Raw genomic sequence first — 140812 nt, 5'->3', positions numbered from 1 at the left:
TAGCAGATGCGGTCGTGGTAGCGAAAGAGCAGCTCCAATTTCACGTTCTGGGTGTGCACGTAGCAACAAACTGTGCAGCATAGGCACTTTACCTCAACGCTTTATAAATATTTGGAAGCGGTGGGCGATTCCAATGTTTACAACAACCAAAAATGCATACCGGCAGTTTGCGTAGCAACGCGAGACCGTCACACTAATTTATTAGTAAACACAAACGTGTGCCAGTGAAACGCACCGTCCCAGAAACGCCAACTCCGAGACTATGGTGCCTGGATCGCGTCTTCGACTGGTGTGTTTAGCGTCCTATCCCGCCCATACATCAAAAGTGGTCCCAATGTGGCAACAAATGACGCGAGTGTCATGCTGTTGCCTGTCGCGATCCTGGCGGTTGGCCTAAGAAATGCTGGCGAAAAGCACGAGCGAACGCGAGTGTCGCTTTCGTCGCGGCGTCCTTTTAGGCGTCCCAACTTCCGGCTGCTCTAGCTTCCGTGAACTGTCACAGTGAAAAGCGACCTGCAGCAGAACAGGCGTCTGCCACTTATACCACAAGTGTTGGGGCGCCGCCAGAATCGCAACAGGCGACAACATGACACTTCTATGACGTCATCAGGCGGAAATCGAGGGACCACTTTTTTGAACCCGGTAAACACACCAGTCGGAGACGCGTTCCAGGCACCATACCGAGACGCTCGCTCTGCGCGGCACCATAAGCGACACGACAGCATACCTAACCAATCTGCTGACTTGTATTTCCACCCCCCCAAAAAAAATAAAGGAACAAAAACATGAAGCTTTTTTGAAGTGGCAACTGCAAACGCGGGAGTGCTTTGGAGGCTGCATTTACACACCGTCAGCATTGTTTCGCTGGATCGCCCGAATCAAGAGCTGTCGCGCTTCGTCGGGTGCAGGTTAGTAGAAAAAAACCCAAAGAAGCTTAAGCCGCGACAACGTTTACTGTCGTTGCTGCAGCCAACAACGAAACAGCGTTGGGGCATGTCGGAGAACTTGGAAACGCGCGACTACCGCTGCCTCCAGCAGTCCCAAGCCGGACGCACTACGCCACCAAAAATGGCGGACTCCTGTCTGCTACTGCTGCGCATGCGCCGTGGAAACCCCGGAAAAGGCCCATTCAGTAGGATCGCGGAAAGTCAATAAGAAGTCTAAAAAAATTAAAAAGAATGTTGAGACCCGTTTTTGTAAGGGCAGTTTGCTTCCCGTCTGGAACTGCGCGATTCCAGGCTGGATGCAAACTAGTGCCCCAATTTTGGGCCCAGACGGAACGGGCATTTTTCATTCCGGCCTGTATCTGGCATTTTGTACCGGATATTACGTGGCCTTGAACTAATTTTGATCGTACACGCACAGGGAGTTACCGATCCTGTGTTAGTGCGTAGTTCTTGCCGTCTTTCGTTGTTTTCCAGATGCCCTGCTCGATTGGCACGTATAATTCCCACGAAAAAAAGTGCCGACGTCGTGTTTTCGGTAACAGTGCCCGACAGGGCACATAATTACATGTACGAAGCCGTTTTAGCGCCGTTTTCAATGCAACTAATTTGAAAGAAAAACGTTTTAACTAACCAATTATTTCGTCTGCCTGATATTCGGGATATTTGCTCTTATATTCAATGTTACTAGGTTAGGAAGCTATAGTCGGTTACAGGTCAAGAAGGTAGGAGAAGCTCCGCCCACAAGCGTGATGCGCCCCTTTCAAATTACTCCGCAGTCGAAAGAAAAGTTCACTGGAAACGCTCCTTCTTCCGCTTCGATGGATAGATAGTGGCCACAGAGTGGTGCCGACTTGTCTTCGACCCCCACTTTTTAAGAGAGCGACCTTTGTATTCATTGGAGAGGGAACCGAGATCCTGAAAGTGGCCTTTGTATCCATCGGAGAAGGAACCTAACCCCCTAAAGTTGTATTTGTTTCCATCAAAGGGGAAAAGCTCTAATCTCCCTCTCGTGGCTTCCACAATGCTAAGTCAAGGTCGAAAGATAAAGCAAATATGTACAGAAAGGCAAGACCCTCCTCGCGCGTTGGCCGCGACGTCACGGAAACGATGGGACGCTATTGGATGCGGAGATGCCGGAGGGATATATGATTCCCTTTGAGGGGCATTTGCCGCTACCTTCTTAACCGCAGGTCACCTCTTTAAACTGAAAACAAGAACGGTGTTCAGCGCAATATTTACGCAAGGATGCGCATTTTAATTCTGGAGCGAAACCGAAACTAACCCCTATTTTCGATTTACTTTCTCGATATAGCTCTTAATTTCGGATGCTTTCATAACTCAAGATGTGTCTCACATCGTAATTATTTAGTCAGAGGAGTTGTTCGCGGAAACTTGATTTTGTGACATACATGTTCGATTCAGGCTGATATTTGTAGTGGTTGTAGTTGTTGAAAAAATCAGTGCTGATATTTGTGCGTTCTCGCTGCCTTTTCAAATAATGAACTGCGGGCCTTTCAATGGGTTTTTGGGTATCTAGATGATTAATTGGTTTAACATTATTCCCAGCACAAGAATAAGAGAATAATTTCTATTTCTACAGTATGTCCAGAAAACGTATAAATTAATAAACGCTGTTCTCACTGCAACTACCCAAAGTCAGAATCCGAGTCAGACAGCTGAAGAGAGAGAGAGAGTGTGTGTATGTGTGTGCGTGTGTGTGTTAAAGCAATGCGTGACGCATAGGACTTTATATTACATCCAGTGTTTGAGTGTTTGCCTATCTTGATAACGATGTCAGAGTTTTTCATATGCTAAAAAGAAAACAACATTATACCTTTCTGGAAAGACTATATATAATGGCTAAATGGCGTATTTTCGTGATCTTGGCGTTAATTGAAGGCATATATTTCCGCGATTTGTATTCATAATAATATTAAAAGTTCTGATATTTTTATACTTAATGTTTCTGGCTCTAATATGATTTGTTGCTTATGATCTAATTTCACACGCGCGAACAAATATGACAATCAAAAGTGTGCTAATTATCATCACTGGTGCCAATTGCAGCATTTCTAATTACCAAGTAATAAAATAAAAATAGTCTAAAATCAATGAAAACATTCTAGCTAATGTGAAAAATCCATGTAAAATTACTTTAATTGTGGGTAAAGCATAATTTTGCTATCAAAGTCGCGACTTTCGACAATCGGCAAAACGTCCGAAATCGCCGCCAATATCCTTCCAAACCAAATGCCCACAAAATTAAAAAAAAAAAAAAAAACTTTTTTTTTAATTATTACTTTTTTATAACATTTAGTTACTTTAATTTTTACGCTCCGTCGTATTGCCAATCTCAGTCTTTCCAGTTCGAAGGAACGCCTACCTGCTTCCCGGTTCCACGTCTGCTGACTGCAGCACGTTTCGTTCGCGTTGGAAGCCGGTGAAACAGCAGTGAGTTTTAGTATTGCGTATACGAGCGAACGCAAGCGCTGTGCGTTTGCATTAGCTTTGCGTGTTCCACACTGCGCGTGCGCGGAGCCCGAAATTGCGGTCTTGGATGGCGCATGGCGATGAGGTGCACGCACAACGTGGGGCACGCAACTCTAACGCAAACACACACCGCTTGCGTTTGCTTCTATGCGCAGTGCTAAAAATCTCCAGTAAGGTACAATCCCGTACCGGTTGCAGCATTACGTTGGGACAGCGAAGGGTGTTGTTTGCATTCGGAAATGTCATTTCGCGGGCCATGATCGCAAGCAGTTCCGCCGTGCCCACTGAGCAGGAGAATCGGGGGACCCTCACTAGAGCGCTTCCCGTTTCCACCGCGGGAGGGCGAGCGTCGAGCTGGAGACGCGAGAAGGCATAACGAAGCGCAGCAGGCGTAGAGTCGGTCGGCTGGGCGCGGGCCACAGTTTCTGGCTATGATGACTAATAAATGAAACCCATCAGCACCACGCTCCCTGCTACCCACAACCATCAACCACGCGACGGTCACGTGCTGGGCCGATAAGTGAGGAGAGTAATGAGGAAAATGATAAAGAGGCGAGGCGTCAAGGGAGCATGGCTTGTGAAGGCTACGCGGCTGATGTCATGCCCCCTCCTACCCTTCTAATCCCCTTGCCACAGCAAACCAGACCACCCTTCCCCTCCCCAGGGAAGGGGGGGGGGGGGGGGCGGTGCTCGTGGTGTCTTGGGCGCCGCCGGCCAGTGTTTGCCCTGCCCAGTGGCAGCTGTTTCAGGGGGGCAAAACACATGCCTTGCCATGAGATTTATGCCGTAATACTTGAACAAATAAAAGTCTCATGGTCGAGTGCGCTGTGAACTGCGCTCCACTCAAAGTTCTTAAAAAAAAGGAAACAAAAAGAAGAACAGTTGAAACTCGTTTACATGTGCTTGGCACAGCATTGCACGACAATACATTTTCGTACTCTAAAACCGGGGTCACACTGCTTATACATCATACAAACGACAGTCTGCACTCTGCATACAGATTCGAACTTCAATCCCCACCCCTGCCCGTTTCTATCTGGGCGAGCATCGTACCAGCGTGCGGTCAAGTATCACTACTGCGTGATGCGCGTTAAAGACCCCAGGCTAGCGGGTGTACTGCACTGGCTTAATTGCTTGTTTACAGCTGGGAGACTCGTCGCCTGTTGAGGCAGACCAAGTTCTAGGCTTGAAAGTAAACATATTCGTCAGATATCTGCCTGGTTGGGTGAGAGTTAAAGTCTGAAATGTATCTCCAACCAAAAATTGAAAGGCAACCCGACGTTTCAAAACCAACACGGTTTATTTTTCAGGGGTGACTGAAGGCACGCGGACACAGCAGCAGCTCCCAACCTCTTCGTCTTCAAAGTAAAAAAGCAGAAGCTAGGAAATTGAAAAAAAATTGTAAAATAACTTGTTAGTTATGAAGATGGTCGTCTCTTCAGCTTTTCCGTCAGGTCATGGAGGCCATGCGCGTACACAGAGGGCAGAGCGCCCAGCGACCAGTTTAGGTTTCCTGGCGTGTGCTGGATTTGCCACGATTCCAAGAAAAGTCTTCGAAAATTGGGCTCTGCGTCCACCACGTGCGCGTTCGCGAAGTCAATGCGATGGTCTAGGGCAGTGGTTCTCAAATGGGGGTCCGCGGACCCTTTGGGGTCCGCAAAGGTATTTTAGGGGTCCGCGAAGCCCTGCCTTATCAGTTAATTAAACCCCGACAATAAAAGTTGTCTTTTCTCAGGTCGAGAAGAAACGTTTCAGTTTTCGGGCTAGTTTTTTCGTGTGTATGTCAGTAGAAGAAGTTTACTTCAAACTAGCCCTTAATTATATCCATTTATTAAATCATTATTATATTTAGCCTATACCTTACCCCTCCCGTCACCACGAACGGGGTCCTCCATCATCTCCGCCGATCCACAAGGGGTCCGTGAAACATCGATGGTTGAGAACCACTGGTCTAGGGTATCGCAATGTTCGGCGACGGCGCTGCGCTCACTGTCAAACTTCCGCACGTCGTTCTTGAGTTGGCGGATATGCTCGGGAAAGTTCTTCGTCTCGCCGATGTATACGTTGCGGGGCACTCTGAGCAAGGAGTGGTGTAAACCACGCCCTGTGCCGGCGGAAGAAGTTACAGCGCTTCGCAAACTTCGCGAAGATACGGAGATTGTGCTTCTGCCGGCTGACAAAGGGTAGTCGACCGTCGTCCTGGACCGGGAGGTATACGAGGAAAAGGTACGGGATCTTCTTGGCAGCCATGCTTATGTAAAGCTCAAGAAAGATCCGACGCCACAGGTTCAAAGGAACTTGAACAAACTCAGAGATTTTTAAGAAATACCCTGAGTCAAAGAGCCTTTACTTGCGACTTATTTGCAGGAATGGCTCCGCTCCAGGTTTTTATGGCCTTCCAAAGATCCACAACCAGATTTGGACGTAGTTCAACTACTCTACTCAAACTACTGTAGTTTAACTAATTTTCCGAGTAACTTGGTAACTTTCAATTACAACTTTATTTGGGTAATTAGTAGTTTAATTTAACTACGTTTTTCAGGTAACTTCTACTCAAATTACTAACTACTTTCGAAATTTAATCCTGTTTTCTTTTTCATCACAAAAGTTTGAGTCCAGAAATAAATAAGACGCTGGCAGATGAAGTGACATTCCTGAACAAGGGTCCCCCTCACATTCCGTTCCCACGGACTTACACTCGGCAGCCCTAGAAACTGCATCACAGGCGTCCTTGGGCCAAGGTGGCGACGAACCGCCAAAACATAACACCGGCGCGCACGAACGTAGGCAGAGATGCTTAACAAGCCTTGGTCGGGTGTTGACCTAATCCGGTAATGCACGCAAGCGCCGCGCCTCCAGCTCCAACCGTGAAAGACGGGGACACTCCGAGGGTTGTTGTTGTTTTCATGTTGTGTGCCTTTAGTGAGTTTGCGGTTTGCGCCACTGGAATGACCTCGCAGCTAGGCGCCTGTTCCCATGGTCGCCTCGTCGTCAGCGCATACTCCCTTGCAAAGCCGGACTCTCCCGCGTACAAATGCACACACGGATAATCCGTTCATGGGAGCACGTTGCCGCTTCCAGCTGCAACTGTACAAGCGCCGATGCTTGTTCACGTAATCCTTCGCGTCCTTCCGACCTTTCACGCCAGGGAGACTTCCTCTTTGTTGAAAACGTTTTACTTGTCAGGCGTGTCAGGCGCGTCAGGATACCGTAGTCGCCGGCAAGGATTTTGAGTCACCCTTGGGAGATCCTTTTGTTGGACCCAACGTCAACGGCCAAAAACTTTTTTTTTTTTTTTATCATGCGTAGCTATAACATTGCAACGAGACGCGTAGTCGTCCGGATGCCACTCATCGTCGTGGCGCGAGACTTGATCCCTTGACGGTCAGGTGCACTCGCTCGGCGAAATCTCCGAACGTCGTGAGAATAAGACAATCTCAACTTGCTGAAGAAAAAAGAAAAAAATAGAAGAGTGTTATAAAAGACCCTCTAGCCGAGGCAAGCCTCACATGTTTCGTCATGGACACCAAAGATGCCGACACTCGCTTACCCGACCCTGCACAGCCTGCTTCTGAAATTCAACGCTGCCTTTGCATCGAGCGCCACGGTGGAACGTCTGTTTAGCTTGACTGAGGACGTCATTAGAAGGAAAAGAGGAAAACTCTCCGATAACAACTTTGAAAGACAATTGCTTCGGCGAGCGAATAAACTGTTTTGGAAGTCATAAAATGACTACATTTATTTCCGGCTCGCAGGGTTTTTTACTGATCAAAACTTCTGTTCATTTTGCTGCCACAAAAACATAAAAAAGTAACTTCGAAAGTAACTTCAAAGTAATTTGCTACTTTTTTACAGTAGTTAGTAGTGTACTCAATTACTCTTACAAATGCGTAATTTCTACTCTACTCCAACTACTTTTGGTGTCGATACTCAGTAACTTAACTTAACTACCTTTTTTGAGTAATTTGTACATGTCTGCCACAAACCCAACGTGCCTCTACGACCTATTGTGGACTTTACAACCTCACCGCTTCGGGCACTATTCAATTATCTTCACCGGACTTTGGCTCCCCTCGTCAGAAACACGACAACCCATGTAGAAAATGCTGGCCACTTCGTGGAACGCGCCTCGCAAATACATCTCAGCGACGGTGACACCATGGTGTCTTTCGACGTGGTGTCCCTCTTCACAAATGTCCCAGTTCCCCTTGCAGTTGCTGCAGCCCGCGAAGCCCTCGAAAAAGACAGCTCCTTGACCACAAGAACCAACCTCAGCGTGGAGGAGCTGTGCCGTCCGCTCGAGTTTTGTCTCGGCAGCACATACTTCACCTTCAAAGGGGAGCTTTTCAGGCAGGTCAGTGGCACTGCAATGGGTGCGGCCATCTCGGTCACAACGGCGAACCTCACGATAAAGACAGTCGAGCAAAAAGCGCTGAGGTCTTTCCCCAACAGCCCCAAAGTATTCACGCGCTATGTAGATGATTGTTTCTCCATTCTCAAGAAACGCGACGTGACTAATTTTTTGGCACACCTCAACTCTATCGAGCCGGCCATTAAATTTACTGTGGAATATGAGACGAATGGCACCTTGCTGTTCCTTGATGTGCTGGTGAACCGGCGAGGACATTGCAAGATCTGACGTTTGCGGTGTACCGAAAACCAACACACCGGACGCTACCTCGATTTTGACTCCAACCATCCAACGAGTCATAAGGCGTCAGTGGTTTCGACCCTGCTGCGTAGGGCAACGACTATCTGCTCGTCGGAAACCGATAGAAAGAAGGAGAAGAAGACCATAATTGGAGACCTAAAGAAAAATGGCTACTCTAGTAGCTTTATTGAGCGCATCGCCCGACGCCAAGGTATCGCCAGACAAAACCAGATGCCAGTAGAAGAACGACAGCCCCATCGAGTCGCGCGTATAAGCGTTCCCTACGTAAAGGGAACCAGCGAAGCGCTCGGACGAGTACTGGGAAAGGAAGGTATTCTGGTAATCCACAAGCCCTCCCCCCTCCCCCCCCCCCCCCCCCTCCCCCCCTTTAGTTTGGGTGTGTGCAGACCAACTGGTATGGGCCTTCGGCCTTTCTGCTATACTCCCGACTCTCCTGAGCCAAATAAATGAAATGAAATGAAATTAAAGCCCACGTCCACACCGGGAAGGTTTATGCCAAGACCGAAAGACCGTCTACCAAAGGAAAAACCACAGGGCGTGGTTTACACCATCCCTTGCGCAGAGTGCCCCGCAACCTACATCAGCGAGACGAAGAACTTTCCCGAGCGTATACGCCAACACAAGAGCGACGTGCGGAAGTTTGACAGTGAGCGCAGCGCCATCGCCGAACATTGGGATACCCTAACGTGACTGGATCCTGGGAAAGTAACACCAAGCTCCGCGTGTGGTCGCCATCTTGGTCCATGAAATGAGCTGTTTCTCCTTGACCCCTCCCTTCTTGGTGAGCCTATCTAGATTCGCTTGTGACGGGTAGCTATATTGAGTCGTTTTATGTATACCGAGATTTTGCTAACCACACACCGACAAAACAGGCGTACACGTTCGTACCACCTCCAGATGCTGTGTCGGTGCTTGGAGGCACTGAAAAATAAGTTTAGTGTCTTGAAATGGGCAAGAAGAACAATATAATTGTAAGAGATCCATGGAGATGGGCCTGATTAATAAGTTGATCGCATACGAAGTGCCAACGACTCTTATATTGAGGAACGCTTCCAGTACGATGATGCTCCATGGTGATCTTGGCGCGACTGGTTTAGAACGACCCCCCGAAAGCTTCGGAGATTTAAATGGACCAAGATGGCGATTTTCATGGCAACGTAGGCCGATTAGCCAATCGCCTTGCGAGGTTTTGGTCGTCTGTATGTTAGTATTCGTTTGTGTCCGGCTAGCACGTAGGGAAGGCAATGGCGCTACTTTCCCAGGATCCAGTGACTTTAGGATACCCTAGACCATCGCATTGACTTCGCGAACGCGCACGTGGTGGACACAGGGCCCAATTTTCGAAGAAGACTTTTCTTGGAATCGTGGCAAATCCAGCACACGCCAGGAAACATAAACAGGTCGCTGGGCGCTCTGCCCTCTGTGTACGCGCATGGCCTCCGTGATCTGACTGAAAAGCTGAAGAGACGACCATCTTCATAACTAACAAGTTATTTTACAATTTTTTCAATTTCCTAACTTCTGCTTTTCTACTTTGAAGACGAAGAGGTTGGGAGCTGCTGCTGTGTCCGCGTGCCTTCAGTCACCCCTGAAGAAGAAACCGTGTTGGTTTTGAAACATCAGGTTGCCTTTCAATTTTTGGTTGGAGATACATTTTCAGACTTTAAGTTCTAGGCTGTATAAACATACACACAACCCATTCTTTTTTTACATATTCGAACGCGAGTCATGGCGAGGTCTGTGCTTCGAATGCCGCATTGCAATGAGTTCAAGGAGGAACTTGGCACGCGGAACTCGAACCACGGATATTCCAGTAACTCGTGTTTACAGCCTGTCCTTTGTATGATGCTTGAGCAGTGTGACCCCGGATTAAGATAACAGTAAGACTCGCATCAAAGTTTAATCTGGAGTCTATGTCAATTTATTTCAACAAAGGGGCACAATAATAATAGTTAGCATGCTCTTGATACATTGCCTAAATGAATATGTATATACGTTGTATGCATCAACCTGCCAAAAAATAACGTGCGGACGTATACAAGACACGCGGCTGCTTGAGCTTAAAACATATTTTAGCTTCCTTGTCAATTGGTGAATCAGCTCGTCCTCCTCTGCGTGTCACACATGACACAGTGCCACACGCTAGTTCTCTAAATGCGAAGGAACGTTCGGGTGTTTTTCAGCAACTCCCCCCCCCCCCCCCCCCCCGCATCTCCTATTACAGTCAACGTTGCCTTAAATATCATTCCTTATACTAAACCTTTAAACAAGTCTTGGCGGGGTTCATAAACGTACCCTCCGCACAACCAAAAGCCTTAGCAAACGCTGGAAAATGTCGAAGTGGGCCGTTGACCCTGTACCATCCGGGACCGTAAGTGCCCTGCGTCCTCCACTTTTCCAGGAAAGCCGGATTATTGTTCTCACATAGACCGAAGGCATAGTACAGGAAGAACAGCTGTTCGTGGCTATAAGACGGTGCATCCGCTAGTCTAAAAGCCGTACCCCCTCGCAAGGCCTCAACCAGAAAGGCCTCGTACGCTGCAGCAACAGCCAGGGAATCAACGAGGTCAGACAGCGACGTTCGATCGCTGTTCAGCGTCATGTTGTTGAACGGCGACTTAAGCTGACCATAGTCCGCCCGCAGACAGCCCCTGATGTTCTCTAGGATGGACACAGGGTCGTTGGCGGTCGTGTGGAAGTAGAAGGTGTACGACCAGTGGTAGATGAAGCGATACAGGCTGCGGTAAACACGCCACGCTACCCTGGGAACGTGCAGGAGCTGCACCGAGACGTGGCTGGACATGATGAAATCGAAAACTGGCAGCGGTATCTCCAACTGCTGGTACGGGGAGTCGAGGGAAGGAAAGGCACGCAGAAAACCCCTCTTCCAGCCGGTCTTGAACTGCCTGTATCGATTAGAGGACAGCCAGTGACGCCTGGCCATAGCGTTTTTAAGCCAGTAGTAAAAGAACGACTCGAGCGACGTGTACGGGTTGTTGTGGTACAAGTGCTCCAAGTACGCGTCCCGGAATCCCTTGTCAAAAAAAACGCCGGGGCACCAGTGGCTCCCAAGAGAGCCTGGCGAGCTTTTTAAGCAGCGTGTCCTTGAAAGCCCCGAAGAATCTTATATCGTTGCGGACGTACTCGTAGAAGCTGGCGTTGATGTGCTTCAGCAACAGCTCCTGCAGAGTTTCATAGCCTAGCAGTTTGATTGAGGCGGTATAGGCGAGCAGCATGGGGACGTATGGCTCGAAGCGGTCTAGGAAGCGAAGACAGTAGTGAGATGCCGGCAACGGTATCGCGAACTCAGGTTGATCGGCGTACGCAATCGAGGCGAGCTTGTCTTTGAGGGCCTGATGTTTGAGGAACGGTGAAAGTGCCATGGCGACGCGAAACACAAGGTAGTTGAGCACGTCCGACTTGCGGGGCAGAGTTGCGTGGTTTCCGAAGCTGACCAGGTATCCCGGACTGGGCACCTTCACCTTGTGTTCCTCGTGGACAAGAACCCGTTCTCCAAAAGCCCGTTCCGCCAAAACGTTCCAAGAAAAGAGCTTGCTTACGGGGAGACTGGACAGCTTCGTAGAGCCACAGTGCTTGGGAAATAACGTGCAGTCACGTGTCAGAGGGGACTTCCTGTGAGCCAAGCCCAGTTCCAGCTGAGCGACGTCCGTATCCGTAAATTTGTCTAAGGAAGCCATGAAAGCCCGGAATGCGTCGGTGAGGAACTGGTACTGCTTGAGCGGGCCCTGAAGCTTGCCAATGAGGAGGTTAGGCTCGCCTATCACAGCAGCCAAGGAACCACTGCCGTCGAACTCCTCCACAAGGTCAAAATGAAACAGACTGTCGATGCCCAGGTGACGATGCAGGTCGCCCATCTTAGTCGACATGTCGTTGATGCTGATGCTTGCAGAGGTTGACCGCAGGTAAGGCCAATCCTGGAAACCGACCAGAAAGGAGAGCATTCCGCGAATACGACCGAACAAGGTCTCTTCGGGATTCACACAATTACGGAAGAAGACTTTTACGCCTGGAACTGCGTCGGTCCCTTGGTTTAAGATCTGTGACATCAGTTCGGCGTAGTTGTAGAGCAGGAGGCTGTCCACGGACGTTTTTGCTTCAGCCTCGCCCGGCACGTGACGTGACATCCAGTTGGAGCAAGCAAATCGATAGAAATCGTCGCAGGGATCGAATGTGCGGTTGACGGCATCGTTGACTTTCTTCGCTTCCTTTTTGCATGCGGTTGTGTTGCAGAAGTAATTTTCGGGCCTAGCACGTGATCTGAGCTTTAACTGCCCCCGTCGGTCCTGAATCCGGGGGCCTGGGTTTTGCGTCTCCTTCTCGTCTTCTAGTTCGTCGGTGATATTGAGGAGGAGCTGTCTGGGTAAAAGGATGAATGCGAGCTGGGGCAGGGAGGCCACGAGCAGAACCGCACAGATGAAGACAGCCAGGACGATTACAGCTACCCAGTAGCACCTATGGTTCAGGATGACGCGACATTTCTGTGTGCCGCGGTGGATTAACATGGACTGGTCCGAGTGCATACCTGAACCGCCGAGTTTTGCCTGATTTTTCTCTTCCCTGGCTCGAGGGCTCGGTCTGTTCGCCGGTTTGCGCATTTACCGAGTGGAAGGCTCGCTGTGGAACATATACCAATGTGCCACGCGGCTATTTAGCGTGCGTGTCAGAACGCGCACTGGATGAATTGACTTTTTTCACAGATGATGATGACAATGACGACGACGACGCTGATGCCATTAGCCGTTGCCATACAGTTATTATAATAAACGCTAGAGGCTCAGCTGGCGCTAGTGTCTATACGGGACTTCCGGTTGCAAATTGAAGCAGACAGCATGCAGTCTACTTTCCCAGTCTTCCTGTGTATTCCTATGGGAAAACGCGCCGGCGTTTTCCCATAGGAAAACGCCGGCGTCGGCGTTGGCGCCGGAAAATAACATGAATAACTTTTGTTATTTCGGCTGTACCGGATAGTATGTACCTTTATTAACATTGTGAAAGTGTAATTGCTTTAGTTACAGCATTTTTTCTTTACCACTGAGCGATGTTAAACTTCGCTATATTTCAGGCGCGAACCTCTATTCCATGGGAGGTATGTATAGAAACGAGCGACGATTCTCAGCAAAATAACAATCGAAAGGAATGTAGAGTGTGTTCAAAGTTCGCTAGCATTCCGTTGGTGCTTATATATTGCTAATATGCCTGTCCACTCACTATATGAAAATGACCCCGTCGTGCATCTTTACGAGTGGTCAAAAAAACGTTCGAAACGTAAAGAATAAAGTACGTGGGCTACGAAAGGTGTATTTTCTTATTACTTCCTATGTTGGGCAGTTTTTATCGCGCGCCTGTTCTCTGGCTTCTCCCTATTTGCAAAGATTTGGAGCGTGCGGGTGATGATTTGAACACAGAACAAGCATCTTCGCACATATTCACGAGCAGAAAGAATAAAGCAGTACTTATTTATTGCAAATCGGACTATATTACGTGACTTTCAATTTAGTGTGATCGTCCGCAAGCACAGTTATTTATCCAGTTTTACTGCGTAGTTCTTGCCGTCTCTCTTCGTTTTCCACATGTCCTTCGTTCGTTCGGCACGTATATCCCCCATGCTGGAAAGCACCGACGCCGTGTTCGCGCTAACAGTGTCCGACAGTGCACATAAAAACATGTACGAAGCGGTTTTAGCTCCGTTTTTCATGCCACGATTTTAAAATAAAAACGCCGTAACTGACCAATTATTTCATCTGCGTGTCTGGGAAATGTTCCAATGTGACGATTTATTCGTGATATTTGCTCTTATAATCGAGCGCAGGGAGGAAATGCACTCGCTTTTTTTCGTAGAAATGCGTTACCGGAAGTCAATTTCGGACTGCTTGCTGTCTGCTTCAATTTGCAACAGCACACTAGCGCCAGTTGAACCTCTAGCGTACATTATAATAACCCTATGGCCGTTGCCATTAGCAGTGATGAAAGCAGCATTTTAACTTTTGGTATCAGGTTCTGTAGCAGGCAAAATATTGGTCTGGAGCAGGCCACTGACGCTTTTAGAACAGATGCCGACATTTGTTAGTACATCACTCGAAAATTAAAGAAACAAGTTATTGCATCGCTAAATGAGCTCATATTTCTGTCTTTTTTTATTTGTTTTGCGGATACTTTTCCGCATGGGGGGCAGAGATAAAGGCACAAGTGCCTGACAAGCCTCTGCCGCCCCCTCCCCAACAGTTCAGCCGTGGCAGATAAGATAAGAGTGTCATATACAACGACGAAGCAACAAAGCAGAACTAATATACACACTCTGGAAGCCGCAATCACAGGATCGCACAAGCCAAGCAAACCGCACCATTAATGACAACAAAACAACAAGGCAACAAAGCAGAGTGAAAATTAGATTACACACAGGCTGAAACAGTAAAACCACTAGCGTCACACATCACACTAATAACGTCATTAACGTTGGTCATCAGCAAAGTACTGCATGATGTACACACATAAAAAGAAAAAAAAAGTACATTTAGGTAGGTCACTAGCATAGGTCTTTGACCAAGAAAAAAGAAGGGTCTAAATTCATACACATAGAGATCACGAATAAGAGAAGTTCAGAAACAGAAAAGAAAACGTTACAATGAAAATGTAATAGCACCACCAATCAGAAGCGTCCTGCATTTACTTTTGAATTTATAGAAAGTTGTGTTATAGTCTATGTTCATATCTGTATTGTTTAAAATTTTAATGAATTGCAAAGTTAAAGTTTGTCGGCCATAATTTGTTCTTATGGTGGGCATTTTTATCTTTGGATCTCGAAACGTATATGCGCTCACGCTATTTGTTGGGGTGGTGTGCACTTTGCTCTTATCTGTCCATTGTAACAGTTGAAAGTAGTAAACATGGTCTGCCTTGAGCATATTATATTTTACAAAGAGTGGCTGTGTGCTTAAGTTTCTTTTATGACCTCTATAGTTTTCACATATACGTAGTATTCTCTTCCGATAATGATAATGACTGAGGGTTCTTATTTGATACGTGAGCTTGTTTCATTACCTTTTTGTAATAATATTAGATAGGGCGCAAAAGGAACACTCAGCCTTCTGTTAGAAATAGGGCTCCGGTCAGAGTAGATATCATTTACAATGGGTACTAAAATGGTAAAAAATGAATCATAGCGCAACACCTCAGTTGGAATATAAATAACATTTCTATAATTATAATGAAGACATTTTCTAACCAATATGGCCTCCCTTTTATTCCACTTACACCAGTAGTCTGTTTAGTCTGTAAACACACTTTATGTAAAATACTAGCAAAAACCAACATAGCCGCTAACACGTCTACCATTAAAAATGCGTCCCGCAAGTTTTATTAACATGCCAAACTGAAGACTTTTATATTATGACCTGCAGAAACAATCACCCACACATATTATGAAAACATACACTCGTGCTTTAAACACTGCTCTTTAGCGGCGTTGGAATTAGGGTGAAGTCAATGTTCGATGCTTTTTCGGTCGACAGGTGCACAAGAACTTTGACTACCGTATTTGATAAAAAATAGACCCTTGGCTTTTCTTTTCTTTCTCATTATCAACGTAGTAAAAAGAATATAGAGATCAACTATACAATAAGACCGAAGAAGGTAGACTTGTAAAGGTACCGCGCATAATTTCCGAGCGTATCTCGCTAACCAAGGCGCTCTCAGGCGCTGCTCCTAGCACTCCGGTGCGAAATGATGAAGCTCAACGCGCGCGCGCTGGTGATAGACGGTGAGAGGCGGCACGGGAGGCATGGGGCAGACATGATAATAAAGTGATCTAATCAGGAGTACAAGACCATGGTTTTCTCTTATCACAGAAGTCGCCATCCTACTATTATGCAATGATGTTCTGGCGACTTTTAGCTTCTGACATGGTCAACATCGTCTGGACATTCAGAAGATGTCGGCGATCAACCCGCCAGCGCATTAACCGGCCAGCGCGGTTGACGAGCGATGTCAATGACTTGTTTCATTCCATTTCAAACCGCAGCCGACGCCACGAGCCAATGGGACCAACCAGAAAGCCTGAAAGCGGCACCTCATGACATTCGTTCATCTTCCTCTACGTGTTTTTATTATCGACTAAATAAGGTGCAGCGAATGTCCCGTGACTTCAGCCTTTAGTATCTCTGTTCATGGTTGCATGTGTTCGAGCCTTAGACTGTGCTCTGACCTAAATCAAACAAACTATAACAGTGCGCAGACACTCTGCGGAATACATATTTGTACCATTTTCCTTTCTACCTACATTTGTGAATATTGAGGTCGACCAATAATATATATATATATATATATATATATATATATATATATATATATATGTATTGCTTTGCTTAGGCCCATTTCGGCCCAGGTGTGGTGCAGTTCTTAACAAAAATGGGGCTTTAGCGGAAAAATGCAGCAGACTTTCGTTCATGGCGCAATTTGGTGCAAATGGCGCAGCGCTTCCACCACTGCATTAGAGTAAGATGCCATTGCAGCGGTGCGCGGATTCGTCGTTTGGCTTTCGAGGCGAGCAGACGTATCGCAATGAGCTCCGTCGGAGCGGTATCAACGGCCGCTGATAGCCGTGGTTTCAAGGATGAACGCAGCAGCGAGGACTACAGGATTATCATGCCCCCGATCCCGGCGGGCGAACATCTGCTAAATTCTGTCTTTTTGCACGCCGATATCGGAGCAAGGCCGTACCGTATCGAAGATTTCAAGGCCGGGCTGGAGAACGCAGGAGTGCTCAAGGACATAGCTGCGTTTGGTTCATTTCAGATGAACCACGTATGGCTGGCGACCCTGAAGACACCCGCTGCCAAAAAGAAGTTGGCCGACGTCAAGGCCTTCGAAGTTAAAGGCAGGCAGTGCATCATCCTCGACCCGGACCGGGCGGAAGTGCGCCTCAAGTTGCATTGGATTCCGTTTTACCTGCCCGACGACTGCGTAAAGCGAGCCTTGGAACCTTTCGGCAAAGTCGAGGAAGTTTCCCGAGAGACCTGGCGCGTCGGCGGATTCGAAGGAGTCCAGTCGACCACGAGGACGGTGAGACTAACCCTAAAAGAGGGCGTCACCATTGAGCACCTGCCGCATCAGCTCCGGCTCGTTGGCTGCACTGCGCTGGTCCTGGCGCCAGGACGGGCGCCGCTCTGCCTTCGGTGCCGCAAGACCGGCCACATCCGGAAGGAGTGTCGTGTGCCCCGCTGTGAAGGCTGTCGACGCTTCGGGCACACTAGAAGCGAGTGTGTCAGGACATACGCCGACGTGGCTCACGCGGGGGCGGAAGAAGACCTGGCGGAACACATCATGGACCAGGTCGAGGCGGAAGCGGCGACGGCAGAAGCCGGAGGGACCACCATCAACCCGGAACCTCGGGGTCAGGGTGGAGCATCCGCAAGTACTTCTTCAGCCCAACCCCAAGTACCCCCAGCTGAGGTGAAAACCCAAGCGAACGTCACTCCAACGCAAGAAACGGCAAGCAGCGGGCCTACTCACCCTCTGCCGCCCCAAGAACCCGACGGCAAAGAAGACGAACACCGGGCACACCGGGCGTCAGTAGCCCCCGCCCAAAAGGCGGACCGCGAGGATGACGGTGTCCAAATGGAGGCCGTGGACGGCTCTGCCAAGCGGCCTCTCCCGCCATCAGCTACACCGGACGACGAGCACCCAGCGGGGCTCCAGAACACGGCGCTCGAAAGGTGGAGAACGGTCATGTCCAAGAGGGGCAAATACCAAGGAGGAAGGCCTCGAACCTCGGTGGAGGTCAAGCCTCAGGAAGAACCGCGGTGAGGCGTCCAGAAAAAAGAACACAAGGGTCGTGAGTGGGTTTTTTCTTTGTCAGATTGACAGTGTAGTTGTACGGTTTTTGCTTTAATCTCCGCAAATTTTAATATAGCCCTCACATTTGCCACCCTCAATATACGTGGTTTAAATTCGAGGAAGAAGCAGTACCAGTTGCAACGCTTGTTATCTGACGCGAATCCGGATTTTCTTGCAGTGCAAGAAACTAAAATGGAAAGTGATAATGACATTGCGATTGCGCTAAAGCCTTTTCTTTTCAAATATGAAGTGTGCGTGAGTCAGGCGGTTGGTTTTTCGGCGGGATGTTTCCTTTTTGTGAAAAAATCCATCAATCTTTCGAACTTACATGTGACTACAGACGATCGCGGACGTTTTATTTTATGCGATTTTAATTTGGCAAGTGTTCAGTGGCGAGTTATATGTGTATACGCACCGAATAATGCGGGAGACAGAGAACAATTTTTTCAGTTTCTACATAGTTACGTATACTGTGACAGAACAGTTGTTCTGATGGGTGATTTTAACTGTGTTTGCGATGAGAGCGATAAGTCCTCGCAGACAGCGATAAGTGATAACAGCGTGAGCGTTTTGAGAGACATGGTAATCTCTTGTGGCCTGGATGACGTAGGCAGATCGTGCGCACCAACGCATAGTCTGCGCTACACCCATTTTCAAGCTTCTTCCCACGCTCGTCTTGACCGTATTTATTTATCGTGTGACCTATTACAACAAGTGCGTGAGTATAGCGTCCAACCAGTTTTTTTCTCGGACCATTGCCTCGTAAGCTTTAAAATAGGGGAAAAAGAAAGCGCAGCCTCAAAGTTCAATTGGGGCCTCTGGAAAATCAACAGAACACTACTTAAGGACGAAAAGTTCATTGATACTGTAGACGGACTACTGCGTGACGTTAGCAAAAGGGGCGGCGACTTAGGCGAAATGTGGGAAGTATTAAAAGAGGAAGTGAAATTGGTAGCGATCGAAAGATCGAGCAACATTCTTTTTCAACGCAGAGAGCGCGAAAAACAACTAAAACGGAACCTGGAAGCACTTCACCGCTTAGAGAGCCAAAAACCAGGAACAAGCATGGAAGATATACGAAACATTAAAGCAGAGCTAGACAAAATATACCAAGAAAAGTACAAAGGGGCAGTAATACGTTCACGGTCTGAGAAGTACCTATTGGGGGAGCAGCCCACCAAGCGAGCTTTGTCCGATGAAAAGAAATATGCGTTGTCAAAGGAAATCCGTGAAATTGAGGTCAATGGGGCAATAAGCAGGGATAAAGAGGTCATTCAGCAAGGCTTTGTCGACTATTATAATAAGCTCTTTGGTGAACGGTCGCCTAAAGGTTTTCAAAATCTAGATGACTTCCTTGCTCTCATGCCCCAACTAAGCGAGGACGCGAAAACATGGCTAGAAGGAGACATAACTGTAGGAGAGATCGAGCTAGTTATTGATTCGTTAGCGCGACAGAAAACGCCGGGGCCCGATGGCCTGTGCGCGGAATTTTATCAATGTTTCAAAAAATCTGTCAGCCCCTTACTGCTTTCGATATTTCAAGAAGCCTACAAAAGGCATAAACTGCCACGTTCATTTTCTGAGGCCCATACAATTTTTATACCGAAGTCGGACGACGAAGTCAAAAAACGCAGTGTAACAGGATATAGGCCTATTTCGTTGTGCAACACAGACTATAAAATATTTACAAAAGTCCTCACGCGCCGCCTTCAGAAAGTCATCGTTGACCTTATTGGAGATCACCAAACTTGTGGCATACAAGGGAGGTCTATACAAACAAACATACACGTAGCAAGGAGTATTTTAGAAACAGTGGGGGGTAGCCGCGTGGCCATGATTCAGTTGGATTTCGAAAAAGCTTTCGATAGGGTTCGGCACGACGTGCTGAAGCGGATTTTATCACACGTAAATGTCGGGGACGTAATTTTGGAAGGCGTGACCATGGCTTATGATAACTGTGGTGCAAGACTGGTAATAAACAATTCTTTATCAAGACGCATAGAAGTCAAGACATCGGTGCGACAGGGCTGTCCTTTGTCGCCTCTACTTTTCTCACTATACTTGGAACCTTTTTGCCTGAAAATTGCAGCCTGCGAAAGTATTCGAGGCTTCACCTTAAACACGGTGGAAGTTAAAGTATCAGCATATGCGGACGATGTTGCCGTTTTTTGCAGTGATAAAGAAAGCATAGAGGAAACTGTGAAGATCACAAATGAGTATTGTGATGCCACAGGAGCCGCGGTCAACTGGGGGAAGTGTTGCGGGTTCTGGCACGGCAACTGGACCTCAAAGCCATTGTCTTTTGCAAGAATTGACTGGACAAGCACTCCAACCACCTATCTCGAAGTGCCGTTACAACACTACAAGGACGGCACACCCTATTGGACCGAAGTTTTGGAGAATTTAAAATCAAAGACCGCCACGTGGGTTACTCGAGATATATCTATTTTCACCCGTGCCACGGTATGCAACTTCTTCGTCATAGCGAAGCTATGGTACGTTTTACAGGTTCTGGCATGTAAACGCATAAGCATCCAAAGGTTTCATAGAGTTTTTGCCACTTTTATACGGAAATCCAGCTGGGAGAGGATGCGAAGAGACAACCTCTTTCGCCGCGTCAAGACCGGGGGACTGGGACTCACGCACTTGTACGTTAGACAACTAGTTTCACGTTTCTGTTTTCTGCGTGATCAGAACCACCCGTTTCTGCGCACTGTTATCCAGATGAAACTAGCTAATTCCCTGCCCGCCATGTTAGTTACCAGTGATTGTGGTAAACCTCTGAGTCTGGTCGGATTTTTGAAAGAAGTGAAGGATGCTGCTTTATTTTTACAATCGCGATTTTCTCTGGAATACCTTAATAGCGTCAAGAAAAAGAAGTTGTCAAGGGATTTAGTTGAAATTCTTTTTCCCACGCCCCTGTATCGCTCAGTTTATAGCCATTGTCCGGGACAAGATGTGTTGTGTCGTGTCAAAAAGATGGCTGTCCCGCCCGTTGTCAAATCTTTTTTCTTTAAACTTCATAGCGGTACTTTGCCTGTCAAACCATGGTTGGAGAAAAAGGGTCTTTTTGTTCCTTGGTCGATTGATTGTCTCCTGTGCAAGACGCCAGAAACAATAGAGCACATTTTCATTTATTGTTGGGACGCGGTCTTCTTTTGGGACATACTACTGAGAACGTTGAAAAAGGACTTGGTTATAACGCACGAAACAGTTCGTTTCCTGCCAGTCGATAAAGGGGACACGGTCCCCTATGATATGTTTATAGTCCTGGGTCTGTTTAGTCTATGGAAAACCCGAATGGAACTGCGTCATGCAGACCCGCACGTTAAACAGGCACGTTTTCATTTTATTGATGTGGTAACTCAGGTCCAGTCTGTGTACTGCAGGACTCCTGACACAGCGCCTGACTGGGCACACTTGTTTGAATTGTGTAAACATATGAAGGACTTTTAGTTAGCCCATGAGTTTTTGGGCGGTTCGTATGAATATTGACATGGCATTTGTATGCTGCACATTGTGACCAATAAAGAAAAAAAAAATTGCAGCGGTGCGCCCTCATGCAATACTCTTAAATACGCTGAAATGTGACGTTTGTGGAATGCAGAAGACGCTGTTGGTATTGTGAGCACGCAACTGCTATAATGCTCCGAACATATGTGCGCATGCTTCTAGACGTTTCGAATGCGGCACGGGTCTTTCTATTTGTCGAGAGTCGTCCCTTTTGGGGACGCAGTGGGGGCGGCGGTTGTATCACTGGGGCGCGTGTTAACCCCCCCCCCCCCCCCCCCCCGTCCCCCCCTTCAGTTTATGCCGCTTCGCGGCGACAGTCTGCGGATGTCTCATTAAAAATATTAACCCACCTGACCCACCCGTAGAAGCCGCTTTGCGGTGCTCCGTCAGCGGCCAGAGCCCCGCTGTCCACCGTATTGCACCCCCGGAAAGAGAGTCCCATTTGAAAATTGAACTCTTTGACAAAAGTGACGCCCCCAAGCGGTGAATGTTCCAAGTCCAATTGGCGTCTGAAAACAGAGTGGAGTTACATATCCTGCCTCCTCTACTCATGCGCGGTGGAGGCTGAAGAGGTAGCCCAATTTCCTTTCCAGATGCCAGTCGTGGTTCGAGCTTTCACCGCTCGGTGAAGAGGGCCTGAATACGCCCTCCCCTCCCCTCCCCTCCTCCAGATCTCTTCTCTAAAAATCTTCATTCCCGTCTTGGTATGTGCCAAACGAAACCCACCTGCACAGGATCTTACCGCAGCTCCGAGCTACATCTCTCCAATACGCACATTGAATATGGGGATATTGTGATGCATCACATAATGAATACACCGATCTCAAAAAGCGTTCGGCGTATGCGTGGCGCCACCATGTAACTTTAGTTTGTAGCGACTGGTAACAAGGCGCCGAGGAAAAAGACAAGCTGGGGTGTGAAATGCGGCTCGCGGATCCAGCTACTGGTTCGACGAACTCCAGCACCCGCCAACGCAGTTACAGATGCCTAAGATTTGTAATTATGTAAATACTGTAAAATAAATTAGTTGAAGGATCTAATCACTTCAACCAATTCAGCGGCGCTGCATTTCATGTGCGGATGCTCAACATCGCTGGTGGTAGGACTTCGGTCCAGGAACTTGAAGTTCATTGGAGGCAGGCGGCCGTGCTTGCGAGGGCTCGTGCCGGCTCGTGCTCTATTAGCGATGTGCGCGGCCAAAAGCGTCGCTGTGGTCAGCTTTCCACGATTGGCCAAACCATGGGCATATGAGCACTCTCAGATTGTCAACTTTGACGGTGTTATTTTCGGATTGCGATGGCTCCCAGCTTCTACTGTGCTTTTTAAACACACCATCGAACTCGTCGTCGCCCCCGATGGTAAGTAGCCAGAATAACAACTGGTGACGTCACGGCGAGGCAAATCTCAGTCGTGACGTCATGGAGGGAAACCATAAGAGGGCGCCACCGAAACATCTCGGCGCTAATACACCCACGCAGAGCTCCAGCGAGGTTGTCGCATGTGCAGAAAGTCTAAAGTTCCCTCGATGCATTGCGGCAGCGGTGGCGTAGTCAAACTGGCTGCCAAGACCGGTCTATTACGATCTCAATTTTTAGGAAAAGCTGCATTTTAGAAATTTGCGAATCACCGTCTCGTGCACTCCGGTTCAACACCGCGCTTGGTTATCCTTGCGTAATATTTATTACTTAAAGTCAAAATTTATTTAAGGTATATATTCTAATCTATGAAGCTCTCATAAGAGATACATTTAGAACTCGTTTGCGTTTGTGTTACACCGTGGTTTTGATAAAATCAAGATAAAATACTCTGTGAAGAATAGTGCAAGAGCCACGCGTTCTCTATTTTAATATGAAGCCCGTAATCTAAAGCAAGAAGGGTGTTATAAATTTAGTTTTTTCCGACTTTCTTCCGCCATCTTGAACTTCTGAATTTTCCCGGACATAGTCTTGGGAAAGGAATCCACAAATAGAATGTACCTTGGGACCTTGAAGTGGCTGATCTGTAAAACAAGCAAGAAAAGAAATACTGCTTTAATTGTTGGAATTAATGTTGCATTTCTGCATTTCTCGCTAGGGTTCAGACTCTACGACTAGGTGTAAACTGTTCCCAAGAAAGCCAGACCTGGCGAGAATAATTGTCTGAGCGATAAAAAAAATAATAAAATATCGTACTTTCTTCCGAGTTTGCAGAGTGCGAATGAATGGATAAGGAAGCCGAGAAAAAGTAGAGGAATAAAAATGATTTTTTTTTCTTCAATCATAACTTTTGTTGGAATACTGTTGGACATTTCCCTCGTCATCAGTAGCTATCCATATATATATATAATATCATTACGTATTTCGAGTCTAAGAATATAGGGAGTAGTTTGGTGCAACGGCGCGGTAGCTTCTCCGTTGCAATAATCGGCCACTGCGAATCCTGAGCGGCTACACTCGTGCCGCTGTCGTCGACAGATTGAGAAGGGCAGGGCGTGTCTTTGGAACGCCCGGCCTCCAGCAGGGCGCCCCGCGGCTTCCGCCGTGTTTTGGTTGCGTGAGGGCCCTCGAAGGTGCAACGGGCAAAGAAGACTTGTCGAAGGTAGGAAGCTTGCGCTGGAGACGCGACAACCGAAGCTCCTGCCTGTCGTTCTCACCGTTTTCCCGAAAGAGGACAAAAGAGAAAAGGGGAAAAGGGCCGCCGGCGCTTTCCTCCTCTACTGAGTGGTTAGGAACGAGCGGAAGGCTCGGATGAACGCCGTTAACTCTTTCTGCTTTAAGTTCCCTCGTTTTCTTCGCGGTTTTCTCCTTTTTTTTTTTACTTCCAGGTTTATTTTGAATTAGCTGATTTAATGACGACAATCCCCTGGCCATCGGGGCATCGTGGTTCAGTAGTAGGCTGCACGAATGACAACCGAAAGCGCAGAATATTCTCGGAGGACAGCTGTATCACGCACGGGATCCGACGAGGCAACTATATAAACGGCCGCGATGTCTTCAAATTCCATCGCTTTCCAAATGACCAAGACCTCTGGCGGCAATGGGTTGCTTCCGGGTCATTTCATTCCATGGTTAAATAAATGGGGCAATTGTTTTTATGTCTGGGATATGTACGAAAAAACTAATCGAAATAAAAAAACCTCTAAACTTAAAAAAAAAAGCGGTAGTGTTTAGTTACGTGACTTCCGGCCATGAGCTTCCGTGCTTGTGTTTCGGTTTTGAGCAGTTGAGTTTTTTGCTTTATTTAAAATATACGTGGATCTGTAGCTAAATATTGTCTGGGTAGTCTCCTGGCACCATGTTAAATCATCTGGCCAAAAAAAAATAAGAAAACAAAAATTTTGGGGGTGTCAGTGTCCCTTTAAGGGGTATTCACACGAGGGAGAAATCCCGGGGATTTCTCCCCGGCACGCGCATCCCACGACGAAAACGTCAGGCTTTGCGATGTGCAAAAGCCTCGCGTTTTCATCTCGTGATGCGCGCGTGCCGGGGAGAAATCCCCGGGATTTCTCCCTCGTGTGAATACCCCTTTAAGGCCTTCAAAACAAACTTCTTTAAAAAATAGGCGAACCAGAGCACCCTGATGAGCCCGCGCGAAGTCCAAAAAGCAATATGCTTCGTCGATGGAAGGAGTTCCTCATAAAGGAGAGGTAATAGGGGGTATTCACTGGACGCCATATTTGAGGGCGATGTTTAGAGCGCATGCCCAGAACGAGCTCACATTAATGGGCCGGTAAGACCGGCAATCTTGATGGTGCGGAGTGCACGTTGCAAAAGAACTGCGGAAGCTCGCCGTCAGCACGCGCTCAGCAGCTGTGCACACATATATGGCCGCCAGTGAATACTCCCTATAGGTTGTGGCTAAAGAAGTTCTAAGTAGACACGTAAGTTCACCACCTGTCTTCTGCAGAACTCCTTGATCTCGTCCTCTGTGGTCGTCTTTCCCGGCTTGAGTTTTATCCATGCGCAAGCTTCTTCGCCGAGTCTTCGGTCCGGAACTCCGACAACCTGAGACCACCGGGGTCGTTAGTAATAGTAACTAAGAACTCAATAAGCGCAGGAGAATAGGTTAGGGTAAATACATTGGTAGAAAATAGTAAGCCGCGTAAGAAGGCGCTACAGAAAGTTGTTACCGTATTTACCAGATTTTGTCAACGTGAAATCATTGCCTTTTCTTGATTACATAGGGAAATTCAGAAATAAATAAAAAAAGGCCCCGGAGACCCAGTCAGTGTGAGGTTGAGGGACCTCGGGAAATGGCGAGGTGGTCGAACAGTGCTTTCACCAAGGAAGTCAAAAACAGCAATATGATAGTCAGTATGACGTTTGGAGCGATTACGTCGTACTTTTCTAGAGTGGCAGCTTCTAAAGTGGCAGTACGACGCTTTCCAGGCGCTTTGCGGGAAGGTAGATGAATTTTGTAAAGAGTACGCAGTCTCTTAGCTTCAGTCCCAGCGCCACTAACGTTTCAGAGTGCGGCATCGCAGCTGAGCACAGTCCGCTTCGGCTGCCTGGCTTATTTGACTAAATGTAAACATTTCGGCGGAACTCCGCCTGGTTAGGTAAGTAATAAGAAAAAGTACTACGTAGACTCTAACCAATTTCTTCAATGTGCCCGACGTTTCGAAGCCAGCTCGGCTTCTTGTTCACGGGTGACTGTATAGGGGCCCAAAGGAAAACGACGACAAAACCTGTCGTCGTTTTCTTCTCTCTCTTAGGTTTGTTTTCCTCTTCTGTTTCTGTGTGAGGCGCACTTTAGCCCCTGTATAGAGCTGCTTGGAAGCGTTCCGGTGGATCAGATTGTTGCTTTATTTTGTATGTGCCAAGATTCTATTAAGAGCCGCTTTCTCCAGTTTCTTTATCTCCATCGTCTGTTTCTTCCACTCATGGGGAAGACCAACACACATGTCGAGAACACAGCCCACTTCATCGAACTCGCTTCGGACCTGCAATTGAACGACGACGAGTGCCTTGTTTCATTTGATGTGGTATCTCTCTTCACGAGTATTCCCATTCGACTCGCGGTGTCTGTTGTCAGAACGGCACTCAAGGCCGACACGACTCTGCCTGAAAGAACACACCTCTCGGCGAATGAGATATGTCGGCTACTAGAGCTGTGCCTGACAAATACCTACTTTTCTTTCGCTGGTCGCTACTACAAGCAAAGTAGTGGCACAGCCATGGGTGCCGCTGTGTCCGTCACTGTAGCCAACCTCACAATGAAAGCCATCGAGCAAAAAGCCTTAAGCACATTTTCTCCCACACCGACTCTGTTTCTACGTTTCTACGTAACGTGGATGATTGCTTCTGTGTTGCCAAGACCAGCGAAGTCGTTCGCCTTCACAAACATCTCAATTCCATCCATCCAGACATTCAATTCACGGTTGAACATGAGTCTAACGGGTGCCTTCTATTTCTGGATGTGTCAGTGGAAAAAACAGGGAACCATTTATCCTTCCAAGTATACAGGAAAGCAACGCACACCGGTCGCTACCTAAACTTCTCGTCAGACCGCCCTACAACTCACAAATCCTCTGTAGTGTCGGCGCTCTTTCGACGCGCCATCACGGTCTGCTTAACAAAGAAGTCACTTAAGATGGAAGTCGATATTATAAAGCGATACCTTCGGAAAAACAACTACCCCACGAGATTGGTCAACAAAATATACAAACAACTTCGTCACCCTCCTACATTCAATAACAAAAACACCTCCAGCCGCATGTGCGTCCCGTACCTCCATGGCACGAGCGAGGTCCTAGCCCGCGTTTTGAGACCGTACGGCATTGCAGTTACGCATAAACCTGTCTCAACTCTAGGCCATTTTCTTCCTCTTCCAAAGGATCGTCCACCAAAAGAAAAAGCTTAAGGCCTGATTTACCAAACTCCTTGTGCCGAATGCGACGCCTTTTATGTGGGGGAAGCGAAAAACTTTCCCGAACGTCTGCGTAGACATAAGTATGACGTAAAGAAGAAAGACATCCAAGGCAGCGCGCTGGCGGAACATGCTCAGAAGACCGGCCACGTCGTTGGCTTTGACAGCAGTTCCATCCTCGACACAAAAAGAAACTGGAGAAAGCGCCTCTTAATCGAATCTTGGCACATACAAAATACAAGCAACAATCTGAACCGATCCACCGGAACGCTTCCAAGCAGCTCTATACACGGGCTAAAGTGCGCCTCACACAGAAACAGAAGAGGAAAACAAAGCTAAGAGAGAGGAGAAGAAAACGACGACAGGTTGCTACTTTTGGGCCCATATACAGTCACCCGTGAACAAGGAGCCGAGCTGGCTTCGAAACGTCGGGCACATTAAAGAAATTGGCTAGAGTCTACGTAGTACTTTTTGCTTATTTGATTAAAGTATCAAAAAGCCTGAGGTCAAACTTAGCAGAGGCTTTACAATCGGATCATTTCAAACTCATGCTTGTGCATGTTACCATCTGTTCTTATCAATGTGCAGAGAAACGGCAGGGCGTCTCTTTACGATGCCCGAACCGTAGCACGCGACCGTTGCCTTCGGCTGTGCTTTGCCTGCGCGTGCACGATCGAAGCTCACGAGAAGCCAAATAATAATCGAAGGTCTCGCGCTCGAGGAGGCACAACCGAAATCGTTTTGTTTTTTTCGTCGTTCTCATCCTTTTATGAGTGAGTGATAGACCGATCTCACCAGCTAGTTTGAGTACACCACCGCTGCCGACATGCATCGTGGGAGATGTAGTCTTTCTGCACGCGCGACAACCCTGCTGGAGGTCTGCGCGAGCAGAGCACGAGGCGGCATGAGCTGTCTCGTGAACTGGCGTCTGCCTCCTACGAACTACAGTCACGCATACGTGGAACGCTAGGTGGGATCGGTCTATTGGGCTTTCGTTCGGAACACTGCACTCCGCGTATATGCACGCATATTATAGACGTTGCTTTCAAGTCCTTACACGTTGAAATATATTTGACGTAAAATCCTATGTTTCCTCGTTCGAGGACTCGTATACCTGCACTTCTTCGATGTCCGGATGCTTGTAAAGAAAGTCCTCAATTTCGAGGGGGTACACGTTCTCGCCACCTCGGCAGATCATGTCTCTGATGCGACCTGTGATGGTTATGGTACCGTCCTCGCTCATCAGGGCTTCGTCTCTGTGAACCACCAAAAAACATGTCTTCGATATTTGAATTTCACGACATACCGTTCCGTATTACTCCCAATTCACATCGTACCATTTCACTCGCGATTTCAAAGTGGCGGCGGCGCTCGAGCGACAGAAAAAAAGCTTGGTGGTATATAGCTGCACGACGCATGCCGCCGCAGCTGCGAAACCGCACGAAAAATTGCACCATGCGAATCGGCGCTTTGCACACGCGCCAGATTGAGCCGCCATAGCTGACCTTCTCCTGTTTTACCGAGATGCCGAGCCACCGAAGCGGGCGTTTATGAGCCTCCAAAGAGGTCTATGATGAAGAAAAGGACGCAGTAGCACCTAAAGTCGCAATAACCTGTTCTGCTGTGGTAATGATGACGTGAAGCGAACGGAATAAGAGGAAACAAAAACTGAAGGTCGCTTATGGCGGCGCCCATGCACAGCTGCTGCAAAGCGTCTATAGTGAGCTACATGTGTTATCTCGATCCTTTACAGGTGGGCTTTATACCCTGCATTATGGTGCGGTGGTTCTTAAGGCTGCGGTCCCACGGCAGCCATCTTGAACAAGGCGTTAGTTCAACCAATAGATGGCGACACGCACCCGTGGGTGGCCGAAACATTGGTTCACAGTGGGATGGCTCGAGCACCATCACGTTCCCCTCGTGGCCTTGCTCGCGCCGCTGCCAGCTGTGCTCAGCTAGCTCAAGTAGCGTGGCCCAGCAAACGGATGTATGCGAGAATGTCAGGCTGGGTATAAATTGTTGTCTGATATAGGGAGATGCGGTCGGCGGTTGTAACGTGCTTTCGCAATAAATCTTACCAAGAAGGAATCAAATGTTGATTGACGTGTCAATATTCTATCAATGAAAATTTCCTCTGCAGGAATGCACGCTCAGTAGACTCAACCAGTGGAAGCGGACGTCGAGTAAACTGCTTCGCGATTTACGGTACTTACCTCACCATTTTAATGACGACTAAAATAACATCACGAAATATTGTGTTTCACGGGGTCCGGAAGATGTTGTAAAGGTTGTTACATTATAGTTCCCGGAAAACAAACGCCGTTGCAATATTTTCGGAAGTACCGACACACATTATGTTGTAAGTACAGCTTAGGGAAACCATCAGAAGAATATAGGAAGACGTTTATTTGCAATGAAGACGCTATGAATGAACGGCGTTTAGCGACGGCAAGTTATGAGCGTTCGGGAATTTGTAAGTTGACGTGATTGCTAACCATGGACATGCGGACAATGAAGACCAGTTTTGTCGGGAGGTGGTGTTGTGGTGATGACCGGATATCGGACGACTCATGGCAGACGAACAAGCAAGTTTCTTCTCAGCGATTGGTAAGTGTCCAGTTTCAAGCACAACACGTGGCTACCGACGTTGTCGACGTTTCGAACACTTACCGCTTTCGACAAAAGTCCTGGCACCTGGGCTAACTTTGTGGAAAGACTAGAACAGTAACTGAAAACGATCCACTATTCAGTCGGTGGGTGGCGAGACGTATCCACATCTGCGGAGTCATGTACGATGCGTACTCTAAGTGGCTGGAAGTTTACACGATGTCTGCCACGACGTCCAAACACGTCATTGACGTTCTACGGTCTCTTTTACCTACTTTTGCCCTACCGAAAATACTTTTCTCTGATAACGCGCCAAATCTTGCTTCAAATAAAATAAACAAGTTTTTGAAGAAAAAAAAAAAAAAACGGCGTCAGGCATCACATTAGTGCACCATACCATCCTGCAACTAACGGGCAAGCAGAAAAGATGGTGTGCGAAACGAAAAAAAAATCCCTTTTGAAGCTTACGGAAAAAGCAGTTCAGTGAAGAATCGCCAGGTTCTTGTTCCGGCAGCACGCGTCGGTCTCATCTTACACGGAAAAAAACCCGCCGAAGCAATATTCGGCGGAAGAATAGCCACACCCCTCGATCTCATGATACTATCAGTATCGCTTACGAACAAAGATCGAGAGATACCCACATCGGGAGTAATGGCAGTTTATTCGGTCGGACAACTCGCCTATGTGAGGAATTTCAGCGGAAGTCTGGCCTTCCATGTAAAACTTGAGTAGAAAAGGCTCTATGTTGGTTGACCAGGAGGTGTCATCTCTCTGAATAGGTTGGATATCAATGCCCTTAAGTGTAAATATAATTAAATCACAAACCTTTCTTTGTGTATTGTGTAACTGCCCTTGTATTTGATAGTAGAAGCTACGGTGGTGATCTGGACCTTTCACACCAGACTCCGTTTTCTTATTTTTCGCCTCATACTCCTTTGCGGTTATAAGTATGCTTCAAGAATCTTTTGGAACGGGGACACGTTACGTCAACGAGGCCATTTGTTCCAAGTAGTCAATCAGGGAATGCATGCTAGAAATCCGTCCCTCATATTAACGAATAAGCCGCGCTTCTGCACAGTGCAGTTTTCCTGTTCCACGTACAGTTGTAAAGCAACATCCTCATTGATTCTACCATATACTGTTGCGGGTGAAGAAAGTTTTTGGGTACACGATACTTGAAACAAGTCTGGCACTGTACGTTGTGGTTCAACACCCATTAATGTCGTCGTCCTTATAGAGCCTCATCATTTAATCATTACCTCGTCACCTCATATTGCTCTTCATCAACAGTAAGTACAATAGGCTGCCGCCATATTACAATCCAAGAATTGAAAAATTAAATCGTTCAGTCCTTCAACCAGTTTATAATTTGTATAATGTTATTACGTCACATTACCTCGAGACGATCGACGTCCATTGTCGATCTTCAAATACTTATACCTGTATATAAATTAGACGCACAAGGGGGGGTTGGTTGCCGAGTGCATGGTCTAGCGCACACCAGATCGGAGCACTGGGAGCGAAAGCTCGCGCTGCAGAACCCTGCCCGCCCCTGCCCGTTTCGATCTGGAAGAGCATCGTACCGGCGTGCGGTCGTGCATCACTACTGCGTGGCGCACGTTGAAGACCCCAGGTTTTCGGTTGTACCGCACTGGCTAAATTGCTCATCTACAGCTAAAACACCAGACGCCCACTAAGGCAGACTAACTTCCGGCTGAATAAACATACACACAACAATTTGCAATTAGACGCATAATAACAAAGAACACAGTGTGCCGCCTCTTTTCTTTGGATGCCTTTTTTTCTAAACCAGCGCAAGCTCGTGCGTTCTCTCTTTTGAGACGGTTAGAACGGTCGCGTATAAAACCCGCGTTTCTCCTACCCGCCCGCTTCCTCCTCTCATTATGTGTATTTGGTTATAACTAAATAAGCTATAATAATGGTGTATTATTCATATTTACTTTCAGTTTCAGTCAGGGAAAAGGAGTTTCGCGGCAACTAGAGCCAATAAATGAGCTGCGCTTAGAGTATCGGCACTCTCTTCCCCGACAGTGTTGTGAACGCCGCCATTTTGGTGCTTGTGCAGAGCAGGCGCAACTGCCGATCGTCATGATTCAAAAGTGCGACATCGTCAGCATTAGATTTGGTGTTAGGAAGCTCATGTAATGTTGCTTTGCTTTGTCGCAAACTGTTTAAAGTGGGGGACGGAAAAGCGTTTCTTGTGATTTCAGATAAAGCTTCAAATAACTGGCAACCATAATTTTAAGCCATACTAAGGCCAAGCGTGGCTACTCTGAAGCGTAGCTTATTTAATAACACTATTCATGCTCTTGTTCAAGAGGCTTGTAATACCTAGGGTGCCTCAATGTCTTTCTGTTTAGGGTGATGCCACCCTCTGTAGTACCCGATGCCGACAGCACGCGCTCACGGGGAAAATACAAAGAAATCGACGAAAACAAAATGTCGCCATAGCACAATCAGCGCCACGAGCGCGTGCAGGGACACGCTCTTTCACGCGCTTCTGAACAAAAAATAAAAATAAAAGAGGGGGACAAAATGGCCAGATGTCGTGCTCCACCCTAAGCAAAGGGCACATGAAGTGCTCCACCCAGTAATACCTGGAGGGGCCATATCGTAAGCCCCGTGGATTCCACAAGCCACTACCTTTTGACACCTGCCTCTTCTTCATTGTTCCCGCTTGTGCCAGTAAATTAGCTACGGTTCAGAGTAACGACACTTGGCCATATTGTGGCTTAAAATCATGGTTGCCAGTTATATGAAGCTTTATCTAAAATCACAGGAAACGCTTTTCCCTCCCTCACAAATGTTTAAACAACCCGCGACAGAGCATTGCAATATTGCATCAGCTTCCTAGCACCGCATCTAATGCTGAGGAAGTCGTACTTTTAGAGCACGATGTTCGGCAGTTGCGTTTGCTCTGAGCAAGACCCAAAATGGCGGCGCCCAAAACAATTTTGGGGAACGGAGTGCCGATACTTTAAGGCTCATTTAGTGACTCTAGGCATAAAGTGAACTCGGGTGTATTCTTTTCCTCTTCGTCTTCATTGTTTATTGATTTCAATCATATCGAATAATGAACACATTATATCACGCTACGCTTGTGTAAATATTGGTCTTAGATTTATTAGCCTGACCCAGTACTTAAACCATTCAGTTATCGATAGTAAATCTTCCAATATATTTTTTAAATGTGAGGGTAAAAAGACATGGAGATTGATGATGATACAGACGCCAACGCCGCCCTCGGAAATTTTTTGAACATTAGAAATCAGCAGTTTGTCTGCCATCCGCCAGGTAGCGCAACAAAACACCCAAACAGTTTTTAATTGTTTTTAAAATTAGCTAAGCTCTACACCTATTAAGAAACCAAAGCAATATCATTGTGAAAATTTAATACATCGCAATGTATATCTATTCCAAACTATAAATGTTATTAAATGCCAATAAATCTGTTTGATGTCCAAAACAGATATGCGTCAAAAACAGGTAAGCTTGAAGAGCTCCTGGAGCGTTATGACTTTGAAAATGAAAAAAAGCCATCGTCCACCTCTTGGGCAACCATTGTAGCTCTAAATGTTATAGAAGATTTTATCATAGTTTAATTATTTCTTCAGCGGCATTTGAACTACCATGACACGAAGCACAAAAAAGTGCTACGTTTGATATAAAATATCTAAACAAAAAAAAATTTACACAACATTAAATTTTTTCTGCATATTACCAATTATAAGCACTACATCTGTAGCTAATTTCATTGCCCTAGCTCTTGTCATTAAAAACATATTTGTGCGGAAAAATGTCAATTTTAGGGCAATATTTGGAGGGATGAAAAAAACAAAGTAGTGCAAATATCAAAAAAGTGGATCGTTAGATTCTGCTCCGACATCATCTTAACAAAACTGCTATATTGGAACCCTGCTATCTTTAATGGATCGTTCATAAAACATGAACTAGCGGAGCAAGTGAGGGTCCGCGCCATCATATTCGCAACGCTACAAATGCGCATGAACAGTAAAAACCAACACATACATAATATCAAATGAAAGAGTATTGCATTGCCTTTCAAATGACATCAATCCCAAAAAACAGTATTTAAAAGGAGATGAGTAATGGCCTGCCGAAAAGTACCTAAACTGCCACATTCAGTGGGACCGTGGCCTTAAGCTCTAAAGTGTTCCATCAAAAATAAATAAATAAAACCCAGAAATTATGGTCGGCATGGGCAACCGTGGTGATGGAAACTGCATGGTGGGCGCCGCGCTATCCCCGTTTAAGGCTGTAGTTTTGTTTGCAAGTTTAGGGGAAAAAATGAAGCTGGCGTGGGGGCAGGGGAGGGGGGGGAGGGGGCGGCCTTTTTTTTTATTTGATCGTCTCTTTTGATTTCCCTCGCTTTAAGGCAGAAGACAAAACTTACACTAAGTTCCTTTTTAAGTGCGAACGCAAAGGCTCATGCACACAGTTGCGCTTAAAGGAGCTGTGCAACGATATTCAATTGGAATGTTTTTCTCTCTACACGAGCTTACTGGCACACCTGGGACTCAAGGATACTCACACGCAACGCCATTGGCCAAGAAACTCCTTTGTTGCGGTGTAATTTCAAGGACAAAAGCCATCATTTTCATTCAATCTCTCCTTTGCAAAATTTGATGACGTAACTCGGGGATCGCAGTACACCCAAGTGACGATATTTGAATGCGGTTCATAGATTGGATCCGAGCATTGCGTGGGCACTCGACTTGGGCTCGTGACAATTGTTAGCTCGAGAAGCATTCGGGTTGTGACCCGTGTCCAATCGCTGCAACGACGACAACAGCCGAGCCATAACAATGTCTGGAACTCAGCGCGTGTCCTGCGCTTTGCCAACCCCAGCGCGTGGCCATGATCAACACTGGCGGCATATAATCGGCTCCTGATCACGTGACCGCTTGTTCTGGCTGCGAGTTGAGGGGGTGAACGCAACTCGTTTTTCTTAAATTTTTTTCTGGGACTTCTATTGCGTGGGGTGAAAAACGAACGCCTGTTTCATAGGTCATTAACGTTAGGGATCCGTTTTAAGCGGTATTTGTGCAGAGTACAAAAATTGTTGCACAGCTCCTTTAAGCACGTCTGAGTAAGTTTGACTGCTTTACGACTGCGAGAAACCACTACATCCGTGCTTCGTATGCCGCGTGCTATACTCCTTGAATTGAATTGCAGGCTCTATACGAAGCACATATGTGCCGGTGACTCGCAAACATTTCTCGACGCAGCGCAGACAAACCCACTCAAATGCAACTCTGTGTATGGGTCTTTAAGGTCCGGACTTGCAGCGTCCAGCAAAGCAGGCCCACTCGTGCAGTGGAAGCACCGATCAGGCAACGTGTTCGTGCTTGTTGCTATGACTTCGCTGGCACATAAATTGGAAACACAGTCGAGTTCACTTTACACTGGCTCCCACAGCACCGTTTTTTTGCGTTACGCATAAGTCACCGAAACATTCGTGTCCCGAATGACGTGTGCAAGGCCCTCTCCTTAAACTGGTAGCCACGCTTTATATGAAGCGCACATGTCCCGGTTACTTGTGGCGTGAACAGACGTAAGATTTCGTAACCTAACGTAAGAAAACGGGGCAGTGTGAACCAGCCTTGCGTCAATGCGCCGCTGTTCTAATCCAAAGGGACAATTTTTTTAAACAAGAAATTGAGTCTTTATAAGGCCTAAAAGCTTATTTCTATTTATTAACTTTTCTCTTTTAAACTCTATCGAATTTTATTTTCGAAAAGCGTGATGCCACAACAAGTAGACGCAAACAAATATGAACTGAGTTGAAAGATAATAAATTGTTCACAGCACTGCCTAACATGCAGTGACGCTCATCTAGTTTTATCTGAAAATTGATAAACAAATACTCGGCGATTAGAATAAAGTAAAATGAAATGCCTTTAAAGTGCATTTTTTACATAGACAATTGGGGGGGGGGGGGGGGATTGAATGCATTTTATTTTAATTTTTACCACTATAGGCATACTACGAGGTACGGAGTCTTATTTCTGTACCCCTACAAGTATACCGAATATGTATACAAAGAAAGTATACACATAATCATTCTGCATCCTGTCGTTCTAAATTCGCTAGAATATTTGGACGATATTTGTATAATTTCCTTATGTATTTGTTTGTCTATATTCTTACGCGTAAATGCAATAAAATAGTGACACACATAAAAATATGCCGTAAAAACGTTTATTTAAATAAACTATTCACATTCTTTTTTTTTTCTTTTTTGGTTAGGGTTTTGCGTTGTCTAACCTCTTTCCTCCCGAACTTGCAACGCGCTACACACAGTTTTCGAAGGACTGCCAGAGGTGTCATTGTCGTCGTGTATACTGCGGGCGACAAATTGGTCTATATGCTCCGAGAAGTTAAATCAAAACGCTGCATGCCACCACACTTTACAAAAAAAAAAAAATAAAAAAAACCGCGGGATTATATTAAATATAGTAACCGCCCAGCGTCCCACCGTTCAATAAACGTTTAACTGCCAACACTTCGGGCAGGGGCAGCGAGTGGGAAACTCTTTCAACGAAGGTCTTAGTAGATCGTACGTTCCGTGAGGCGTGCCCAGCGGGAGCGCGCTCAATCCATGCTTCCAATTGACGGCACGAGCTCTCGCTGGCGCAGCATAGATCGATAATACGGTCTACTAAAAGTCTCCAATATATGTCAGGGGGAAAGCGGGCGGGGGGGTGCGGAAAATTTGCCAGTATATTTTTGTGTGGAATTTCTGGAAATCGCTGATTAAGCTTGCGCCTTGAAAGGACAATGCCGAACGCCTCTTTACCAACCCTTCCAAATCGGAGACAAGGAAGGGAACACTTGCCCAGTGTAGTACCAGCCGTTTTGAACCTCTTCCTCGGTTTTCTGCTCATTGTTGTAGTAGCCCAAGAAAACCAGGTAACCTCTGGCGCACAGCTGGCCTCTGTTGTTTAGTGGCACCACCCTATTCTCGTTGTCCACAATTTTTACCTGCACGCCAAAAGAGACCTTGATTCGCCCCGCTGGTCAACTATGACACGATTACGGATTACTCTTTTTAACGTAACGGAGATTTATTTTTATAAACTCTTGCATTTGTTTTACACGTTCGAATTTCAGTCACCTTCCTAGTACTCTCCGCCTGATTCTATACACCTGTCGAGACGGTTCTCGTAATCCTCAAATCAGCCTTTGAACTCGTCGATCCTGTTGCTTTTCAGTGCTTGCGCCGTTATGCAGTAGAATGATTAAATGCCATAATATTGCTTCGGCTGGAACGCCAGCCGAAGATGTCTTTCAGAAATCGTTGTCCAGCTGGTATGAGCTAAATGTGTTATGCAGACATCGGCTTTACCTCGACGTGGCCGAGTGGCTTGCCCACCGTTCGTATCCACTTGCCGATGGGTCCCTCTGGCCTGGAACCTGTGATCACCGGGCTACATTCTGTCGTGCCGTAGAATATCTGCACGTGGGAGAGAAAGCGGCAACGGTTTTCATCTCCGTAAAATGGCGTTTGCACGCGGATATTAGACAGTTCTAGTAGATTGTCCAAAGGTACAATGCATGCGAAAGGGCGCCTGCGGAGTATCAAGCATCGGTATCCAGAGGTATCAAAACGATCTACTAAAACTGTCTATTGTGCTTTGGGTGCAAGACGTCACGGTAAATTGAACGACCTAGTGAATAAATCACTGCAAGAAGCAAAATTGTACATGCGAGCTGGTCAGAGTTTACATTATGATTAAACCAGTTGGCGAATACAAAAAAGAAAACAAACTATCGAGCGAGATACAAGAGCCGTCATTCGCAGGTTAACAAGCACGGCAGTTTTTGTTTTATTTTGTCGTAACTGCTATATCTTGCCAAATCGCAGGGAGCAGAAATTGTTAACTCGTTTTAAAGAAAGAGAAAAATTATTTTTAAAAAAGTTACCCTGTTGCTTGTCATTTAACGTATAATCGAAGAAAATACACGCGCACTTATATGACTCCTTTTTTAAAACTTGACTGGTTCATTCCTGTGGATGCTGCAGTAACAAAAACAATTCTTTAACGTGGCTTGTTAACTTTTTTTAAAAAAAGACACATATTTTGTCGAGAAGTGCGCATACCCCCGTGCACATACCGAAACCCAGCAGTACCGCTAACGGGATTATTTGTAAAAACCAGTGACTGCAAAAAAAAAAAAAAAGAAATGAAAAACGTTTACAATTATCTGTAATGCGGAATTAGAGCGCCGCTCTTGAGGAGGAGGAGGGAAGGGTACGAAGGGGAGGGAAGGGTACGGAGGAGAATTCCCCTGCTAAATTTAGGGGGGAAATTTCCCCGCTAAGTTTGTCGGCAAAATTTCCCGCTAAATTGAGTGAAATTTGTCCGCCAAAAATAGCGGAAATGTTTTTGCTAAATTTAGCGGGAAGATTTTTCGCGAAATATAGCGGAAAAAACTGCCCACTAAATTTAACGAAACAATTTCCCCGCTAAATTTGGCGGAAACATTTCCCTGCTAAACTTGGCGGGAAAAGTTCCCCACTAAATTTGGCGATAAAATTTCCCGCTAAGTTTAGCGGGAAATGTCCCCGCTAAATTTAGCGGGAAAAATTGCCAGCTAAATTTCTCGGAAAAATTTTCCCGCTGAATTTTGCGGGAAAATTTCCTTGCTAAATTTAGCGTGAAAATTCCCCGCCATATTTAGGCGCCGTGTGACGTCACTCGTGACCCTCGTGACGACGTCCTTATGGGAAACGTCCCATAATACAACGCGCAGTTACACCGACGGCGCAACGACGCCGCTCAAGCCGGAAACGGGCGCCTAAGAGCTGCGCTCTAAGAAAGAGGAAAGCATGGGATCTTGATGTGCAAGTACAAAACAAACGATCCAGATGACGCAAGGTTTGTTCACCTTCTTTCTTACAATAAAAAAATGTTCACTCGTTAATTGGTTGCAGTTAATATGCAAGTGCAAGTTCAACGCTGGCTTTGTTCATGTCTAAACAGTGTGCTGTATTTCGGCCAGAGGCAACGGCACGCCATCATGAAATATGAAATGAAATCGAATCAGTTAATCTAACTTTAAGCTGAAAACAGTATTGCCCTTAGGTGGTTAGTATCTTCTGTGGCGGTCGCAGAATCAGAAAACATTTAAAAGCCTGTTAGGTCCTCCGTCAGCGATCCAATAAAAACAATGCGCAAAAAAAAAAAGTTCTTTTTTAATAATTAAAGGAAGATGTTTGGTTTTGATTTTGATCCACCAAAGGAAGATCCTTTGGTGGATCCTTAGGAAACGCGTTGGCATGAACCTTGGGAAACGCCACATACGTCCCCTTTTGGGAAACGTAATGCTGACCCCTTTACTTTTCTCTTTTGGCTTTTCTTTTTGTCTTTCATTTTTGCTTTCTCTATTTTTTGCTGCCTTTTTTTGGCTTCGTTACGGGGTTAGTGTTATCGTTTCTCAAAGTAGGACGAGTTTGGCGTTTTCCAAGGGTTATGATGACGCATTCCCTAAAGATCCACCAACGCATCTTCCTTTAATTTTTTTTCTGGCTTTGGGTGTTTCTTTTGGAAATCTCTTTCGGAAGGGTGTTTCGTCACGTATGCTGTGTATATTTATTGGAGAAGACATTTTATGTTGTGTACATTTTTTTGAGGACAGCCGAGCTAGGCGCTGTCTCGTTCGCACGCCTTGCACGCTTAGCAGCGGCATCCGCTACCTGACGCTGCTTTCGCTATTCAACGGTTTCGGTAGGCCCGTGTCCTTCGCTCACAATCCGTCTTCTTTTGCCTCCTACTTGTACCAGCGCAAGTACTTGGCTCGCACTCCATTTTGTAGCACAAACCGAGGCGTATGCGCTCCGAACTCTTGCAAGTTCAGACTCGCCCCAGCACCTGCGCGTGCATTGGATTTCGCCCGTGACATCGCCTCCCTCTCACCTTTGTCCTTCACTACTCTCCTCTTCTCTACGCGACGAGCTTTCCTTTGCACTGTTTTGTCCACAGATGGACGCCGTCAGCTTTTACATTTAATGTGGGTACTAATGCAAACACATTAAGAAGCTGTATGTTTGCAGTTTGACGGGTTCCAAGTTAGAGTGCACTTAAGACAACGTTACTGTAACACTGACACCAACAACATATATCAGAATGCACACTGTTGCAATTCCTGATACAACACAAGGATGATGGATCGATATTGCATAATTTCATAGATTGTATGCCCATTTACAAAGATGATGTCTATATCTCGACAAATCACAAAATAAAAAAAAAGGAAAACCCGATAATTTGTGCACGTAGCTTTGAAAGACAAAACGTGACATATGCAACAAGCATTGCCTTCAAAAATATTCCTACATTTCTACTATTATGCCGAGCACGAGAAAAAAAAAGGAAAATATGTGACCCGAACAAATTTGTAAAATTGGTTCGGGTCACGGATGTACACAAGGTATTCACTTGGTGCCATTAAAGCTACTGGATCCTTGGAAAGTAACGCCATTGCCTTCCCTACCTGCTATCCGGACACAAATGGATACTTACCGCGCTTGTGTCGTTCGCTCCTTCCTTTCGTCCTTGTGTATTTTTTGCGCGCTGTTTATTTCCGTTTACCATGGACCAACTCGCCTACATCACGACACTAATCCGGATACTAACATACAGACAACCCAAACCTCGCAAGGCGATCGGCTAATCAGTCTACGTTGCCATGGGAATCGCCATCTTGGTCCATTTAAATTTTCGGAGCTTCCAGAGGGTCGTTCTAAACCAGTCGCTCGAAGATCACCATGGAGCATCGTTGTACTGGAAGCGTTCCTCGCCAATATAAGAGCTTTTGGCACTCTGTATGCAATCAACTTATTAATCATGCCCATTTCTATAGATCTCTTACAATTATATTGTTCTTCTTGCGTATTTAAATACAGTAAACTTATTTTTCAGTGCCTCCGAGCACAGACACAGCATCTGGTGGTGGTACGAAGGTGTACGCTTGTTTCGCCGGTGTGTGGTTGGCAAAATCTAGGTATACAAAAAACGATTCCATAAAGCTATCCGTCACCAGTGAACCTAGATCGGCACACCAAGAACGGAAGGGTCAAGGAGAAATTGCTCATTTCACGGACCAAGATGGCGACCTTGGCGTTACTTTCCCAGGATCCAATGACTTTAGGTGCCATGAGGTCCCCCCATTCTCAAATCAAGCTCCTACCTAACGTCTGCAAAGAATGGCGATCTTGATGGTGTAGAATGCACGTTGCGGAAGCACCGTGGAAGCTTTAAAATATAGACCCTTGTCATGGCAAACGCCACCAGGCGCTGCTACAGTCTTTGACGTCCTAGCGAGCGCCCGGTTCATGTGTAGATGCATTTTAATTACATTTTATACATCATTCTACATGCAGGAGTCAGCGGTACATTTAGTCTTAAGGAATCGACAAAACTCGCGTCTCGAAGGACGTGAAGTGCTGTGAGGCAGAGGCTAGGGAAGTGCGATTACGCTACAGAAGAAAATATTTGCCTAGAGGGGCGGGCCCGCCCAGGTGCGCCCGTGGCTTACACTTCTGTTAGGGCGAAAAAGGCGATGAAATGTTCCCATTCACAAGGGTCACGTAGCGAAAAGACCACCTCCATAGGAAGTCCCGCTCACCCAACCAGAAAAGTTCCGCATCAAGCTAGCGCAACAAGGCTCCGCGGAGACGTGACAAGAAGGGCCACATGGCTCTGGTGTGACGTTGTTGGCCAACCGCCACACACCGGCTCTGCCAAAGGGCGGATTGGCCAACCGCGAGGAGAAGAAGCGCGATTCATTCTTGAGGGCACCGATTATGGTGGACGAAGTGCTGAATCTGGAGGGTTTGGAAACCGTGATGAATGGACCGCCAGAAAGTTTGCGCTACTGGGCATGCAACGAAGATATGCGATATAGTCTTGACGTGCCCACAGCTGGGGCAACGGGGGTCAAGGACCATACCCCATCGGTGGAGACGTTGTCTGGTGGGCAGTATCCCCCACCCTACACGGGCCCAGGCAGACGGCGGGACCCCAAAGACTGCCATGGAAAGGTGGTCGCCCGGTTTTTCTTCTCGGCAATTACCCGCTGCACACAGACTTCCTCAACAATGCGAGCAGGCGGTATACCGTGCACTGCAAGGTCTGGGAACCTCTGCTTCAGCTCAACACGGAGGCTCACCGCCGCCTGGTAGAAGGGGGGCGTAGACTCGGCACTTGGATATATAGGTTGCCCAAGGCGCTTGGGACAAGCATACGACGAGAAGGTACCAAGACAAAATGAGCGAGGGAACGCGCAGGGGGCTCTGTGTTATCTACGTGCACCCTCAAAACGGTGCAAAAAGCCAGCAGACGGGACACGGTGTCAATACATGGCATACCTCTGCCGCCAAGGGACGCAAGTAAGCGAAGCGCTGATCTTGGGACAAGTTCGATGCCCTTGCTCAAATAAAAGCGAAAGAGGCTGAAAGTCGCCCGCTGGGCAAAACGGGGGAGGGGGGTATAGAATGGTGACGTGAGCGGTGTAAAAAAGTTGACTGCAGAAAACTGCTTTAACCAAGTCCGCTCGGTTTCGGAGCGGCAGTGTAAATGCTCCAGCAACCGAGACCTGACGCTCGAGACCAGAGACCGCAGTCTCCCACGTATGCCACACCCCGGCAGAAGAAGACAACGCCGAGGACGCGGAGCTCGTCGACGACCGTAACTTCTGTTTGCAAGGTAGGGGGAGACACACCATAAGATAAGACAGCCTGGCTCTTGGAGCAGTTTAAGCGCGCATCAGAGAGGGTACCACACTCTGAGAAGAGCTTTATGGCCGCTCCGAAGCTCCTAGAATGCCGTAAAAAAAAAAAAAAAAAGCAAACGTCGTCGCCGTAGGCACTGACCACAACATAGTTTTGTCCGGATAAAGAGATGCCATGAATTTCCGAGCTGAATGTCAGACGTCGAAGGAAGGTGTCAAGGCTCAAAACATTGAGCAGAGGGGACAAATGGCAGCCCTGCCGTACTCCCCGAGTGGCGGGAAATGGAGCAAGGAGTCACCCATTGATGAGGAGGCAGCTGGTCAAGTCACCATACAAGGATCGGAGCAGGGCAATAAATGCCCCATGGAAAACCAAAGGCGCGCAAAACTTCGAACAAGAAGCATTGCTCAATGCGGTCAAAGGCTTTCACCTGGCCAAGCGAGACGGAGGCCCCTGACAAGTTGGTGAGGTGTGCGTAGACAAAAATGTCGCGAATAAAGGACAAACAGGAAAATATGTTTCTTCAAGCACAGAGCATGTTTGTACTGGGCCCACTACGTGGGGCAGGACTGGTCGGAGACGTGAGACGAGCAGAGATACCACGAGCTTGTAGTCTACGTTCATGAGCGTGATGGGACACCATGCCGCAGGGTCAAACGGGGACCCATCCTTGGGCAGAAGGACCACCCGACCGCACCGGAAAGAAGAAAGAACTTCCCCAGTCTTCAGGATGTGGTTGACTAGCTGGACAAGGCAGTTTGCTAGGTGTCCCGAAAGGAAATATAAAATTCAGCAGGCAAACCGTCAGGCCGCCGGGGGCAGACACGACTTTCATTGCACGAAGGAGGTCAAACAGCTCGTCGCGTGTGGTAAGATGCACCAGGGAGAAAAAAAAAATCATGACGGAAAGTCACCAGAGACAATGCGATCCTGCTCGGCAAAGTCTGGGGTGAACACAGCAGGGTCCAAGCAATAAAGGGACGGAAAGAAATCACCGAAGACTGTGCCGATGTTACCGGAGTTGTCCGAAAGGCTACCTACCCGTCTTTGCCGGCGCATGTGGCACATAGGCAACGGATCACCTCCGGGCCGCCGAAGGGTCTGCCATGCAATTGCTGCGCAACGGCAGCACCACGGGACGAGTAAAGAAGACGTTGGTGGCGGTCACAGAGGACCGCCAAGTACTCCGACATCATGCGCGTACGCGTTGCGCCACGCTGCACTATACACACACGGCTGGTCGTCTCGTTGAGGGCCTCCGTCACCCGATGCCGAAGCACCTTCCCAGCGGTCGTCCCGTAAAATCGGCAGTCCGACTTGGCAATCCCCCACCGAGCGGGAGACATCGGGATCACCGAGAGCGATGTGCGAATAGACTGGCGCATGCTAGAAAGGGCCACCTCGTCTCGCAAGTTGCAACTGCGTGGTATCCAGGCGCCACGTGACGCCGCGAGAACGTAAGGAATACATGATGATTGAAACCTGAGTCTGTGGTTTCAAAGACGGAACACTCGTGAAGAAGGAAGAAAAAGGGACAGGCAACGTCTGAATTGAGACGTTGTCTATTATTATAATATTGAGACGTTGCCCCCTTTTCTTCCTCCTTCACGAGTGTTCCTTTTTGCAAACAGTCTCAGATTTCAATCATCATGAATAACTTACACCATCTCGCCTGCACGTTAACCGTTTTTTCAATGTCAGGAACTGGCCACGTCAAATACGTCGGACACCAGGCGGTGGTCCGAAACATAGCCGGCGGCGCCGAGAAAAGAAAGGACGCCGCAACGAAGGCGCGAAACTAGGCAGGGCGGAACGTAGACGCGGTCGAGTCGGCTCAACGAGAAGCCACGCGACTACGTGGAAGCATACAAGGAGCGATATGAATCGACACAGGCGTCACGTAGGTGATGTATCCCGATGGCTGATCTAGTTCTCAGGTGTTCCAAACGGAACACCCGCGCGCAAGGGCCGCGAACATTGCGGGCAAAGTCTAAAACACAAATAAAATTCCCAGAAAGTAGAAAAAAAAACCGTCTTCAGGCACATACTGCATAAGGCTCCTAAAAAGCGACAAGCCGCCGTTTGGCGTGCCGGTGCGTAAACGCTAATCGCCAGGAATTTGGCGTTGCCGACAAAAAAGTTATAAACGAGGACGCGACCGTCTGGGTCACAGACCGAGAAAGCCCCCTTCAAAAAAGCCGTGCGAGATGTCAAGACAGCGACACCGCAAGAGCGTTACGAGACAAAAGAAAAATAACGGGATTGAAAAACAGGTGTAGTGGACATCCCTCGGTGTAGCCGCCGGGCCGCTCGGTCGCCGAATCTTGAAGCTCGTGGTGTCTCGTTCTGTCTGCTCGCGCGGACAGGCTTATTTTTTATCGTTTCGGTAGCACCACTAGCTTGGCTGCTACAGATGTCCTCCCTGAGACAAGTGGCCCGGACCACTTGCGCTCAAAATGGGGAGCGGGTTGGAGCGTTCCTCTGACACAAGGGTAGTAGTATAGTGTCAACGGCTGTGGTATGAGCAGGTTTTAGTCGGTCCAGGGAAACTGTATCTCGACGTCCCTGTATAAGTACCGTATAAAACTTCGGTGCCCTGCCTACGACCTGGTATAGGCCATCGTATAGAGGTCTGAGAGGCTTGTTTACCGCATCCCGACGTATGAATATACATGCGAAGATTGGGCAAGGACAGGGTGTCATGCGCTAAGTTGCTGTGTCTGTACTGTGCACAAAGAGTTAATGGCTTCCCGGAGTCGTTTCACGTAGGAGGTGAGATCCATTACACTTTGTGCCGTTGATGGTTCAACCAAGTGAACAGCGAGACGAAGGGGAAAACCGTACACGAGTTCTGCCACTGTACAACCCAATTTGGCCTTCAGAGTTGATCGCAGACGAAGTAGCACGTGCACTGGTAGATTAGTGAACCCATGCATGGGGGAAGGTTTGTGCTCGGAGCGCATCCGTACGCAGCCCATAAGAGATTTTAATTTTTTAAAGATCGCGGACTCGAACTGGCGCCCGCGATCGGTTGTGATTTTGGCAGGCACACCGAAGCGGCTGATCCAGCTGAATATGAAAGCGTGTGTTTCTGTTTTAGCGGTGATGTTTTTTTAGTGGTACCACCTCTGGCCAGCGAGAAAATCTGTCGACGCATGTCAATAGGTAGGTAAAATTCCGTGAAGTTGGAAGTGGACCTTTAATGTCTAGATGGACGTTCTCAAAGCGTGCGGATGGTAGCGGAAACTTGCCGAGTGGTGTATGGGTGTGACGCTGCACCTTCGACCTCTGGGAGGCAAGAAAAGAGCGTACAAATTCCCGTATGTAGGCGTTGATTTTGGGCCATACGAAAAGGTTCGTTACCAGTGCTTGCGTTGCGCGTATGCTTGGGTGGCAAAGGGAGTGAAGTGAGGAGGACAGCGCATGGACGCAATTGGCGTGGCACATACGAGCGGGGTTTTCCTGTCGAAGTCATGAACGTCTTTACGTTCGGTAAACTTTAAACGTCTTTACGTCCTGTGAACTTTAAGCGTCTTCACGGTCTGTGAAAAAAAAAGATTTTCGAACAGAAAGCAAGTCAAAATGCTGGGACTGTGAAAAATGAACAACCTCACGCTGCTTATCTGGACAGCAAAAACCTTGCACATTTAGAGTTTAGACGTACAGGTCCACAAAAAAAGGGGAAGAAAGAAAAACGCATTAATAGTCACTAGACGGGCACCGAATCCTTGGCGGTTTTTTTTTTTTTTTGGGGGGGGGGGGGGGAGCAGTCGAGGTGTGGGGGCGTCCGAGCCGTTACTGCTGGACGGGAGGGCAGGCTTGACGTCGTGGCGTTCGCATACCATGCCTTCGGTGCGGTCGTCGGCGGGCGCTAGGCCTGTGGGTGACGAGCATGTGGGCAAAAGCTCCTGGTGAGACGGCGTGGAGGGCTGTTGTCCCTCGCCTGGAGTGACGTCTTCCTCGTCCGCGATTACGAGGCGGTCGGAGTTCGAGCTCAGGTCATCGGAGTCGGCGGTGGGGGAGACGAAGGTCGCGGCGAACCGCCTCCTCCGACGAGCCGGTGGCTGAGTCGATGGCAGGCGGTGGTGGGACTCGTCGAAGGACGGAGGGGTCGGGATCCTCTTCGGGACAGTCGGCCGGGAGGGGACGTCCTTCGATGGGAGCGGATTCCGGAGTAGAGGGCCGAAAGTCTCGGGGCAGCTGTGCTGCTGCGGTGTTCGTCTTCTGTTGTGAGCAGTTGGCGGTCACGTGGCTGCGGCCACACCGCAAGCAGGGCGCCGTGCTGCCGAGGGGCGAGGTGGCCGAAGACGCCACACCGATCACAAGTGGGGCCTTTTAGGTCGAACCGATGTGACCCTCCTGCCCTCACCTGCTGCATACATGTCGGAGGCCACGGTAGTTTACCATGACGCGGTGGGCGTAGACAGTGATGAAGTTGGGGATGGTCTTCGTCAACTCCCCCTTCACCCCCCCATCTGCCGGTTTTCACGTCGGGGAGGTTTCAGAAGGTCGCGCGGGTGATCGCCTTCACCCTTCTATACGGGCTGAGAGCCAGGCCTAGGGTCTCTTCCGGAACGTAGGGCGGCAGGGAATACACGGAGACGTGGATGACGTGGGCACCGACCGATTCCAAGGGCACGGCCACGTCACGAAGCACAAGGGAGCTTTGCGCTATCAGGCGGTTGGCCACAGTCATGCTGCTGATAGCCACTAGAAACCTCACATCACCGTGATGCTGGAGGTTCTGAAAGCCATATGGACCAGCGGCTACTCGAAAAGCGTCCATGATTTCGTCCACTGCCCTGTTGGCAAGGACATTAAACATAAGGAACTGCACCTTCGACGGCATGGTCGAAGACGCCATGGCGCTAACAAAAGCCCCGAGACCGTGAAACACATGGCCTTAGGGACGCAGGAACGTGAAGGTGCTCTCGAAAATAGTGAACAAAGCCCACCTTAACACCGCTGCTTGAAATGCCGACGAAACATTTAACCAGCAATTCTCCAGTTGAACGCCAAAAGAACGGAGAAGCGCGAGATCAGTTTAAAGTTTTATAATATTCTTGTGAAACCAACTTGCCTCCTCCAAGACGTTAAATTGTACAACCGAAGACCCTCATTAAATCTCCAAATTTGTTGTGCGTGTAACATTTATGCTTTCTAGCACTGGTGACATAGTCAAGCTCGACAGGCTTGCAAGGACAGAGTGACCGGAAGTCGCTTGGGACGCAAGCGGCAGTTCATGTCTGTAAACAGCAAAAGGGTCTACGCAACGTATGTAAACTCGTTAGCGTTTTCCGCCAAGTCACATTCAGGACTAAGCAGCTCCACGAGCAATTCATACTGCCGCGAACTGGTGCTGCTTCTTAGGAACTCATGACGTGGCGGCATTTCAACGGAGCCTCACAAACCGCCACCAGACGGAATTTTGAAATTTGTTAATTTGTTTTAAAATTATTTTTGTTTTTTACTTTTTCTTTTTTTGCAGCTTAGAATCAATAGTCTATGCTAGTGTTTCTGGGCTGCTGGCACACCATAGATCACATACTAACAATGAAATAAGTACAAACATTTCGTTTCCGTACCCCTGTAGCAGATTCCATCAAAAGTATGTGAAATAAATGACCCTTAAACACCAGTAAACACTCTAAAATGGTACGTGCAACTTCGTTTTTTGCGAAGCAAATAGGGGGCCAGTCACACCGACAACGTGATCTGCTCAAAGACCATGAGCGCGACCTTTCGCATATGGCCGGACCACAAGAAAGACTACGAGGACTGTTCATGTAGAAACTCAGTAATGCCACTTTGGAGACAAAAGTTTTTTTTTTTATATCGTTTTAGTGGTAACATAATTTGCAGAATCTCCACTGTAGTTTGTAAACCACAGTGATGGATCAATCCGTGTTCAAAGCGTAAACAGACGCGCACGCCATTTTTGGGTTTTCTTTTAGCGTCACTGTCCATGCCGACTGCAACGTACAACAACAAAACCACTATTGGCGACAAGTGCACGCGACCAAAAGCGTCGCTCCGGTCGGCCCTCCATGACTAGCCAAACGTTCCCTTTGCCCTCTTGAGTAGGCCATGAGCTTTACTTTCATTAAAGGAAATAAGGAGAGTGTCAGTCTGTGAGTTTTGACGGTGTTGGTGTTAGGGCGCGATGACCACACAAGCTTCCACCGTGCTTTTAACGCGCGCCGTCAAAATTTTCGCTGGCAATGAATCATTCTGATGTTGACGTCACAGATAGAAGCCATACGAGGGAGCCACCGCAACATTTTTTCGCCAATAGTCACTGACAGGTTCAGAACGGCATGGAGGTGCTTCAGTCTCCGGCGTGAGCTTTTCGCCTTCGTTCATGCTTCGGCGTCTCGTAAGCCCCAAGCGCGCACGCGCAGCCGAGGCACGGCGGAAGGCAACGAGCCCGTGCTTGGGTTCAGTGCATCCGAAAGAGACGCCCCGCCGTTCTCATCTACTACGGCTACGGCTGCACCTTCTACTTCGCATGGAGTGTATACGCACGTGCATACGTTCGATATTCAGCTTTGCCATGGCGTTCTTCAGTACCTCGGGTGGACACGGTGCTCCAGCCATCACGCCTGTAACAGGAGGCAGTACTTTACTGGGAGGAGGACTCTCAAGGGGCGACGGTGCTGGGGGACGACTGGAAACAATGGCGGCGATGATTAAGGGTTGGCACAGTAAATAAGCGAATGCCTCGTCGCATACTGCGCCAAACAAAGAATTGTCACGCTGTCCAAGACGCTAGACGACTCAGCACTCAGTATAATGTTAGTCAAAGTGAAATGAAATTTCTACATGAGTCTCTTTAAAAAAGATACGCGTTGCATAACAAAAACTCTGAAATTGGTGCACTGAAAACGATACATATAAGTTATGTGCGCTACGGTACTAACGGCATGTACAACAGGTATACGAAGGCCCCCGTATTATGTCTTTCACGTTTAGATATTGTGACGTTTTGCTTCTTTTTTTTTATCATGTTAAGTGTGAACGAAATGAGAAAAACGTTCATTAGGGCATTCATGCCTTTTATAATCGTGGGTATAAGAGGACAAAATCGGTTGTACGGAGTTAAATGATCAAATCAAGAAAATTATGCGATCTGAATGTTACTACTTTGAAACGTTCCACATTGACGACGAATTTTAGGATATAGCTTAAAATAATCAACAAAACAAAACGTCGTGTTAATTGCGCATGTTTTGTTTTTTCTTTGGTAGTGTTTTTTGTTTTTGTTTTAAACTTCGTGAAGGGTTCGGAACACAGTTCTTTGTTCAGAAATATAAAATTATATAGTGAGGGTTTCCCAATTGCAACAGAGCGTTGACAGGCATCGGTATGACGGAGTTCGGGACATGGCGCGTCAGATGTTACTGACTGGGGACACTCGAGACATTAGGTTCTTGCCTCCGTTCATGATCAGCCGACGTTCCGTTGTTATGAAGGCGTTTACAAACAGCGGGCGAACCTCATCGCTGCAGTGCCCCGATATCAAACTCGTTCCCCGTGCTTCTTTTTTTTTTTTTTTAATGGGATAAGGGGGACAGAGAGTGTTTTAAGTAAGGACTCGTGTCTGAGTGCTGGTTTCTACCATACATCGACTCAACCCTCTGACGTCACGTCGGTGCGGTGGCGCTGCTGTCGGCACGGCGCATGCGCAGACCCTTATCAGCTCTCTCGAATCCGATGTTGCTGTATACTTTGTTTTAGCACGCTCAAGAGCGCAGTTTATTACCAGGACACACACAATCATTGACCCTAAAAGCGCAAAGACACGGCTCATTCACAGCTCGCGAATTGTTTAATCAGGAGACTGCACTCAACATAGAAAGTCGACGAAGGCCTCGACATGGCACTTCTTTCCGCTGCTTGATTGGCCTTATCGACTGTTAGGGTCAGCTGTGCTCTTGACTTATGGTATACGAGATTTAGTGCTCAATAGTTTGACGATTCCTACACGAAAAAAGGAAACTATACTTAGTTTTAGCTTAAGTCCAGACGCAGCCGACGCTACGAGCTAATGTGACCTATCAAGCTGCGTTAAAAGCGCGATTCACTGGACCTTTCTTTGTTTATGATTGGTTCAGCGATAATAGAACACGTACAAAAACACGACGAACATCCTGATGGAGCGCTTTTGAGCCTGCCTGATTTGTCCCATCAGCTCGTAGCGTCGGCTGCGTACGGACTTAAGGTGAACTGAGGTCTAGCTTTTGTATATGGGCTCGGTAGTTCGTTTTTTACGAACACGACTTCAAAGCATCAGCGCGCATTGATATCCCGTTTATGAAGCATAAAAAGCTCTAAAAGTAAGCTGAACGCTTCGCTAGCAGTATTTGGCTTGCGATTTCCAAAACCACGGTTATAATGAGTTTGGGAGCTACTCCACAAGCAACTATACTCGGGAAGGTTTTGTTACAAGATTATAAAGAATGTCTGCGACTACTTTCCAGCAGATCACTCGAGGACCAATAACTGTTAACGACAGGGATAGCTCGAAAAATGGCAAAAACAGAAAAAAAAACGTTTATAAAAAAAAAAAAAGACGAAGTGTGCCATGTTATGATGAGCTTGACGTCCCTCCTGCTGACGTCACTCTGATGTATCACAATTAAACTGAGATTAAGAATTACGTATAAGTGCTTCCTAAAGCCGATCCACGTTTCAGTACAGTGTGAGGACAAGAAAGGTTTTTGTATACCTTTACGCGATACCTATAATATTGATAACTCATTCTTAGCCAAGAAAATCAGAAACCTGAATCTTATGCGACAACAAACAGCTTTTCAAACAATAATTGCTTTAGTGTTTTCCATGATTATAAATAATATCAAATTGTTCTCTTACTTTTTATCCGGTTAAATAAATCAGTTAAATAAAGAATGAACGTTCTGGACAACAAATAATGCAAAAGGAAATCACCTTTACGCATGGAAGAGACGTCGTAACGTTTGGCTTCCTGATGATTCAGTATGTCGATGTACATTGTGGGCGTTCCGTACATGACCGTACACCTGGAACATCCGGTAACAGGTTTTTCAGTTAACCAAACCAACCCGCGCGCCTTCTGTACACCACATCAGAACTCGCAAGCTGATAACCAGTTAAAACATCCTCGATCTCTCTGAACCGCAAATTTTGTATTCTCGCACGAGCGGCGAAGAGCAGTGCCGCCAGCGCCGATAGAGAACGACATCGAAACAGCTCAGTGATTAAACATCACGTGCAATTAATACTGCGCAATGGCAAATAACTCTGCTTTGTCTTTTGTCACTCTGCGGCATTGAAACTACAGATGTTAAAGCAGCTTGAACAAATGAAAATAGTTATAAAATATAATTCTTTCAGTGACCTGGAAGTCGTCTTTAACTGTACTGGCGTTGTTTCTACAAATATTCACATAATTACACAAGGATGTACGAACGTCTATTATACATAGCATTTTAATTAAATAACACTTATTTGTGTAAAATCTATCACCTTACTGAATTCACTATATTAGAAAAGAAAAAATAGTTTCCTTGTAGCAACCTTGGCCTAATCTTATTTTAGACGTACTATTTTTAACTTTAAATGCGAATTTGTAGTTGCCACGAGCCTTATACACCGATGTATTTTAACTTTCATGAAACTAAAGTCACGATCTTTAATAATATAACCGCTTACACGCTGGCAAAACGTTTACGCATTTTTAGAAAGCAATAGCTTAAGCTCTTATACCCCTGTCAGACGGGCTAGTTTAGTGTCACTACAAGCGAGTGCACTTCGCCCTTAGTGTCATTTCTGTAGTGTGCCACACGGCTCCTTCCTGAGGAACGCACTTCGCTTGGAGTGAGTTTGACGAACTCACTTCGCTCGATCGAGCGCGTGGAATCAGTAGGAGTGTTTCAACAGTAAAACATAACAACACAGAAATCAAAAGCGTTGCGTAAGTTTTATTTTAAAAATAAAAAGAAATTCGTGAAAAAGACGACATATAGAAGAGTGGCATTTGAAAAAAAGTAGTGGGGTAAACTTGGAGTTTAGGCTTACCAGAATCAAGATTAGCGCAGCGGTGAATTGATAAAAGACGACGACAAAGTCAGTCATTTATGGCTGTCTTGGTTAGCAGAGAACTATAGAGTCTACTTTTGTTTCAGCATGTAATTATTCGATACAACGCGATAATTATGATCTGATTAGGCTGTGTCAGGGCCTCTTCGTAGGCTTCCGTGGAACGAAGCGGAACGCCAAAGTTGGATATGCTTCGTCTTTATATTGGCTTGCGATGATCGATCAGAATCATCCAATTGGCGTAAAAATCGTTCATTAATGCAACGTTGTTTTAGAGCACAGCTCCTAGGCACCCCTTTCTGAGTTAAGCGGCGTCGGCGTAACCACGCGTTGCATAAAGGGCTGTTTCCCAAAATGACGTCACACGTGACGTCACGTGTGTCGTCACGTGTGACGTCACGAGGGTAAAATTTTCTCGCTAAATTTTGGGGTAAAAGTTTTTGCTAAGTTTGGCGGAAAATTTTTCCGCTAAATTGAGGAAAAAGTTTACCCGTTTGACGTCACATTTAAAATTTCATATGACGTGTCATGTGACGTCACACGTCAATTCAGCGGGAAAATTTTCCGGCTATATTTAGCGGGAAATTTAGCGAATTTTTTACGCTAAGTGGGATGGGAATAGGAGAGGAGGATAGGACGGCACGGAGGGGGAGCGGCTGCATACCCTTCACTTCGTACACTTCCGCCCTCCTCTCAAGAGCTGCGCTCCAATTCGGCATTACAGAGAATTGTAAAAGTCTAATTTTTTTAACGTGTCTTTATTAAAGGGTATTGGTGGCCGAGTGGGCTAGCGCCCACCAGATCGGAGTACCTCGAGAGAAAGCTCGCGCTGGAGAACCCAGTGATCCTGAGCTCAATCCCCAACCCTGCCCGAAGAACACACTTCCAATGAAGTGAGTTCGGGGAGCACACTACGCTCGTTTCGGTAGACCGAGTGTGTAATCTCGATAGCAGTGTTCAAGGAGTAAAAATAATAGAAGAAATTATCGCTGCGTAAAATTAGTATTATTTTTATAGGAGTAATTTTAGATGCGCACTTGTTTTCTGTTGGCAGGAAAGTAGTACATTGTAAAAAAACAAGCGGCTAATCTAGTTTCCAGCCTCGGCCCCTGCGCGACGGCCAGCGACGGTCAGGAGGCACCTGCGAGACTCCACCAGGAATCTGAAGGTGGCAGGAGAGACGCGAAAGGCTTGCTTGAAATGGAACTCGCCCAAATGGGGCAAGGTGTCTTCGAACCACCGTTCGTTCCTCTGGAAAGTCCACCGTTCTCGACTGATCACGGGTAGGTTTTCGGTCATGAGAGCGGCTATGGTGAAGACATTGGCCTGCGGCTGCTGATCGATGTCACTTGAAATTCTTGCCTGTGCGTCGGCATCCAGGTCCAGCTGTCTCTCATCTGAAAGGCGTTGGGCTCTCACGGAGAAAAGTACCCCAATCACACGCTTCCACTGTCCAACATCGCGGATATCGTCCTCCAGCTCGTCCTCCACACACTCCATGATGTTTCGTTGTGGCGAGTGGCCACCGTGCGAGTGGCCAAGTCGGCTCGCGCACACCAGCTTGGAGCACGCGGAGCGAAAGCTCGCGCTGCAGAACTCTGGAATCCTGGGTTCAATCCATACTTCTGCTCGTTTCGATCTATACTCCGTTTCACCTTATGTTGTACCACAGACAAGGCTAGAAGCGCGAGCTCATAGCGTTGGGAGCTACTCTTAAAGCACGAGAGCTTGTGCCGCCGAGATGTGCCCTGAGCAAGGAGCTCGCGCTTGTAGCCTTTCCTGCGGTACATTATGAAGTGAAACAGAGTATAGATGAGCATTGTACCGGCGTGCGGATGCGTATCACTGGCTTGTAATGGCTGATCGTAATGATCAAGTTGGATTTAAATTTGGATTAAAGCTCGTGACTTAGCGCAACAATGTGTGGTAACGCGTTTCTAATAAGACGACGAAATTATTTATGAAAGAATGCGTATGCACTGTAATATTTTGCGTGACAATGTAGAATAACCTTAGCTTGGTATACGACCTTAGCTGGGGTAATGACGAGACAGTCATTCGAAGCATCCGAAACGGTCGAGATTGTTTTTTATATGTGTCGCGAGAGCGCAGCCAGCTCTCGAGACAAACCCACGCGCTCGTGCGCAGCGCTCGCAGACTTGCCCGCCGCCGTGTGCCGGTAGATACATCACACCCATTACTTACCCATCGTCATTGCCATCATTTTGGAGTGACACTAAGTTTTCCCGTGTAGCACCAACAGACTTGGAGTGTGTTTCGGCGGGTTGAAGTGCACTCGCTTGTAGTGACACTAAACTAGCCCGTCTGACAGGGGTATTAGGCATAAGAGCAGAGTGAGTGTGCATGCTGAATCAAATTTCCGGGCGGCCGACCTTCGCTTCGAGATGGCTTCCAAGGCGGCCACGGCGTCGAAGCTTGGTGCTGGCATCACGATGGTAGCGCCAAACACCACGGCGGCCATTGTGCCAATGACGCAACCGAAGCAGTGGACCAGTGGAACATTCAAGCAAATGGAATCGTTCTAAAAGAGAGACAGATACCCAAACTTTTCCTTAATTAGGTTCTACACAACGGATGTGCAAGTCTTTCAATCAACCTTTACATTGAGGGTACGCCGTATAAATTGTTTAAAAACTCCGGAGCATTATGTGAGCACGAAAAACGCACACACGCAAAATTACATCGTCATCAAGCCCTCGGAACATTGAATGGTGAAGCTGCTTCACATTCGGGTAAATGAAGCATACGGAGTGTATGCTTCATTGGGGAAAACGTGATCGAGTGAAGTACAGGAGGAACAGCGCACCCGCAAAACAGTCACTCAAATCCACACATACACAAAATAAAGAGACACTTACTCAGCGCTGACAAGCAACCCTCTGGTAATATTATACTTTCTTCTTCATCTTCTTTTTGCAGTTTGAACTAAGGCCAGGGAGAATAATTGGTCCTTTTTATTCTTGAATGGGAAGCTAAACCGTAAACTAACTAAAATTTAAATTAATGTTCGGCTAGGTGTTATGATACGGGGAAGAGTGTAATGATACGGGTTCGTCCGTTTTGTGTGAAAGAACCATTTGTTCTGAATTCAGGGTTGGTCCCTTTCAGATTTTGTTGCCTTTCTTCTTTTTGAGGTCACTTGAACGTCCTTTCGAGCTGTGCTAGGTTTCGTGGGTGTTTTTTTTTAAAGATTTGTATAAGGGTTAGCTATGGGACAGGCGGAAGTGTCCGGATGTGCGTGCGGAAGAAGACGTATATATTTATTTTATATATTTACATACCCTCAAGGCCCTGGGGGTGTTACAGAAAGGAGTGAGTAAAAAAAAAAAGACAACAACAAACAGTAATAGGAGACATTATAAGTCACGGGTCACTTTCGCAAAAATAATTAGTAACAACTCTTTTAAACATATCTAACGAGGGTAATAATATTAATGACGCCGGAAGGTGGTTCCACTCTGGTGATGTCCTAGGAATGAAAGAATCGTGATAGGCTGAGGTTCGAGATTGAAGAACGCCGACTTTGTGCTGATGATCAATGCGTGGAGAAACGTAAGGTGGGACGAGGAAGAGCTTCTCTTTAAGAATGGGGTTAGAATTGTATATTTTATAGAAAAGACATAGACGAGAACACTTACGGCGCAAAGAAAGCAGTGGCAAGGAGAGAAGAAATTTCATGAATGTTACACTAGCTGTCCGGTGATAATTATTAAGTATGAAACGAGCGCCACGGTTCTGAACTGACTCGAGATGAGAAGTGAGCGTCGTCTGACCAGGATCCCAGATTGAAGCTGTATACTCTAATTTTGAGCGAACCAAAGATTTGAATAATATTGGTTTAAAAGAAACTGGCGCTAGAGAAAAGTTACGTTTCAGGTAGCCTAACATAGAATTGGCATTAGCAATGATGTGGTTAATATGAATATGCCAGGACAGGTTAGAAGTAATGTGCACACCGAGGTATTTATATGAGGTCACACATTCTAAAGAAACGTTATCAAGATGATAGATAAAAGGCGAAGTGTTACGGCGAGACACTTTCACTGTTTTAGCCTCTCGAATAAAACGCGCAGGATATCCAATCTCCATGTTAACATCTGTGGCCGAAAAGCTCATCAATGAAAGTAGGCAAGACGTCTGCACTCAACAGAAACAAATAGACAAAACAAAGAAATTCAACATTGCGCAATATATTCATAATTTTTCTCACGGACTGAAGAAACTAGGTAACCGAGTAAACTTGGAAGTCATCTTCTCATCTCCTAACAAACTTCCCAGCTTGTGCAAAAAAGTAAGTACCCGCCCACTCCCCCAACTACAACACCTTTGTCCCTTGAACAGAGGAGGTGGTGTGCTCCTCTCCCCCCTCTTGTGGGAAACTCTACATAGGTCAGACCGGAAGATGTTTCAACGGCCGCCTTTGTGAACATAAGAACTCTTTGACCAACAAAGACTCCGGACATCTAGGCATCCACTGTCAAGACTCTGGCTGCTCAGTGCCGCTGAACAACTGCGCCGTGTTGTCAAGCACAACACCCAGCTAACAAGAGAAATCATTGAGGCAGCGAATATCACAAAACACAACGATAGATGTGTTAGTACTACGTCTTTAACCTTATCACAAAAAGAACTAGGCTACCTAGCCTTACATTAATTTCAATTTTAGTCAGTTTACGGTTCAGCTTCCTATTGAGGAAGAATTGAAAGACCAGTTATTCTCCCTGGCCCTAGTCCATAATACAAAAAGAAGACGAAGGAGAAAGTGTAATAATAGCATAGAGTTTATAGTCAGCGCCACGTAAGTGTCTTTTTCTTTTATGTGTGTGGACTTGAGTGACTGTTTTGCGGGTGCGCTGTTCCCCCTGTACATCATGAGCAACCAACTCGACCGAACCTCCGTGTTAACAGGTTATCGAATGGTTTGGAAGTTATGTGCTGAGTAGGAAGGGTTTTGTGGAAGTTAAATATATGACGTCCACAACCATTAAATTCAGCTCCGGGGTGCCTCAGGGACCTGTTTTAGACCCCTTTTTTTAAATGTTTGTCAACGATATCCCTCTCGTTATTTCACAATCATTATTCCTCCGGTACGCCGATGACATTAAAATATACCTTGAAATTCAAACTTTTACTTTTGACGACTGCGTAAAACTACAGGCAGACGTGAACAGATGCAGCAATCAGTGTAAGGAAAAGAGGCACCTTCTAAACCGTTAAAAAATCAAAGTACTGACATTTTCTCGGAAAACTCATAATGTCGGTTTTCTTCATCGATTTGAGGGGGCCTTATCGACACGTGTTACCGAAATTAGAGACCTTGGCGTTGTGTTTGATTCAAACCTAAGGTTTGACGTTCACATGGGCAAAATGGTTTGCGTATCGTGACGAGTGCCTGACCTTCTGTGTCGCCTGACTAGAGAATTTAACAATCCGCGGACGTTTTTAACCCTTTACTCTTCACTGTGCCGCTCGCAGCTAGGCTATGCATTGGTAGTGTGGAACGGAATCTGTAAAACCAATTCACTGAGAATTGAACGGGTGCAACACAAATTCATCTCAATTTTTAAGCCTCGCTATTTGGCTAGAGATGAGCAAACTTTGGATTATCAAGACCTTTTGGGATGTGTTGAACTGTGACCTACATCGACGCAGAAAAAAAGCGGATTTGATATTTTTGTTTAAAACCTTTCACAGCCTAATAGACTCCCAAAGTCTCTTCTCTGAAGTGAATATAATGAGAATTAAAGTAACTACAACGGTCGATTCACCCTTTTATACATCTAAATAATTTAGTCATTTGTGCCCAATTCCCAGGTCAGTGGATTGTTACAACGGTTACGCTGAAAAACTGGACATATTTGACTCCAGCCGGAAGAATTTCGACCACTCAATAAAGAAACCTGTCACAATTATGGCAGAGCTGAAAGATGTTACAGTGGATCGCACACGATCTTTTATTCTTTCTTGTGACTTTGTAGACACGTTGTTTTACTCTTGAAGCTCATGTAGCCAAAATTTCACTATCACTTTTAAACTACTCTATAATGATTAAAAATGGCATGAAGGCTACATGGCCATTAATATTGGCCAGAAACTTTGTCAATTTACACTTTCATTTTTCTTCTCTCTGCGTGATGTACTCTGTCGACTAAATACATCATCCTCACGGCGCACCAGCGTATGAACTTCTAACATAAATATTTACCTTCTAATTTTATGTGTTGCTGATTCTCATGTTTGTGTGTTTTTATCTAGTTATAATTTCTATGTTTTATCTTGTAATGTGAGTGTGCTGCTTGTTTTATGTGTTTGAATGTCCCGTGTGTCAGTACCAGACGTGTGCCTAACTCAAATACTCTACTCAAGATACTGTATTTCAAATACTTTTTGAAGTATCTTGGTATCTTGCAAATACTTTTGATCGAGAATATTTGCTACTGCATTTTAATTACATTTCTGAGTATCTTGTACTCATTATCTCAAATACATTTTTGACATTCGGTCATTTTCCGAGTTTTTCGGCATGAAGTGGCGTGAGCGTGCTACGGGCAGACGCGAGCATTGTTTCGAACAATCAAATCCCGTTGCTAGTTTGGATAAGCTACGGTAACTTAGATTGAGCTCGTGAAAACATCGCTTTTGTGCCAATTGTGACTAATATTTTACCCCAAAGTTCGTAGAATGAAGGCTTTCCCCTCACCTTCGTAAAGGCACGTCTTGTTTCCTAATTCACCCCAAAAAACCGACAAACAAAAGGGGTGGTTTTATAGAAGCAAAGATCGCTACACAAAGGCGCAACGCAGAACGAGAAACGACCCACGACAACAATGTAGACTTCAGTGCCAAGAAAGTAACAAACAGGAGAAAATGAGAAGTGTACAAAAAAAGAAGACACTTTTTTTTGCTTGTTCTCTATCCAACCCCACTGCAGCGAAACGCCAAATTTTGTTTTTCTTTTTCTTTCTTTTTGTTTTAAGTCCGACACTTATTTCTCTCGCGAACACTGTCTGTAAGCGAACATTGATAAGCGGAGAATAGGGCAGCAAGCGAACTACGAGTGGGATGCCCTCTAAAAATGCTAACAAAGCGTCCCCCAACGTTGAGTGCCTTTCTGAACGCAACCTACTTGAAGAAGGTGAGACTATTGCCGTGGCTATTATCTGGGCTCTCTTTGTTATCCATTCAATAATTTCCGTATCCCAAGTTCATTTATAGTGAACTCTCCATATAGAGAATATGGATTGTAGTTAAACGAGGCGTCTAAGGTGCGCCGCAGGACGTGATATTCAGCAATGTCACTATAACTGAAGCGACCTCTTATTTTTTTTGTCCCAGAAATGTTTTGTAACATGTATCAGTGATATTCTGGTCCGTATTGACCATTTTATTTAGAGCTCTCAGGGCGGTGCCATTTTGTTCGACCGCAGCGCCCTCTCAAGACATCCGGGAAGTCAAGCAGGTTCAGCGGGGTAAAACGAGAGAGAGGGCACACGCCCCATTCCGCTGGGAGACGACAAATCGGGAGGTTGCCGTTCTCAATCTTTGGGCTGTTCTGGCGGGCTTTACCGAACATCAAACTCTCGCACGTGGCTGCCGTTATGAAGTGGTTCGCGTTCTTAGAATATCTATGTCTGCTCCAAAATCAGCCTATACTGCTCTGTTGTTTTATTTCAGTAAATGATCAACTGGCGTACCTCTGTTCTGTTACTTCAACAGCAGCACAGTCAGCCGGCGGTACTACCCTCAACCACTGCGTCTATTACGTCATGTGAGTACGTTTTTATTTATTACCCCAAACTTCCACTCATTATCGTCAAAGGCCTGCACCAGTACGAACTTTGTATAGTAAAAGAGCTACAGCAACCGGATTTACCTTACGCCGGGGAGACCGGCCGCTCTGACATAATTTCCCCATTTCTTTTTTTTTTATTTGCACGGAGGTAACAGCGCAATTGGACCCGGTTAGCTTTTTATCGAGCATAGCATTACACGATAACTTGCATATCAAAATCCGCACATCTGCGCTTAAAATTTCCCAAATGATGCAATCTTAAACCGAGTTTGAACGCCAGTCGGATGTTAGGTGCAGCCCACTCGGCGGAGCAGACGAAGGGCGGGGTGAAAGGGGGAGATCATTTTTCCCCTTTCTGCTCTTCCTGGTGGAACAGTCCATAGTTGGACTGCATAAAATAGCCCTAGAATGTTTTTTTTTTTCGTTTTGTGCTGTTGCGTGCTAATAAACAACTCTGGTAAACCAGAGTTGAGCACCTGTATAATTATGTTTTTCACCGACTTTGATACAAATTACGCAATGCGGAAGTATCTTCAAAAGTAATTGAATTACATTTTTAACGATTCGTACTCTACTGAAGATGCTTTGCAATAAAAGTAACTTGAGTAGTATTTTAAATACTTTATGAAGCAGATATTTAGAAACTTAAAGGGACTATGAAGGCAATTTAATTTTTTTTTAAAAAAGAAGGTGTTTTCGGAAGCATTGGGGTCCTGGCATGCCACACAATTTGTTTCTAGAACGTTGTGACTCTTATTTTTGTACCTGCAAATAAATTTGCGAAACCGAAACAAACATTCAGATTTCTTCCCTTTTTCGCCTCTGGAAAGAGAAGTGACGTCAGGGAGCACTGTCGGCATCGGTAGGATTTAGTGCACACTCAGTGTGGTTCCATGGTTCGCTCTAGTACACGGCGGTTTGTGAAGAAAACCTGGAAGAAATGGACGACAACGCCGCGCTCGCAAACGAGTTTGAGCTCCCGTTCAGCGACCTCACGCCGACTGAACGGGAGATGCTGCAAAGGACGGAGAACTCTGGATTGGCGACCGATGCAGCAATGCTGTGCATTGCTGCATCGGTCGGCAGTTTATGCAAACTAACGTCGCCCGAGCGACCGCACGTTTTTAGCTGACCTTTCGCGCAACCTACTACTGCACATAAACGCGGCATGATTGGTGAGACACCAGTTCGCAAAGCGAACACGAGACGACGCACGAAACCAAAACCAAAAGTCCGCCGCCCCCGGCGCTCGTACCTCTTTTTCTTTTTTTTTTGTCCATGGTTGCTCGATGCTTGTTACGCGCCCCAGGTAGCAGTGCGGGATGCGTTCAACCAGTGACAAACGGAGGGACCGCTTCAGATTATGCTTTTATACACGGTATGACACCTATTAATTCCCAACTACAACTTCAAAATATTATCCAACGTTCAAATAAACTTTTTTCATCACATCTCACCACCGAAATCGAAACCAAGAGCGCGTCTATCGTTTGAACCAATCGCCAGACGAGGAGCCCGTTGTCGTCATTATTACCGCGCCTGTTTGCTCGATTGGCGCGGCACCCAAACTTCTGTTCGGGCTAGAACTTGGTCAACAGTATCTGAGACGTGCCTGACATCCATTTCAACCGTCGAATAAAACTTCGAAACTGCCTTCATGGTCCCTTTAACTTAAATACTTTTATCGAGTATTTTGTCCAACACTGGTCAGTACCCAGACCGAATGGTTGTTCCTAAACACCCAATAAAACTGATTTATTTATTTAATATTATTAATATTATTTTTAATACACAGGCGCGACCTATCGTGTAGCCAACACTTGGCGGTACCGTATATTTCCTCCTTTTCGCTCATAATATTTTTTTCTTGGCTTGAAAAGCTTTTATCAAAGTTATAAACTACATTTTCTGATAAACCGCAAATGCATTTGACTTCGCAAATACCGCAAAACATTCGCTCTAGTAAAATGCGGTTGCAGGGTCACCACATAGGTGGCGCCAGCGTGCCAGTGTGTTCTCCAGCGTTTTCCAGAGACCCTGGATTGTAGGGAGCGTGCAACTGAAACCCCAAGGAGCGTTTGCAATTTAATGGCGGACACCTGCTGCGGAGATTGAGTGTAAGTGCGCATGCGCAGCGTTGTCGCGAGGTGAGGAGGAAAGCAGGTAAAAAGGCGGAAGCATTTGCAGACGATTACCCCTTTTGCCACTTCCAGGCACCTCGTGTGGAAAACACGGACCATAAACCACATGGACCGATCAGTTGGAAACTCTGGATAACAGGCTCTCTAATGTTTTTTCATCGTAAGAGATTTTCAAAGGTGCTAAGGCGCTCGGTTCTAAGAAGTCATATATGTGTGACGGGGCCCTTACACAACGATCATGCTGTAAGAATGGAGAGAACAGCTTCAAGTTAATCGGCTAGAAGGTACGATGTTCACCAAGTATGGTGGAATGAACTGAGTGGCGCGACGACGATTTCTGACTAAGTAATCAAAGCCAAAATGCACAAGTGCGACACAGTACCTTGGTTTCAGCGCTTCCAGAACAAATGAAACTCGCATTCGCTTTATTGTAGAAATAATCAACTCGTATAGCGTATACATAAAAAAAAGTGTTTCCCCTGTATTACTAACAGGGCTGAGCAGATATACACCATAAAGTATTTTGGAATAGAAATACCGAAATGCACATACTTTAAAGGGAAACTGAAGCGGTTCTGTATTTGAGGAAGAACACTTAAATCGTCTACATTTGGCCTCCAGGATCACGAATATCGAGATTATTTTTCATTTGGTGCACGGAGGTGTCTCAAAGTACCGCTGAAGCCCCTCGTTTCAGGAGCTTGACGTCATATCGGGAGTTTTCGGAATCTCCGCTCTCGCGTATCTTCAGAGTCGATCAAAGCTGTGCACTCGCACTCTCGCTATCTTCAAAAAAAAAAAAAAATGTAACACGTCACGTCAGGACAAAATGTCAGTGCGGAGGAACACGAGCGACACGCGCTTTGCGGCCGAAAAATCCTGGTATGACGAAACAACCGTTTGGAGGTGTTTCGTGTTTTCTCGTGTTTAGTTACATCTTCAGAGACAACAAATGTGATTTTCAAATTCATGGGATTAAAGTACTCTAGAATTCGTCTCTAGGTCTTATCTTTTTTTCAAGAACCTTTTCGGCTCTTTTTTTTAAGGCCAAAAAGCTGATAGTCGTGTCTCCTTAATGTGGTCTTTGTTGATATGAATACCCGATCATACGGACACAGTTTTCGGGTACAAACTGGGAGCCTTGCATTCTTGTCTCATTATTACGGCCAACTCACATTATGGACGATTTTATTTTTTTGAGGGGGGAAGGGGGAGGACGGAGGTGTCCATATCAATGATACAACACTGTACTGAGATACATGTGCCTTTTATGTAACGGGACGTACCTGAGATCCTTTTGCGAAACCAGCAAAAAAAGTATTTCGGAATGCATAATTCTTCCATCAAGTATGAAACTACTTCTGTATAACACATTATTTGTATCTCATTTGGACTTTTATCATTTGGTATAGGGTACCACTACAAAAAAAAATACATAGAATATTCTCACTACAAAGGAGAGCGTTAAGACTCGTGTTTGACGTGCTTTACCTTTTTCACACGGACGAAATTTTTGAAAAAAAACTCGGGGTGCTAAAAATACATCAACAATACGAATACAGGGTTATCATGAAGTATGAACAAGAATATCCTGTGATAAACAGCTTCCTGCTAAGCTTGCCATCCCTTAGAAAAAGAACACTTACACATCCTTCTCGGCACTCAGATTTCTGGAGAGTTGATACATCGCGGACAGATTACGGCCTTCAGATAATTAGAAGAACACTTCCAACGTTACTAAACGCTTTCATAAATTCGAACGTTGATATGATATCTTCTAGCCCGCGTGAGTCACGTAACTATCTACTTTTTATATAAATATGTTGTTGTTTATCGTTTGTCTTGTTTTAAGGCAGAATTTTCTTGAGCATATTTTTGTCATTGTTGATTTCATGTGTCTTTGCATGACCTGTTAGTCATCTTTTTATGTTACCACAATAGCGTTCTGTGGTTGTTTCTGTTGATTTTGCTTACTTTTTTTATGCTTTGTATGCTTGACGGCTAGTGACCCGTCAAGCTGCTTTGTCAGATTTTTTCTCGAGCTCCTTTCATATGTGATATGGTGAATAAAGTAATTATTGTTATTAATAATTTATGCTTTTATGCTTGACGGCTAGTGACCCGTCAAGCTGCTTTGTCAGATTTTTTCTCGAGCTCCTTTCATATGTGATATGGTGAATAAAGTAATTATTGTTATTAATATTATTACATATACAGATGGATACAAAAGAGCATGTTTTTCCGAACAGAGGTGGGGGGTGAGGGGGCATTTCGCGGCAAATGCAAATGACCGTATTCCTGTTTTTGCCTCAGTTTATTCACTTCCACTTACCTCGAACCCTTTATCACTTCACAGCCATAAAATTACAAATTCAGCAAAAAAAAAAAAAAATCATTGTAGCCTTTAGTTTTTCGGTGAGACCAACGATTACTCGTCATGCATGACGAAAAGGCTAACATGAGTGATTCTTTCCTCCTCTCCACTCGCCTCCTCTACAGTGTTTGCTCTGCTAAAGCGGAGATAGCAGAGGGCCTTTCTAGGAGTAGATTATTCTGCTATTTCTTTTAAAGTGACCGCTCTTCGAACCACCCTTCTCTTTCTTGTTTTCTTTTAATATTTTTATGACTACAGTATACCAGGCAACCAAGCTTCCTTCATGTAGAGGAGGTCATGTGCCTGGTTCATATTACAAATTCTTATACTCCTTGAACCAAAACGATTTTTTTTATCGTATAAAACCGAGATTCAAGTTTTTACAACAAATGTAACCAAGTACCCAACCGTGGCAGATTATCGCAATACAAGCGATACATCGCAAATTTATTTCACTACTGAAATACAAATACATGTTTTAAGCTATCTAGATACAGAGATACAGATATTACAAAATAGTTCTAAGATACTATCCCGATACATTTGTATCGCGATACTACCTAGCCCTGCTATAATATGCAGATTCTTCAAGAAAACATAGTTTTCACGGGGTCTGAATTTAACCTCCAACTGAGACACCAGACGCCATCAAGGCAGCTTCCTGCTGTCTAATCATACACACTAGACAATTTTCCATGGAAAGTGCACGTACCTGTTCGTGAAAACCTAGCTCGTGACCACATGCGTTCGCATTGTTGACAACGTTGAAATGGGACAGTAGGGCTCCTTTGGGCTTTCCTGTTGTGCCCTGCCCAAGGACAACGTAAGAAACACAATTTATTATTATACCACATTAAATTAAATAAATATTGCGGGCGATTTAAGTTACGAAGAGATCGAAGGCAGGAGGATAAGCGGGACCTTTACTTTGGGATCCACAAAAAGAAACTTTTATTGGACTAAGTTTTCTGAGACAAGGGATACTGCACAATGCTGAACTTTAGTAAACCAAATGTTAAAACACACACACACACACACACACACACACACACGCGCACGCACGCACGCACGCACTCACACGCACACACACACACACATTGAGGGCAGAATTTAAACAAACTTTGGACCAGAACAAGACTTATAAGTACTAGAAATGGCTTCAACACGGAATGTGTACAATCGATCAAAACCCTTTGCAGCACGGCAATAAAAAAACAACAATGAAATAAGAAATAGTTGCCCTATTCATTATTTCCCCCCGATATGAATGAAGGTCATCCGAATGAAATTGTTAAACACCTTAAGACTGATAAATTCCATGTAAATATATTAAAACCGGTACTACTACAATTATAGAATCGTATATTTTCTAGTGGCAGTATTTCTAAGAACATCTATTGTTCGGCCCATATACAAAAAAGGCAAAACAAAAGCCTTAATTTTAGACCAGCATGCGTACTGTATGTGATAAATTATATAATAATAAAATACTTCGGAGCTATATCTCAAGATGTAATCCAATAACTCGCAAGCAATATGGATTCAGGGAGCAGATAGGAACCAGTGACTTGTTAGAATACTTTTTTGACTATGTAAATAAAAATATAGATAGTAGTAAATATGTTCTTGCTTTATTCATAAACTGTCGTAGGGCCTTCCAAAATATAAACCATAATATATTACCAGATAAATTACACAGTATTGATATTCGGGGAAAGATGCATGACTTATATCAGAATTATCTTAATGACCGGTATGAGATGGTACGACTAGGGCCAATATATAAAAGAAGCAGAGAGAACCTCAAGGTGCAGCACTCGGTCCACGACTTTTAATTTATACGTTAACGAGATAACCCAGCTTAAATAAAAAAAAAGATGTTAAATTTGCAGACGATATACAGTAATTGTATATTGTCTACAAAAATTACGAACTAGCTGTAAACACACAAAAATTACGAAGTAGCTGTAAACACACAAAAATTACGAAGTAGCTGTAAACACACAAAAATTACGAAGTAGCTGTAAAGATGATACAAGACATTTAAGAATTAACAGAATGGTACCGAAAATATCGTTGTGAACTTTCCTAAAACACAAGTAACATGCTTCCGATACCCGACGAAACAAATCCTGACTGAATTGCCAATACAAATGCTCTAGCAGAATTGCGATAATTGCTCATGCGTCCCGCTGAATTACGCTCATAATGTCAAATACCTAGGGATGCTTATAGACGAACATATTAAACAGTATTTTCATGTAGAACAAATTTGTAACAAATTAAGCGTATTAATGGCGCAGATGAAGCACATACAAGATCTGGTCCCTCGATCCATACTAAGAATGATATACAATTCACTGGGCAAGTCCACACTTCAATATGGAATGACAGTCTACAGAAACTGTGCAAAATATCTACAATTAAAAATAGAATCGATCCAAAAAGGATTGCCAAAAATATCGGTTAACCAAGTGAACAAACTGATCCGCAAAACTATATGGATAAAGAACTATACAACTTGCGTGTTAGAAACCAGATGGAGTATGATATTATAATAAAACATTTTTTCAACAACAAACATAAAGGGGAAAATGCCAAAGGAAGAACAGTAAGGCCGAATAGAAAATTTATTGAAGTTTTTTATGCTAAATATGGAGTGGCCACGTAATATTACCCCTAAAAAAGGCATCTAAAGCTGTTTGGAAACACAATAAAGCTGTGATTTATTGATTGACTGATTGATTATGTACCTAAGGTTTTTAATAAATTATCTTAAGAGTTTCTTTTACTAAAGATAAAATTAGAAAAACTCTGTCAGAAACGCAGATACTTTAACGGAGTAAAAAACACCGATAGAAAATTGGTTCGCTTCGTTAAGTTAAATTGTAGTTAACGACGTAACATAAGAAATGCCGAAATCTAACATATCTTATACATTACTGTTGTTAGTAAATTTGTTGAATTCTACACACAGTCAGGTGGGCAAGGTCCAAGCGGTTACAAAAGAATCCTCTTCCTCAACACCAACAACCTCACATCTTTTGTTACCACTTGGACCTTGTACACATGTGTGCGTGTGCGCGTGTGCGTATGTGTTTGTGCGTGCTTGCGCGTGTGTGTGTGTGCGTGCGTGTGTGTGCGTGTGTGTGTGTGTGCGTGTGCGCGCGTGTGCATTTTGTCGTTCCAACTTTTGTACCTAGAGGCAAGGTATTTTTCTTTCTTTTCATTATGATCGCTTATCAGCCTAGCGGCGCAATAACCTTTATTTCAGTTCTCTGCCATTTCATTCTATAAAACAATTCAAGTTCCTCGACCTTGTTTAGTCTTTAAATACATTTCCTGAAATGAGCAGGGTTCACCATTTCGTCATGAACCTTTTTTTACGCTTTTCACAAAATTTGTTTAAAAAAAAATGTTTTTTTTTTTTTTTTAATATAACGCCGTGACGTCTCACCGACGTGAATTGGATGTTGACGGGAGCGTCAAACTGAAGCTTCGATGCGATGACTTGCATTTCCTGCATGTGGCATTGTGTGGCAGAGTTCATCAGCTGGCTGTACGTCATCGTGCCTCTGCATGTTCGCGAACGTGGTTGTTAACATAAAGCTACATGGCGTTTATAAAGCGATAGAAACATCAACTGATGACCTTACGGTTGTGCTGCGTCACCAATTACAATGATGTGCTGTAACATTGGGAGCCTGTAAAACAAATATTTTTTTTTATATTCTCAAAACGAAAGGACGGTATAAATTTCCTATATAAAAATCGATTAAAAAATGTGCGCTGCGCATTGCAGCTGATATTCTTTTGCAGAAAGTATGCGAAGAGAAAAACCTCGTTCTTCGCATACTTCCTGCAAATGAGCCGACTTAGCTCGAGATTGAATGATATTTGAGCCAGTTCAATTTTTATTGATCCGAATGCCTGATATATTTTTTTTTGTATATTTTGTTTACATCCTACAGTTTTTCTCAGATCGCTTTCGCTAGCCTGTACTTGTACTTGCACTTGTACTTACGTTTTGTTAGTCACACTTTGAACGTTCTTATTGTTTATTGTACGCATATCGCAACGATACTTTGTTTATACAATCTGTGCATATGAAAGCGGCGATATGAGAGTCAGAAACAACATTCTGCAAGACTTATCGGCTGTATTTTTGTTTGCTTGTTTTAAATGTGGGTCACGTTTGACTGTTTGCAATTTGTCCGCTTCGGATAGTTGCAATTCTGTCATTCTTACCACGACAACGAAAATATGTTATTATTATTACGCAAAATAAAATGACTGACATAACGCATAAACAAAATCCTTGCCTCCTCGTGGCTTAAATTGGTTTCTTACCTAAAACTCTTCAGCTCCCCAGGCTTGACGTCCTTTATTTCTGGGACTATCTCAAGCAGCATCTTGTAGTAATCTTGTCGAACAAAGTTTTCGGCGTAAATAACTGCCACACAGTCCCCCTGCATGCAATTAGACTCTATAGACATTCTTCCTCCATGGGCTGTCTTCTCCTTCATTATCCAGCGAGTGTTGTTTAAAAATAGGAGTTGCGAGAGCGCAGCTTACGAGTGATAGGCAGTACTCCAGTTCCGTCACTTGGAACGCCGTGTTGATATTTACCTAAATACGGGGGAGAGAGAGGATACAACGCAAGTTTGTGTCAGCTCGGACACTGCACAAGACTGCTGTTTACAATCGAGTCCGCGTTTACCCACACTGCGCGTGCGCTGAAACAAAATAGCTGTCAAGTGAAGCGTCTGCGCCGACCGCAGACGCTTCACTTGACTAGTATGTTGCGACATAAGCAGTACAAGAGAAGCATCGCCCCCCCACCCCTCCACACACACACATTGCACACTAAAGAAAACGACACTTCTCCCTTCATTATAATGCGCCAAGGAGGCTAACGCAAAAAGCAATCTCTCTATTTTTTTCTTGGTGTCAGGCGAGCACGTTGTTGAATGGTCCTCTTTTTCTGTGACGTCAGGAAAATAGTGCGTTCCTACTGGGTGGCATAGTCATCTAGTTTCTCTGGGAATTTAGAGGTGGTGCCTCTTGTGGTTAAAGAGGTATTCGCACAGGAAAGAAAGCCCTTCCTTTGCTCCCGGAGGTGTGCATTACGTGGTAAAAACGTCACGCTATTGAGCGGAGGAGCGCTGACGTAGAGATCTCCGGGGAATGGGGTAGCTTTTCTGCTCAGATTGTACAAAGAATCCTCCTCCCCCCCCCCCCCCCCCCCCTTTTGTGAGTGCCAATTAGGAGTCGCAACATCGCAATAGACTTATTTATATTTGCGCGCCCTCTCTCCGACGTTGTGCCAACCTTCTTCCGTAGCTTCAAACATGGCGAACCATACTTGAAATGACGGGGAGAGCGCGCCACTATGAGAAAGTAATTCCGCACTACTGCTGTCTCTCGCTGCGCAATCAATGAAGAAATAAGAAGGCTACTAAAGTAAATGCTGTAAACGAGTCAATTTTCGCGAACTTCGCGAATCGCCTACAAATCACGAAAAATATGTCTCGCGAAAAATTCCGGTGAAATGTAAACTCATTGGAATCTACATTGAGATCCCATCGCGTCGCGAAAATTAGAATCCGCGATTTCTTCCAAAACTCTAGCTTTGAGCTGAATCGCAAAATATTGAGCCCGCGAAAAATAAGTTGCTTACAATATCCGGTGTGCGTTTCTTTTTTTTTTTTTTTAATTTGTTGTTTTTACAGCGAACCTTGATTTCCGTATTCTCCGGACCTTATAGTTCGCGGACTGTATATGTTTAAAAGTTAAAACTTTACACGATGCGGTCTATCTACAGGTGTGGACTATACAAGGATTTTTTTTTCTAGAGCATTCACTGCGACAAGACGTGAAAGATTTTGGGAATAACGGAGTATATTAATGTTGATCTATATAAGGTACAAACTTTTTTGTGAGCTAATACAGCAGGCATTTGTCAAGGCGTACTGTCTATGATAATTTATACGTTCGAACTCGGCACTACAAGTGCCGACTATGCACGGCGTGTGGACTGTCTAAGCAAAAATGTTTATTTTTGACCCCAAATTTGCATTTGCGGTCTTCGCACCGGGTGCGGTCTATAGTTCGGAAAATACGGTAATTATAGCATCTATCTGAGTGGCGATATGGCGGGGCCCGCGCAGCCCGCTGCTACTGAGGGCTTTGTCAAACTTCCATCATATATATGAAGCTCCCCAGTGCTCTATTAATGGCTGGTTAAGGCTGCTTCGCAGATTTGTGTCGGTTGCGTCCACAGCAACGAAAAATTGCAGACGTTCACAAATCTCTGTAACACGAAATTAGAGCGCAGCTTTTGAGGAGGATGAGGGGAGGGTACAAAGGGGAGGCTATGCCCCTTCTCCTCCTTCAGACTCTCTCCTCCTCCCCTCCTCCTCGTCCTCCCATCCTTCCCTCCTCCTCCTCTCATCCTCCCCTTCTCCCCCTTTCCTGCTCCTCCTCTTCTGCCCTCCTCCTCCTTTCCCCTCCTCCTCCTTCCGCGCGCGTTGCATCAAATACTTTACTAGGGGGAATACAGGACATTCCGCTCATTTGCATTAGACGGAGCGATGGCCGCGCCAATTCCTCCCCTGGTGGCGCGGGATAATTTGGGTGTGTCTCTCTCCCTATTTTCTGTCACCACCTCTCCCATTTTCTCTTCCCGCCGGAACACGTGACCGATATGCGTTACCGACGATGCTAAACGCGGGCAGGCGATCACGCGGGCGCCGGGCTAGGCCGGGCGCGATGACTATCAGCGGCCACCATTGCGCGACCTGTCACGGCATGTTGGTACCGGCGACCTTCTCTGCGGATGAAGCGCGAGACACATGCGCGAAAAAACCATCCGATCCGACGTCCGATCCGGCAATACGACCGCCTGATCCGAAAAATTTGGTCGCTTCAGACGTCGGATCGGCGATCCGACGTGCGTCCAACGCGCCAGATAGTTTCGCACGGCGGACGGATTGTCGGATGCGTCCAGCCAATGACAGCACAGCTAGCGCGAACGTCATGATGACGTACAGGGTCTGGCGGGACGAACAAGAAAACGGGACGGGCGCCGGGAATCCGGACGCGTGGATCCCGCTGACCCATTCAAGAAAGATGGCCCCGGCAAAGAATGCACGCGCTAACGAGAACGAGCTTCTAGCTTCGCTCGTGTGAGCTAAACCGTCAACATGGGACCAGAGATCTGTGAACGCGGACCTTCGCTGGAATGCTTGGATCTCCTGGGCGGAGCCGAACGGATCGTCGTGTCGCATGCAAGGTCGGAAGCGTGTGTCTCAAACTGTCGCGTGCGGCGATTCGGAGCGGCGTTCGGACTGTCGCATCGGACGTCGGATCGGATGGATTTTTCGCGCATGTGTCTCGCGCTTGACACGTTACAGTGTCCTGTTGTAGTGTACCAAGTATGACGCGTTCGCCGCTGTAAACAGTCAGTGAAGATGGCAGGTGGGACAGTGTGCTCCGTTCTTCAGTGCAAGAACCGAACCTTGCAGGGCAAAAACCTGTCATTCTATCGCTTCCCTCCAGATCAAATTACGCAAGTAAACAACTTCGGCGTCGCGTTTCTCATGCTGACGTACCTTGTTCAAAATCTGTGTGTAAAACATAAATATGATCCGTGTTTGTTGAATGCTGAGCTGTATATATTTGTACAAAGTGTTATTGTCTGTGTAAACAGTGATCGGTGATTGTTGAATGCAAAGCTGTACATATTTGTTCAATGTGCAATAAATATTGTTTCAACAAAAAAATTGTCGAATGACATTTTTCAGTGGAATCTGAGTTTGCACCTTCAATTATTATTGTAGAAATACTAAAATAATCCAAACCAACTTTGGTCAAGGCCAGCATGGTCCATTAGGAATAATGTTGACTATCCACAAAGTAAGAAAAAATGATTCCCAACTTTCTGAATATGTTTTCTGTTGCGTTGGGCTGCTGCAAAGCACCATCTATTCGCAATTTGAAAATAGCGAGAAATGGATCACTCGGTTATATCGTCTCATATCTAATACACAGAACCCCACTCCTGATATCAGAATTTTTGTGCCAGCCAGACATTACCGAAACCAACGCTTTGGAAAATTCCTGACATACCGAGCTCGCAAAAATAGGGTCGTTTACTCAAGGTGCCTTCTCAGGCGCTTTAGCGATAATCATAATTGCAAATAGATTGCGATGAAGTATATCACATTACATTGCTGTGTCTGCTAAACGCGCCTCTCGCGTCGACATAGTTCCTTAATGTTAGTTGCTTCGTACTGCTTTGAAGTGCGGTTACGACTAACCACATTTATTAGAGCAGCTTTCCAAACCGCCCGTACAAATTTCGATACTCGCTGATTGAGCTACATGCGTGCGGTTTATATAACAGAATACAGACATAGAGCTCATCCTACGTATACGCGCCCTTTAAATGAGTCACCAATAAAGTGTCCGCAGGTTTTTTTAAATTCAACAGACGACCTACGCCGCCGCGACCGAACAGCGTGCACACACTGAAAGACGTTCGGCCGGTAGTAAAATATCTCGCACCGAGAGACGGCGCTACTCACCATCCGATCCTAAAGGGGAAAACCGCAATGCCATGACACATCCACCCATTCAAAGTGCACAAAACCTTTCCTCCCCGAGGCCATTGTATTCGCGGGGAGTGTCCTGTATTCCCCCTCGTAAAGTATTTGGTTGCATTATGGAACCTCACAGACTTATACACTAATTAAATCCCCTGATCAATTTAGTGGGGAAACTGAATTGGCGTTGAGGTCACCTGATGTCAACTTTCCCGCTAAATCTAGCAGGTAAACTGAATTTCTGTATAGGTGGCGTGGCACTAAGTCAGGTGACGTCATTTTCCCCTCTAAATTTAGAGCTACACTTTGATTTTGCATTACACAAAATCGCAAACAGCTGTAATTGTTTTGGCTTCATTTTTTTTTTTTTTTTCTGGCGAAACCTGTGACGAATTAATTGATATGGCGAACTTTACTCTATTAAATATAAAAGGCTGGGGGGATAGCAACTCACTGAAAATTAATATTAATAAGACTAAAGCCGTCATATTTCGACCAAAAAATAAGTCTCTGGTTATATCAAAGGTTCTCCGCTTTGACTCGTCTCCCATCGAAATCGTTAGTTGTTTCAAAACACTCGGAGTGTTTTTTAGTGAGACAATGAGCTGGGATAATCATATAAACTATATTGTTCCAAAGCTTGCTCGGGTAGTTGGAATCGTAAATCGCTACCGATCTGTTTTACCAACGAACGTTAAATTGTTGCTCTATAAATCACTATTTTATTCCCATTTAACATATTGTCTTCTAGTTTGGGGCACATCCACAATGACTAATATAGAAAAACTGTTTTTGCTCCAGAAAAAAATATTGAGAGGAATATGTAATGTGCCATATGACTTTCATTCTGCCGATTTATTTAAGACTTGTAAAATAATTAACATTTTTAAATTATATCAGTACAGACTCGCTACAAGTTTTAAAAGTGAAAAGAAAAGGGGATTGTGTTTTCTGGAAAGACTTGCGTCGTTAAGGGAAACTTGCCCACATTATTCCACCCGCAACGCAGAGAAATGGAGGATGGTCACGCAACGAACAAATTATGGCTATCAAATGTTAAATTTCACACTTCCACATTTACTAAATAGTTTTAGCATTGATGATATTGACTTTGATAGTTTAACCTTCCAAGACCTGCGCTTATATTTTTGTACGTGATCATTCTATGTTTTGTACTTGGGTGAACCTTGGTTTGTAGAAATGTCAACCGGAGATGTGCAACGGTTTCACTATATACTTTGCCTTTTTTGTATTTTTTGTATTTTTTTTTTCCGCCTGCTTGCTGCTGACGAATGTAAGGGGCCCGAGGACCAGTCAAGCTGCCTACTGCAGCTTTTTTCCTTTGGGCCCCCCATCATTTGATGGAAATAAAGTTATTATTATTATTATTATTATTATTAAAGCTATATTGACTGGGCAGTCTTCTGACACCTTAATAAATTGCCTGACAAAAATGAAAAAAATAAAAAAATTGGGGGGAGGGGGGGGGGGGGGGGGGGCGGGCGGACTCAGTGTCTTTTTAATATCAAAAGGCAGCTTGACAAACTACCTCGAGCTTATTTGTGACTATATTTTATGGAAGACAAAATGAGATCATTACTTCGTTATCAATAGGCAACGTTCTGCAAAACTGTGAAATACAGCTTTTTTTTAATTCTTCTCTTCATTTATTCACACTTTTATCATGTTTTGCGTTCACTCGCGCCATAAAGAATGTCAGTGCATTCACTGTCTCATAAAGCACTTGAAGTGTCATTCATTTTCCCGATAATTGGAGTAGCCTAATTGTCTCGGAAATCGGCAGCAGTAAATTAAAGAAAAACAAAAAACACACACACACACACAGGTTTGCGATGATATACTGAGCATGACATTTAAAAGAGGCAATGCAACGATTATTCTTCTTTCAGTAAGTGCTGCTCTAACGATTCCCGTGACGTTTAGAATCTACGAAACACGTAATAGCTTTTTTATTCACGCAATTACAACCGCAAAAAGTAAAAAAAAAAAAAAGAAAAAAAAGTTGTGTTTATTTTCTTAACTCGCAGCCCAAAATAAGCGGCCACGTGATCTGGAGCCAGTTATATTCTGCCAATATTCATTATAGCCACGCGCTGGCGTTGACATAGCACAGATCACGTGCCGCGTTCAAAACAATGTAAAGCCTGGTTCAGACAGTTGCGTTTGACTGCGTTTGACTGCGTTGCGGCTGCAAGAAACCAGGACATCCCTGCTGCTTATCGCGTGCCAAGATGATTCCTTGAATTGGATTCCACACTTCATACGAAGCACAGATGTGCCGGTGACTCGCTTTTGGTTCTCGACGCAACGCAGTCAAACGCACTCAAACGCAAGTGTCTGAACCGGCCTTCAGGGATCGGCCATTCACACCATTGCGGCGGTTGGACACGAGCCACAACCCGAATGCTCGTCGAGGCGTTGTTTGTTACGTACCCAAATCAAGTGCTACGCAGTGCTCGTCTCCAATATATACATAAGCCACACTCGACTATGATATTCGAATGTGGCTTATGTGTTTGATCCTCGTAAAGACGTCAACACTGCGATCCCATGACTACGTCATTGTGTCGCGAAGAAGAGACTGAAAGAAAAAAGTGAAAGCCGTTTACAACTCCCTGTAACACCGAATTAGAGCGCAGCTCTTGAGGAGGAGTAGGAAAGGGTACTGGGGGGGGGGGTGAAGTGACCTTGGGGGGTCACGTGACGATGCCGATGATGTCATCAGTACGTCATCAGTGACGATGACGATGCGGACTCCGATGACGTAATCAGCGATGATGACGATGACGATGCGGATGTCGGTGACGTCATCAGTGACGTCACTGATGACGTCGGCCGTGATGATGACGATGACGATGCGGATGCCGGTGACGTCATCAGTGACGTCACTGATGACTTCATCAGTGATGATGACGATGACGATGCGGATGCCGGTGAGGTCATCAGTGATGATGACGATGACGATGCGGATGCCGGTGACGTCATCAGTGACGATGACGTCATCGGGGAGGTCACGTGACCTCGGCGGGGGGTCACGTGATCCTGGGGGTGGTCACGTGACCTGGGGGGTCACGTGACTTTGGGTGTAACGTGACCTTGGGGGTCACGTGACCTTGGGATGACCTTGGGGGTCGCGTGACCTTGGGGTGACCTTGGTTACGCCGACGCCGACGCTGACGCCGACGCCGCTCAAGCCGGGAACGGGCCCCTAAGAGCTGCGCTCTAAAAGTAAACTTTTCTACTTGAAATTAACTTCTCTAGATAAGTCCTCCTCTCCCGCCTTTGTCTCCTCCCCCCTGTCGTTTGCTAACGCGCGGTCCGCCATGGTCCCCTTGACTCGCCCACCATCGTTGTGTTCGAAGCCTTCCGCGTTACTCCGGTGGGTCATGTCACGTGACAATCCAGATAGAAAAAAAAGAACGCTGGACGCGCGTAGATTTTCTAACGCCAAGGTATTGAACCGTTACTCGAGAGTGAGGTCGAGTCAAATCTGCCATGTCATCCCAAATTGGAAACGGAACGCGGGCACGAACAAATGGGAGAGCGCGTCGGCACATCAATCGCTGTCGCTCGCGACAAAGAGGCTTTTTGGTCAGTGGCGCTGCGTACGAGCATACTTGAGCTACACTAGTGCCAGTAAAATTTCTGTAAAATATGGTGTCAAGTTCTGACAGCACGACAAACACGACAGCTTCGTCCTGTCGTGTTTGTTTCTTCAGGTCGTCTTCGTCGTTCAAGCTATTTTCATCGTGTATGCATATATAAATAAATCATTCTAACACAACATCGTTGCACAGCCCCTTTCAATTCTTGCGTCGTGTTCAGGAGGGTTACATTACAAGTTCTATTTTCTGTGATAAGGTGCTATCAACCTGGAAATCGGCCAAGCTCGGGCCGTGGGTCGCAGTATTTGCCTTTCTAATTCTTTGTGTAAAAGCTGACAGATAGTCAAAGTTTACACACGCCGTCAGCTGCACACATGTCTCATAAACGTGTTTTTGAAACAAACGCACACACTCAAATTCTACTCTATTTTGAAATAATGTATAGATAATAATAATTAAAAAAAATTAATCCGCACATTGGTGTACATTACTGCATACATTTCTGCAGAACTACATGTGGGTGGCACAAGAAATGAGAGTGGGGTTAACGCTTCGCCGAGTCGCGCTTAGGAGTCGCGTGAACTGGCCGTGCCGTAGAGGACGCGAGTTCAGCCGCTCGGCGCGTTCCATGTATCGCGTTGAATTGAGCCAAGCAAGCCAGCAGATTAGAAATTGCTGCAGAAATCACGATAGAAGGGTGATGAGCTGGGCTTGTTGGTAAGCATTATACGCATGGTTGTAGTCAGCGAGCAACGTCAGAATCTCACGCGTGGTATACATCATTCCCTTAACTTGTGTTAGAGCGTACGCGAGACAGAGAGGAACATGTATTAATGATAGCTACGTGAACATAACATGTCCATGAGGTCGACGATAGGGGTTCACTTGCCCCCGCACTGTCAAGCCTGAACATGTACGTACTTCAAATCTGGCCAGCACCGCTATCATAGGTTGATATAAGGAAAAACTCTCCAGAGAAATTTACTAGGTGTATATTATACAAGGCCTGGGGGAGCACTGCGTGAGCCATCCTTCTGTTACTCTGTCAGAAAAGGAAGTTTTGTTTTTAAACGCTTCGATGCGCGAAGGCATAGCATCCTATATACTGACAAAGCCTGGCAGATCGCCACGAGAAGCGGCCGCCGAAATAAAAAAGGTGGAGCGGCGAACAACAAATGAGAGGAAAGCCACGTGACTGGCGCCTTGCAGCGGCCAGACGCCGAAACACACTTATCCCGAGCGAACAAGTTGTGTTTCGGGTCCTGGCCGCTGCAAAAGCTGTGCGCTGATGGTCCAGGTTCCCCCAGAGCCGTTTATTGGGAAAGTTTGGCCAATGGGTGAAGCAAAGGCCTCCGCCAGCGCCGAATACTGCCCCTGCGGTTAGAGCGTAAACTAAAAAGATGACACAGCGTGGACCAATCAGCAGACCGTGACGTCACAATATTGCAAACGACATTTAAAGCGTGAAGTAGAAGCGTTCAATCTCGGCGTCTCGGTGACAGTTTGCTCTGGGTCGGCTTGGTAGAACAGCGGCTTAGCCGAGACTGGCTGAAAGAAAACAGTGTAAAGGCTGGAGCGCGCGAGCGTCTCGAAACGCGGATTGAGTCCCGCTCAGCTCGTACGCTGGCTTTGGCAGTACTTCCTTTCCCCCAGTCTCAGCTGAGACGCTGTTTCTAGCAATAGAGTAGATTGTTGGGCTAGTTGGTTTTTTAACTTGGAATACATTTTAGCGCTCAAAAAAACTTAAGTTGGCACTGGTTTTGAGCGCACGTTCGTTCATTCTGCCGTTGAATATGGACGTGACGAAAACCTCACATGCGCCAAGTTTTCAGTCACCGAGAGTTATACCTTTTCGCTCTAGCGACGCTAAAATGGCTTAAATTAGTTGTGTCAGATATTTAGAGCAATTGACCACCGCTAGGGGCTGTTTCGAGGCCAAACTCTTCCAAAAAACAGCTCTGGGTTTCCCTAGGGTGCCTACATGTCTGTCTGTCTCAGGGTGAAGACATCGATTGTAGCCCTGAATGTGCCAGCGCCATAACGCTCTCGCGAACTCGGCGCGTGACTTGGGCGGTAAAATGGCGTCTATGCATTAGCCAAAGCGATGCGCTAGAGCTAAGTGACACCGGATTGCGCGCACTTCAATATGAATAAAAAAACGATGGGGCAGAAAAATGGCTGGGATGCCACCACTCAAGCAAAAGCGCGCGTGTGTATGAAGGCGCTCTAGGTTCCCCGAGAACTGGATCTTTGATGTTCTGTGCTACGAGACCCTCGCGCTTCAAATCTGCGACCGCGCAGTCTATGGCTCCGTCGACAATCTGCCACGCTTTGTGAATACAGAGGAGGCTATGGCTAAAGCCATTGCCCCGTGCCCTAGAGTTCTCATGCCATGAGCACGTGCCTGTTGGTTATGTTGCCACGCGTGTCGTCGAGCGAGAGCGTGTGTGACCAAATGGTTAGCGCGCTTGACGGTCGCACGGGAGATCTGGGTTCGATTCCAGTCTATCTATGCTGGAACGCAAACTGAATGATGTAGATAACTGCATCAGGCACTGATTGGCTCTTCTCTCGGGTCACGTGACATGACGTTGAAATGTAGTTTTTCCCTATGCAGTTCGAGCTATGCTCGAAAAATGATGCAGTTGGCGGTGACGTCAAAATGTCGTAACGATGTACTTTGACGATGCAGTTAACTGAGTGGTCGATGCGAAACCGAAGATCAATCTGCATCGTAAAACATGGCGACCCTAACATATGCATCTCTACTGTTGGTTTCGCCAGCGGATCAAGTTTTTAGAGATCACCGGGATGCTTTCGAGCCGAGCGATGTGAGGTTTGCGGGCGAATACCGGTTGACCAAAGGGGTGACTCGCTGGCTGTGTGACCAGCTTCGCGGAAAGCTCCAGCGTTGTCTTGAAGGGCCCCGTGTGCTGACGGTCGAACAACAAGTCCTCGCAGCTCTACGCTTTTACGCCGCTGGCGGCTTCCAGGGAACCGTCGGGAGCGACGAAAACATTGGTGTTCACCAGTGCTCTGTGGGTCCCGTACTTGGTGATGGCACCAACGCTATCATCGATTGCCTCGGATCGAAGTGGCTGTGTTTCCAACAAACTCAAGCAGAGAAGGCGCTCACAAAAAGGAAGTTCTTAGAGCGATGCAAGTTCAGCGGCGTTATCGATAAATATTCTAGATACTCTTACACCATTTAACACGATTGTGTTTTCATTTGAGTGCACCCCATATAAGCGATTTGGCTGAGCGAAAAGCCAAGCAAGCAACGGTAACAGGCTTAAGTTGAGCTAGTTCGTTCATACTTCAGGTAGAGAGAGAGATATATATATATGCTTTATTTTAAAGCAACTACTTCAGGTCAGGCCAGCTGAACTAGAATAAGCATACACATAAAGAAAAGACCATACACACCGTGGGGCTAACAACTGATTTTTTTCTTCCCTCTCTTCTACTATGAACCCAACTTGAGGGAAATATTCTCTTTTCTTCTTTTTTGCTTCCTACTTCACCACAAATTTAACCCCCAAAGGAACATTCTTTTTTTCTCGTGCAGCACGAGAGAAGTTGCACTAACGCAGTCAAATATAGTCAAAAAGTAAAATTTGTCGTTAGTTATTTATACAGCAGGAGGTTAGTCTGCCTGAACATGGCGACATTGTTACCCGCTGTAGATAAGCAATTTAGCCAGTGCAGTACAACTGCTAGCCCGGGGTCTTTAACGTGCATCGCGCAGTACACGATCGCACGCCGGTACGATGCTCATCCAGCAGATGGGAACGGGCGGGAGCGGGAATTGAACCCACGATCCCGGGGTTCTGGAGCGCGAGCTTTTGCTCCACGTGCTCCGAGCTGGTGTGCGCTAGCCTACTCGGCGATTCTCCGAAATTCCCTGTAGGGAAAAAAAGAACGATGTAGTTTCAACTCAACCGCCACTGTTCGGCGACGTCCCCGGACACGTCACGGTGCAGTTCTCTTCCGATGTAGTTGGTTGGCGATGGAGATTAGGCTCCTCCCACCGGCGACGTCACGATGCAGTTTCTCCACCGCTTTTTCCAGCATAGACAGACATAGCGGAATCTTATTTTATTTATTCCTTCTACTTGTCGTTCTTGCAAGTTCAAAGACTTTCTTCTGTCATGGAGTTCCGAATGTTCTACGCGCCGAATGTTCTAAGCCGAATATTTCAGACACCCACGCCGGTACAAAAGGTGCTCCGCGTAGTGTTCGATTCCGCTGTTACGCCGACTTCGACGCCGCGACGCTCTGTTGTTATATTCTGTTGACTTTTTGTTTTGGGCACAAGTTCGCCCCATTGAACGCTTCAGTTTCCTCAGTTATTCTTTGTTTCGTCACCTCGTCATCCGTGACAATATGTCAACTTCTTTCTTCTTCTCTTCTGGGTGACAGAGCGAGTTGTGCGTTCACCTGTACACCACAGGAGCACACCTGTCTCCTGTATTCTTTTACAGTTTCCTCACCTTGCTCGCTGACTTTAACCATGTGTCAACCACTATTGTTGGCTGTTTACGAATTGCGATAGCATTCGTCCAGGACAACTTCGAAGATGATGTCCAAGACGACGTCCTAAAGGACGACGTCCTAGACGACGACATCAAAGACGATGTCAAAGTCGGCGTCAGGACGACCTTTAAGATGACGTCGAGGACGACGTCTAGAACGATCTCTAGGGCGATCTCAAGAACGAACTCAAGGACGACATTGAGGACGGTCTCAAGGAGGGCCTCAAGGACGACCTTGAAGACGACTTCAAGGACGACCTTTAGGACGACCTCCAAGACGACGTCAAAGACGACGTCAAAGAGGACGTCTCTAGACGACCTCTAGGACGTCCTCAAGGACGACTTCTAGGACAATGTCGAGGACGACGTCAAGGTTCTCAGGCCCTTCGAAGAGGGTGCGAACGTGAAGGAGTGTGAGGATGTGAGGAGAAGTGGTCTACTACCTATACGTACTGTGAATTAGGACGCCAGAAAGCCCAAAAAAATTACACCATCTTCCCGAGGGGAACCATGGGGTGATGCGGAGCATCGTTCCATTACACTTCATCGGAAGAACGGAGTGGAGTCAGCAGCGGTGAACTAAACGCGCGCAGAAATTGGTTTGCTCTTTATGTTTATACAGCCTTGATGGAGATGCGCCTCAACGGGTAATCGGTCTCTTAGCTGTAGATGAGAAATTTAGCCAGTGCAGTACAACCGCTAACTTGGGATTCTTAACGTGCATCACGCAGTAGTCATCACACGAACGCGTGCCGGTACGAAACTCATCCAGATCGAAACGGGCGGGGGTGGCGGGGACTCGAACCCACGAGGTTCCCAGCGCAAGCTTTCGCTCCACGCTCCGAGCTGAGACGCGTTAGCCCACTCGGCCTCTTCCTCCCCTTGAACGCCCGCAGCGCGCTACCGCTGCTTATATTCAAACTTGAAGGAGAAGAAACTAGAAGAGTAGAGTTGCGCCTGCGCGCGCGGTGTGAGTAGAAGCGAACGCATGCGAAGTGCACGCAGCTGCTAGCTGCGTGCACTTCGCGCAGCTGTTGAAGAGAGAGAGAACGCACGCGCAGCTGTTGGAGAGAGGGACGCAGCTGGTAGCTGCGTGCACTTCGCGCAGCTGTTGGAGAGAGAGAGAACGCACGCGCAGCGAGGAGAGTTGCGCATGCGTAGTGTGAGTGCGGACTACGACGCCGCGGGACATAGCCCGAGCAAGAGATGCTCCGCATCTAAAAATCCGGGGGTAGCTAAAGAACGCTATCGCATTAAAAAGGCGCGCGCGCGGTTCTCGGCAGCAGGCACGGCGCGCCGTCAGGGAGCGCGGCGATGCAAATCGGTCGGCGCTCCGGTCTTATCTGTGTGACGTCACTTTCGTGACCAAGTTTGCGTGACATCAGTCTTTCAACTTTGCATTACCTTCCAAGCGCGGAGGAAGAAGTAGCTCTATGTAAAAAAAAACAAAAACGATGACAGAAACGCAGCTCTCAGTTCGCACCAGACGCCAAAATTTCATAACATGCTGGAAAACTATGAAATTTATGATCTAATTCGAAGGTTATTAATATTTTAGGAAATGATCGCTACAGAAATTGTAGTCGACCAAAACCCCACGAATGCACAGAGATATGTGAACAGAATGTTAGGGTGCAAACGAGCTGGTGATAATTAAACATGATGAACTATAATCCTGAGACTAGGGAGACAGGCGACGATGAAGGAGAGGAAGAAGAGGAGTTCTTCCTCTCCTTGCGCTTAAAGCCCCTCGATGTGTTTGCGCTTGTCTTGCAAGTAGCGTCAAATGCGCAAGTGCACGAGGCCCATGTCTCGAGCGGCCCTTGGAAGCAAATGGCGGCGCAGCACTGAAATGAGCGGGTCTTGGAAGCGAATGGCGGCGGAGCACCCGCTCATGGCACGTGTCTCGCGCGTTTCCACAACAATGGTTGGCGGGTACCTGTAAAAAACGCTTTTATCAAGGGGCTTTACTTGCGCTAGCTGAACAGCGTCAGCTAGCGGGAACGAACACATTTTCCCATTGAAAGTTCCTAAAAATCATTCGTAACTTTTGAACCAGATAACGGCAACCTCTGAAACTTTGGCATTTGGTCCGGACCTCTAGTGTATACGTATGAGCGGAGACCGAGTGTTCGGCGTTGCGAAATTTATACTTGCAATACAAGCAAACAAAAACAAGGTTTTTTTTTTTTTGGGGGGGGGGGGGGGGGGGGGGGACACGCTGTATAACAGAAACGAAGGACCATGTCCGACCAAGTTAACACGCGCTTTGAGTGAGTCTTTCATAATTTAGGTAACAATCAGTCCGTGTTTACATTTCTATTTTAGTTTCAACCGCTTCTTCAATGTTTTTTCATACACACAAAGTTGTTCTCGTTCAGCAAACCCGCCAACTTACCAGAACAAGCCCCGCCTTGGCTGTAGCAAACTGGGTCACGACCCATTCGTACGTGTTTGACGCGATTATGGCAATTTTCGATTGAATACCAAGTTTGAGAGATACAAGCCCCGCAGCCAGTTGATCCACCTGAAAGGCATAAACGCGAAAAACAGTAAATTGGTCTATATGACGTTTTCGGTTCTCTAACGCGTGTGACGACTCTGTTGGTGCGACGTTTTCTGCCAAGTATCAGCGCCATGACGCGGCTGCCGTGACAGCCACGTCATGGCGCCGATGGCACGGAGTAGCTCTTGCCTGCGATACACCCTTTCAAAAAGTTCGCGCAATCTAGTAGCTGCAACGTAAATTATCCGAGACCGCCGCCGTCTGGGCACGCACTCTGAGCACGTATTGGACACGAGGTCTGCGTCAGCGTTCGGCGTGAACTCGGCTCGGCTCGTATCGGGAACGAGTCCAGCGTCAGCATTCGGCCAAGACTCGGATCCAATGAAGCTCTCCGTGGCCATAAAATGGCCACTGCCAATGTTATTTGGCAGGTTTTTGAAAAAGGGTCTATAGGTGTGAATTCTTGCCTCGAGCCGTAGCAGGACGGCTGCGTTTATTCTCTCCTTTAAGTGCTATGACAGAGTGTTTATAATGACGTTCAGTGATCAAGGCTGTCAGAATAGGCTCTAAAAACTTTTTTTTTTTAAAACTTGATATGCTTTTTAGCAGAACCCTCCCTCCAAAACATTTGTCCCTCCTTTCATTTGTTCGCCCGTCCGTCCGTGTGTTTCCCGCTAAATTTGGCGGGGAAACTGAATTGGTGTCTAGGTCACGTAACGTCAATTGATGTCACGTGACCTGACGTCAGATGATGTATACACCCATTACGCTCCCTCGCCAAAGTTGACGGGGAAATTGATGTCACATGATCTCTAGCCCCGTGACCTATGCACTAATTCACTTTCCCCACTAAATTTAGCAGAAAATCTGATGTCACGTGACCTGACGTCACATGATATATACACCCATTACGCTCCCTCGCCAAACTTGACGGGGAAATTGATGTCACATGATCTCTAGTCCCGTGACCTATGCACGTATTCACTTTCCCCACAAAATTTAGCAGAAAATCTGATGGCTCGTGACCTGACGTCACATGATATATAAACCCATTACGTTCCCTCACCAAAGTTGACGGGGAAATTGATGTCACATGATCTCTAGTCCCGTGACCTATGCACTAATTCACTTTCCCCACTAAATTTAGCAGAAAATCTGATGTCACGTGACCTGACGTCACATGATATATACACCCATTACGTTCCCTCGCCAAAGTTGACGGGGAAATTGATGTCACATGATCTCTAGTCCCGTGACCTATGGACTAATTCACTTTTCCCACTAAATTTAGCAGAAAATTTGATGTCACGTGACCTGACGTCACATGATATATACACCCATTACGCTCCCTCACCAAAGTTGACGAGGAAATTGATGTCACATGATCTCTAGTCCCGTGACCTATGCACTAATTCACTTTTCCCACTAAATTTAGCAGAAAATCTGATGTCACGTGAGCTGACGTCACATGATGTATACACCATTACGCTCCCTCGCCAAAGTTGACGGGGAAATTGATGTCACATGATCTCTAGTCCCGTGACCTATGCACTAGTTCACTTTTCCCACTAAATTTATCAGAAAATTTGATGTCACGTTACCTGACGTCACATGATATATACACCCATTACGCTCGCTCGCCAAAGTTGACGGGGAAATTGATGTCACATGATCTCTAGTCCCGTGACCTATGCACTAATTCACTTTCCCCACTAAATTTAGCAGAATATTTGATGTCACGTGACCTGACGTCACATAATATATACACCCATTACGCTCCCTCGCCAAAGTTGACGGGGAAATTGATGTCATATGATGCCTTGTCCCGTGAGTTATGCACTAATTCACTTTTCCCACTAAATTTAGCAGAAAATTTGATGTCACGTGACCTGACGTCACATGATATATACACCCATTACGTTCCCTCGCCAAAGTTGACGGGGAAATTGATGTCACATGATCTCTAGTCCCATGACCTATGCACTAATTCACTTTTCCCACTAAATTTAGCAGAAAATTTGATGTCGCGTGACCTGACGTCACATGATATATACACCCATTACGCACCCTCGGCAAAGTTGACGGGGAAATTGATGTCACATGATCTCTAGTCCCGTGACCTATGCACTAATTCACTTTTCCCTCTAAATTTATCAGAAAATTTGAAGTCACGTGACCTGACGCCACATGATATGTACACCCATTACGTTCCCTCGCCAAAGTTGACGGGGAAATTGATGTCACATGATCTCTAGTCCCGTGACCTATGCACTAATTTACTTTTCCTACAAAATTTTGCAGAAAATCTGGTGTCACGCGACCTGACGTCACATGATATATACACCCATTACGCTCCCTCGCCAAAGTTGACGGGGAAATTGATGTCACATGATCTTTTGTCCCGTGACCTATGCAGTAATTCCCTTTCCCCACTAAATTTAGCAGAAAATTTGATGTCACGTGACCTGACGTCACATGATATGTACACCCATTACGTTCCCTCGCCAAAGTTGACGGGGAAATTGATGTCACATGATCTCTAGTCCCGTGACCTATGCACTAATTTACTTTTCCTACTAAATTTAGCAGAAAATCTGATGTCACGTGACCTGACGTCACATGATATGTACACCCATTTTGTTCCCTCGCCAAAGTTGACGGGGAAATTGATGTCACATGATCTTTAGTCCCGTGAGTTATGCACTAATTCACTTTCCAAACTAAATTTAGCAGAAAATTTGATGTCACGTGACCTGACGCCACATGATATATACACCCATTTTGTTCCTTCGCCAAAGTTGACGGGGAAATTGATGTCACATGATCTCTAGTCCCGTAAGCTATGCTCTAATTCACTTTCCAAACTAAATTTAGCAGAAAATCTGATGTCACGTGACCTGACGTCACATGATATATACACCCATTACGTTCCCTCGCCAAAGCTGACGGGGAAATTGATGTCACATGATCTTTTGTCCCGTGACCTATGCACTAATTCACTTTCCCCACTAAATTTAGCAGAAAATCTGATGTCACGCGACCTGACGTCACGAGACCTGTACACCACTTTAGTTTTCCCGCTATATTGAGCGGAACAATTGAGGTCACATGACCTGGTGCCACGTGACCTATACACCGATTCAGTTTCCCGGCTAAAATTGGCGCTGAAATCGATGTCACGCTACCTAAAGAGTTTTCCCGCTAAATTTAGCGAGGAATTCGACGTCACGATCTACTTAAATCGCAGACACGACGCTTTAATGTCCTAAATAATTTTCAACAATCGCACCATACATACTGCATTTCGTGCGCTGTACAACTTTAAAAATACAAGTCAGTGCTAAATGTTTTTATGACCGCGTGGTATACGTTATCAGGTTTCGGCGACCAAGGTATGATGCTGCTGAAACAGTTAAATTTAACTTCCCGTGCAATTACAGACACACGGGGATGACATAAAGTGAGCGCGTACATAAAGTTTTGAAGAGTCGACGCTCCAGATGCCTGTGTGTTATTGTTCGCACATCAATATATTGCCTGAGAATGTCATCTCCCAGTAAATAAGGCGATGCTAATCGACCTTTCTGACGCTAGGTTTCTGAAAGCTCCCATCATCAGAAAGACTATATTCTTTCTCATTATAAGTGCAAGCAAACCGGAAGCTACTAGATTGAACACCACGTTTTGACTGGGTTTTCTGAGCACGAGTACCCGTACAGTGAAAGCGCTGTTTAGAGCTACATGTCTGCGCGCTCGTCACTTCGGCTTCGCTCCCAGTTATAATATAGCGCAGTATAGTATTCCGGTTTTTTGCTAAATTACCCAAGCTCCAAGCAGCACATTACTAGTATAGTTGCACTCGCTACACGTGTAGGCGTCTGCAACAGCAGCTATTCAAAAACAAACAACAACCAAAGAAAAAGAGAGACAGTTTGCACTCTTTAATGCCTCATTAATGCCGCTACTCAAATATGGCACCACATGGTACGCATAATTTAAAGCCTCTTAGAGATGAACACCCTAAAACAGGTGAGATAAATTCGAGCCCCAAATGTGAGTAACAGCGTCAACCAGGCAATAGAGCGAAAAAAAAGAAAAAAAGAAGAAAGAGACTAGAGACAAAAAACGGGACGACAGAACTCTGTCTCAAATGGCTTGTTTCATTTCTATTCCTGATTAAAACGAGCGTGTTGCAGGTATGGATAGCGAAAACAAAGAATAAAAACACGGAGGACATTCATAGACAACCCCAGTCTTTCATATGGTTATTTGTGAGCGTACTCCGTGTTTTTATTCGTTCTGTTTTAAGTATGCATCTTCCTACCGTTGGCCGAAAAATATAGAATTTTTCTTTGCTTGGCATTTTTTCTCCGAATACCTACACCCCCAGAATATGGGTATGATAAATGCACCACCTAAGTAAACCTTTGTGATAAGTTTCACTGCTTTCGATCTGTTTATTGACTAATTTATACGGCTTTTTTTACGACGCTCTGAAACACAGTGCAGAACTGGAACGAACAAGTATAAGTACTCACGTCCCTTTTGAGTTCCGCGTAGGTTTTGGTTATGTTTTGATGGCACGACACAATGGCCACGTTGCTTCCCTTGGTACGGAAGGTCCTGTCCAGCACGTCCCCGGTCGTGTACGGCAGCAACGGGTGATTGCTCACCCCGTGGAAGTAGCTGCCGGCCGGCTGCATCTCTCGAACTCGGAGCGAAGGAGCTTCACATCCGCTCTGCAGGTGCTTGCGAAGAACGGAGTAAAATGGTGCACATAAGGGCGAAAAAAAAGTGGAACGAAGACGCGAGGCGATCATGGTCAAGATGATTACGATGCTAGTGAGAATTTTGGTATAGTGCAAGAGCACTCTAGCACATTACTGTCATAATTTTCGTGATTCTTTGTTCAATCTACGGGGGCCCAATCAAGTCACCGAGAAGGAGTAAAGCTCTGCCATCACGAGCTCCGAGCTTCTCCCACAACTCCGGGCTGTCCAAAAAGCCCACGATGCGGCGGTGAGGCTATAGGCCTCCCCGTCCCCACGTGGGAGCGGCCCGCGGTGCTGCTCTAAGGGCGGCGCTTCACAGAGGCTCAATAAACTTCTTTCTCTGTCCGTTAAAGACCCCAGGTTAGCGGTTGTACTGCACCGGCTAATTTTCTCATCAACAGCTGGGAGACTCGTCGCCTGTTGAGGCAGACCAAGTTCTAGGCTGTATAAACATGCACACAACCCAATTTTTTTTCTTCGTCGGTCTGTCTGTTTGTTCATTGCGCACTCCTGACTACTTTGATCTGGATGAGCATCGTACGGGCGTGCGGTCGAGTATCACTACTGCATGATGCACGTTAAAGTCACCGGGCTAGCAGTAGTACGGCGCAGACAAAATGTCTCATCTACATTGACACTAATCTACAGCGTTCGGTGAAGTAGGCTATTTGCCTCGAGACCCAGATTGAATTTAGGGCAAGCGTTTTCTTGTTTATCCATAGTTCTCTATGAGACACGTGGTTATTCCCTCTGTCCACAATGCGGGCGACACCAACAGCACAGTGCACGGGCAAGGGTACAGAGCACGAGCTCGTTGCAGTTCATTCCAGTCTACGAGCGCTGTATTCGCGCCTTCCATGGCTTCGGCCTTGCGTCCGGACCACTCGTTTTGCTCCAAGTGTAAATCCATGGCCTCCGAGATTTTTCTCGCGCTCGCTGCTCTCCTCAGGCCACTTCATTCGCGCGGTAGAGACTGTCACTGCGGGGTGCTTGATAGCGCTCGCAACCAAACCAATTATTACAAAGAAATAGCCGCGAATTATCATAATCACCATGTCGTTGGTCTACGGAACCTAGGAGCAGCACGAAATGTGCTCCACGTTTCTCGCCGCAGCACACCGACCTTTGTCAAGAAAGAAGTTGATCAAAATCTGAAGGTTCATATTTTCGAAGCGCAAAAGGTGTAGAACAAATGCCCACGATGCTGTTTTCAAACAAGCTGCGCGTCTAATCATTTCAGCAGATAACAGGAAGGTGAGTCGTGGGCGAGTCAATCAAAATAGTGATAGTGATAGTGATTTATTTCGGCTCATGAGAGCCGCGACTTCGCAAAAAGGCAAGTCGCGGCGCCGCCCACGGCGCCTCGTCCAACAATGATGAAATGGTATCGCACGAATGAATTTTTGAAAGAAATGGCGATGATGGGTTTAAATGTAGCTCGTCGACGAGAGTGGGGGGGGGGGGGGGGGGGGATTGATGTTGCAGTTGAAGAGGGTGAAGAGAGTTAAGCCTAGTTCACATGCAGCGGTTTTGGCCCTAGAGCGGCGCGATTTCTGCCGTCGCGGCGCTGTGGCCAGCACCAGCAATTCAGTGGCACGAGCGCCGCGACGGCAGAAATCGCGCCGCTTTATGGTACGTTTACACCTGAAGAGAAATCCGCTGCCGCGGGAGCGGATCCGCTCCCGGCGGCGGCGGCGAGGAGCGCGTTGCGTTTACATCTATTTCCTTCGAGCAGTGGCGGCAGCGCCGGCTGCGGCAGCGGTTCCCGTAACGTCTCGTCAAATATGACGAGAAGGCGCGAGAGTTCCCGCCTCGGCTCTCTCTCTCCCGGACGTTGCTGCTCCCGGAAGAACGCGTACTCGTGACGTAGGCAGCGTCGCGCCGCGCACGAATGTCACATCCGGTCAGCGAAACGCCTCGTTCGGCGGCAGAAATAGGTCCTGGACCAAAACGGCTCGCCGCCGCGTTTTCCGCCCAGCGTTTTGCCCCAGCGGCAAAAGCTGGGCGGATTCGCTAGCGGATCCGCAAGTGTAAACGTACCATTAGGGCCAAAATCGCTGCATGTGAAACCCGCTTTAGGCTTGCAGCGGTTTTTGCGACTGCGGTCTTCGTGGGGCCTCTATTGGCGATAAGCGCGGCCAAAAGCGTCGCTGTGGTCAGCTTTCCACGATTGGCCAAACCATGGGCATATGAGCATTGTCAGATTGTCAACTTTGACGGTGTTAGTTTCGGATTGCGATGGCTCCTATAGCTTCTACTGTGCTTTTTAAACGCACCATCGAACTCGTCGTCGCACCCGATGGTAAGTAGCCAGAATAACAACTGGTGACGTCACGGCGAGGCAAATCCCAGTCGTGACGTCACGGAGAGAAACCATGAGAGGGCGCCACCGAAACATCTCGGCGCTAATACACCTTTGCAAGTGGGATCCCGGCTTAACCTCGAACCGCGCGCCAAGGTGAGGCGGACCTACTCTCCAGCCAGGACGTTCGCTGGTTGTCGTACAATGTTGCCAAGCGTCTCTCGCCGAAGCATACATTACTGAGCGCAGAAAGAAATTAAAAAAATAACTACAAAACATACACGTGTCGTCTTCGACCGCGAAAGAGCACGGATAATTAAATAAAATGCCTAAACCGGTAACAAATCGAAATATTTCAAAAATATCATCTCAAGGCGCTCTTCAGAATGCGCCACAAGTCGCATGGCCTTTGCATCAACGATGGCTGCGCTCGCGGCAGCTCTGGCTTCCACAACATGCAGGAACAGAGGCTGCGATCGTTATAGAGTCAGCTCCAACCCTTAAAAATGCCCCGCCCTACAATATGTGATGCTACGATTCTGTGTGGATACCTCCTCCTGCGTTCCGAGACAGTAAGTGTGCCGCTAACGTTAGCCATCGGCGATGCAGCAAACGGCACCATCTTGTGATTGCGCACCCCAGTGACGTGCCCCTGGCGCACCCCAGCATGGCGGAAACGGTACGGGGCGCCAGCATCGCTCAAAATGGCAGCGCACAGGAGCCTTTCTTGCAAATGTGTATGGGCTGCTGACTTTTAGCAGACTTTTAGCAGGCGCTGCTATGGGCGAATATATGGGACCCAAAGAACGATCCTTCAATGACCGGATGTTCAATTTAAACGTTTAAAAAGAATATATATAGGAAGCTTCGGTCTCACACTTACCACGACCGACGTTTTTTGAAAATAGGCTGTTTCTGAAATATTTGCGATGGCAACCTCCGGTCCTCGAGACGTCTAGAGATGCCTGCCGTAGACGACGAACGCATACGGAATGACTGAAGCAACTCGTGTGCCACAGTTTGAATAGTTTCATAGTGATACGATTTTGATCTCGTTTTTATTGGGAACATGGAAGGTCTAAAAAACTCATCGGGTTTATTAAACCGATTAATATTTACGTGTGATACGGGATATCGTCCGACGAAAATTGTCACAGGTATAGAGATCTGCTAAAATACGGCGAGAGTAACATTTGTTTAGTACATAGTCAAAGCAGCGTCAGGCTTTCATTTTGATTTTGCAGTCCCAGCCTCCATATTTCGTTTGCAGTCTCACAATATGAGAATATGTGTCGTACCTGCTTGTAATCATCAACGTGAAAAAAACATTCCCGTTGATTTTTTTCTTTTTCAGCAGAAGCGCAAGTATCAGTAGAACTGGGTAAAAATATCAGGTAAGTTTATAGATGTTAAGGACCGTTCGTTTTATCACATAAATGTGCGCTAAAGGAACATCTGGGCCGTGATAACTTGAACCAGGTGCTGGTCTGCACTTCGACGTTGATACACTTTACATCGTCGGCGTAACTTATCATCATTACGGGATTCGGCTTCACAGTGTTTTCATTCTTCTCAAAAACTGCGGACGCCTCTATACTTGGTTTCACCTTATGTGCGAACGAAGGCAAAGCTGGAAGCGCGAGCGCGAAAGGTCCGTGCGTTCAGGCTTTGCTCGAGCGCGCGAGCTGGGGAGAAACGCAAAAAGCGCTGGTCTCGCGCTTTTAGCTTTGGCTTCGCTCGCAGATAAGGTGAAACGAAGTATAAGACGTTCGTGAGCTCGCGCACCTCAACAGTCTATTAAAGCTTTGCACGAACACTCTTCGCTTCTGAAATCCCATAAAAGTTCACCATGTGAATAAAAAGTTCGTCGCTTGTCACTAACTTAACTCAACGCAGTCGCGTGCTTCACCTGGAAGGTTCATTGGACCCGCAAAGCCACCGTGTCGTCCGCTAGCACAGCAAAACCGGTCGAAAAACTTCATTACTGACTTTTATCGCCGCTACATGGAACTGAGACGATAGAAAAGGAGTTCATGATTGTGATATTTCTAAGAAATATCATAATTAAGATACCGAACGCGAAGTGATGTATGGCTGGCTATCAGCCTCGGCTCGGACTGCTCAAGCGCCGTCGTCGTCGTCTTTATTCACACCGTGCTCCGCACCTAGATACATAACACACCTTTACCCCTGGTTCGCTATGCCGCATAGCGCGACACTGGCTTCTTGACTCTCGTGGATCTTCTCACTTTTGAGCTCGCTTCAACTTTAGAACTAGTCGATCCGATAAGGGAAGCTTCCTTTTGGCTAGGGCTGACCAATGGAGCTTGAAACTCGGGTGCGGAACGTTGCGGGTATGCTAGCGCCGCAGGTACAGGCGGTGGCACCGGAGGTACAGACGACGCTGTTGGATTTCTCGGGGATGTCGGCGCAGAAGATCCGGGTAATGTAACGTCCACTAATGGCAATTCTGGCAACTGGTTACCAGATGTCTCTTGTTCCGAAGCGGGACAAACTCTCTGTCGCAGGTGGTCACCGTGGCGATGCCAACATGTGCCGTCATCTAGAACAACCTGTGATGATGATGCGCTTGCGGGGTGCACTACGGACGCAGGGATCCAGTCAGGCCCTGGTCGGAAGTTCTTTGCCCAAACGCTGTCACCCGGTTGCAGCAGTGGCTGTCGTCTAGCTCCATGATCACAACGTTGCTTCTGTTTCAGTTGTTTTAGTACGACCTTAGAACGGAAACCAGGATGCAGCAAGTCCATTGCAGTTTTCGGTTTCCGTCCCATTAGGACCTCCGCAGGTGTTAGTCCAGTGATCTCGTGAGGTGTTGTGCGATACTGCAGAAGGGCTCGTGAAATCTTTGTCTGAAAATCTCCCGAAGAAGCTTTCTTGAGTTTGTTCTTGATTGTTTGAACTGCTCTCTCCGCAGCCCCATTAGATGCCGGGTGACATGGGGGGATCCTCATACCACGAATTCCGTTCCTCTTCAGGAATTCCTGAAATACAGAACTTGTGAAGGATGGTCCGTTGTCACTCATGATCAGGTCAGGCAATCCGTGCGTGGCAAATATTGATCGAAGACAATTCACCGTTGCCTCCGCCGAAGGTGAGGGAACGACCATCACCTCGAGCCACTTGGAATAAGCATCTACGAGGATTAAGAAATATCGTCCTTGAAATGGTCCCTTGAAATCTATATGAAGGCGTGACCAAGCTTTTTCGGGAAAGGGCCAAGGTGTTGTTGCCACTGGTTGTGGTGCTCGCTGGTGCTCCTGACACACAGAACAGCTGTTGACCTTGACCTTAATGTCTTCGTCAATGCCATACCACCAAACGTGACTTCTTGCCACCGTCTTCATTTTGGTGATTCCTGGGTGTCCCTCATGCAGGAGAGATCCAGCACACTTCCTTTTAGGATTTTCGGAACTACTACTCTCGTACCCCATAGCACGCAATTGTCTTGCACGCTGAGCTCCTGCGTTTTTGTAGCGTAGTTTTGCCACTCTGGTGTAGCGGGAAAAGTTGAACCGGCCCATAGCACCTCACGTATTTTCGACAACACCGGATCTCGTCCCGTAGCTGTCGCAATAGCTTCTGGGGAGAGAATTTTGTGGTCACGTTCCAACATGAAAACATCTGCGGGCTTTGGCACTGTGAATTTCTTAGTCACCAGTGGTAGGCGACTCAACGCATCAGCATGACCAAGAGTTTTTCCAGGACGATAGACCAAGGCGTAGCTGTATCTAGCTAGTTTCAAGGCCCACCTTTGGATTCTTGGTGAACACTGTGGGGGAATGAATGCCTTTGTCAGCGCCTAATAGTCCCAGCAGGGGCTTGTAGTCAGTGACTGCCTCAAAAGGTCGACCCCAGAGATATTGGTGAAATTTTGTTATTCCAAACATGAGTGCAAGAGCCTCTTTGTCCAGGTGGCTGTAGTTCTGTTCTGCTGCCATGAGACGACGTGATGCGAACGCAATAGGCTTCTCCTCGCCCATGGAACTCCTGTGCGCCAATACAGCTCCAATTCCGTAGGGTGAAGCGTCGCAGCTTAGCACAAGGTGCTTCGTGGGGTCGTAATGTGCAAGGACACCAGCAGAAGTTACCAGCTCTTTGCTTCGCTCGAACGCGCATTCTTGCTCTCCTGACCACTCCCAGCGTGATCCTTTTCCCAGCAGCCGATGTAACGGCTCCAGGACACTTGACAAATTGGGTAGAAATCTTCTGTAAAAATTAAGCAGGCCCAACAAACTTTGTAGTTGCTTTGTGTCTTTTGGAGTTGGTGCCTTTACAATTGCTTCCACTTTACTTGGCGAAGGGTGAAGACCTGTGTGGTCTATCAGGTGTCCCAAATACTCTACCTTTGATGCAAAAAACTCGCACTTTTCAAACTTCAGCTTCAATCCTGCATTTGTTAGCCGCTGAAGTACTTTTTTCGAGATTTCTCATGTGGTCCGAGTCATCCACTCCAGTTACTAAGATGTCATCAAAGTAGACGACAACGTGTCTGAGGTCACAAAGCAGGTTTTCCATTTCTCGCTGGAAAATTGCTGGCGCTGATGAAACACCAAAAGGTAGCCTTGTGTACTCAAACAATCCTTTGTGGGTATTGATATTGACGTACTTCCTTGAGGCCGGAGAGAGTGCCACCTGCTGGTAAGCATCTTTGAGGTCCAACTTAGAGAACTTGATGCCTCCGGAGAGCTTCGTCCAGAGCTCTTCGACTCTCGGTATCGGGTACGTTTCCACCTGGGCTGCTGCGTTTATGGTGACCTTAAGGTCTCCACAGATTCGCACTCGACCATCTCTTTTTAGTACCGGGACAATCGGGGCTGCCCAGTCAGAAGTCCTGACTTGCTTCAAAATTCCTTCCCGTTCTAGCCGTTGAAGCTCTTGAGTGACCAGATCTTGCAATGAAAAGGGGACTGGTCGTGGCTTGAAGAACCGGGATCTTGATCCATCTGGCACGCAAATCTTGGCTTCCACGTTCTTCAGCAGACCCGACCCACCAGAAAACACCTCTGGAAATTTGCTGAAAAGACCCTCTGTTGATGTATTATGTAGATTTACGACGTCAGCAAGAGGTAGACCCAGAGCTTGTATCCAGTTTCGTCCCAGCAGAGTTGGGGAAGTTCTGCCAACGACGAACAGAAAAATGAACTTCTTGATCGTTGTACTTCACCAGGATCTCGGCGCAACCTTGAACCGGTGTCAACTCTCCTGAGTACCCTCTAAGAACGACATTGGAGGGGACAACCTTCACATCCGGCAACAATTCTCGTAAACGTCTTTCTTCCATTACGGAGGCGCCTGCCCCAGTGTCGAGTTCCATGTCAACTGGTTTGCCTTGAATAATGACCGTTATAATAATTGGAGGAACCTGAGATGCTTTCAGTTGCCACATGTTGTACGTTAGGGGATCATCGTCACTGTCCTGATCGTTGGGGTCGTCGAGGCTGTGAACTGTAACCGCCGATGGCGCCTTTTTCGACCGTCGTCCTGGCGAGTTCTGATAGTCTCGCGCAGCTTTCCCATCTTTCTTGACGCTGCTTGACTCGTCATAGGATCTTGCTGTGCAGACCGCTGAGAGGTGGCCAACCTTTTTGCAGTTGTGGCATGTCATATTAGCATAACGACATGCTGCTGAGCCGTGTGACTTTCCGCAGTGACGACACCGAGACTGTCTAGATGACTGCTCTGATAGGCGGTTGGTTTCGACAGCTGAAGTCGTCCCAGCCCGGCACGCGATTGCTTGGGAATCTTTCGTCGCGGCTTCCATGGCTACGACGACCTTGACCGCTTTCTCAAAAGTCAGTTCTGCATCTTCCAAAAGTCGGGTCTGCATGAGGTCGTTATTGATGCCGCAGACTAGTCGATCTCGAAGCATGTCGTTCAGCACCGTCTTGAAGTCGCAAGAGTCCGCCAACTTCCGCAGAGATGCAATAAAGTCGCTCACGGTTTCTCCTTGTTGACGAATCCTTGTGTGGAACTTCAGACGCTCTACAATTACGGAAGGCTTGGGAGCGTAATGCCCGTTCAGTTTCGTGATAATGTCGTCATAGGCAACATCTCTAGGCCTTTCTGGAGCCAGAAGATTTCTGAGAAGCGAATATGTGCGTTTGCCACAGTTTGACAAAAATACTGCGCGCTTCTTTTCCTCTGCTATGTCATTTGCAATAAAATATTGCTCGAGTACTTCCTCATACTCCTCCCATTCATCCTTGCTTTCTCCGAGAAAGGGTTCGAGCTTAGGCATCGTAATCGGAGAAAATCCAGAAAGACTTGCCTTGCCAAGAAATCTGGTGCCTCTCCGTCCTTCTTTGTGTCTTTGCCGGCGTAGTTTGTTACGTTTTGCTCGTCGCCAATGTGATATTTCTAAGAAATATCATAATTAAGAGACCGAACGCGAAGTGATGTATGGCTCGCTATCACCCTCGGCTCGGACTGCTCAAGCGCCGTCGTCGTCGTCTTTATTCACACCGTGCTCCGCACCTCGATACAAACAATGATCACATATTTACCAGACACAATGCTTACAAAACATATTAACCTTTTTATCAGACGACAAATCGTGACCCACGTCAGGCCCCACCCCCCACGCATTTGTCCATAACAACGGCCCTAGCAACGGTTTGTTTGAAGCTCAGCGCCATGTTGTGACGTCATCACTTACGGGTTCAATTGAACACCGAGAGCTGCGTCAGCGTTTGGCTGGACCTCGTGTCCAATCAATGCGCCCCAAGGATGCCCGGCGTCTGGCTCGGGCCCACTTGTTGAGGTGGCGCCATTCGAATGTGATGACGTCACGTGGAGGCAGAGAAGGCTGTTTGCTGGATTTAAAGGAGGTTTCTGAGATCGCCTAAATGTGGCGGTAACTCACTCTCCTGGCTCTAAGCATCCTAGAAATGCCTAAATAATGACCCGAGGTCAACTCCGGCGATGGGAGGAGCATGTTTTGAAACCAGGAGCACTGTCAGCCAGTAGCGAGCGAAGGATCCTCCGACTCCGACCGGTTGAACCGCGGAGTGATATATCGAATGCACGCGGCTTGTTGCCCATACATCGGCCGCTTGCCCATACAGTCCGGACTACGATTTAACGCAGGACTACGATTCAATGGTCATATGTCATCTTTTATTGCCGAAACAATCCGCCTCCCATCGCCAGAGATGACAACGGTGTGCTCAATCTTTGATTGCTTTCTTAATACTGGAATCAGCTGCGCATCGTTGTGATTTACGGATTTCTAGGATATCTTGAGCCCGCAGAGTGAGTCATCGCGATAATTATTCAATCTCAGAAACCTCCACGGGGAACTTTTAATGCTAGCTGGTGTTGGCAAAGTATACGCGCCGCAAACGTGAAAGGTAAAGAGGGCATTGTTCCGAATTCCTGTATTAGAGCCACGTGTAAACCTTTATAAGCGCCTATTACCCTGACGGAAAACGCCAAGCCACTGGCCCGTGAAAGCATGCGCGGCGCGGCGTCTCGCATTTCGTCAAAGAGAGCGCCACTGCGCATGCTTAGGACGCGTTCGCAGCCGAGCCGACGAAAATGGCGGCGCGCAGAGGGCAATTATTGGAGTGGTCTATATCGACGGACAAATCGATCGTCCGCCCTCGGTTCCGTTTCTGAAGCTGGTACGTGTAGTCCAGGACGCCATAAAAAATAAAAACATCACCTCCTTTCCAATAATATCGATGAGGTATTCTAATATTCATGAAATATAGCTTTCATGCGGACTGTCGTGTCCTTTTTAACGAACTTCTTTGAGAAAGAGAGAGAAGGAGAGAAAACGTCGTTACGCGTATTGCTATCTGAAAACAAATCAGGGGAATAATCAGCCGTTCCGATCTGGGCAACGGAGGAGTATTGACAACACTCTTGCTAATGAAATATTCAGCAACTGTTTACGTGGACAGCGAAAACTTCTTGCATTTTTTTAGGCGTGTTTTGTTTTGCGTTTCGATGACACATGTACGCAATATGGACGCAACCGCAAACCCTTATTCCTTCAGTTCAGTTCGCTGCTCGATCCTCTCAAAGGGGCACCCAACAGAATGCATTACATTTAACGATTGCGAGGCCACCGCAATTTGACCAGAATATATTATGGCTGACCTTGAAGGCACGCATGGGGTGTGCTCAAACTCTTTTCGGAAAGATCCAGTCATCTGCCTAATTCGATGCACAATGCCTTTGCTACCGGCGGACGTCTGCCGTGAAGAAAAGTCCACGTTATTCTCACAAAAAAAAAAAAAAAAGAAAAAAAAGAAAGCGTACTGTCGCACATTGAAAATGTAGCTCTGGTGGTTCAAAATGAATACGACGCTGAAGTTTCAGAGCTTAAAGGAACAATAAAATTATTGTAAAAAAAAAAAATAGTGGCCTCAACATATCATGTAGGTTCTCAGAGCTCAAAAAAGGAATCTGCGAATGTTTGAATACGTTACCACGCCCCCCCCCCCCCCCCACCTCTCCCCCGCACACACAGACACACATGCAAATAGCAACAACAACAACAACAACAACAACAATGAGACACCAAGTCGGCTTTGGTCGTCGACTGAGAAGTAAAACAAGCAACAAGTCAAAAACCTTCTTCCTTTATTGTGTGGTGGCCGATATTACCTGGGACGAACAACCAAAATATTTATCACTCACTGAATCAATCCTTGCTTTAATGTTATTATTCAGTCTTGGATCAGGGCCACCTATCAACTGACCGCCTTAGATTCGAGCTTTGGTTGTGACAAAAAAGTCACGCCTGGGACATGCGGGTAATTTGCTTGTTTCTTTTTTTGTTTTTGTTTTCAAGACCTTGGTGGGCAGTTTACGTTTCCTGACTGTTACACACACAAGGTTGTTATCCGGTGCTTTAATTTTTTTTCCGATATTTTTCTGATATCCTTGTGAACGAGATAGTGCGATTTTATTTTTGAGCCAAGAATTTGATGTAGCAAACCTAACACTTGCGTTACAAAAAAAAAAAAAGGAAAAGAAAACAAGAGGAAACAATAATAGTAACGGCTACACAAATTAAATGTCACCTCAAACATCAATTAAAGTACTCGTGTTATCACTACGCAAGAAAAACCATCAAACGCTTACGCAGTTACAGTACAAAGTAATATAATTTTAATGTAATTGTGGCCGGTGCGGACTTGGAGGAAAAATACTTCTTTCGTTTTGTTTTTTAATAACGCTTCAAAGAGATTGTGGTAAGGGGAGGAATGTAGCGCAATATGCCGTGCCTTTCGCACTGTAATCCGGGGAATACACAACTCTAGAACTTTAAATTTTACACGATGCGAACTCTTGAAGGGTTTGGTTTTTCAATATCGTTCATTAGGACGACACATGGCGAATTTTGAGAACGATAGATTGTGTTAAGGATGATTTTTAGACAACAAGCTTTGTGCGCTGGTAAAGCAGACATTTTTTCAAAGCGAGCTGTCTATGAGAATATTTCACGTGTGATCTAATGCACCGGGTACGGATTATCTGAGGAAAAATAGTTTTATTCCGGCGAAACTCGCTCTTGCGGATTATTCACCGGGCACTTAATTGTACACACTTCAAAACAGCGCAAAACATTCCTGTTTTTTGTGTTTATGTGCTTTATATTGTGACCCTGCCGTTTGTTTTTCTCTTCTTTCCTGTCAATCTGTCCGACAGATTGTGGTAACAACAAATAGCCGTAATTCCCGCGCACTTGCGCCGCTGATGCTCCAGACCTGGAATAATTAGTCGCATTAAAACTTGGGTTTGGGCGAGTTGGTCCATACTCAATAAAAAGCGCGAACAAAACGTTTTTGTGTTTTTAATGACATCGTTTTGTTCAAGATTTTAACCTTTTTTAAAAATGATTTATTACTTGTTCATGAAAAATTGTTTATTTGTTTATGAGACGAGGAATTTAGCAAGAGCAGTACGACTGTTAGCCTGGGGTCTTTAACATGCGTCAGGCAGTACGAGACCGGAGCACTGTAGGCGCTTGCCGGGTTCCCATTTCGGTATTGTGCGTGTAGGTGAAGTCGGTCTGTTTCCTCGTCAGAAAAGCTCTATGCCGGGGGTTAGCCAACCCGTGTTCTACTGCGCTCTGCGCAAGCTAAAATGTACACCGCAGGTGATTAGGAGCTCCAACCGGTAAGCACGATTGTAACCTTGTAATTCGTGAGCAACAGTGGCGACGACGAACGAATAGTTTTAACGCGAAACGCTGTTAGGCTATTTTTTTTCCAGATTAAGTAAAGCCACAAAAAGCTTAACCGCGAGTTAATGGTAGGGAGGTTAGCACCACTAACTCTAACTTTAACTCTTAACTAACTGTAACTCTCATTTAATCGCACTAACTCTTACCCTAAGTCTAACTAGCAGTAGCTCCACTAAACTCTTGACTTAGCGCTAGTGGTTTAGCGCACTAGCGCCTAACCAAGAACGTTTCACGTAGGAACACAATTGCTGCAAAGAATTTGGGATACACTTTTCTTAAGACAAGCAGTAAGAAATAAATTAATAGGAATTAACGCTTAACTGGATCACCCAAAATCTTAGTTCTGACTGGTCGACACGCTTTCGCTGTTACAGTCACTATAGTCTAGGGCGAAGTCACCTACGTCATGCACAGCAACACGTGAAATTACTTCCCTATAAACCGCTTACGAGACCCAAACTTGAATACGCCTCCGCAATCTGGAATCCACACCAAGTATATCTTATCAACGCACTCGAAGCACTTCCAAATTGTGCCATTAGATTCATTCATGCTTCAAACTCGTACGATGTCAGTCTATCGTCTCCAAAAGCTGAATCATGTTTGCTATCTCTTTCTTGTCGTCGCCGCCCCCCCCCCCCCTTCTAGCCTCTCTCTATTTCACAAGTTCTTCTACTCTACGCTTAGTATCGTACCTTACATCGTACCCCCAGCACGCAAGTCCCACCGCACCGGTCATCTGCTCCAGGTCGCCTGCCCACAGTCGCGCACCGTCCCCTTCTCTCCCTCACTTTTTTCCTAGCAGTCAAAGACCGGAACGACCTTTCCTTCAACATTACTGCCATCACCTGCCTATTGAGTTCCATAGAAAATATCACCATTCATTTATCGCAGTGAATTCATGTTGCACTATATCAAATGTTTATTTTGTACACCTCATTCCTTATTTAATACGCCCTACACGGTGGTCTTTAAGGTAATAAAGTGATGTAATGTAATGTATGTCTAAGTTATATATACAAAAAAAAGTTTTGCTAGAGGCGAGAATTATTCAAGATCCTCGATGACGGTGACCATATCGGACGGTCTTTATTGCTCGAAAAGAGACATCGGTGTGGCGAGATCAGGCTCTCCAGCTGGCCTTTTCAATGGGTGGAGTCTGAACAAAAACAGTTTGAAATAAAGACTTGTTGCAGATAGCTCATATTTTTCAGTGCGTTATACAAGAGTAGTTTAAAGTTGGCCGAAACTTTTTTTTCCTACCGAGACAATGAAAAAAAAAAAAGTCGACAAGCACGAAACTATTTTAGTGTTTAAAAGTACTCCTCGTACACCTCCAGGAACCTCAGCCATCGTCTTGGCATCTCTTCGATTCATTTGGCGTAGAAAGAACTGCACTGTCTGACTGCACTCACATGACCGAGCACGATTGTCTGATTGACGCATATTTTGTTTCCCCAATTAAGGACCCTAGCAAGCCTCAGCTATTTCCACAATCCCGGACGAGAGCCTCTTCTGCCATGGACCCTGGGGCAGGTGGTGGACAGGACGGCCGACATCAAAGGAGACAACGCCGCTGTCGTGTCCCGCCACCAGAACATCACAAAGACATATACGCAACTCAGAGATGACGTTAGTACACGTCTTCATTAGCGGCTTTGCAATCATTGCGTAAATTCACGGAGACAAAAAAACTCGAGCCATTGCAGTTTTGTTAATAAAACAGCAATTACGCAAAAGAAAACAAAAAAAACTTAAGTGTTCGATATTTTAATGATAAAACGTGCGATCGCCAGTATCATATTCTTTCTCTCCATAGCGCCAAGAAGAGGGAAGGGGAAAACCGGTTGGACGGAGCTCAGCGGCCTTCTTTCGATCAGGATTCAAGATACGACATTGGCCAAGGGGGAGGAGCATTAAGAGTGATCCAAACCAAACAAGATTGCGGTAGTACACCCTAATCGCGGCTTGCGGGCTCTGAAAACCGTAAACTTAGTGCGACTCGTGTGACGCCACTGGTGACACTTTGTGGCTTCCGATACCCGCATTTGGTGTTAAATATATTTCAACTTTCGAAGGATCTGCAACGGGCTTTCAAACGCGGGAGTGTTTGGACGGCACAGCCGACGGGCCGGATTGCGGACGACAAAGTTGAGCGGGAAAGGAAAAAACGCACATCACGAGCGGGAGAGGGAGAAAAGGCGCCCTTTGTTTGATTTTTTAGTTGATTGGAGGGCGAGAATACAACAGAAACAACTACACTTCGCGCTTTCCACTTTTGCTCGCCTCCTCTTTTCTTTTATGCCCTGCACTTTTTGCCTTGCCCCAACTTGGCTCCCCTCGGAGCTTAGGAGAGGGAAGCGCTAAGAGAATTATCTTCTCTGCAGAAAACCGAGGTTGTACGTCGGCCTTTAATATTCCCTTTCTCCTTTTGCAGGACTTCCGAAAAATAACAAGCGCACAAAGAAGAAAACTTGTTTTGAAATATGAGGCCCCTTTTTTGCGGCTCTTTGTTTGAAAGCCGACGACCAGACACGCGATTCTGCAAGGCAGAATATCCTCCTCACCCTAGAGAAGAAGGAAACAGGCAACGGCGGACAGGGTAGAAGGGGGAGAGGAGGAAGCGGGGGAAAAGTGGAAAGCGCGAACTGGTCGTCGGTCTTTAATATACTTTTTTAATGGTTCTATCGATATGTCTGTCCGGCCACCCCTGATCCAGACAATTCCGCACACATTCACGGGCCTTCCCGGCCTGCTAAACTCATAAAATTACACACACAAACACTTTCAGCCTTTCCACTCTAGTGGAGAAGGAAGACCAGAGAAGCTGTAATATGGTGGGATGACCTCAAGGACGACGCTTAGAGGACGACGCCTAGAGGACGACGACGTCTAAAACGACCTCAAGGACGACTTCTAGGATGACCTCAAGAACGACGCCTGCGACGACCTCATGGACGACGTCGTCTAGGACGACCTCAAGAACGGCGCGTAGAACGACCTCAGGGACGACGTCTAGGACGACCTCAAGGACTGCTTCTAGGACGACCTCGAGGACAACTTCTGGGACAGCGCTTAGAGAAATTCAGCCTTTCCACTCTGATGAAAACCAGAGTGGAAGGCTCGAAAAGTTGCCGCCATCTATAAGCGACGGTGGCAACCAGACTTGCTGCCCAGAGTTTTGTGTCGACATTTTTTTTTTTGTCCACGGACACAAAACTGGGGAAACTAGCCCTTAACAGCTCCGTTGTAAAAAACGGATTCCGTTCTTCGTATTATTTTGGCCGACGTCTTGCGGGCTGGTTTGGACCGTCCTTTAAGACTGCGGTTTCCGAGACCCGCAACCCGCAGTCCTGTTTAGTTTAGACCGGCATTTAGTCGCAGGGCTTACACCAATACTCTTTTTTTTCACGCGGTTCCCACGTCATTTTAAAGAATGTTGAGCGGTGACCTCTTCGACCGCAAGCGGAGATGTTCAGAGCAACGCTCTCAACTGACGTTATTGTACGCCGTTCAACTGGCTACTAGAGGCATAGAGTCTTTTACAATAGGACGACGTGTTAGTTTAAAATATGGCTAATTACAGTTTTAAAAAGAACACAACCTTAGGCAGGATAAAGGTGATCGTCGTGGTGTCTCAGTCCCTAAATATTTGCGTGGTTCATGTTTGACGTAGGTTAATCAGTTCGCTGCTGGTCTGGTCTCCCTCAAGCTTGCGGTTGGCTCCAAGATAGGGATGCTCGCGCCGAACCTTTACGAGTGGGTGGTGGTGCAGTTCGCTGCGGCCAAGGCCGGACTGGTTCTGGTGAGTGGTGCTTGGTTTAGACATTGATTGCCATCGGTATTTTGACATTGATTGCCATTGGTAACTATTCTGCAAAACACATAAACTCTTTTTTTTTTTTTTTACATTTAGGTAAACGTTAACACGGCATACCAGGTTCCCGAACTCGAGTTTTGCCTTAACCACGTAAGTTCTTAGAAGTTGCCCCCCCCCCCCCCTTTTTTGTTTAAAGTTTGTCTCCAGGATTTTTTGTTTCAGTTACAAGTTGCGCTGAAACACCAAGTGAATTTATCGGAACTAGAAGACTCGTTGAATCGAGCGAATATGCCACGTCAGCTTTTTGCCATTTCACTAGGTGTCGTTGAATTCACAGATTTCGGAAGCAAATGCGAATGCTAGATCAGAAATATTGTTAGCGTTCTAGAACGTTTCTACTTAATCAAAATTCCACGTGCATTGTTGAAGAAAAGCGTCCTCGCTATTATTGGATTGTATGGGAGTTCTATAACATCACTTTTTTCACGAAGCGCTTTGAAGCCTAAAACATCTTAGTTAAGAAGTCAATAGATGCTTCGCCTTCAGCTCGAGGTTTCTGCCTTTAATAAACGTCGTCGAACGCGCAGCAAAAGCCCAGTGGAAGGCTACGAGCGCGCGCTGGAGGCGGAGTTACTACACCTTTTCATAAAAGCGTATGAGGTCACATTCATTTCCGTGTTTAGGTGTTGTGCACGCGCACTTTATGGCTGGCCACAATAAACCCTTTAAAAAAATTCAGTGCTATCTAGCGGCACAAGTATCAGTCTTAAAGGGGTACGCAAACGAAATGACGTGACCGCGAGCTCTCTACTTCTCGCTTTGAAGTCGGCAAGTGAGAAGCGCATAGCGTATCGCGCTGATGACGTCAATAGTTCCTGCACTGCCAAGGGCACTGTAGTTGCAAGCGTTACCGCATGGTGGCGTCAACGTGTAACAATCGCTAAAGCCCCTTCATATGTTAAAAGTAGCGCAAGGTGCGTAGATGCAAGAGATGCGTGCGACGTGCAGCCCTCGGGAGGATCATGGCGGCACTGCGAAGCACGGAGCGAGATTTTAGACGCCATGTTCTTCCCGGAAGTCGCGCGTGGCGCGTGTCTCGAGCATTTCCGAAACAATGAATGGCGCCATTTTCCCCATCTTGATGGGAAAAGTAGCGCCATTGATCTTGATGGTGTGGAATGCAGGTTGCGGAAGCTCTGTGGAAGCTTTAACATATACAACGTAGTAAACGCGTTAGCGTTCTCCGCCAAGCCACATTTAGGAGTATATAACTCCACCAGCGAGCCATACTGCCTAGAACAAGCGCTGTTTCTAAGGAGCTCATGACGTAGCAGCATTCCGGGGCAGACCACCACCAGATGTAATTTTGAAATGTGTTAATTTGTTTTAGGATTAGTTTTCTTGACTTTTCTGCCGGCGGCCTAGAAACACAAGTCTACTCTCTTAAAAATGCCTGCGCGTTTACATAACCGCAAAACACTCGAAGAGCCAATCTCTGCGATCCACGAAATCAGCTCAGCGAATGATGAGGCGGAACATCTGCTTAGACATCAAAATAATGTCTGCGCTGTGTCATTACGCAATGCAAGCATGATGCTTTGTATTGCGTTTTTAGGTTAAGGTGTTCTTCGCTGCACCGATTTTTTCTCTATTCATTTCAGTTTTAATGGTGTCAAGAAACTATCACTTTGTACGAGGCGTTTACTTGAGTAAACCTCTTGATAATCATGGCGAAGCCGAAGATTGCAAGGATTTCCATGGCACTCTCAAGTGCGTAGCGCACGAAAGCTAATGTTTCGTCACGCCGACATCAAACACTTCAGTGGATTAACGTCTGGAAAGTCCAGGCTCCGCGTCGGTGCCCGTCTTCAAATTCTTCCTTCGTCAGCCATCAAAAGACTGCCATTAGCGTATGCAGATAAAAATACGCTTAGGTGATGATAGTTACAGAGGTAGCCAGACTGAATTTCGGAAAGGGCTTAGCGCTGGCTGGACTGTAATTTTTGTGAACAGTGGAAACGTCTTTAGAGCTGTTTGCTGTACCCCATCGATTTCCTTGTCTCTTCAAAACTACGCCGTGGCATTTTTGGGATCGATTTAGTTAGATCACATAACTTTCCGCATAACGGTGTGAAATAAGAGTTGATATATCAATATTTATGTCGTTTACAGGCAGAGTGTGCAGCTCTCATCGTGGCGGGCAAGTGTTCCCGACAAGACTACTACAAGATGTTGCTTCAAATGGCGCCCGAGGTAGAGCGAGGAGCTTTTCCGGGAGAGCTGAAGAGCACCAGGTGACGAGAGGCATCTGATATCCTCGCATAGGACAGACCCTGTGTGCCTTATTAATGGCATCCCTTGTCTTTTTACAAATATAATTTTCAGACTGCCGTCTTTGAAGCATGTGATCTTGATCAACGATGCCCCCATGCGGTGAGAGCACGAATCGTTTTGGTATCATGCACCTTTGTTATGACCAGAGACGGCAGTATTTGCCTGCTCAACACGCCCACCCCCCCTCCCCCCGCCCCGTAAAAAAAAAAGAGCGCCGGAATAAATTCAGTTTATGTTACTGAAAACTATAGGTTGTCTACAAGAGATCATAGCGCCGTAAGACAAGCAGGAAGAATCGACGCTGGCACGTAGAAAGCGCGAGCTTTTATCGAATGTGCACCTGGGTGGTGCGTTTTACCTAGTGAAGTTTTAAGGTTTAAAGTTTGAGCTCTCTATCTGCAGGCGCCGATTTTTCTGGGTCATATTACAGCACAAAAATTCACTGCAGACACACCATATGGTATGCGTCAGAATAGGAAAGAGAAAAATAGCGAGGAGTATTTTTTACCTTGACGTAGTTCTGGCGGCCCAATATTTACGGCCTTATGACCCCGAGAGAGCAATCGGTTGTACTCGAAAACTTGTCGGAATTGTTTTACTGCTATTTAAGAAGATTTAAACGCAACTTATATACCGTCTGGGGGTAATCCAATCTTAAATACTTTTGTTAGTAGCTTGGTATGTTACGAATACTTTCAGAAGTCCGTAGTTAGCATTCTAACCTAAATACTTGTTGGAAGTAGCTCAAACTAACTTTTTAAGCTACTCTTATCTATCACCTATTATCTGTTTGCACAACTTACGCGAAACATTAGAAAAGGACGCGACGCATTAGAAAAACTATCGAAAAAAAAAAGAATGAAAAGAAAGATCTGTGTTGAAAGGGAATGACATTCTCGGTCCATGGGAGAACAACCAGGAGAGTCAGAATACAACATAATCCCACTTGTTCTTTTTTTTAGGTGACAGATGTAAATAACTCGTCTGAGTATGTACGTGCGGGTGAATTTGATTCTATATTTTGGTGCAGTCCGAGCTTGTAGCCCTGTTCTTTTTTTTGTGCTTTCAATTTATTTATATTTTCGCGAAGTAGCCGACCAGCAATCACAGTGTCAACTATACGTGTCCTTTTCGTTTTTTCTACTTCAGTAATACAAAAATGAGCTACTCGTAAGTCACTTCTGCTCTTTCTTTTTTGTGGAGGCGGGAAAGTGGAATGGGGGGGGGGGGGGGGTTGAAAAGTAACCAACCTAAATTGTGTTTACTAGGCGCTCCGGGACTGGGACGGTATACATTTCGCCGGTGATATTGCGGATGGTCAAGTGCTTGTGTGGAAGGGGGTAAGCTGCCGGACAGAGATGTAAGAACAACAACAAAAATACAACTAGTATGCGAACGAATAAAACTTTCTTGTAATGTTCTGTTTATTCTTTTGTGCTGAATTAAACTTGCTGAATTGTAGAAAACCATTTAACTTGCGAGTGTTTTGGAAGTAAAGAGTTACTTATTTTTTTTTGTGTTGACATACCTATCAAAGTTCAACGTATGGTACATTCCTCACAAAATATTTTTCCTGACAGTAAGTTACTGAACCTACGCACTTTTTGGGGCATTTGATACGAGTATGTATTTATAATCACCTCGCATAACAATGACGTTGAGTACATGGCATGATTTGTTGCATTCCCTTTTGTTTCTAATTTCTGGCACAATTTGTTTTCTGGAAAACGACTACTATGCTCGGCGACAACGTTTCTTGGCAATGCAGTGGAGGGTACAGGCACGCGCTCCCTCTCCCATTTTGAGCGCTGAATTAAGCTGTGCGCGGGCTCTCCTCCTCTGCCCGGAAATGACAAGAAAAGTTGTCCCCGAGTATAGTCACATTCCCGCTTACGCCGAGAAACATTATTACAGACTTGCGTAACTATTTAACACTTTCACTTTTCTTCCTTGCACCTAAATTAGGATACGGCCAACTGTTTTTTTATTTTTATTTTTCCGAATAGGCATTTTTTAAAAAGATAACACACTTACATTTCTCACATAATTAAATTATGTTCTAAAATGTTTACTCACATTCCAAATTAAATGCTACGCCTAAAGTTTAACCGCTCAAGCCTCGCAATAAATACAAATATTTTATTGTATTCATTACGATGACGTGTTTTATACTCTTTTCCCCAGTATTTACGAGAGGCCCGCCAAACGGCCTATTTAACTCATCAAGACCCTTAGCGGCACACACTTGTAATTTGTAGTTTCACGAAGGAACTACTAATTTTCTGTTCTCTACAATGTAGCACCATTTTGAATATTAAAAGCAATTCGGTTTTCACCCAATATTCGTCGGAGGCTAGCTGCCTTTATCTCCACTCACTGCTCGAACGCATTCCTGTCAGTCAGAGATCGGCGTTCTGACGTCCCCAGCGGAGCTTCCACAGTGATGCGACCGCACATTGTTGCGAAAGCACGTGTCTCCGACTTCCGTCTTATTCGCACCCACTCGCTCAACTACCTTCGATAGGAGTTGGTTCTTGTAGAAGCTACGCTAGCCTCGACAACGTTGCAGAGAATAGTCGACTCCGAATATACTTCTGCACAGTGAACTCCGAAAAGTATTGCTTCCTATTATTTTTTTTTCTTTGTAGGTTTTATTCTGGGTTAAAAATTAAAACTAGTGAGCAGTTCTGGGAAAAGTCGACGAAACCACATCAGCTAGCGAGCAGCTTAATTAAGAGTGCGTGGAAGCACCATGCCAGCTTCGAGAGGAAGCGCCGGTCGGTTGCGACATTAGGAACTCGGTTAATTAAAAAAAAAATAGATAAATAAACGGTATATGGACACTCTTTTCGTGGGCAGACAGGGGAAATACATGCACTTCGTCCCGTTATTATGGACAACTCACATAATGGATGCTTTTTTGGGGAAACGGAGGTGTCACGCATATTAACATTCGGATATCCGATCTTGCCATTCTTGACATGGTTGTGCCGCTATTATTGACAATCAGTCGTCTCGGGCGGCGCTTTATACGTCGACTTATACACTCTGCTAGCTGAGCGCACACGCTTGAAAAACTAGCGTCATCTGGAAATCTCGGCTGCAACAATTGATATGTCCCGAATCCCCAAATTAGGGTTAACTTCGGCAGTTATGACCCATGTCTGGCACTTAAAGCCAAGCTTTGGCATGTCCAAAATAACCAAATTAGTCGTTGCTTTGGCATTTATGGCTAAGGTATGATACTTATTTTGGCACTCCTGTAGCGGACCAGACAAAAGCGAAACTTTGGAGTGCTTTAGTATAGCCCAACTAGGGCTATAGTTAGGCAACGTAGTTTGGCACTGACAAGCGTCATGAATTCAAAACCAAACTGCACTCTAAAAAAAGCTCGTGCGTCTTTTTTCCCCACACAACACTCGGGGAGCCAATCACCGCAACTTACGGACACAGCTCAGCGAATGACGATGCCGAAACATATGTTTAGACCAAAAAACGCACTCTGAGTTGTGACATTAGGCAATGCAAGCGTGACGTTTGGCACTGCTTAATGTCACAACTCAGACTGCGTTTTTTTGGTCTAAACATATGTTTCAGCATCATCATTCGCTGAGCTGCCTCCGTAAGTTGTGGTGACTGGCACTCCGAGTGTTGTGCGTGAAAGTAGACGCGCAGACTTTTTTTAGAGTGTGTGGGCGCAAGTTTGGCCCTTACGTTTGCTACACTTTCGCCCTAGTTGCGCTTTTCTCTGGTGTGCTACCTGGGTAGTCGTTCGAACAATTTAGTTTAAGCTAATTGCGACGATTTCCATTAAAGAAGTTGATCCCGTATCTTTTGGAGACAAAAATAACGAAGATAAAAAATGACATAGTCTGCCCGAACACACTAAGGAATGCCTGCGCCTCTACTTACCCGCAAAACACTCAAACAGCCAATCTCTGCGACCTAGAAAATCAGTTCAGCAAATGATGAGGCGGAACATCCGTTTAGACCTAAAAATGAAGTCTGCGCTGTGCCATAACGCAATGCAAAGCGTCAGGCTTGCATTGCGTAATGCCACAGCGCAGACTTTATTTTGAGGTCTAAACATATGTACCGCCTCATCATTCGCTAATGATTTCATAGATCGCAGAGATTGGCTCTTGTGAAGCGGATGACTGTTATTAACTGCAACCTGCCCCTTGTCAAGAATTGCAGGTTCGCGGAGAACTGGACGTTGATAGTCACTAATCAAGCCACTGGCCGGGGCTCGTTGGAACTTGGGAGTTGTTTCTCTCTGACCGCCGGCATGGCGCGCTCGCGTATAGTCTTAGGTCGCCCGTTCTTGTGGCTTCGTTGGCTCTTTCCTCGATTGTACGTTATTGTATACACTGCGGGACACACTCCGAGCGAACACGACATTGGCACCTCTGGAGCATTTTACTGGAACCTGGCATTGACCTGAATATTTTAGTGCTTAGCTGATAGTCACCGAGAGGGTTACCACTCATTCACACTGGGAGCGGGTCCGCGTTCGCAAAACGGTTGCAAACGCGGTTGCATAAAGATACAGTACAATTGCACGCGCACTCGATGACATCAAATGCGCGTGCAATTGTACTGGATCTTTATACAACCGCGTTCGCAACCGCTTTGCGAACGCGGATCCGCTGCCAGTGTGAATGAGCGGTAAGAGCGACAGGAAAGGCCTTGCTGTCTCGCGTTCAGCGCGAGGGCTGCGGTCCCACGGCAGCCATCTTGAACAAGGCGTTAGTTCAACCAATAGATGGCGACACGCATCCGTGGGGTGGCCGAAACATTGGTTCACAGTGGGATGGCTCGAGCACCATCACGTTCCCCTCGTGGCCTTGCTCGCGCCGCTGCCAGCTGTACTCAGCTAGCTCAAGTAGCGTGGCCCAACAAACGGATGTATGCGAGAATGTCAGGCTGGGTATAAATTGTTGTCTGATATAGGGAGATGCGGTCGGCGGTTGTAACGTGCTTTCGCAATAAATCTTACCAAGAAGGAATCAAATGTTGATTGACGTGTCAATATTCTATCAATGAAAATTTCCTCTGCAGGAATGCACGCTCAGTAGACTCAACCAGTGGAAGCGGACGTCGAGTAAACTGCTTCGCGATTTACGGTACTTACCTCACCATTTTAATGACGACTAAAATAACGTCACGAAATATTGTGTTTCACGGGGTCCGGAAGATGTTGTAAAGGTTGTTACATTATAGTTCCCGGAAAACAAGCGCCGTTGCAATATTTTCGGAAGTACAGACGCACATTATGTTGTAAGTACAGCTTAGGGAAACCATCAGAAGAAATAGGAAGACGTTTATTTGCAATGAAGACGCTATGAATGAACGGCGTTTAGCGACGGCAAGTTATGAGCGTTCGGGAATTTATAAGTTGACGTGATTGCTAACCATGGACATGCGGACAATGAAGACCAGTTTTGTCGGGAGATGATGTTGTGGTGATGACCGGATATCGGACGACTCTTGGCAGACGAACAAGCAAGTTTCTTCTCAGCGATTGGTAAGTGTCCAGTTTCAAGCACAACACGTGGCTACCGACGTTGTCGACGTTTCGAACACTTACCGCTTTCGACAAAAGTCCTGGCACCTGGGCTAACTTTGTGGAAAGACTCGAACAGTAACTGAAAACGATCCACTATTCAGTCGGTGGGTGGCGAAACGTATCCAGATCTGCGGAGTCATGTACGATGCGTACTCTAAGTGGCTGGAAGTTTACACGATGTCTGCCACGACGTCCAAACACGTCATTGACGTTCTACGGTCTCTTTTACCTACTTTTGCCCTACCGAAAATACTTTTCTCTGATAACGCGTCAAATCTTGCTTCAAATAAAATAAACAAGTTTTTGAAGAAAAAAAAAAAAACGGCATCAGGCACCACATTAGTGCACCATACCATCCTGCAACTAACGGGCAAGCAGAACAGATGGTGTGCGAAACGAGAAAAAAAAATCCCTTTTGAAGCTTACGGAAGAAGCAGTTCAGTGAAGAATCGCCAGGTTCTTGTTCCGGCAGCACGCGTCGGTCTCATCTTACACGGAAAAAAACCCGCCGAAGCAATATTCGGCGGAAGAATAGCCACACCCCTCGATCTCATGATACTATCGCTTACGAACAAAGATCGAGAGATACCCACATCGGGAGTAATGGCAGTTTATTCGGTCGGACAACTCGCCTACGTGAGGAATTTCAGCGGAAGTCTGGCCTTCCATGTAAAACTTGAGTAGAAAAGGCTCTATGTTGGTTGACCAGGAGGTGTCATCTCTCTTAATAGGTTGGATATCAATGCCCTTAAGTGTAAATATAACTAAATCACAAACCTTTCTTTGTGTATTGTGTAACTGCCCTTGTATTTGATAGTAGAAGCTACGGTGGTGATCTGGACCTTTCACACCAGACTCCTTTTTCTTATTTTTCGCCTCATACTCCTTTACGGTTTAAGTATGCTTCAAGAATCTTTTGGAACGGGGACACTTTACGTCAACGAGGCCATTTGTTCCAAGTAGTCAATCAGGGAATGCTGCTAGAAATCCGTCCCTCATATTAACGAATAAGCCGCACTTCTGCACAGCGCAGTTTTCCTGTTCCACGTACAGTTGTAAAGCAACATGCTCATTGATTCTACCATATACTGTTGTGGGTGAAGAAAGTCTTTGGGTACACGATACTTGAAACAAGTCTGGCACTGTACGTTGTGGTTCAACACCCATTAATGTCGTCGTCCTTATAGTGCCTCACCATTTAATCATTACCTCGTCACCTCATATTGCTCTTCATCAACAGTAAGTACAATAGGCTACCGCCACATTACAATCCAAGAATTGAAAAATTAAGTCGTTCAGTCCTTCAACCAGTTTATAATTTATATAATGTTATTACGTTACATTACCTCGAGACGATCGACGTCCATTGTCGATCTTCAAATACTTATACCTGTATATAAATTAGACGCACAAGGGGGGGGGGGGGGGGGTTGGTTGCCGAGTGCATGGTCTAGCGCACACCAGCTCGGAGCACTGGGAGCGAAAGCTCGCGCTGCAGAACCCACCCCGCCCCTGCCCGTTTCGATCTGGAAGAGCATCGTACCGGCGTGCGGTCGTGCATCACTACTGCGTGGCGCACGCTGAAGACCCCAGGTTTTCGGTTGTACCGCACTGGCTAAATTGCTCATCTACAGCTGAGACACCAGACGCCCACTCAGGCAGACTAACTTCCGGCTGAATAAACATACACACAACAATTTGCAATTAGACGCATAATAACAAAGAACACAGTGTGCCGCCTCTTTTCTTTGGATGCCTTCTTTTGTAAACCAGCGCAAGCTCGTGCGTTCTCTCTTTTGAGACGGTTAGAACGGTCGCGTATAGAACCCGCGTTTCTCCTACCCGCCCGCTTCCTCCTCTCATTATGTGTATTTGGTTATAACTAAATAAGCTATAATAATGGTGTATTATTCATATTTACTTTCAGTTTCAGTCAGGGAAAAGGAGTTTCGCGGCCCCTAGAGCCAATAAATAAGCTGCGCTTAGAGTATCGGCACTCTCTTTCCCGACAGTGTTGTGAACGCCGCCATTTTGGTGCTTGTGCAGAGCAGGCGCAACTGCCGATCGTCATGATTCAAAAGTGCGACATCGTCAGCATTAGATTCGGTGTTAGGAAGCTCATGTAATGTTGCTTTGCTTTGTCGCAAACTGTTTAAAGTGGGGGACGGAAAAGCCTTTCTTATGATTTCAGATAAAGCTTCAAATAACTGGCAACCATAATTTTAAGCCATACTAAGGCCAAGCGTGGCTACTCTGAAGCGTAGCTTATTTAATAACACTATTCATGCTCTTGTTCAAGAGGCTTGTAATACCTAGGGTGCCTCAATGTCCTTCTGTTTAGGGTGATGCCACCCTCTGTAGTACCCGATGCCGGCAGCACGCCCTCACGGGGAAAATACAAAGAAATCGACGAAAACAAAATGTCGCCATAGCACAATCAGCGCCACGAGCGCGTGCAGGGACACGCTCTTTCACGCGCTTCTGAACAAAAAATCAAAATAAAAGAGGGGGACAAAATGGCCAGATGTCGTGCTCCACCCTAAGCAAAGGGCACATGAAGTGCTCCACCTAGTACTACCTGGAGGGGCCATATCGTAAGCCCCGTGGATTCCACAAGCCACTACCTTTTGACACGTGCCTCTTCGTTGTTCCCGCTTGTGCCAGTAAATTAGCTACGGTTCAGAGTAACGACACTTGGCCATATTGTGGCTTAAAATCATGGTTGCCAGTTATATGAAGCTTTATCTAAAATCACAGGAAACGTTTTTCCCTCCCTCACAAATGTTTAAACAACCCGCGACAGAGCATTGCAATATTGCATCAGCTTCCTAGCACCGCATCTAATGCTGAGGAAGTCGTACTTTTAGATCACGATGATCCGCAGTTGCGCTTGCTCTGAGCAAGACCCGAAATGGCGGCGCCCAAAACAATTTTGGGGAACGGAGTGCCGATACTTTAAAGCTCATTTAGTGACTCTAGGCATAAAGTGAACTCGGGTGTATTCTTTTCCTCTTCGTCTTCATTGTTTATTGATTTCAATCATACCGAATAATGAACACACTATATCACGCTACGCTTGTGTAAATATTGGTCTTAGATTTATTAGCCTGACCCAGTACTTAAACCATTCAGTTATCGATAGTAAATCTTCCAATATATTTTTTAAATGTGAGGGTAAAAAGACACGGACATTGATGATGATACAGACGCCAACGCCGCCCTCGGAAATTTTTTGAACATTAGAAATCAGCAGTTTGTCTGCCATCCGCCAGGTAGCGCAACAAAACAACCAAACAGTTTTTAATCGTTTTTAAAATTAGCTAAGCTCTACACCTATTAAGAAACCAAAGCAATATCATTGTGAAAATTTAATACATCACAATGTATATCTATTCCAAACTATAAATGTTATTAAATGCCAATAAATCTGTTTGATGTCTAAAACAGATATGCGTCAAAAACAGGTAAGTTTGAAGGGCTCCTGGAGCGTTATGACTTTGAAAATGAAAAAAAGCCATCGTCCACCTCTTGGGCAACCATTGTAGCTCTAAATGTTATAAAAGATTTTATCATAGTTTAATTATTTCTTCAGCGGCATTTGATCTACCATGACACGAAGCACAAAAAAGTGCTACGTTTGATATAAAATATCTAAACAAAAAAATATTTACACAACATTACATTTTTTTCTGCATATTACCAATTATAAGCACTACATCTGTAGCTAATTTCATTGCCCTAGCTCTTGTCTTTAAAAACATATTTGTGCGGAAAAATGTCAATTTTAGGGCAATATTTGGAGGGATGAAAAAAACAAAGTAGTGCAAATATCAAAAAAGTGGATCGTTAGATTCTGCTCCTACATCGTCTTAACAAAACTGCTATATTGGAACCGTGCTATCTTTAATGGATCGTTCATAAAACATGAACTAGCGGAGCAAGTGAGGGTCCGCGCCATCATATTCACAACGCTACAAATGCGCATGAACAGTAAAAACCAACACATACATAATATCAAATGAAAGAGGATTGCATTGCCTTTCAAATGACATCAATCCCAAAAAACAGTATTTAAAAGGAGATGAGTAATGGCCTGCCGAAAAGTACCTAAACTGCCACATTCAGTGGGACCGTGGCCTTAAGGCCGGTTCTCATATGCAGCGAAGCGCTGATGTAGCGCTCCTCACGTGCCGTCAGCTACTTATCGTCTGCCATGAGCAACAGTTTTGACGGTTCGATACAAAGCTGGTGAACGCTCCCATCAGCACGCGCTTAGCACGAGGTAAGCGCTATGCTTGTAGCGCTCCGCTGCATGTGGGAACAGGCCTTTAGGGTCTAGCCTTGTCCGTCCGGCGTCCGTGCTCACATCGATTGCCATCCCATCTGTCTTCTTAAAAAAATAAAAAAAATGCTTGCGCAGTCAACAGGATTCGAATCTGTGCGGGGAGACCCCAATGAATTTCTAGTACATCGCCTTAACCACTCGGCCACGACTGCGAGACGAGTAGGAGGCTCTGAGATGTGGTAGTAACTCAAGAGCTGGTGATGTCGTGGATGAAACGTTGAATGTAGCGGCTCAACGTCTATAAAGGAGAGGGCGCTGCGGTCAAATGCGTATATAATCGCGTTAAACTTTGCATGCATTGGCTCAACGTTTATAGGCGAGAGGGCGCTGCGGTCAAATGCTCAAATGCGTATATAACCACGTTCCATACCACAGATTCTCTTTCTGACATGGACTGTTGACTTAAGTGGTGGAGATGCGTTCACATCCCCGAACTCAATACTACCTATGAGCAATAAAAAAAAAAAAAAAAATCAGCATTATCAGCACTACCTATGAACGAAATCAGTATCATCAGCACCACCAGAGCTTCGCCCCAATCAACATCATTCACCACGTGGAGATGCGGTCATTTTTTTGATAACACCTCGGCGTATCGTGAGCCTGGAGCTTGCGCGCGCAACCAAAGTACGGCGGAGGGCAGCGAGAACCTGGTGGCCGAGCATAGGAAAGAGACGCCCTGCCGTTCTCGTCCTTTCAGTGATTCTGGCACCCGAAACGAGCACGCTTTATCATACTGGTAGTTTCGATAACAAGCTTTGGGTTCTTAGAGAAGCACGAGAGAAAGGGGCGAGAGCTTGTTGCTACTCAGTGCCAATAGGGTCGCGCAGTGTGCATATTAATAGACATTCGCCATCGCTGTTCCACAATATCCCCATTGAGTTTTAGGTAGCTTCGCCAACACCCGGCACGAGTATCTACATCTGGGTCGCGTTTATCGTCATCGCGGACTTAAGTTCGCGCTCGTGAACCGCTTTTCTCGAAGTTGATCTGCACCCGATTCAAGAAAAAGGGTTTCTAGATCAAGGTGTTGTCGTCTACGCTGACAAGAAATGACCAAGCCTGACGGGTGGCGATCTTACAAGAAAAGGATAGATAAACTTAGGGCACTGGACAAGGTGCAAGGAACTCAGCATGAACTTTGTTGAAGATTAACGCTCAGTTACCCTAGTGAAAAACCTTATATGCATAAGAAATGTTCTATAAACGCATATGATAAAATAACATCATATAAGAACACATACGAACCTTATAAGAATATATAAGTATATATAAGAACAATGCAGGATTATACAAGAAGTTATAAGAAACTTTTTATCAGTTTCTTATAACTTCTTATATAATCTTATTTGATCATATGCGTTTATTGAAGCAAGGAGTTTCTTATACACATAAGATTTTTAACTAGGGAAATACAGGTACGTACAATAACGAATCTACTATTAATTAATTTTTTTTCGGTTATATTTTAAATAAGAAATGAAAGAGATTAATTTTAGAGCGCTCCTAGTTCTTACCGAAAAAGACAACTTTGCGGACCAAGATGACAAAAAAATGTCTCTTTTTTGGTGCTCCAAGTACCGCTTGTTTAAAATCATGTTTTGTCGTCCATCGGCAAAGCTGAAACGGAAAAAGGGATGTTTGCGGGCAGTCCTTGTTTTATTTTCGTCTAGCGAGTGCTATAAATTATTATTCTTGGTGTGTTGTCAAATGGGAACGGGGAACGCATGCGCGTAGTTTTAGTGTCATCCATCTACGACTATGTTCGCCAGCAAAATTCTTGGGAGTGTATTTATTTTGTGTAATGTTTGAATCTGGCCTCACGACCTTCGCGGACGAACCATCGTGAACAAACAGGCTTGTTGTAATTTCCAGAGGCTATGATAGGTGTACCCAGTCAACAGGCTCGATTCATTCGTTTCTCGCAGCGGCACAGTGACGTTGGACGACCTGATGAAATCTGCCGCGGGCGCAGACCACGCCGCCATGCGTTCCATCTCTTCGAAGCTGCAGTTCGACGCAACAGTAAACGTGCAGTTTACTTCCGTAAGTGCTCAACTTTTAAAACCTATAAACTGTCTAAAATTGAAGATTAAAACATACAAAAAGAACAAGAAAAGCATCCTACCATGAGGGCAAATCAAAAATACACAAAAACAAATTCCCGTCTTTTATCTGTTGGAACAAAACTGTGAAAAAATTGTTCCCTCTGGCCAGCCGAAGGTTAAACGTAACAAAATCTGACCAACGAAACAGCGCACTCTCGTCAAAATAAATAACTTGGTAAAGAAATACATCACTCGTGTAGAGCCACGGCCGGACTGGAAGCGCGCGCTCTCTTTCTCTTCTTACGGCCTTTGCAATCGCCCGGGAGTCAATGGCATTTTTTCTCCGTATGCAGTTCACTTGCTTGCCGCCAGGGGCGCAACCACCTCACCCCACTTCACCCCACTCGGAGAGTCCCTTCGAGGTGCTTTGCGCTGGTGTTCGAGCTTCGTAGGCTGTTGTTTTGGCAATGGCTCCTCAAAATACTTCTGATTAACCATGCAAAGACGGTCACGAACAGAAACGAAAAATAAGCTGGATATGTGCACAAGCCCTCCAGGAAGCACTTTAGGCTGTAATATGCAGTGTGCGAAAATTGTACAGATTACTACATCCTCGTCTAGAGCTGCTGACTGACTTCATGTGCGGCCTATGAAAGGATGATGCAAACCACGGCAATATATAGATTAGGCCTGCTTAAATTTCACGAGAGTGTAAGAATTATTTATCATTTAAAGTTCCTCCACGTAGAAGGGGTTCGTCTCCTCCTGTTCTTGAGTTGCAGCAGAAGTCCTGGAGGTAAAGACGAGTATAGTTTTTCCGCAATTGCATTCGCTGTCTCTACTTACTACTTTATACTCCCGAATATCTTGGAGATATGCGTCAAATATTCACCGTTTTGGGCTCATCAGAAGCGCATAAAAGAGTGGCTGAAGGTCTAAACGTAAGGATCAGGTGTCAAAGGCTATAAAAATCTCGGCCGCAAGTTGCGACAGCGTTGAGATACACTGTCAGACGCGCTTTGTGCAAACGACAAAGGGTAGCCCAGGGGTGCGGTGACAGCGCCCCCCGTGAATTGCGGCGGGAGGTGGCGATTGCCCCAATTGCAAAGGCCGTAAGGAGAGAAAGGGAGCGCGCGCTTCCAACCCGGCCGTGGTAGAGCAAACCAACAGCCATGATGGCGGTAGGCCTGCAAAATATGTACGAGCTAGATAACGACAAAACAAAATTGCCGTGCAAAAAAAAAACAAAAAAAAAAAACGTATATTTTTTATACGTCACGTAAAGTATAAACTTTCTTCTTGCTGCTGTTTTGAAGAGTGACGCGTTTTCTGGGTAGGACCTTTATATTTTATATTTTTAGTATTCAGAGGAATAAACCTGCAGGCTCATTTATATGAACCAGAAACGAAAATATACAGTGTGTTTTTTTAGGCATTACAGATTTGTTTAAAAAAAAAAAAAAAAACGCGAAAGCTACACTAATTCGGCACGCGCAGGTGAGTTTATTGACCAGGTGGACATAATAAGGGGAGTAAATCGTCAGGGTAACTTAAATAATTAAATAAATTTTGTTATTTACGTTAAAGTTAGAGAAAAAAACAGATATTATTCTAATTAGGAAAATAAACGTATGATTCCAATTACGGAGACCTCGCATCCATTCTAAGTAATTGTGTTGCATGTATGTTTAGACAACCGGAAGTTAGCCCTAACGTGCAAATTTGTCCCTCAAGTGCAGACGTGAAATTTAGCTAGTGCACTACAACCGGCAGCCTGGGGTCTTTAACGTCCACCACGCTGTAGTGACACACGACCGCATGCGCCGGTACGATGCTCATCCAGGTTGAAACGGGCAGGGGTGTAGAATGAACCCAGAATTCCCGGCTCCACGCGCTCCTAGCTCTGCTGCGCTAACACTCTTGGCCACCCAACCCCCTCGTGTCCATTTCGTTGCAACCATGTATGAACGGTAGCGCACAGAAGAACTCCATTGGTAGTCTCTTGGCACAAATCTGATGAGGTTTGGCGAAAAACAAATGCCGTTCACAATCGAAACTTTGCGCAGCAATGCTCCGAGATGTTTACAAGTACATAAATTGCCTCAGATACACATCGACACCCTAATAAGATTTATCTCGTAATTCAAAAACGATAATGGTTTAACTTTATTTCCCGTTGCAAGCACGCGTTGCGAAAGTGTGCAACTAACTTCCCAAGCGGTAGCAATTAAAACTCCATCGCGTCAAAAGCCCATGGAACGGCCAGAACGTGAATTGCTTAAGTGCTCCTGAAGTGCTGTTCACCGTCCATTCGTGGAACGTACTCCTGAAAAAAACCATAATACGTGCTTCTCTAAACTCGGGCCAAGTTGGGCATTGTATCAGAAGGAAGCGAAAGTTGCCACTCTAAAACAAAGGGTGTGCTGACAACAGCTTTCTTCGCGTCTCATACCTAATGCAGGGCACAACCGGGCGACCCAAGGCGGCCCAGCTGTCCCATTTCAACGTGGTGAACAACGCCAACTTGAACGGCCGTCTATTCGGACTCCACGAAAACGTACTATGCCTTTATCATATAGGAGCGTTACAACGCGTGCTGACATCGAAGCAACGACCTTTGACGAGTACAACGTGTCCCTCCGTCTCCAGAGCGAGTCGATCTGCCTCAACGTCCCCATGCTCCACTGCTACGGCTGCGTCTGTGGCTCGCTGGCAGCGGCGATATTTGGATCCACCATAGTGATGCCGGCACCAAGTTTCAAAGCGAAGGCGGCTCTTGAGGCCATCACGGAAGAGAGGTGACACCCGTTTCTCGCGACTAAAATGTTGCTTCCAACTCCCTTTAAATAGCACCCGATTTGAAAAATTTGATCCGAAATGTCAGTGCTGGCGCGAGCAGCTAGCACATCGTAAAGCTTCCATCACGCTGGTCGAACGTCGTACGAAATACAAAGCGTTTGTTGCGGACACGATGAGAGAAATATTGTCTTCATACATTTTATGCGTTGTGCACGTCTGTAGACCATTTTCGTAGGACCGATGTGGACGGCATACGAGAGAAAAATACGCCAGAGTCTGCAGACTGCATGTCTTTTGCATGATGCATAAGCAGTGTGAGCGCATTTGACTGCGTTTGACTCCTCGAGATACGGCAGCGAGCTACCGTGTACACCTCGATTTCGTTCAAAGCGTGGCAACCAATTCAAAGAGTAGCAGCAGCGGTCCAAAACACGGATGTCCCTGTGGTCTTTACTCTCAACGCTATCGAATGCACTTAAACTCACTCGAGTGCAGATGCGTGAATGGGTCTTCTACATAGGGTTCTCTGCCACAATGTATATACAGAAAACTGTATCGCATTTTAGCGAGACATAGCAGACGTCTACAATTATTGCTGCGAAGATATTTGATAATAATTATACTCTTTACTAGTATAACGTCGCCAGAGCGGCTACGAGAAAAAACGTAGAGAAATAAATATATACTGATATTTAGGTAGTAATGCAGATGAATGAACCCTACTCGATCGAATGCAGCAAAGTCTACGAAGCCGCCGATAAACAAAACCTTTGGCGAAGTCGTGATTTTATCTTTTCGGCGGCTTCGTAGGCTTTGTTTTCTTCGATCAAGTACGGTTCATTCATGCGCAATTTTTCGATTATTTACTCATTAGAGACCACGTACGATGATGAAAATGCCCGTGAGATATTCTACTAAGGTAATATGCATGACGGACACAAGAGGAAACGTGATGAACTTGGTTGCGAAGAATTCAAGCATTTCTGCTTCTCCAGTAAAATCACACGGTTTACTCGCTTGAGGCATGAACCCTAACCACCCGAAATAAAATAAAGAAAACGTGTAATTTTACTTTGCAGTACCCACATTTCTGTCGGTTGGTTTTAACAGTACACCCGTCTTTACGATTTTGTGAATAATTTTTCCACGTGATATTAAATATGGATTTGTCGTTTCAGATGCACGTTTATCTATGGAACTCCTACAATGTACGTCGACATGATAAATGAGCAACGAGAAGGCATGTACGATGTTTCGTCCGTTCGGAAAGGTACCACAGTTTCATCCCAAGGCACTCCCCTCCCTCCTCCCCCCTCCCCATCTATTACGCTCGTTTGTGCCTCAGTGCCGAGACAGAAGGTTTCCGTGCCATCTGATTGGCCGACGAGAAAACGTCGAATGGCTACTCCGCTCCCAAACCTCACATCACTTGACGATTTTCCTCTGGAGTTATTTTAAGCATAGCCTTAAGGTAACTCCAGATTCTTAGAGCTGTGACCAGCGGCTTAATGCCATACCATTAGGGTACTCCGGCGATTCCTTTATGGTCCCCGATTTGCCTGAAAATTTGCTAAGCACACCAACAAATATTGCTGAGGTAGTGTCCCAAATATTAGTAAAACTAAAAAGTATACTCTCTTTTTCTACATAGATATATATATATATTTGCAAAGTTGTTGAATGTACAATTTCGGTCCTCACCGTGTTTTTCGAACTGGAAATCTCTATTGGCCACAACAAAAAAGTGACGGCAGCACAAAACAGGGGTTTACCATTGGGAGTGTAGAATGTGTCTCCACGGACAGAAAGCAGTCTTTGGAAGCTCGCTTCAGTACGCGCGCACCAGCACGGAGCAAATGCTTGGCATAGTTAACTTTTTATACTGCTTGCTCAACTGTCAAGCCTGCCTTCCGCTGACGTCACGGCACTGAAAAGTGCGGGTATATTTGAATGTTGGTATTTGCTACATTTTCATTTGCCAATTTTCCATTAAATATTACGACTTTCGCAATACAAAATAGTATATCGTAAAGGGTAAGCGCCGGGGATTAAAAAATATAGTTAGTTAGGCAGCTGAAGATATGGCAGGAGCACCCCCTTACGTCTCTGGTCTCCCAGATGAGAATCCAGTGCTTGCATCATTTTCAGGCCTGCCTCGTCGGGGGGGCGTGCTTTCACGTGACACCTGCTATTCTGTTGCATGTACGTTTTTAAAATGGAGGGCACGTATTGCCATGTTCCTGGCTCTCGAATGTCGCCACGATGAACAAATTATGTGACATTCCGATTTAGAATTGACACTCTCTATGTATGGAGACTTTTCGGGCGGCCTGCGGACAAAATAAACGGGCGATGCGTGAATTGTTGGTCAATCTCTTACTTGGACAGCTGTCATGGCCGGAGCTCCATGTCCCCAGGAACTGGTGAAACACGCAAAGAAGACGCTGAACGTGCAAAAGTTCTACGTATGTTTACGTGTGACACCTACTCAATTGTCATTGTTAGAGACATTTTGTTTTTATTACACGTCTATTAAAAACATCTGGTGCAATGTTTCAGATGATGTACGGTTCTACGGAGGCCAGTCCGATTATAACCGGTACGAACCCTTCTGAACCGATGGAGCAGTGGATCGAGACGGTGGGGACTCCATTGGATCACACTGAGGTCGGTGGGAACTCGCTGAGTAAATATGAATAGAACGCCATGTATGGCTCACCGGAGGTTTTGCATTCTGATAAAGGAAGTTCTGCAAATTAAGGCTGGGAGAATAGTGGTTCTAATCGAATAGTGCTCCGTCATTCATTGCCACAACAATGCTAGACAAACCCACGACACACATGTTGAAGCTGTCATGCTGATGATAGAAATAGCTATGCGCTCTTTAATTCGATCCAGTATTCGCATTCTCTCACTGAGAATTAACCCCTGATACGTCAAACGCAGACTGGTTCTTTCATAATGTTTGACAATAAAACAACTTGTAAAGAGACAGCATCGTATGCGTTTTATTAGCTCACAAAGCAGTTGTATCTGATATGCAAACCTTTAATCAGCCCCATCTCGTGTCGTTAGTTAAAAAGGCAAATCGGTTTTCGAGTGAAACGGATGTTGGACCAGGATGCAATCTTGGAGTGCGCGAGCGAAGTCGATTAAATCAATTAAACAAAAAAAATTCTCTCCATCTCCTGAACACTTTTAACATCTCTTCTAATATGGCGCATTTTTTTCGAGGGAAATGAGCATCACGATATGTTCTAACGTTCTAACCACGTATAGAACAGCCCCGCAGTAGCCAAGGACTATGCGATAAACTTGGAAAGCGTGATTTTGCGACTGCAGGTGAAGATCGTCGATTCGCAAGACAGAATCGTCCCCGTCAACCAGAGCGGGGAGCTGTGCGCTCGAGGCTACCTCGTCTTCAAGGGATACCTCAAGCAGGACGAAAAGACGAGGGAGGTCGTGCGCGACAACTGGTACCACACCGGGTGAGAAAAGTGTAATCACGCAGTTGTGTTTATGAACGCCCACTTTTTGAAACTTTTTGCTCGTTTTACTTTGCGGACATTCTCAGTGAGCTTGTATTTAGACGTGCTATTAAATACGCATGTTTGCAAGCAGACACCCCTCAGAAGCAAGCCTGGTCAGAGTGGGTGAGAAGCGCTTTGTTGGGGCACAAGTCTGGCGCCCGTTGGCCTGCCTTAGCCAGGATTGATAATCAGACGATCTACACAACTAGCACCAAGATATTGGCGCCCAGGGGTGTCGGTAATTTATATACCTCGAAGTCACTAGTGTTCAACATCTTAAACACCCGAGACTTGGGAACAAAAAAGTGGACAACACACACCTGTGTGTGAGTGTGTTATCCACTTTTTGTTCCCGAGTCTCGAGTGTTTAAGATGTTGAAAGTTCACCTGCAGCTCGCCTGCATGTCCTCTGTAATTTCTATCGCTAGTCTTGTTCGCGTTTGTTCTTTTTTCGTTTTATTTGTGTTTATAGTATACAGGATGTTTTTTTTTTTAGCTGAAGTAAATTTTCAAAAAAAAAAAAAAAGAACAGCTGCGTTAGAGCACTTTTAGTTATGCCATTAGCATACCCGACCTGGCGCCCACTAGGAACCAAGTATTTTGTGCAACTAGAGAACTAATTGACGGAGATATCTTCATTAACTTTTTAATTATTGTTTTTAGAGGGCCTATGGCATTTACGAAATTGAAGCCCAACCTTAATATGCTCCAACCTCAGAGCGAAGTAAAGGCACAAACAATTTCTGCGCGCGTTTCTGGCTAAATTATTTCGTTCCCGCAGGCACTTTCAAACCGAAACTGACCAGAACAAGAGCGTCAATAACGTCAATATCTTCACTCTCGCTTGGCGTCACAGCAGTGACGTCACCTGTAATGCAGGCACTGCCGTCAGCGCCTTTGTAACATGTTGCTCTCTCCTTAGTGTTTTGCTAACCGCAGCAGGTATAATTTACGCGTCTGCGGTCGGCGTCAACTGTGCTGTGTCATATCCCTCTCTTGACCTGCGGGCGACGCGACGCTTTTGTTGTTACGATAAATGCTGTTGCATGCATTACCAACGGCCGGCAACGTTAGACGAACTTCCTGCGTTTTAGTTGGGAAGAATATTTTTTCAATGTTGGAGATTTCTGCCACTTATTATTTGCCACCGCTACTTTATTTCTAAGTTCTTCCTTTTTGATGCATTAAACTAGCCAGGTTTTTTTTGTTTTTTTTTTTAAAGAACAAAGTAATCATGCTTGTGTAATATCACTGGTTGGCCCCTCTGGCAGTTAAACTATTGCAGCGTGTAACAAAATAATCTTTCTTTGTTCTATGGGTTCTTAATAAATGAGGAAGGAGCCTTGCACCGGCGTCCTGGCTCACGTTACGGTAGTCATGTGCTGTGCGCGGCACAGTGTGAACACGGCATCGGCGCTTTTTCAAGTGTAGCTCAAACAGGGCACTGGTGAGAACTAAGTTTTACTGCCTCAATTAGAGCCCCGAATAATACTGAAAGAATAAACAGAGGGACGGACAGAACAACGCATCCTTCGTGCTTTCGTGCCTCTGTCCGTCCAGCTCTGTTTATTCCACTGTGCGCCCCTCTGCTTATTATTTCAGTATTATTTAGTTTACAAACACGCTGACGTCTAACTTAGAGCACCAAATTAGCGCTTTTCACAGCACCAGTATTTTCTTCGGAAACCTTTTAGTTCGTCGAGAAAAACAAGCAAAAATATAGCTTAGCGCAATTAGGTACTTAAAGAAAAAAAAAAAAAGAAAGCTTGGCAACCAAAGTGATTTGGGCATGTGATAAGCCACCCAGCGTTTTTGCCCCCTGGCCACTTTATGAACTTGAAAACAGTTGCGTTCAAAGCAAGTGCTCGAATTGGAGTCCATCTAGAAAAACGCACATCATCAGTCGGCTCCGCATGGAACACAACACGCGCTCGAGCATTTCAGGCTGAACTGCGGCACAGGCGGCGACGATTCTTTGTTTCAGGTTGTCCACGCTGGTGGGCTCCGTGATGTAGTCTTCATTCCTCACATAACCCCCCCCCCCCCCCCAAAAAAAAAAAAAAAAAAAAAGAATCTAACGGGATCAGAGCTGGTAGTCGTGCCGGCCACGGGACTGGACCACTGCGTCCAATCCACTGCTCTGGAAAAAGTTCGGTGCAGAAAGCGAACAGCACGCGAAGAAGAATGCGCTGGAGCGCCGTCCTGTTGAAACCACGCCTCCTTCAGCACGCTGAGAGGCAGGCCGGCAATAAACTCTTCACGACTCCCTCAAAAATTCTCTCCGTGTATTGTTTTCCGTTCAGTCTGCCGTCAAAGAAATATGGGCCAATGATTTTATCATTCCACACCATACGTTAATAGACCATCTCACTTTATGCTTGTGCTGACGGAGTCAACGAGGATTTACGCTTGCCCAGTAATGGGCATTGTGGAGGACAGCCGTTGAATTTCTGCAGAATTGAGCCTCATTACTCCAAATATTTTTTTTTCAAGAATCCAGGATCCCGGTTCATTTCAATCAGGGCCCAAATGCAAAAGAAAAGGCCAGTCGTCGTTGGAAGTCACTGCCATGTAGCTTTTGGTACAGGCTAACGTGAAACGGATGCATGCGATGCTTCACAAGCACTTTCCACACTGTAGAGATCGTTGTCCCTGAAGACCTCACAAGTTCGCGCACGCTTGCTTTAGGCTTAGCTGTTACGTACGCGAGAACGTCAGTCTCGAATTCGCGGCTAAAACATATTTTTTCTGCCTTCGCCCACTCACCACCATGCCACTTGATGCAAACTTGTTGAAAAGGCGTATGAAGGAAGTGTGGGCAGGAACGAAGCGACCTGGGGGCTGAGCGGCATAAAGTAGCGCAGCATGACGAGCATTCTTTTGCATAGTTAAATATGCGATCACCATGTCTGTTTTTTCTTCAACCGAAAGCCTTGTCGCAATGAGCGACGCCATTCAGATGTGTTTCCTGCCACAGTCAGAGAAAGAGGCACAGCACTATGAATCGCATAGCGCCTGTGTTATTTGTAGCCTTCGTTTTTCCAAAGATATGGGTGCAAACCTGTGTCTTTTGCAACAGAGGAGCAAGTGACGCAGCGTCCGTCGCTTTGTAGCACCATTGTAACAAATCTTCAGAGCAGCTTCTATCATATCAACGAAAGGAAAGGGTAGCGTCACGATGCCCGCTGGGACAGCGTGATTTACACCTGCCGTGGTAAGCAAAACACTAGGGAGGGAGCAACGTATTGCAATAGCGCTGACGGCAGTGCCTGCATCACAGGTGACGTCACTGCTGTGATGCCAAGCCAGGGCGAAGATATCGACGCCATCGACGCTCTTGTTCTGGTTAGTTTCGGTTTGAAAGAGCATGCGGGAATGAAATAATTTAGCCAGAAACGCGCGCAGAAATTGTTTGCGCCTTTATTTCGCTGTAGGGTTCGAGCATATTAAGGTTGGGCTTTAATTTCGTAAAAGCAATAGGTCCTCTAAAAGCAGTAATTAAAAAGTTAATTAAGATATCTCCGTTAAATAGCCGCCTAGTTGCCAAGAATACTTTATTCCTAGTGGGCGCCATGGTCGGGTATGCTAATGGCATAACTAAAAGTGCCCTAACGCAGCTCTTCTTTTTTTGAAAATTTGGTGCAGCTAAAAAAAAAAAAACATCCTGTATGCTGTATACTGGCGGTGAGGAGAAGGATAGACTTTTATACAGATATGTGTGAACGAACTCCAGTTGTCATATATGCTTGTATCTGTTTGTGCCCATCGCGCATGCCTACCTAATGAGGGATAGTTCCTTACTTCACCTTCACTGATAAGTTAACTGAGATGATTTGTTGCCTTTTGTTACCATTAACGAGCTCTAGACAAGATGCACATAGGCGAGAAAAAAACAGCAATGATGCTCTCATTTGTTTTTATGTGATTCCGCACTGTTTGTTACACACCTATTTTTTTTTAGTCTTTATGCGCTTCATCAGGAAAAAAAAAAGGAAATCAGTGAACAATGGGGCCTCACGTCGCAAGGGAAACAAGGTCACGCGCGACTACCGAACGGCATCTTGGAACGAACCACCCAGGGTTTGGAGCCTTAGCTTTCACTCCAAGAAGCTGAAATGTAACCTCAAGGCCACAGAGGCGGTGTTACAGGAGAAACCGAATACAGATCAATAATGAGTTTAGCACAATTACGATCAAGCTTACATTTGCAAAGGCATCGCCAACTGTTGGTTTCATATTGTGTTCGCTCTTACTTCGTAAGCTGCTGAACGCTGTTCTTGTTGGTGTAAGAGTTAGACAGAATTGTTTATACTGGGTGAGCTTCTTTTACAGAAACGTTACGATTAGGAATTAATTGTGTTTGACTTTAGGTCTTCGCTCATGAATTTATCTCTCTAACTGCCTTTCCTTAGCGACGAAGCGACGATGAGCGAAGAGGGTCGAATCACGATCCGGGGTCGCCTGAAGGACTTGATAATTCGCGGAGGAGACAACATCTATCCGCAAGAAATCGAACATTTCCTCTACACACATTCGGACGTGTTGGAGGTGCAGGTACGTTTTACAGCAATAGCTGTTTATGGACTTTAGAGATGCATTCGCGGCGTCGGCATGCTAAGCACCAAGCTTCGTGACGTCACGAAATCATCTGACAACATTTATCTGTAGTAGTTCACCCCTCGACCGAAAGATATCGGGGGCACCCGCACGTGTGGCGGCGCGTACGCCATGGTGTAAGACAGTGGTTCTCAAGCATTGATGATTCGCGGACCCCTTGTGAATCGGCGGATATGATGAAGGACCCTGTTCGTGGTGAGGGTAAGAAAAAGTTATAGTTGAATTACAACAATTATTTAATAAGTGGATATGACTAAGGGCTAGTGTGAAGTAGAATTCTCTTATTGACATATACACGAGAAAACTCACTCGAAAATTGGAATGTTTCTTCTCAATCTGAGGCAAGACAACTTTTATTGCTGGGCTTGACGGATGAGGCTGAGTTTCGCGGAACCCTAGAATACCTTCGCGGACACCCACTTGAGAACCACTGGTGTAAGATCTACACTGTTAAAAAATTCCATCAATCTACGTGGAAACACCGAACAGAACATGTCCCGTTTTCTGGAAACGCATATAATGTGTTGTTTTCTTTCAAAAACGGGAACTGTACCATATGCATTGAAATGTGCTATTTAAGCGATAAGTATGAGCTTATCCGTATCAATAAGAAAAGCCTTAAAAGATTACAGTTTATAGTCGGTTCAACTGGTATAAGCGAATTGAACGCGCCCAAAAGTGCCGGATATCCATCAATTTTTATGGAACTCTATCAGACCTCGGAAGTACAGCACCCGTGAGCCGAGTTACGCCGCGCGCAGGAAGACATCTCTCTCCCGCGCATGCGCAAGCCGCTGCCGGCCGGCGTGGGCCCGGGGGCTGCGAAGTGCTGCTACCCGTTTGGAAGGCGAGTTTGACGTTGTTGTCGCGTCGTCAGCGGCGTTCTAAGGTGCGTAGACGGCTTCGTTTTCCAAGGTACGTATACGTTAAGTCGTTCCTAACGCAGTGTTAGTTTACTATCTCTAAAGGTGTCGTATATTCCAAGTTCGGGATGCCCATCGTGCAGCGTTTCGTCTTTCCAGCCGCATAAAGCTAGGCCTTTTATAGTTCCTGATTCGGAGCGGCATACTACCCGACCCTACTTAGTAGTTGGGCACTAGGAGAGCACGGTTTCCGCAATATTCCCGCATTATTATGCCAAGCCGCTGTCAACATCCGTGACTTAAAGGGGTCATGAAACAATTTTCCTACTTCTTCCTCCTTAGCTTTAATCCTCAACTCAAATGCGAATTGTGAAATCACGTGGTCGTGACATTCCTTCGGCACCGGTGCGATGGCTCCTAGCTTCCACCGTGCTTTTTATGGACACCATAGAACTTGTCATTCCCCAGTGACAATAAGTTCCGTCAGGGCACTCATTGGCCACGAACGCGAATCCAAATATTCGTCGACGGATTGATTGTTGACGAGCGCATACGTCCGAGTGACGCAGTTCTCGTGTCCAATCCGTGAGCTGGGCTCTGCTGACGTCAGTTTGGCGCCGGTGACGCGCTTTTGGAACCGGGGATGTATCATAGTGAGAAGGCGGAGAGCTTTTGAAGGCAAGAAGGTACAAAATAGTCCGCTCTATTTTCAGATGTTCGTACCGAAAGGCTGGCTTTTGACTTTCTAGCATCTTTCTTTTGGCCAACTAAACGATATACGATTAGTAAAGTCTCAATTTAAAATCATTAATCTCAACCCAAAATTCGTTTCATGTCCTCTATTGTAATAGGTAATATTGTAATAGGTGGTAAACCTCTATTGTAATAGGTGGTAATCACTGGACGCCACATTAGAGCTCTCTGAACGCTGCGCATGCTCAGAGTGAACTCCCGCTTATGGCCTGAGAAGGACACCCTTTTTATGTTGAGTAATGCTACACGCACGACGTCGTGCAGCTCTTCCGAAAGTTGCTGTACGCACGACGCGCGTTAATGTTCTTTCATTGGACGACCCGAATTCCGCCATAGTGGCAGAGCTTTGCTCTGCCAGTACAAATTACTGCAGAGCCCTCAAACAAATATTTTCGCCCATCATGGCCTAACTAGGGTGCCTCAATGTCCTTCTGTTTAGGGTGATGCCACCCTTTGTAGTACCCGATGCCGACAGCACGCGCTCACGGGGAAAATACAAAGAAATCAACGAAGACAAAATGTCGCCATAATACAGTCAACGCCACAAACGCGTGCAGGGCCACGCTCTTTCACGCGCTTCTGAACAAAAAATAAAAATAAACGTGTGAGACAAAATGGCGAGATGCCACCACCCTAAGCAAAACGCACATGAAGGCACCCTAGGCCTAACCAACCTCGCAATTCACGAGCTTGCTCGTGAATATGCGACCAGACACGCGCATTGTGCATGCAGCCTCGCACATTCATGAGCATGCTCGTGAATTGTAATTGGGTTTTGTGTGTCAAGTTCCCCCTTTTTTTTTTAGAGGATGGGATTTGACTTGTTTTCATCGCGTATCAAGTTCATTCACCGCAACGGAGTGCGGTTTTGCCTTGTGAATTAAAGGAAGATACTATACATATCACCAGAATAAAGCGATAAACTCATGGGTATACATGCTAACCGGAAGAAACTGAAAATCTCCTCCCCAGTTAAACACTGAAAAGGTGTGCCATGTTTGAAAATAGTATAACTCCCAGAGTCCTAGGTATTAATGCTCTCAAACACAATTGCAATCATAAACGTTTGGTTCAGCGTTCCTTTATGACTAAAAAGATCGACTTTTTTCAGGCAAAAGCATCTTCGATTGCCACTGGATGGCACCAGGTGCTTCGAAGGCATCAGCTTCCTCTCTGCTATGGAGCTGATGTACGCCACATAGTGTGGTCTCAACCTAAAGTACCCTGCCGTGCCAGCAGCGTTGAAGTTCGTTTAGAGGTAACTATGAATGTGCCTTTCAGTTATGAAAATGTGCACTGTGAATTTGCTTTGGAAAAATGTATAGTATGTATGGACAGTTCTAATTCCTACAAGTGGTGGAATTGTCAAGTGGATATTGCATTTCGTGAAGAAATAAATAGGCGATTTATTTTTGTCTGGGAAGCAGCAATAACTGATAAGTAATTTTTGACGGCGTTAATGACATAAAAGGCCGTTAGCAATAAATTATGTACCTAATCTGTTATCGTGTCCTTGTCAACATCCTAAGCAGTTTGGCATACCTTTGAATGGTCGTGTGCTCCTCAACGTATTTCCGGCAAAGCCAATTTGGCTCAGAATTGGAGATTTCGAAGACTGTAGACGACTTATTTTTCGCAAGATACTAATTTTCCCGAATCGCCTACAATTAAAAAAAAAAAAAGGTTCCGCGAACGATTCTGGTAAAATGTAAACACATTGGAGTCTATATTGAGATCCCGCCGCATCGGGAAAATTAGAACCCGCCCGAATTATTCCAAATCTTCAACTTTTACCCCAATCGCGAAATATTGAGCCCGCGAAAAATGAGTCGTTTACAGTATAGGGTACTAGTCAAAAAGTTCAAATACTGTTTTCCTTTGGCAATGTGCAATGTTTCCGAAACTTGTAGGAACACACAAACTGTTCATTACCTCATAAAAGTGCTAACTTTTTGGTGGCCGATAGACAACTATAACATGGCGCTTAATGCTACAATTTTGTGCGCTACGTCATAGATTGATGTAATCTTAAGAGGTAATACAGTCGCGTGTTCCTTTGCTGAGTACTGTACATATACAGGATTTTTTTTTATTCTCACAGATTTGTTTAAAGAAAGCCATGAAAGCTACACTTATGCGGTTTGTGCGAGTGAATTATACGCCCAGGGGGACATTGTGTGGGTGGCTAATCTTTGCAATAAGTTGGCTAATTAATTAAAATTTGTCAACTTTTTAATTAGTGAAAATAGACATATGGTTCCAATTAAAAACTTGCTGAGTGTTATCGAAAATCATTAAATGAGTCATTTTCAGAAAGACTTTCAGCGCGTGAGAAGTGTAGTAGTACAATAAAGTTACCATTAGTGGAGCACGAGGCTAGCGGTTGCGGTAAGGCGCCCGCGCGATTTTTCCGTCTCTTAGCTAGCCCCAGCCTTGTACCTGCTCCACGAGTAGTAACTTCAGCGCACTGTTGCGCTTTTCACGCGCTCAGTCTTTCTAAAAATTACTGATCTAGGGGTTTTGAACGACGCTCAGCAAATATCTAATTGGAACCATACGACTACTTCCACTAATTAAAATATAATTAACGAATTTCAATTGATTAGCCGGCTTATCGCGAAGATTAGCCACCCCGGTAATGTCCCCCTGGGCGTTTAACTCACTCGCACAAACCGCATAAGTGTAGCTTTCATGGCTTTTCTTTAAACAAATCTGTAAAGAAAAAAAAAAAAAGAAGAAAAAACAGCATAGCAGACGCATAACGATTCCTCGAACGTATTGCAGTATTCCCATGTAAATATTAATGGTTTCATTCAGCTTGGTCACACTGTCGCTGAGGCATTGCCAATTACATCAAGCAAAGTGTCTAACTTTCGACAGCAATTTGGAAAAAAATGTTTGTAGAGCAGAATATTAGCCTTAGGGTTTGTGTTTGTTTGGCACCTTCAATAGCAACCTGGAACATGTTGAACCATGTTTTTGTTGAAACTTTACACTAAGAAAGACAAAGGTCTAATGTGAATGTGCTGCTTTCTAGACACCCTTATTTACAATTCGCTTGGCAATTCGCAATTCGCTTTAGAATTTGTTACTCACATTAACTGGATGTGCTGCAGTAACTGCGTGACCTGCTGAGGAGGACCGTTTCTTTTTAAATCATATTATTACGTTGCAATATAATGAAAGAATCAATATGAATCTGGTATGCAGATATATTGTCATATAGAACCAATACTAGAACTTATGCATCCTACGGTACGTGCAACTTATATGTCAGCCCGCCTTAGTATCACTCGGCTGCAAATGCATGGGCCCTTGTTCTGCAGGGGCACATAAATATACCTGTGACCGGGCTATGCTCATCAGTTAGAATAAGTAATATGAACCAAAAGACATGAATGTTCAGTGTTCTAATATTAACCACAATATTCTGCTTAAGCACTCCAGGCAAGCTTTTTTGTAATATTGCATTGACTGATACTATGAATTCCTTTTTTAACCGAAGTATTGTTATGTACAACGTTACTTGGCAGGCGAGCTGGTTAATGACATTCTACAACCCGGGATGGAGGCTACGAAGACATAGGTCTCAATTGATATGGATGTGGCTGTCCTCCTTTGTAGCCTCCGTCTCGCGTTGTAGAATGTCATAGCGTTGTGTGCTCACGCAAGTTCCGAAATGTTCCCAGTTATTACTGAGAACTGATGCCAGTGGGGTGAAACTTTTTTTTTGTACAATCAAAATTTGTCTTGAAGCAAGGATCAGACTTGGAGGCTCATGGTGTGTGCACGGACTGTCCAGATTAAGGGCGTTTGTCTCGGCTTGAAAGTATACTATAGACAAAATTTAGAATTCGTTCAGATTGGATTACTAACCGATAGAGAAGTTAAAGAAGGAGTTAGGAACTCCTTAGCTTCTGTTCGACATCTTCCTCTAAATAATCCCGCCCAATATTTAAGTGCTCTTTCTTTCAGGCAACTTGTGGCAATGAACCCACAGGAGGGGTCCCGGCAGTTTTGAAGAAAAGTTGCTCTGGTGCGTCTGAAGGCGCAGGGAGCCCTCCGAGAGTTCTCGAAGTTCCAAAAGAAGTGGAAAGAAACTTCGGTGCTTGTTTAGATTAATTTGTTTTCTATTGTTAAAATCACTATTTGTTGTCATAGGTCAGGGTGGTTCTTTTCGAGGTGTAGAATGTCAGCATAATTTTTTGTGACATTTTTCTTTAGCAGACTGCTCACTTTGATACTTTTTTGATGGCTGAGCTACCCCAAATATATTTGCGGCATGAAATGTTTTTTTTTTATTGTGTATGTGTTCTAGTCATTTAAAAGAAAAATAAATGTAAATATTTTTGAAGCAGCAAACTGTTCAGTCTTCTTCACAATGGGTCCGTTGCTATGGTTTGGAACCAAAAGGACCAAGCGTGAACTTAGTTTCATAAGGATGTTTACAAATGTTTATATGCCTTTATCCCCGACCCTACATCTACAATGCTCTCTAAACTTGACGTAGCATGCGAACACTTTCTCATAGCATTCCTGGCTGTCCTATTGAGTATATAAGTCAGAGATTCATTGTTCTGTTTTCAGGATAGTGCTCGCATTAGAAACGACAGTTCAAATTTTCCATACAAGTTTGGGGAACATTTCCGCATTGCAGGTAATTTTATGTTACAAAGACTTGCATCAAGTTGCGCCTGCAAACTGTCAGGACATCCCTGTTTTGCATGTCACATATCAGCTTTTTTCAAGGGGAAGCTTGGCATGTGACATACAAAGCCCGGATGTACTCGTGAATAGCGGTAGTAACATAAGATGGGGCGAGTACTATCACAAACAAGACTGAACTTTTTCAGTAAGTACAAGAAATGCAACCTGTGTCATTTTGGACGCATTGGAACATGTGATGTACTTCGTAAAAATGGTACATGTTCTAGCATGGCTTTCAACCGAACATGTGCTGCTGTGTGCCATGATGGTACATTTCCTGTAGCATACACTACTTGTTCCGTGATGATGGTGTATGTAACGTATTGTGGCTGCCCATACAACAACAACATGTCCCGTACTAAAGAAGTATGGAACATGTGCTGTAGTCCGGTAATACAGTACATTTTGTGGCAACAAGGTTAGCATGTATGTGTCCCATACTTTGACAGGAGTTTTTCTAACAGTGTATTATTGACCGTTTTACTGAAAGATGGCAAGAGAGAAAAAGGGAAAGGGTTGCCGATTCTTTCCGCCTCAACTGAGTGGTTAGGAACGAGCGAAAGACCCGGATGAACGCCTTTGACGTGTGTTTCTCCAAGTTCGCTTGTTTTCTTCGTAGTTTTCTCTGTTTTATTTTACTTTCAGGTGTAATTAGAGCTATCGGAATCGTTGACGACAATCCCCTGGTCATCGGAAGAGCATTCTTCGGTAATAGGCTGCACGAATAACAACCGAAAGCGCATAATATTACCGGAGGACATCTGTATCGCGCACGTGGTTCAACAATGTCGTCAACTCCATCTCTTTCCAAATGACCAAAACCCCCGGCGGTAGTGGGTTCCGTCCGTAAACGGAAAGGCTTTTCGCCGACGCCATCCTCTCGAGTGTGGTCGGAACATTTCGTGAATAGAGCGCGCACCGAACTTACGTCAGTACCGTCGATGTGCATGGTCTACGTTCGCAAGGTTAGGCAGTTTTTCTCGTGAGAATCGCTGTTTGATCTTGTAACTTTTCGTAACGTAATTCACCTGAATTCCGATATCTCGGAATTAAAACATTGACTCGATTTTATCATGTACAACGCTTAGTTGAAGGCACATTTCCGCCGTCGGGTGAAGCTGCATATGGCCGAAAAGTTAGTCCTATCGGGTTTCCTTAATTTCGATCTCCTGCGCGATAACAGGGAGCATTGAACTTACGTTGACCGTTACAACGAAACTAGATCTTATTTCGCAAATTAGAACATAACGTAGCTGTAAGTAAACTTCAATTTGTATTGCTGAAGCATGTGATGCATCAATTTCGAATCGTTGAATCATTGATCGACTCGCTTCGACCATGGGAACATTTTGGCTTCGCTGGTTTCAGTTCTAGACAAAGGACACGCTCGTCGACACGGGATCTTTAATTAAAACCTCTATAAACATTCGTAAGCCGGAGGGAGCTGCCTTCAAGCCTTCCCTGCAATGTTCTTATTTCGCGCGTCCTTGTTTACACTATATTTCATTGTTGTGGACGACACGAAACTCCAAATATATTCTCGGTGTACTGCATCTAAAACGGCAAAAACTTGAAGGGAATTTTAATCGCTGTAAACTGATACAATATTTTGAGTACTTACCTCCGACTTCCGGTGGCGCGTTCAGTACCGCTCTTCTCGGTATCGCCGCACTGGTGGATGCCACAATGTGGGGCGAGAAACGTTCCCAACGAGCTCAAAAACACCATCCGCGGCACAGGAGAACACGAGACGCTCCCTAAGTCGTATACCCTGCACTTTGGAGCACCCAGCAGCACACTCAACGCGAGAGGGGCGCCCCAAAGAGCACTTTCGCCAACGTTTTTAACCACTCAGCACGGCCGCGGAAACTGAAGCTCGCTAGATGGCGCTACAGTACTGATGCTGAAGTTGGCGGAAGATCTCGCCTTGGAGGTAACAAACCTCGAAGCTCTGTGTGAAGGTCAGATTACACGGAGTGCCCGGGTCAGCAGAACACGTATTGACTACGCCTTAGCCTCACGATGCATCACAGGAGGCTTTAACGTCAACATCAATAGTCGAGAAAATGAGTGGTTTGTCACATTCCTCAGTGGAGAACTCTGTCATGATGTATTATCAGATGTTAAGCAACCCGCCAGTCGTAACGGTACCTGTCTCTATTTAGTCTTAAAGAGGCTCGTCAACTCATATGTGAAGTTTGTTTCCTTTCCCAGATATTTCAATGACCGCAAGTTTCAGATGATAGAGTAAGTAAAGAGTGCACACGCGTAAAACCGTGTGTTATTACGCGCAATAATAGATATTGTTGTCACTTTGCACACTGCGGCGAAAAAATGCGAACTTTTGTTTGCTGAACCTCTTACCAGGGGCTCAGCAAACTCAGCTCAGTTGTAGCTCAGCCAGGTTCTAACAAATGGGCGCCAATAACCCGATATGAGAGAGTTTAAAAGCCAGCCGAGTACCAACTGGGTCTAAATTTGGCATAATTTGGTGTCTGTCTCTCGCCTCGTCGCCGCAGGTGGTTGGGGTCCCCGATCCAAGGTTTGGGGAAGAGGTATGTGCCTGGATCAAATTAAAATCCGGGAAGAAATTAAGCCACGACGACGTCATAAGCTTCTGCAAAGGCAAGGTAGGAGATCTATTATTTATCGAGGAAATGATGATCACGTCACGTGACATCGATTTCTTAGAGGCGGTTCTGCGAAGTGGTAGTTACCGCTCAGCACATTCTCTGCTTCCCGGTCTTTGTCAGCGCGATCAAGCTTGTGCACTTCTTTTCTTCTTCAGATCAGCCACTACAAGATTCCAAGATACGTGCTCCTTGTTGACTCTTTCCCGAAGACGGAGTCCGGAAAGATACAGAAACATAAGATGCGGGTCGAGAGTGTGAAGATTCTCAATCTATGAAGAACGACCAGCATTCTTGATTGTTTCTATAAATGAGGCACTGCAGCGCTAGCTACTCTGACATAGGGTGCCTCAATGACCTTCTGTTTAGAATGATGCCACCCTTGGTAGTACCCGATGCCGACAGCACACGCTCACGGGGAAAATACAAGGAAATCGACGAAAACAAAATGTCGCCATAGCACAGTCAGCGCCACAGACGCGTGCAGGAACACGCTCTTTCACGCGCTTCTGAACAAAAAATAAATGTAAAAGTGGGAACAAAATGGCCAGATGTCTCCACCCTAAGCAAAGCGCACATGAGGGCACCCTACTCTGACACACCAGGGGTGCTATCCTGGTCACAAACGGTCACGTTCGTGTTTCTCGAAAACTCCTCCCCCCTACGAACCGCGCGCTCCTATTGGCCACAGCCCGCGTGATAATTCCACGCGGTTCCCATGGGAACGTTCGCGAAACACGAAAGCAACTGTTTGCCGTAACTGTCACTCTTCGAGCTCGGACCGTGACGACAAAGTGACGTATGACCACGTCCGACCTACGTAGCACATAGCGGAAGTCGCGTAACTAGATTAACTGCGGTATTACTCGACGCACCCTACTCTCTGTTTCACTATGAGTGCGAGCTAGTGCGGGTGCAGGAGCTACAAGAACGTGCTCCGGGCTTTCAACGTCCCTGTCGAGCAGGCGCGCTTGCGCAGTGCAAACCAACGTTCGTGCAAGCATCGTTTGGGGTGATGTGCTCGTGCTTTTAACTTCTGTTTCTATTGCACGAAGGGGAACAAGCTTTGGGCAGGATTCCAGGGGGTCCACTCAGTTCATCCCAAGATACTTCATCC

The 140812-nt window shown here is 45.9% G+C and overlaps 2 protein-coding genes across 2 annotated transcripts; one reads left to right on the top strand and one right to left on the bottom strand.

The window, feature by feature from the left end:
- Window positions 1-23294: 23294 nt before the first annotated feature.
- Window positions 23295-89129, bottom strand: LOC8026594 (medium-chain acyl-CoA ligase ACSF2, mitochondrial). Its single transcript, XM_029987457.3, has 15 exons — window positions 88926-89129; window positions 84280-84408; window positions 69690-69743; window positions 69465-69583; window positions 68771-68818; window positions 68572-68689; window positions 65827-65922; window positions 55180-55328; window positions 51656-51747; window positions 49232-49308; window positions 37319-37426; window positions 36809-36954; window positions 28436-28577; window positions 25347-25457; window positions 23295-23473 (listed from the first exon to the last, which is right to left on the bottom strand). The coding sequence occupies exons 1-15, from the start codon at window positions 89088-89090 to the stop codon at window positions 23354-23356; spliced, it is 1674 nt and encodes a 557-aa protein (XP_029843317.2). The 5' UTR covers window positions 89091-89129; the 3' UTR covers window positions 23295-23353.
- Window positions 89130-101530: 12401 nt separating this feature from the next.
- LOC8034826 (medium-chain acyl-CoA ligase ACSF2, mitochondrial) lies at window positions 101531-140092 on the top strand. Its single transcript, XM_029987450.4, has 16 exons — window positions 101531-101613; window positions 103147-103312; window positions 105357-105485; window positions 105597-105650; window positions 107673-107794; window positions 107886-107933; window positions 119677-119794; window positions 122258-122353; window positions 122446-122594; window positions 123774-123865; window positions 124984-125060; window positions 125155-125262; window positions 125938-126083; window positions 130538-130679; window positions 139585-139695; window positions 139854-140092. Exons 1-16 carry the CDS (start codon window positions 101531-101533, stop codon window positions 139971-139973), a joined length of 1761 nt encoding a protein of 586 aa, XP_029843310.4. The 3' UTR covers window positions 139974-140092.
- The last annotated feature ends 720 nt before the right edge of the window (window positions 140093-140812 follow it).

This window comes from Ixodes scapularis, unplaced genomic scaffold, assembly GCF_016920785.2.
Source record: "Ixodes scapularis isolate PalLabHiFi unplaced genomic scaffold, ASM1692078v2 PGA_scaffold2__306_contigs__length_199485367, whole genome shotgun sequence".
Taxonomy (NCBI): Eukaryota; Metazoa; Arthropoda; class Arachnida; order Ixodida; family Ixodidae; genus Ixodes; species Ixodes scapularis.
This window is presented reverse-complemented; position numbering and strand designations above follow the sequence as displayed.

Coding starts and splice junctions, on each gene's coding strand:
- LOC8026594 (XM_029987457.3), bottom strand. CDS start 89,090: ATGCAGCCGGCCGGCAGCTACTTCCACGGGGTGAGCAATCACCCGTTG. Junction 68,819..69,464: donor GGGGAGCTGAAGAGTTTTAG/GTAAGAAACCAA, acceptor TTTGTTTTACAG/GCTCCCAATGTTACAGCACA. Junction 68,690..68,770: donor ATTGGTGACGCAGCACAACC/GTAAGGTCATCA, acceptor GCGAACATGCAG/AGGCACGATGACGTACAGCC.
- LOC8034826 (XM_029987450.4), top strand. CDS start 101,531: ATGCCGGGGGTTAGCCAACCCGTGTTCTACTGCGCTCTGCGCAAGCTA. Junction 101,614..103,146: donor GTGATTAGGAGCTCCAACCG/GTAAGCACGATT, acceptor TCCCCAATTAAG/GACCCTAGCAAGCCTCAGCT. Junction 122,595..123,773: donor GAGGCCATCACGGAAGAGAG/GTGACACCCGTT, acceptor TTGTCGTTTCAG/ATGCACGTTTATCTATGGAA.